Source organism: Triticum urartu, chromosome 7A (assembly GCF_056163025.1).
Source record: "Triticum urartu cultivar PI428250 chromosome 7A, HENAU_Tu73, whole genome shotgun sequence".
Taxonomy (NCBI): domain Eukaryota; kingdom Viridiplantae; phylum Streptophyta; class Magnoliopsida; order Poales; family Poaceae; genus Triticum; species Triticum urartu.
In genome coordinates, this window is record NC_141879.1 from 740,957,719 (window position 1) to 741,101,897 (window position 144,179).

General features: G+C 45.2%; 2 protein-coding genes and 4 pseudogenes across 2 annotated transcripts; 5 read left to right on the forward strand and 1 right to left on the reverse strand.

Moving 5' to 3' along the window:
- Positions 1–41,898: 41,898 nt before the first annotated feature.
- LOC125524447 (putative E3 ubiquitin-protein ligase ATL44 pseudogene) lies at positions 41,899–42,872 on the forward strand (annotated as a pseudogene).
- A 12,544-nt stretch (positions 42,873–55,416) lies between these two features.
- On the forward strand, positions 55,417–56,277 carry LOC125520763 (RING-H2 finger protein ATL8). Its single transcript, XM_048685776.2, has one exon. It carries the CDS (start codon positions 55,521–55,523, stop codon positions 56,142–56,144), a length of 624 nt encoding a protein of 207 aa, XP_048541733.1. The 5' UTR covers positions 55,417–55,520; the 3' UTR covers positions 56,145–56,277.
- A 10,374-nt stretch (positions 56,278–66,651) lies between these two features.
- Positions 66,652–67,413, forward strand: LOC147962589 (putative E3 ubiquitin-protein ligase ATL44 pseudogene; annotated as a pseudogene).
- An 8,442-nt stretch (positions 67,414–75,855) lies between these two features.
- Positions 75,856–79,104, forward strand: LOC147962590 (putative E3 ubiquitin-protein ligase ATL44 pseudogene; annotated as a pseudogene).
- Positions 79,105–88,125: 9,021 nt separating this feature from the next.
- Positions 88,126–89,067, forward strand: LOC147962591 (putative E3 ubiquitin-protein ligase ATL44 pseudogene; annotated as a pseudogene).
- Positions 89,068–97,226: 8,159 nt separating this feature from the next.
- Positions 97,227–100,180, reverse strand: LOC147962592 (monosaccharide-sensing protein 2-like). The gene is made up of 2 exons (XM_087534866.1): positions 98,317–100,180; positions 97,227–98,224 (listed from the first exon to the last, which is right to left on the reverse strand). The coding sequence occupies exons 1-2, from the start codon at positions 99,955–99,957 to the stop codon at positions 97,595–97,597; spliced, it is 2,271 nt and encodes a 756-aa protein (XP_087390992.1). The 5' UTR covers positions 99,958–100,180; the 3' UTR covers positions 97,227–97,594.
- Positions 100,181–144,179: the final 43,999 nt, after the last annotated feature.

Genomic DNA, 144,179 nt, shown 5'->3' on the forward strand with positions numbered 1-144,179 from the left:
TAATTAACGAATATACCAATGTAGTGTCATAAGCACATATCAAGTATCAAGAAGATGTGGCACTATAATTAAAGATGAGAGAGATGCCAGTGATATCATACTACGATACAATATATCAATGACAGAATGAGGAAATTTAGTGACAAATAAATCATGTATATAATTTTATATTTAGATAAATAAGGTACTCCCTCCGTTCTTAAATATAAGTCCTTTTGGAGACTTCAATATGGACTATATACAGAGAAAAATGAGTGAATCTACACTCTAGAATATGTCTATATACATCCATATGTAGTCCATAGTGGAATCTCTAAAAGAAGTTATATTTAGAAACGGAGGGAGTAGCTCCATAATACTAGACTATAATTTTAGCAGTAACTGAAGTGATATCATCCATATATTAGTCCATCACATTACCAACTATTAGAGGCCTTAGAGCATCTCTAACCCTTCTCCTAAAACTTAATGCTCCAAAACTTTCTCTCAAACCATAAGTCCTCAAATTTGAAGAGTTGAAAACTAGGCGCACCTAGTCCTTTATGTCCCTATTTTTTGGTTTTGCTATTTCAGTTATCCTCATGCATACGAATTCCATTTCAACTTATATTTTCTCAACATATTAACTCGACACCTGTGAATTTCAATGCACACCTCCCAACAATATTTCAAATTAAACTTGTAAGTGACGTCAAGTTTGAGTAGTTGTTCTGGTGCACACCATACATATGTGTGACATGCATGCATGTCTGATCACATGCAACCGCACTAGCTAAATGAAAATGAATGCACAATAGATAAAAGTATAGAGTGTGGGTAGCCGGTCGGTGAGAGCGGCATGATTGACTCAGTTAGTTGACTAAATAATCAACCATGTACAGAAAGACTACCTACCCGATAACAGGGGATGGGTAATAAGCATTATATCCATCACCCACCATAGACATATAATCGCTGCTTTCCACGACACGGTATGCTATGTTAAGTTTTTGTTTTGATGGGATATGCTTTGTTAAGCTAATCACACACCAATCATGTATCCCATAATCCATCGAGAAAACGCTTAGTAAATACTCTTGAGATTAAATTACATGATACACAGATTAAAAGGATGACCAGTTGAGTCAAAAGCTCTTGCTTGTGTCTCCATATGCTTCCATCTTAGGGACCGACGCCGGAAAAGATGAATGAAAAGAGGTTGATTGATTGGCAGAGACAATTAAGATTAAATTACGTACATATATATTTACTTAAGAAGCTCTACATACTAACTCTGTCGATCACTTTAGGGAGCTGGCCTGTATACAATGACGTCCCATACCGCCTGCCTCCCACTACTATCGCTCCACCTTCGACCCAATAGCAACAGGCTAAACATGCCACCTTTGGCAAAGCCACCATGCATCACCTACCATTAGCAGGCATGACTTGACGTCACGACATAAGGCGTCGTGCGTAGCATTCGCCCGTAGCACATCCACTGACGGCTTCACTTGCCGGCGATAGGCACTGTCCCACAACTCCGAAAGAGGCTCATGTGTCACCTGCCGAGCCGCATCAAACTCGATATGTTGATGGAAGGGGCGTTCCATACCGCCACCAGCCTCAGAAGGCCGTCACCACCTCGAGATCCAGACTCCGAGTCACCCACATGACACTGAGTCTGCCGCCGTTGGTGAAGAGGGGCTGCCACCCTGATTTCGGGCACTATAGGGAGCACCCACAGTCACGCCAGTCACTGTCGCCCCATATAACGGCAATCGTTGGTGGCAGCTCCAGCCGCCACTCGCATGCTGTGATGAGCCCCGACATGGGATCGCAAGATCTGCTGCCACCGGCACTGCCACAAAGACCAACCACCTAGCCATCATCCCCGGTGGAGACGCCGCCATCACCATGGCCGGATCCAAGCCAACCATCGTCGTCGCCACCGCCAAGACCGGATCCTGGCTGGACGCCGCTACCGCCACCGCCACCGACCACGCCCAGCCCCTCCTCCATCCTCTAGCCACGGCCAGCCGGTCGCCAGCCATACCCAGCGGAGCTCCACCCACGCCACAAAGCACAACCACCGGGAGCCACCGCGCGTCGTGCCCTGGATCAGCATGATGCCATTGCTAAAGTCATCGTCTATTGGAGATGCGGTACGACCCGAGGCGGTACGCGGCTCTCCTCATCTATTGGAGACGCTCTTAGTTTTTTCCCTCTTCTATGCATATGCAAGGGGAAGAAACTAATTGTGCAAAATAACAAGTGTTTTCACTCATTAAGATATTATCTCTTTCCCGAACAATGAAATAAGATAAGATGGTGATGGTTAAATATTTGATTTCATTTTTCCTTCCATTTCAGCTCTTTTCTTCGATCCCCATGCACTCAGATAAATGTATTTTTTGGTACATAGGTAGTGCGAGCTGCACTAACTGCCGATGGAATTCATCATATACTCCCTTCGTTCCTAAATATAAGTCTTTTTAGAGATTCCAAATATGGATTGCATACGGAGCAAAATGGATGAATCTATACTCTAAAATATGTCTAAATACTAACTAAAAAATCATAGTTAACTTGTCACGAGTGTCAGTATAAGAGCATCTATAGCGGACGCACCAGGACGCCTTCACGGGCAGTGACCGGACACTCCTCAAATAGCGTCGTCCACATCAGTTTATCTCATATCCGATCTCCTATATCCATACTAAACCATGTAATGTCGATCAAACTACGTAGATCAGCAAATGGACATAGGCAAGCACAATACTTTCACCAAAAGATCAAGCACAATACTTTCACCAAAAGATCACGACCGAACGTTCAAACGACCACCAAAGTTCACATAAACAACGAACAACTTCAAACTAAATGTAAAATTTGAAATTAAATTGAAGGAAAGCGGATCTGTACCACTTCTGGGCCGGCCCCTTCCCCTTCCGGTCGCTGGTGCAGATGTAGCTGTCGGTGGCTGGTAGAGAATTGTCCAAATCATCAGACGAGGAGCCGCCGCCGTCGTCAGAGGAGACGATGATGAGGCCCTTGAGGCGCCGGACGACCCGGTCCTGCTGGCGCTTGAGCTTTCCCAGCCGAGCCACCTCCGTCGCCTTCTCCCTAGCCTCGCGCTCGGACTGCTCGATAACTAGGCGGAGAGCCTTCGCATTCTTCCGGTGGAGCCGCCGACCATCTGTCTCCATCGTCGTAAGCGACCAGCATTAGACCCACGCGAGGAGCCGCTTGTCAACATCGGGCTCCGCGGGTTACCTGCGGCGGCAGCGGACAGAGCTCTCCGCTGCATCCCTCTCCCTTGCCCGCTGCATCTCACGGTGGGCGGCACGTGCCTCCAACTCTGGTGTGCGTGTCCGGGTTGGCAGGGCAGACACAAGCGCCCATCGTTGCCCGCTCAGGGGAGCAGCAGACGAAGGGGCCAGGGGAGAGGCATGGACTTTGGAGCCCGCCTGGAGCCAAGCGCGGGCCGCGAGGAGCCAGCGCCGGCTTCCTCGCCGCGCCAGTGGGGGAGAGGCGAGGTCGATCCCAAATTGCTACCCTTTGTCCATCTTGGACCTCCCGAGGGCAATGCCCGAGCACCCTATATCTGTCCCATATCTGAGTTGGATATAAGGGGCGCCAGACAGCGCGGGCATTTGAGGGCCGTTTGAGGCATCATGTTGTGTTAGATTTTTGTGACCGGCCAGTGACCGGAAAGGCTGTCCAGGAGTTTGAGAATGGTTTGAGGTGCCTGAGGGGCCCGACTATAGATGCTCTAATATCGTAGAGTGGAAGGACCAACAACAGCACCTGCCACTACAACGTGGGCACATTCCTACCAGTCAGTGGGCACACCTTTGCTTCTGCGCCGCCTTTTCTTCTCAAAATTTCATCTATCTCTTATTGTTTTGATGATTTCATGCATCGGTAACTTTTAAAAGCAGTAAATAAATATGCATCTTTGGCAATTTAATCAAGATTACATGCAAATTCAGCTAGACTGGCCACCCCTTTAACAGATTCAATTTACAGTAGGAAACAAGCTGGCACCAAAGTTTCTTCGGAATAAAGGAAAGCACAAGTCAAAATCATAGATTAAATTAATTATGTCTCATCTTTTCACATACTTAATGGTTGTGGTTGGCCTCTAATAAGAAGATTAGTAACTACCAGCGTACCACTCACTCCCTAGAGTGTCACCACTCATCAGATTCTACTGAATACTTTCCACGTAGGAAACCCACCACGCATGCAGGAAGAAGCATCCTAAAGTGGCATGCATGCAGTGATCATACCTGCGCCTGCCACTACCACATGACTCTTTTGAATATGAGTGCAGCTTCTAGTCTAGACGGTGCCTTCGTGGAGCCAAACCGAAGGAAGAGATAACGGTCTAGGCGACACATGGCTTCCAAGAGGAGGGAGGGTATGGGTCGCTCCTCCATGCCAAAATGAATAGATCACAAAGGAGGATAGGTTCTATTTTGAACATGAAAGGAGGTGAAGGCCGGAGGAATAAGAGAAGCGTGCCTTCCTGGTAAGGAAGAGGAAATAAAAGATGATGTCATCTATGGTGACAAGTTTCCTGAGACATTAGAAAAGAAGACTAGCATAGAAAATCACTGGCGTGCTTTCACCCTCTACCGTTTTGCCGACAAAGAAGTCATCCTTGACTTGACGGTTGACCATTCCATTCCTAACCTATTCGCAACCCTGCCCTTCCCTTTCATTACTAATACTTGCATACACTCAGGATAGAAAATCCACCACTGGCACACATTCTCGTATGCACGACCATAGTCAAATCAGAGTTAAAGTGAGACACGTAGAATCCACACCCCAACAAGTAGCTGCCACCCCCACCATACACGCTATTGTGATCCTCCAGTGCCACACCACCACGCTTGTTGCAATTGGCCCAGGAGACATGGTCGTGACCAGTGAGGATGATGCCCATGGAACATGAACTTCAACAATCTGTATCGGTGATGGCGGTGAACACAAACATGGTGTTGATATGGGCATCCATGACATGCAACCTCGTATTCATCTTGGCCTCGCTGCCATATTCCCTTGGACGTGCCGACGACGCTGCTCAAGCATCTATTCTTTTGACCACTATCCTACTCCCCCCAAGGGCCTCAAGAATAAGGTCACTGACACCCCCCCCCCCCCCCCCCCCAATCTGCGGTCCACACCTCCCCCCAACCACCCAATCAGCATCAGCATGCTTTACTGTCTTCGGAGTGGGGAGGGCCTGTGGGTGCACCTGCGGTACGACCACTAATTTCATTTCTCCTACGTCAACACCTAGCTCTGGACGCACACCGTCATCACCCCACGGCGGTGCAACTACCGACGGCGTCAATTGTTGTCGCGGTGGTGGTGAAAAATAGTTGGTGTGGGAGTTGCGACAAGATGGCAGGGATGCCGCGTTCTTGTCATAATTTTTTATCTTATTATACCACTTGGTTTTTGCTATCATTTTGTTAGCTTGTAATCAATTAATGTATCTGGTTTGAACTTCTTTTCTCATATGGAAAACCTCTATAGTTTTCTTGTTCATTTTGTCAGGTGATGTTTTAGATTTTGGATACTCCTATGCATTCACTATAACAACATACAGTTTGATCTTCCAATGCTATCATATCCTCTCTCTTTTTGTAAAGAAATGCTACCTTGTACTTAACGAATGGCAGCTCGTTCTTGCTGTTCATCCTTGAACATACCATTGAGTATTGTTGGAGTAAGAATAGCTTTGGTTAATTTGGTCTCTTTGAATATCAACTGGAGGGAATCTATTGACGTTCTCGATTATTTTTTTAACCATGCAGGAGAGTTGCATGTATTATATTGAAGAGAGAGAGAAAGCACACGATCCGTTTTTACAAATTGGAACAAACCAGAGGAGAGAAGCAGTGAAGTCATGGCAAACCAAAACAACCTACCTAGCCTCGTCCACCAGACTACCAACAAAGAACTAAAGCTAACTAATGAATTACAAAACGACCTAGACTAGCTTCCGCCCATTGCCCCACATCAATTTTGATTGGATCAATGACTCTTTGATGCGGCCTATGGGAATTTCCAAATATTCTTCCATTCCTTTCTTTCCAAATGCTCCAAATAATTAGTGGTACCATCGTATTTAAGGAATTCTTGCTGGAGTCCTGGACTCAAGTTTTGGCCTCTTTCCACCAATTTTGGAGAGAGGCAGCATTTTGGGGAATGGCCTCGCTTAGATTTGCCCAATGAAGCACCGAACACCAAATGATGTTAATTACGCTACAGCTGATGAAGAGATGATGGGTTGATTCTTGCGTGTTGTTGCAGAAGCAACATGTATCAATATGTGCTAAATCTCGCTTGGCATGACGGTCTGTTGTCCAGACCCGCCCCCTGACCACTAACCAAAGGAAAAAAATGCATTTCAGGGGATCCCAAGCCTTCCAAATGGTGCAGTCCGTGCTACATTTAATTGATGGAGCAAAGTGTGCTTTATAGACCGATTTCAACGAGTAGATTCCCTTAGAACCCCACAACCAACTCCACTTGTCTTCAACCCCTTGCGTGATCTGAACTTCACTGATCTCCTCCCACAAGGTTAAAACCTGATGAAAAATGTGAATATTAATCTGTCCCTTTATGCCCTTAATCCAGCTTCCATTGATCATTGCTTCTGCTACTGTTCTTCTTTCCCTAACGACCAGCGGCACCGAACTGAAAACATCCAACACAATATCTTCAATGGTTGTACCATTTATCCATCTATCGGTCCAAAACAAACATCTTTGCCCATTGCCTAACTCTACCCGTCCTGCAGCATTAAACAAACTACTCTCATGCTTCTCCAAGGGATTTAGCATGATGCCCCAGGCCTGATTATTGGATGTACGCGCCTTCCATGCCCAGCAAAGCTGAAGCGCAACATTAAAGAAATATGCCCTAGAGACAATAATAAAGTTGTTATTTATATTTCCTTATATCATGATAAATGTTTATTATTCATGCTTGAATTGTATTAACCGGAAACTTAGTACATGTGTGAATACATAGACAAACAGAGTGTCACTAGTTTACCTCTACTTGACTAGCTCGTTGAATCAATGATGGTAATGTTTCCTAACCATAGATATGAGTTGTCATTTGATTAACTGGATCACGTCATTAGAGAATGATGTGATTGACTTGACCCATCCGTTAGAGTAGCACGATGATCATTTAGTTTGTTGCATTGCTTTCTCCACAACTATACATGTTCCTATGACTATGAGATCATGCAACTCCCGAATACCGGAGGAACACTTTGTGTGCTACCAAACGTCACAACGTAACTGGGTGATTATAAAGGTGCTCTACAGGTGTCTCCGATGATGTTGGTTGAGTTGGCATGGATCATGATTGGGATTTGTCACTCCGATTGACGGAGAGGTATATCTGGGCCCTCTCGGTAATGTACATCACTATAAGCCATGCAGGCAATGTAACTAATGAGTTAGTTACGGGATGTAGCATTACGGAACGAGTAAAGAGGCTTGTCGGTAAGGAGATTGAACTAGGTATTGAGATACCGACTATCGAATCTCCGGCAAGTAACATACCGAAGCAAAGGGAACAACATATATCATTATACGGTTTGACCGATAAAGATCTTCGTAGAATATGTAGGAACCCATATGAGCATCCAGGTTCCGCTATTGGTTATTGACCAGAGACATGTCTCGGTCATGTCTACATAGTTCTCGAACCCGTAGGGTCCGCACGCTTAACGTTCGGTGACGATCGATATTATGAGTTTATGTGTTTCGATGTACCAAAGGTAGTTCGGAGTCCCGGATTTGATCACGGACATGACGAGAAGTCTCGAAATGGTCGAGACATAAAGATCGATATATTGGATGACTATGTTTGGACATCGAAAGGATTCCGAGTGAAGTTCGGGCATATACCGGAGTACCGAGGGGTTACCGGAACCCCCGGGGAGTTTAATGGGCCTTATGGGCCTTAGCGGAAAGAGAGGAGGGGCTGCCAGGGTAGGCCGCGTGCCCCTCCCCCTCTGGTCCGAATTGGACTAGGAAGGGGGGCGGCGCCCCCTTTCCTTCTCGCTCTTTCCTCCTTCCTTCTCCTACTCCTACTACATGGAAAGGGGGGGGGGGATCCTACTCCCGGTGGGAGTAGGACTCCCCATGGGGCGCGCCATAGGAGGTCCGGCCCTCCCCCTCCTCCACTCCTTTATATACAGGGGAGGGGGGCACCCCATAGACACCCAAGTTGATCATTGATCTTTAGCCGTGTCCAGTGCCCCCCTCGACCATAATCCACCTCGGTTATATCATAGCGGTGCTTAGGCGAAGCCCCGTTCCCGGAGCAACATCATCACCGTCATCACGCCGCCGTCCTGACGAAGCTCTCCCTCGAAGCACTACTGGATCGTGAGTTCGCGGGACATAACCGAACCGAACGTGTGCAGACCGCGGAGGTGCCGTATCTTCGGTACTAGATCGGTCGATCATGAAGACGCATGATTACATCAACCGCGTTGTCATAACGCTTCCGCTTACGGTCTACGATGGTACGTAGACGATACTCTCCCCTCTCGTTGCTATGCATCACCATGATCTTGAGTGTGCGTAGGATTTTTTTTGAAATTATTGCGTTCCCCAACAGTGGCATCCGAGCCAGGTTTATGCGTAGATGTTATATGCACGAGTAGAAAAGAAAGGAGTTATGGGCGTGCGTATATACATATTGCTTGCCGTCACTAGTAGATTCATGATTCAGCGGCATTGTTGGATGAAGTGGCCCAGACCGACATTACGTGTATGCTTACGCGAGACTGGTTCTACGGACGTGCTTCGCACACAGGTGGCTAGTGGGTGTCTATATCTCCAGCTTTAGTTGAATCCGATTTAATGAACATGGTTCTTTCTGAAGATCAAAAAGTAATCACTATACCGCGTTGTGGTTTTTGATGCATAGGTAAGAACGGTTCTTGCTCAGCCCGTAGCAGCCACGTAAAACTTGCAACAACAAAGTAGAGGACGTCTAACTTGTTTTTGCAGGGCATGTTGTGATGTGATATGGTCAAGACATGATGCTAAATTTTATTGTATGAGATGATCATTTTTTGTAACACAGTTATCGGCAACTGGCAGGAGCCATATGATTGTCGCTTTATTGTATGAAATGCAATCGCCTTGTAATTGCTTTACTTTATCACTAAGCGGTAGCGATAGTTGTAGAAGCAATAGTTGGCGAGACGATAACGATGCTTCGATGGAGATCAAGGTGTCAAGCTAGTGACGATGGTGATCATGATGGTGCTTTGCAAATGGAGATCAAAGGCACAAGATGATGGCCATATCATATCACTTATATTGATTGCATATGATGTTTATCCTTTATGCATCTTATTTTGCTTAGTTCGGCGGTAGCATTATAAGATGATTTATCACTAAATTTCAAGGTTGCATCTTATTTACCCTGAGTATGCACCGTTGCTACAGTTCGTCGTGCCGAGACACCACGTGATGATCGGGTGTGATAAGCTCTACGTTCACATACAACGGGTGCAAGCTAGTTTTGCACATGCGGAATACTCGGGTTAAACTTGACGACCCTAGCATATGCAGATATGGCCTCCGAACACTAGAGACCGAAAGGTCGAGCGTGAATCATATAGTAGATATGATCAACATAGTGATATTCACCATTGAAAATTACTCCATCTCACGTGATGATCGGACATGGTTTAGTTGATATGGATAACGTGATCACTTAGATGATTAGAGAGATGTCTATCTAAGTGGAAGTTCTTAAGTAATTTGATTAATTGAACTTTAATTTATCATGAACTTAGTACCTGATAGTATTTTGCATGTCTATGTTGTTGTAGATAGATGGCCCATGCCGTTGTTCCGTTGAATTTTAACGCGTTCCTAGAGAAAGCTAAGTTGAAAGATGATGGTAGCAACTACACAGACTGGGTCCATAACTTGAGGATTATCCTCATTGCTGCATAGAAGAATTACGTCCTGGAAACATCGCTAGGTGACAAACCCGTTGCAGGAGCAACGCCAGGTGTTATGAACACCTGGCAGAGCAAAGCTGATAAATACTCGATAGTTCAGTGTGCCATGCTTTACGGCTTAGAATCGGGACTTCAACGACGTTTTGAACGTCATGAAGCATATGAGATGTTCCAGGAGTTGAACTTAATATTTCAAGCAAATGCCCGGATTGAGAGATATGAAGTCTCCAATAAGTTCTATAGCTGCAAGATGGAGGAGAATAGTTCTGTCAGTGAACATATACTCAGAATGTCTGAGTACCACAACCACTTGACTCAACTGGGAATTAATATTCCTGATGATAGTGTCATTGACAGAGTTCTTCAATCACTGCCACCAAGCTACAAGAGCTTCATGATGAACTATAATATGCAAGGGATGGATAAGACGATTTCTGAGCTCTTCGCAATGCTAAAGGCTGTGGAGGTAGAAATCAAGAAAGGGCATCAAGTGTTGATGGTCAACAGGACCACCAGTTTCAAGAAAAAGGGTAAAGGGAAGAAGGGGAACTTTAAAAAGAACAGCAAGTCAGTTGCTGCTCAAGTGAAGAAACTCAAGTCTGGACCTAAGCCTGAGACTGAGTGCTTCTACTGCAAAGGAACTGGTCACTGGAAGCGGAACTGCCCCAAGTATTTGACGGAGAAGAAGGATGGCAAAGTGAAAGGTATATTAGATATACATGTTATTGATGTGTACCTTACTAATGCTCGCAGTAGTGCCTGGGTATTTGATACTGGTTCAGTTAGTAACATTTGCAACTCGAAACATGGGCTATGGATTAAGCGAAGATGGGCTAAGGACGAGGTGACGATGCGCGTGGGAAATGGTTCCAAAGTCGATGTGATCGCCGTGGGCACGCTATCTCTACATCTACCTTCGGAGTTAGTTTTAGACCTGAATAATTGTTATTTGGTGCCAGCGTTGAGCATGAACATTTTATCTGAATCTTGTTTAATGCGAGACGGTTATTCATTTAAATCAGAGAATAATGGTTGTTCTATTTATATGAGTAATATCTTTTATGGTCATGAACCCTTGATGAGTGGTCTATTTTTACTAAATCTTGATAGTACTGATACACATGTTCATAGTATTGAAGCCAAAACATGCAGAGTTGATAATCATAGTGCAACTCATTTCTGGCACTGTCGTTTAGGTCATATTGGTGTAAAGCGCATGAAGAAACTTCACTCTGATGGAATTCTGGAATCACTTGATTATGAATCACTTGGTACATGCAAACCATGCCTCATGAGCAAGATGACTAAAACTCCGTTCTCCGAAACAATGGAGCGAGCAACAAAATTATTGGAAATCATACATACTGATGTATGTGGTCCAATGAACATTGAAGCTCGTCGTGGATACAGTTATTTTCTCACCTTCACAAATGATTTGAGCATATATGGGTATATCTACTTGATGAAACATAAGTCTGAAACATTTGAAAAGTTCAAAGAATTTCAGAGTGAAGTGGAAAATCATCGTAACAAGAAAATCAAGTTTCTACAATCTGATCGTGGAGGTGAATATTTGAGTTATGAGTTTGGACTTCATTTGAAACAATGCGAAATAGTTTCGCAACTCACGCCACCTGAAACACCATAGTGTAATGGTGTGTCCAAATATCGTAATCGTACTTTACTAGATATGGTGCGATCTATGATGTCTCTCACTGATTTATCGCTATTGTTTTGGGGTTACTCTTTAGAGATAGCTGCATTCACGTTAAATAGGGCACCATCTAAATCCATCGAGACGACACCTTATGAACTGTGGTTTGGCAAGAAACCCTAGTTGTCGTTTCTTAAAGTTTGGGGCTGCGATGCTTATGTGGAAAAACTTCAACCTGATAAGCTCGAACCCTAATCGGAGAAATGTGTTTTCATAGGATACCCAAAGGAGACTGTTGGGAACACCTTCTATCACAGATCCGAAGGCAAGATATTTGTTGCTAAGAATGGATCCTTTCTAGAGAAGGAGTTTCTCTCAAAAGAAGTGAGTGGGAGGAAATTAGAAATTGACGAGGTAATTGTACCTTCTCCCTTATTGGAAAGTAGTTCATCACTGAAATCAGTTCCAGTGATTCCTACACCAGTAAGTAAGGAAGCTAATGATGATGATCATGAAACTTGTGATCAAGTTACCACCGAACCTCGTAGGTCAACCAGAGTAAGATCCACACCAGAGTGGTACGATAATCCTATTCTGGAAGTCATGTTACTTGACCATGAAGAACCTACGAACTATGAGAAAGTGATGATGAGGCCAGATTTCGCAAAATGGCTTGAGGCCATGAAATCTGAGATGGGATCCATGTATGAGAACAAAGTATGGACTTTGGTTAACTTGCCCGATGATCGGCAGGCCATAGAGAATAAATGGATCTTCAAGAAGAAGACTGACGCTGACTGTAATGTTACTGTCCACAATGCTCGACTTGTTGCAAAAGGTTTTCGACAAGTTCAAGGAGTTGACTACGATGAAACCTTCTTATCCGTAGTGATGCTTAAGTCCGTCCGAATCATGTTAGCAATTGCCACATTTTATGATTATGAAATTCGACAAATGGATGTCAAAACTGCATTCCTTAATGGATGCCTTAAAGAAGAGTTGTATATGATGCAACCAGAAGGTTTTGTCGACCCAAAAGGTGCTAACAAAGTGTGCAAGCTCCAACGATCCATTTATGTACTAGTGCAAGCCTCTCGGAGTTGGAATATACGCTTTGACAGTGTGATCAAAGCATATGATTTTGTACAGACTTTTGGAGAAGTCTGTATTTACAAGAAAATGAGTGGGAGCTCCGTAGCATTTGTGATATTATATGTAGATGCCATATTGTTGATTGGAAATGATACTGAATTTCTAAATAGCATAAAAGGATACTTGAATAAGAATTTTTCAATGAAAGACCTCGGTGAAGCTGCTTATATATTGGGCATCAAGATCTATAGAGAGATCAAGACACTTGATTGGACTTTCACAAAGCACATACCTTGATAAAGTTTTGAAAAAGTTCAAAATGGATCAGGCAAAGAAAGGGTTCTCGCCTGTATTAGAAGGTGTGAAGTTGAGTCAGACTCAATGCCCGACCACTGTAGAATATAGAGAGAAAATGAAAGGTGTTCCCTATGCTTCAGCCATAGGCTCTATCATGTATGCAATGCTGTGTACCAGACATGATGTGTGCCTTGCTATAAGTTTAGCAGGGAGGTACCAAAGTAATCCAGGAGTGGATCACTGGACAGCGGTCAAGAACATCCTAAAATACCTAAAAATGACTAAGGATATGTTTCTCGTATATGGAGGTGACAAATAGCTCGTCGTAAATGGTTACGTCGATGCAAGCTTTGACACTGATCCGGATGACTCTAAGTCACAAACCGGATACATGTTTTTATTAAATGGTGGAGTTGTCATTTGGTGCAGTTCCAAGCAGAGCGTCGTGGCGGGATATACGTGTGAAGCAGAATACATAGCTGCTTCGGAAGCAGCAAACGAAGGAGTCTGGATGAAGGAGTTCATATCCGATCTAGGTGTCATACCTAGTGCATCGGGTCCAATGAAAATCTTTTGTGACAATACTGGAGCAATTGCCTTGGCAAAGGAATCCAAATTTCACAAGAGAACCAAGCACATCGAGAGAAGCTTCAATTTCATCCGCAATCAAGTCAAGGAGGGAGACATAGACATTTGCAAGATACATACGGATCTGAATGTTGCCGACCCGTTAACTAAGCCTCTCTCACGAGCAAAACATGATCAGCACCAAGACTCCATGGGTGTTAGAGTCATTACAATGTAATCTAGATTATTGACTCTAGTGCAAGTGGGAGACTGAAGGAAATATGCCCTAGAGGCAATAATAAAGTTGTTATTTATATTTACTTATATCATGATAAATGTTTATTATTCATGCTAGAATTGTATTAACCGGAAACTTAGTACATGTGTGAATACATAGACAAAGAGAGTGTCACTAGTTTGCCTCTACTTGACTAGCTCGTTGAATCAATGATGGTTATGTTTCCTAATCATAGGCATGAGTTGTCATTTGATTAACGGGATCACATCATTAGAGAATGATGTGATTGACTTGACCCATACGTTAGCTTGGCACGATGATCGTTTAGTTTGTTGCTATTGCTTTCTCCATAACTATACATGTTCCTATGACTATGAGATCATGCAACTCCCGAATACCGGAGGAACACTTTGTGTGCTACCAAACGTCACAACGTAACTAGGTGATTATAAAGGTGCTCTACAGGTGTCTCCGATGGTGTTTGTTGAGTTGGCATGGATCAAGATATTGTCGGAGAGGTATCTCTGGGCCCTCTCGGTAATGTACATCACTATAAGCCTTGCAATCAATGTAGCTAATGAGTTAGTTACGGGATGTAGCATTACAGACCGAGAAAGAGACTTTCTGGTAATGAGATTGAACTAGGTATTGAGATACCGATGATTGAATCGCGGGCAAGTAACATATCGATGACAAAGGGAACAACGTATATCGTTATGCGATTTGACCGATAAAGATCTTTGTAGAATATGTAGGAACCAATATGAGCATCCAGGTTCCGCTATTGGTTATTGACCGGAGACATGTCTCGGTCATGTCTACATAGTTCTCGAACCCATAGGGTCCGCACGCTTAACGTTCTGTGACAACCGGTATTATGAGTTTATGTGTTTTGATGTACCGAAGGTAGTTCGGAGTCCCGAATTTTATCACGGACATGACGAGGAGTCTCGAAATGATCGAGACATAAAGATCGATATATTGGACAACTATGTTTGGACATCAGAAGGGTTCTGAGTGAAGTTCGTGCATATACCGGAGTACCGGGGGGTTACCGGAACCCCACGGGGAGTTTAATGGGCCTTATGGGCCTTAGTGAAAAGAGAGGAGGGGTGTGCCCCCCCCCCCTCTGGTCCGAATTGGACTAGGAAGGGGGGGCGGCGCCCCCCTTTCCTTCTCCCTCTTTGCTCCTTCCCTCTCCTACTCCTACTACATGGAAAGGGGGGGATCCTACTCCCCGTGGGAAGTAGGACTCCCCATGGGGCGCGCCATAGGAGGGCCGGCCCTCCCCCTCCTCCACTCCTTTATATACGGCGGAGGGGGCACCCCATGGACACACAAGTTGATCATTGATCTTTAGCCGTGTCTAGTGCCCCCCTCCACCATAATCCACCTCGGTAATATCGTAGCGGTGCTTAGGCGAAACCCTGTTCTGGGAGAAACATCATCACCGTCATCATGCCGTCGTGCTGAAGAAGCTCTCCCTCGAAGCTCTACTGGATCGTTCGTTCGTGGGACATCACCGAACCGAACGTGTGCAGATCGTGGAGGTGCCGTATCTTCGATACTAGATCGGTCGATCGTGAAGACGTACGACTACATCAACCGTGTTGTCATAACGCTTCCGCTTACGGTCTGCGAGGGTACATAGACGATACTCTCCCCTCTCATTGCTATGCATCAACATGATCTTGCGTGTGTGTAGGAATTTTTTTGAAATTACTGCGTTCCCAACACAACATTCATGATTTCTTGGTCCAAAATGTCTAGTCCCCCGCTAGCTTTTGGTCGACAAGTTTGTTTCCAACTTACCAAGCAGTGGCCGCCATTTACCACATCAGCGCCCTTCCAAAGGAAAGCTCTTCGGATTTTGTCGATGGCCTTGAACACCCATGGGGGAGGATCAAGGGACATTAAGTGAAAAATGGGAATGGCCGATAACACCGCTTTGACAAGAACTAAACGACCACTCTGGTATAGAAAACCCGTGCGCCATGTCCCTAATTGATTCCTCAATTTATCAATCAAGCCCTGGAAATCCTCTGTGTGAAGCTTATTTCGACTGAGAGGCAGCCCTAAATATTTAATTGGAAGGGGAGCAATTTTGCAACTAACGGTGCTCCCACAATCTGCAACCTGATCCTCATCACAACAAATAGGGGATATTGAACTCGTGCTGAGATTGCAGTGCAGCCCTGAAGCACATCCAAAGATGTTCAACAAACACTTAGCTGCCACTACTTCCTCATGTGTCGCTTTAAGGAAGAGAATAACATCGTCAGCATAAACAGTCATACGTTGAGGGATAGCATATCTGTTATTAAAAGATTCAAGAATCCCATACTCCTCTTCCTTGTCGAACTGTTTGCATATAGTGCCCATGACAATAATAAAGAGCATGGGAGATAGGGCATCCCCTTGTCTAAGACCACGACCATGCCAAAAAGTTTGCCCGGGAATGCCATTCAAAAGAATCCTAGTCGATGCCGTTCTGAAGAGCATAGCAATCCAGGCACATCAATTTGGACCGGTGATGTCTAGTTTAAGTAATAGTCTCTTGCACTATCTCTCCTTCAGTAGCCTGACTGATTCCCGTACCATCTTAAAATTATCATGCAAACACCGTCATAAACGCGCCCTGATTCTCGCCTATGTGTTTGGCAGGACATTAGCCAGTCTTCTGACCAGCACCTTGGAGACTATTTTTGCCAGGCTGTGTACTAAGCTAATTGGACGAAAATCATTAGGCCCACATGCTCCTTGACGTTTAGGCATCAAAACAAGATGGGCACTGTTGATCTTGTCAAAAGCCTGAAAATGGAGTGAATGAATACAGTCAAAAACTTCCATCATATGTTTCTTAATCACTTGCCAACAGTTATGATAGAAAACCATGTTATAGCCATCCTGCCCAGGTGCTTTTTTCTTTGGCGTGTCCTTGATCGCCTTCCAAACTTCCTCTTCTGAAAAAGGAAGCTCGAGATTGCTCAAATCTGCTGAATTAATGCCTAGAAAATCGAGGACCAAAATGCTTTGCCTAACTGTTGGCGTCCCGAACCTTTCTATAAAGTGACTACAGGGAGTTTGTTCTATGCTCTCATGAGAAGGAACAATCGATAAACCATCAGATAGGGTACCAATAAAATTCTTTCTTCTTATGTGATTAGCTTGAATGTGAAAGTATGAAGTATTTGCATCCCCCAGATGTAGCCTCGTAATTCTGGACATTTGCTGGGCTATAGTTCTTTCAATTGCGCACAACTGAAGCAACTTCGTCTTCACCTCTCTCCTCAGCCATCTCTCCCTGTAAGATATCATTCTAACATCTTCGGCTTGATCAAAAAGGTTCACTATGGTCTTAGCCCAAAGAATTTGCTCCTGTATGTCACCAAACATTTTAGCACTCCAGCTTTGCAAAGCTCTGGCCTTCAGTTTTAGCTTAGTTTGAAACCGCGTAATAGGATTTGTTATGTCCCCTCCAATTGAGTTATTCCAGGAATGTTCAACCATCTCCAGGAAGCGTTCTTTTCGTGCCCAAAAAGATATAAAAGCAGAACCTTTTGCATTTATATGCCTTAACAACTGTGGCTAGCCGCAAAGGACAATGGTCTGACATAGATGATGAAAGCCCCTTTAAAAAAACAGCCAGGAAACTGTGTGTGCCATTCCGCCGACCCAAGAATTCTATCGGTCTTGCAAGGGGTGGCGTTTTGTTGATCATCCGACCATGTGAAGGCACACCCTTTTAAAAATGTGTCACTGAGATGCAAATCATCAATCACCCGTCTGAACTTACTCATGATGAGTCTATTTAAATTTCCGTTATTTTTATCTTTGGCTTCAAGGATCAGATTAAAGTCTCCCATGATTGCCCAAGAGTCTTGCGCGGTACTGTGCGTTTTTTTAATTTCTTCAAGAAAGCAAACTTTGTCTCTTTCCTTTTGTGGTCTCTAAAATGAAGCAATCCAAAAGGGGGAGGAATCACCATATGAAAACCAGACCGTTACTAAGAACTCCCCAAAGATATGAGAATCTCCCTCAACCTTGGAAGAGTCCCAAGCAATAAGAATACCACCGCGGGTCCCATCTGCGGGCAGATAATAGTAGTCATCGTAAGCAGGACCAAGACATTGGCAAACCAAATACAGTGAGAAAATTTTTAGTTTTGTTTCTTGAAGACATACAATAACAGCCCGGGAAGCAATGAATAGTGGAATGGCGCGCACCGCATTTAGGCCATGACATTCTTGATTTGATTAGGGTACTCTACTCTTGGTACCCATGCATCCAATGCAACATTTAGTTTCCAGCATAATCAATTGGCCATTGGTTGGAGTACAACATGCTAGCAGCTCGACTGATGGAGGTGGAGTTCAGGTGCAAAGAAAACTCATCATGAGGGTAACTTGGTCGCCATTCAAAGTTAATTATCTGTATTTGATAGGATTCAGTCAGTTGATCAAGTGCCAGCGAGTGCCACAATAATTACTGAAACTTAGGATATGATAAACTATTATTAGCGATTACCAACGTGATAATTCTCTTCATATGCTTATTATTTGTATTTCTCTGGAGGTATACACGACGTACGGATATTTCTCTGGCCGATAACTGAAGTGCTCATCTATAATACTTGCATTATAATCCATACTACCGTTTTGATAAATCATGGTTGATGTTATGAGCTGTTGGTTCTTGAGGAGGCAACGCGACTTTATTCCCCGTGAGTCCATGGAGACGTTGACGCAGTGACACTTGTTGATCCATGGTTTTCCACCTCTCTGTGTCAAAAAAGCCATCCAAGATAAGGAGAATCAGCGAAAGCGGAATCACCTTCCCCGTGGGATTGAACAGAAAACCAGGTGCTTGTAATAGGATTGCCATGTCTACATAGAAGTGTACAGTAGAATGATGTGCATAAATGCGGAAGAAATATCGAAACATGAACTTTTTGGCAAAGTAGTTGGCCAGCTAATGTTTGCGATAAGATCATCACAAGATATTATATACATACTCTGCATCCCGTTCTAAATATCTCTGCACTTTTGTTGGCTTTCATGATGGATGGATAGCCTTTATGTGTATCATCTGGTCCCAAAAGATTCACCTTTTCTTGGAACAAAGATTCATCAGCTAGCTGGTGATTGGAATGCCCATGGTTTTTTGGGTTTATGGGACCAGAGCATGTATGGATGTTTGTGTATGTAGTGCATCCATGTGCAGCAGACCATTGTTTTTTGAAAGGACGCATGAGAGTTGTGCATTTCATTAGAAGAACGGCGAAAGAAACGCCAACTGTACAGAGCAGGAGCAGAGAACCCCCAAAAATAGAAATAGAAAAAAAGGAAAAAAGGAAAAGGACGTGAAAAAAGACGTGATGAAACAAGAAAGCTACTCTCGCATCAAATGCCGTCCTCCAGCCAGCGCCCAGGAAATCCTCTCTTCGTCCACCCGGAGGAGGACAGATGAAGGTGAGCACTCAACATTCCGGAAGATGCGACAAATTAGCAATCTTGTGCTCATTGGAATGTTGAAATTAAACAAGGTCATGTTCGGTTTGGTAGGAATTAATCGACTACGATTGGGATGTTGAAACTAAGTGCATGTTCGATTGAGCTAAATTCGAGGCCAATCTCTAACCCCTGCTAACACCTGCTAAACCAAACAAACCCTATATGGGGCTCGTGGATTAGGTAGGTGCATGGCAATTGTTTGACTCGAAATAATCCAAAGTATAGTATTGTGCACCCTCAGCACACGTACGTGCGGCATACGTGCATGCATGTCTTATCACATGCAGCCGCACTAGCGAGTCAAAGTCGATGCATTGAGGGTACTCATAGTGGGAGTAGCCAGCCGGTCGGCTGGAGCGGCAGGACTGACTAAATTAGTCGACTAATTAATAAATGAAGCACTTACGGAGAGACTACCTAACAGATAACTTGCGATCAATGGATGAGTTATAAAACGACAACTCATCATATAGATAGATAGATAGATAGATAGATAGATAGATACTGGTTTCCACGACCAGGACGATATAAGTTGTTAAGTTAATCGACTTGTTAATTAAGACTAGCTATTATTATCATTCAAGCACAAGCTAGAAAGATGGCCAACTGGGTCAAAAAGTGTCTTCCAACTTGCATATGTTCCTCTCCATCTTCTTAGCCTCTTATTGTTGTTTAGCGACGAAAATGGTGACCCGCTGGAAGAAAAAGTTTGACTTTAAAACGTCTCCTACATGGAAAATGCTACTCTGAACCTGGTGGTAGATGAACATACAAAGACACGCTCTCCGAGATGGAGTAAGCTACTAATCAAATTTATTTAGCGTGTTTTTCGTTGTGCTAGCTGTAAATCATGCGATAAGTCAAAGCGTTTTAGTTCATTAAAATATCATGCATCCTATGAAAAACAAATTAAAGAGGACTAAACAATCGCACTTTCCCCCCTTTTTTGCCTCATAAGCTAACTCTGTGTGGCAAGACATACGTATAATCCTTGACGGTGAGTTGTCGCACTAACTCTAGATGGATCATGTATATCTTAATCAGATTACATCAACACGCATAATAAGATATCTGATATATAGGTGGTAGGTAGGTGCCATACTTTCATCGTTCACCACGGTCTCGCTCTTTGGAGGTGAAGTGAGCTTGATCACTCTTTCGCATTTCACTCTGACCATCGATGAAAGCGCATTTTAAAGTGTCTCTATGTAAGCAGTAACACCGTGTCAAAAAAGCACAACTATGTACAACTGCACATGATAAAAATAACCCCTCATTGTCTATTAGACATCCCGGGTGCATCCGCGGAGAGGGCCCGGTCATCCCTTATTTTGCGTTCAGTGCAACTGCATACCTCAAATTTGATACATCAAATCCATATTAAAGCATGCAACACAAAAGTTAGGTACTACATAGATAACCTAAAGCTAACTACTCGTCATCATAGATGTAGATGACTTTCGTGCCGGATGGACTGGCCTCCTAGTAATTTCCTTATGCCTGCTGCTTCGGCTCCTTGCCTGACTCCATGTGCGCAAAGAGTGCATCGTTCTTCGCCCATGCCTGGAGGAGGAAGCGGCAGTTTGCCTCCATCTCCTCCTCTGAACGGATAGAGTCGAGGATGGAATGTTGCTCTGCAACCTCTCCAGTTGGGCAACCTGAAACTCCACTTCTGTTGATCCACCTCGCGTTTGTTCTCTTCCTCCTCCTCCAGCTACATTTCATCCATGTCCACATACGGTGCCTGCTACCACCCCTTATCCTCCTTCTTCTCATCATCTTCCTCCTGCTCGTCCTTTTCTGGCTCCGGCGAGTCTGGAGACACGCCGGCTGCAATCTGGGCTTCAAGCCAGGCCTGGATCTCCAAAAGGAGCTCCAACCAATACTAGAAAAAGGGCTAAAAGTGAAATTGACACTAATGGCGTACCAGAGAAGTGGTGCGCCACTACTATTTACTAATGGCGCATCACGTGAAAATACGCCATTAGTGTGTAAGACACTAATGGCGCACCAGGCACAAGGTGCGCCACTAGTAACAAAATGTTTTTTTTCCATTTTTTCACATACTAATGGCGCATCCGGGCAAAACTACTAATGGCACATCAACAGTTGAGTGCGCTACTACTGTATTTTTTTTTTACTTTTTTGCAAAACTACTAATGGCGCACCGTCGCATAGTGCGCCATTACTAGTTCAAACTAGTAATGGCGCACTATGCCACGGTGCGCCATTAGTATAAAAATTATTTTTAATATTTTTTTGCAATACTACTAATGGCGCATGTATGAGTGGTGCACCCTCCGCCGCTCCACCGCCGCCGACGAGCACCCCCGCACCCGCCCCCGCTCCACCGCCGCCAACGAGCACCCCCCGCGCCCGCCCCCGCTCCACCGCCGCCGACAAGCACCCCCCGCACCCTCCCCCGCTCCACCACCGCCGACGAGCACCCCCCGCACCCTCCCCCGCTCCACCGCCGCCGACGAGCACCCCCGCACCCGCCCCCGCTCCACCGCCGCCGACGAGCACCCCCCGCACCCTCCCCCGCTCCACCGCCGCCGACGAGCACCCCCCGCACCCGCCCCCGCTCCACGCCGCCGACGAGCACCCCCGCACCCTCCCCCGCTCCACCGCCGCCGACGAGCCACCGCATATATGTTACTCCCAAAAGCATATAAAGTTTGTCAAATTTTGAGCTATGGATATTTAGTTATGATTTAAACAAGTTTGAACATATTTAAACACAAATAAATATCAAACAGAATTTAAAATGTTGTTAACATGGCAACAAACTGCATATTATTTTTCTACATGAAATTCTGAGCATCTAGCATATGTGACATGTTATATTTGGATGCATGTATAAAAAGATATGTGCAAAGAAAAAAATGCATAAAAACAAAAATTGGGGAGCGTGGGAATCGAACCCAAGACCTCCCAATGTGTGTGTTGCATGTTGACCAGTCGGGCTAGTGTGTGTGTTCTGTTTCGGATATGGTTAGGTGGAATATAACTTGAGTGCTCGAACTGTAATAAAAAATTTGTACTAATGGTGCACCTGGGGGTGGTGCACCATTGCTGTCGTCGTACTTATGGCGCACCAGGGGGAGGTGCGCCATTGCTAACCCTCCCCCCACTCCACCTGTTCCCCTCTGGCCTCCCTCCCTCCCTCGCCAGATCCCCCACTCGACCTAACCTCGCCGCAGCCGCCCACGCACCCCCGCCGCCTCCCTCTCCCCTTCGCCGCCTTCCCCCAAGCGCCGCCTCCCTCGCCTCGGAGCCGCCCCGCCCCGAGTTCCACCAGGAGAGGAGGCCCCACGTCCACCAGGAGAGGAGGCCCGCGACCTCCCCGCCGTCTATCCCCGCCTCCCCCAAGCTCGCCGTCTCCGCCCTCTGTCGTCTCCGCTCCGGCCACCACCTCATCATGGTCAGGTAACCCTCCTCCCTCTGCCTCTCTTCTCCTCTCTTCCTCCTCTCCTCCCTCCCGGCCATGCCCTCTTCTTCTCTCTTTTGCTAGGTTTAGGTCAAATCCCTCTCGAATTTAGGTCAAATTAGGTTCAAAAAATTGTGGGACTAGTGCCTAGCAAACATGAATAATTAGTACTCCATGTGCATTGGAGTACTTGGTACCTGCAAGATTTGGACACACTGAAAAAATGCACTAGACATACTGAAGAAAAATTTTGTGTCCAGTAAGATTAGAGAAAAATTTGTGCTAATGGTGTGCTAGTAGAATGCGCAATTTTTGTTAGTTCGTTGCCATGTCATGATAGGACATTCAGTTGTTTCTGTTGTTCACAATGCTCTGAATTTGTGTGCCAAAGAGAGTTTTCTCTGAAATTTATTGTTCACAATGCTCTAATGGTTTGTCAGTGAATGGTGGTGCAATGGTGGCCTCTGTTTCAAATATTTCAGCAATTACTTGACCATAAATAAAAAAAAGAAGATTTGGGGATGGTAACTCCTGTGTGGTTTCTATTAAATTTAAAATAGTGAGGGTGTCATTTTCATCCATTCATCTCTTTCTCTAGCTTGTCTAAAAGTTATGTTTACAATATTGCTGCATTTTCTAGAACAGCCACCACACTATAATATTTCATAAGATGATGATATAGTTAAGAATATTACTTAAGGTATGATTCTGAATATTGTTGTCCACAATGTCTTCTCGCCAAACGCTTATCCATTTAGGAGCCATGGTCATAAGCAGTCTGCTTGAGGGTGGTCTTCCACAACATATGAAATTTATCCATCTAATGTAGTCAATAGATGTTGTCAAGTGATTGTGTCATGGTTTTGGTTCTGTTTTTAAAAAGGAAAGCCAGTTGTTCAGACTTCAAGAAAATATTTTCTCAGAATATTACTGCTAAGCCCAAGCTTGTTAATCATGTAACTTGAGAAAATTATTGGAGTAGATCAAATTCAGCCATTATAATGTTTGATGCCTGCATCAACACTTCTCTGTACTGCATGCGGTGGTTATAGTTGAGGGTCAAAAGTAGAGGTTAGCTTTAACATGATTCGCTAGTGCTTTCATCACTTGTGTGGAGAAGGAGAAGAACAATGAGAACTAAACTATGTCAGGTATGTCAGATCTCCAAAATGATATATATATATATATATATATATATATATATATATATATACTCTTAGTTACCTATTTATCTCTAATATGCTTAGTTTTCTATAGGTTAGCTCCAAAATTACTTATGTTAGCACAAAATGATCAAGTTTACATAGTAAGCTTATAGTCTTCTTCTTATTCTTCTTCTTATCCAAAATGACATATGTTAGCTTCATTTTACCTAAGTTGGCTCTAATATGCTAACTTAGAGCTTATATGCTTAGTTTCCTATAGGTTAGCTCCAAAATTACTTATGTTAGCATAAAATGATCAAGTTTACATAATAAGCTTATAGTCTTCTTCTTATTCTTCTTATTCTTCTTCTTATTCTTCTTCTAGTCTTCTTCTTCTTCTTCTCTTCTTCTTCTTCTTCTTCTTCTTCTAACTTCTTGTTTATCATTTTGCAGATTTGATTTAATTCACGGAAGCTTGCATGGATGGAGTGCTTCTTTTCTATTTGTGTTTTTATTTTGTATCAATGTGAAACTTTTGTGAATTGATGGATAACGGTGTTGAATGAACATTGTGAAACGTTTGTAATATGTAACGATCGAACTATGTGTTGGCTATGTATGTATATATGATGAAACTTGTGTGTTGGATATGATCTGGTGGACGCAGGTAACATCGTTACATATGGCCCCCTTATGTAAGCTAAGCAGATCTGTGTTGTATGTTATCTCTAATATTTTTTAACCTGTGAAAATATCAGAAATGAAAAAAAAAATCCCTAATATTCATACTAGTGGCGCACCACACAAGACACTAATGGCGCACTGTTATAATCACACTAATGGTGCATCACCCAACAGTGCGCCATTAGTATGCCAAAGCACATGGTTAAATATGGCCCCCTGGGAGGCATACTAATGGCGCATGGTGTTCTATACTAATGGCGCACTGCTCGGTGCGCCATTAGTATACCAGATACTAATGGCGCACCGGTGGTGCGCCATTAGTAAGAAATACTAGTGGCGTGATACTAATGACGCACCAGCAGTGCGCCATTAGTGGGAAAAACTGGTGCGCCATTACTAGCCCTTTTCGTAGTAGTGAACCGCCTCTAGCATGGCGTAGGTGGTGATCTGCTGTCGTCCATGACTACCAGCGGGTGGGGAGTTCCAAGCAGATTGGATTGGAAGGTGGAAATGAGCCGATCTAGGGTTGGGGTGCTGCCATTTGGCTTAAATAGACGGATATGGAGTCTCCAGCAGCGTGCGAGAGCGGCAGCATGAATGCATCCTCAGTGCACCCTGTGTTTAGGCATGTGTCTGTGTGCGTACAGTCCGGCAGTCTGGTGTGGCGGACACCCCCGGATGTGTCCGAGCCTCCTTATATCTACCCTAGATATGAGCTGGATATGAGGGAGTTGGTCGGCCTGCATGTATAGGATCAGTAGGAGGTGTCTGTGTGGATTGCAATTTTGTGATCAGACCGTCCACCGAATGTATAGGGGTTTTTAATGAGCCCGGTTATATATTCTCTTAGTAGGGACATGCCACTTACTCCTATGGTCACTAGCTCATTAGCTAGCTAATGGCTAGATTTTACCGCACTTTCTTACTGTCCATACAACACTCTGAAAACACACTGGCAATGTTTTCACATTTTAGAAAATAAGTGTGGACATGGTTCATAGCATTCTATCTATTTTATATGCTAAAGGAAGAATACGGGTTAATTATGCTACCAAACGTCACAACAATCAGAAACATCCAGCAGTTGTTTTGATACATAGAAAAAGCACAACCATTTGATATTCTTAATACCCTTTCGCCATTAAACTTGATTAAAATTACCCACCTATGTCATGATGTACGTTTTTTACATTCTCCTCTAAAACCTAAACTGATTATTCCCCAACTCAGCCATTATTCTCCCAGCTCAGCCACACGTACGTTCCTCCACCTGTCGATCCTCCGCCTCAACTACGCCCCCTCCATGGGCCCTCCCTACGTTCTATGGTCCACCTCTGGATCCTCCGCCTCTCTGCACACTTGTCCTCCGTCGGGCCTCCCCATAGAAGTAACAGCACATGGGTTTGTACTCCCATAACCCTGCTTCAGGTAGCAATGCCCTAGCTCAGGTTTAGTTGTTTGTCATTGATATGATGTGTTAGAGTTGTGTCATATATTGTGTACAACGTAGATTACAGTTAAACTTGTAGTTCTACTGTGTCTATATGATATGGAGTCGTATTCTAGTGGGACACTTGTATCCTAGGCCTCTCATATACAACGAAGGTAGACACACGGTTACACCTATACCAACATAATAGCACAGACACGTGGGGGGGGGGGGGGGGGGGGGGGTGAGGTATTGTGACGGTGTCACGGGGTGCCGTGCCCTTAGTCAAGCCCCGTGGATGTTGCCATATCCGTAAACCTCGTCAAATTTCGGTGTCGTGCCTCGTGTGATTGCTTGATTCTCAGATGATCGACTATGTGTCTTAGATTTATTCTAATAAATGATATCATGAGCAAGGTTATGCGGAGGTCGCACGAGTTGATCCATAGGAAGGTTTGATGTATTAATCAGTATCGTCTGCACAGGAAGTTGCCCTAGAGCAATTGGTGTGTGCGGTTGAGATCGATTGGAAATACGTCACACGTTCGCAATCTCGATGAGTTGTGGAGATCGGATCGTGATGGCCGTGCAGGCGGCAACCAAGGCAGTGAAGAAGCCAGGCGGCTGAAGCCGGGGCGAGCGACGCACGGTGCGTGCTGGCCCAGCGGGGCTAGCTGGTGTGTGTAGCGGACAGACGGAAGGTTGGCTAGGCGTGCTACACGGCAGGGCTCCGGTGCAGGTCCGATCGACTCAGGGATTTGTTTTGAAAAAAAGAGGATCGGGTCCTTTGTATTTGACGTGGAAGAGGCACAGCAGATCAATTCGAGCCGAGGCAAAAAGACTATCACGTTGTGCATCCATTGGAATTAGTATCAGGCTTTGGCAAAGCAAGTTGCACTAGCTGCAGGAGTCGAGCCAAAGGAGCAAATCACGTGAAGGACAAAATTTTGGTGGGTTGCTACTAGTGCATGGAGGCGAGACTGCGCTGGGTTTTGCTCATGTATTTTGGCATCGCGGGGATAGCTCACATATTTTTTTTCACACAGTCAGTCATACATATAACTGTATGGTGCCAAGGGGTACCATGTTTGAGATGAAGAAGTTCACGGAACTGAAACCTTGGGTTATGGCAGATACAGATGAAAGTTCTATTGGCACAATAGAGATGTTTGAAGGCGTTGCGGGAAGTGAATGCAGCTAAGTGTAGGGGAAGGCGAAAGAAAACAAAAAAAAATTGGTACAGTGAGCACACCCATGATCACTATGGAGACTATATACAAGGTTTGATCTGATCATTACCGACTCGTAGCGCTGCGGAAGTTGAGTAGATGTACATCGTCGGTGCAGATCCCGGCAGATAGGATTTACAACCTCCCAACCGCGAGGATAGACTCCCACGCCGGACAGCCCTTTGGGAGACGGTCAGACAGTCTCTCAGACGATGTCACGGACAACCCTTCAGAAGGACCATCGAAACTCAAACGGTAACTCGGACAACCCTTCGCGAGGACCCTCGAACAGCCCCTTGGGCAAAAGATCGAACCTACGACCTCTCTACGGTATTGCACATATACGATGTCAGCTATCCGGCAGGGCTTCGCCAGCCAGAACTAGTTCCCATCGGAACCCAGACAACCTTTCGGCTCTACGAAACTATTTCGTGGGGAGGGAGAGAGAAGGCCAGATCATTGCATGCATTTGTATGTTAGAAAAGGAGTGAGTTTGGGTAGCCCCCTCCACCCCTATTTATAGGCCAAGCCCAAGGGGTAGAGGACAATTGGAATTACCAAAATGCCCTCAAAGGTGGCTTCCCAAAGAAGCTACCAAAACGTGTTTCCACTATTGATGAAAATATTTTTCCGCGACCTTTAAATCCGAAAATATTTCTGTAGGTCTAGAACATTTCTAGTACCCACTAAAATAATTTTGAACGCTTTTCGAAACATTTCTGGATCAATGATTTTCATCAGAGAAAAGCAAACAAGAATGCGTTTTAACTATTCATGAAGACAATTTTTTGCATCCATTAAATCCAAAAATATGTATGTGAGTTTTTAACTAGTTCGGCCTCTTTTCTTTTGCCATCAATGAGGATTTCACGATGGCAGAGTTCTATGCAGCTGCTGATTGGTCTGACATGTTCCATATTCCTCTCTCGCCAGAAGCGTTCGAGGAACTTCAATCAGTGCTTGCATTTAAACCGGAAGGGCTTAATCTCTCGGATGCAGCTGATTCTTGGAATTATGTTTGGGGACAAGCGTATTTTCCCAAAAATATTATATGAGCACTGCCATAAAGATATTGTTGCGCCACCTCCATTTGCATGGATATGCAAGTCAAAGCTACACATGAAACTTCAAGTCTTTATGTGGTTTTTGTTGGCAGACAGGCTGAATACTAGGAATATGTTCATGAGACGGCACTTTAACACCAATGATGGTTTCAACTGCGTCCTTTGTGATTCTGGTGTGGAAGAAACTATTGAGCATTTAATTTTTACATGTCCTTTCAGCTCATCTTGCTGGACGAAAGTGGGTATTGCTTGGAACTTGAACTATTCCAGAATAGAAGCCATCTAATCTGCCAAAAGGTCTTTTAACAGAGAACTCTTCTTTGAATTTGTGGGTATTGTGGCCTGGAATATCTGGAAGGAGAGGAACAATTATATATTCAGACATATAACCAAAGCAGATCTCCTTTGGCTCAAATTTACAGTGGACAAAGCTCATTGGGATTACATAACTTTATTTGCCCTCTCTTTGTAATTTAGTCCCCTCCACTGATCTCTTCAGATACTCACCCTTTTTTGATCTAGCTTCTCCAAGTTTACACTTTGTTCTTCCTTCCTTGAGGGCTTTCCCTCAAGAACATGTACATATTATGTAACTCTATTTTGATTTAATACAGCACAGTAGGAGCCTCTCCTACTGTTTTCAAGGTAAAAAAACTAAAATAATTTTGGACACGTGCCGAAACATTTTCAGATCTATGATTTTCATCAGCGAAAAGCAACAAAAGCGGTTCAGGCAGCTCCAGAACATTTCGGGTATTTTCCCCGGAAAAATCCCAGAAGTTCCAAGAACAATTTTGGCACCCTCCAAGAATTTCCAGGCATGTGCCGAAACCAATTTGACTTAATGGTATACTCTGAAACAACTTTTCAGTTTTACAGAAACACTTCCGGTGTTCTCTCTCCAGAATTCTTCCGTTGTCTTCGAAACTTTCTCTCAGACTCTCTGTCAAGTATTCAGCAGATAGATGACCCTTAAGCATGTCACCCTATAGGTTTCGTGAAGTATAGACATGACCGAAACACTTTCCAATCAATGATCAACATTGGAGCCGTGGACACACATATTGACCCCCTATACCCACACGAATAATTACTCGAGTGAACCTCGAGTTGCCGTGTGTTATTCCTGTTGCTTCATGATATATTACAAACAGTCGAGGTGAGATGTGTCGGCATCCCCATAGATCAATAACTGGTCCACTATGACAGGTACCTTGTTACCGGTTTTGTTCTCTTTTCTCGTTTCCGTGTTTCGGCATCCCTGTGATCAAATGATATTGTGTCTGCCAGATGGTGATGGATACCATAAAACCGAGAGGGCCAGAGAATATCTCTCCATCGTCGGAGGAGCAAATCCCAATCTCAAGCTATCTCATTCCTTGTCATACTTTTCCGTGAACCTGTAAGCCGCGGAATAGCCACCCAATTACAGATGACGTTTAACAAACCCCAAGTTCACGAAGCAAGTAAGAAGGAACTCGATACTATCATGGTCTAAGGAATTATGCAAACATTAACTATCTTTGTGTTATTAACCATTAACTTCTGACAAATGTGTCTCATAGCGTAACATCAATTTGGGTCGATTCACCACAAGTGTTCTTCCAACATTGTGCCCTCAAAGTTGCTAGCATAGACATGTCCATGATCAGGAAAACATGATCATCATGCAACACTTGAGCTTGTCTTAGAGGCATGCCTAGAATACATTTTACCGTTTAATATACCACACGTGCAAATGATTTTCCCTTCGAGCCTCGTGTTATTGCAGACTCGAGAATCATTGCAATTATAGCATGGAACATAAACTTTAATTACAAACTTGGAGATAGAAAATAACTCTTATTACTGCTTCTAGGGCATATCTCCTACACTAAGATGAAATTATCATGTGATGGATGGAAATTCTCAGAAGACGATTTGGGAGCCTCGAGCGTGTCAAGGCGTTGGACAAGTTCGGCTGGGTTAGACTAGATAATCAGATGGATCGACACAAGTCGATTGGTATAGAAAACGATGGTGGGATGGGCGACGATGACATAGGAGCGTGATGTTGATAGTGACCGACTACTAGGGCGTGGAAACACGTGACACTGGTCCAAGGGCTTGTGTGTCTTCGATAAGACTATGGCACGGGGTGGATTCAAGGTTGTGTATACATGGAGCTTGAAGTCGACGTGGCACGGGGTGGGCTGATCATCTACTATGGAGTCATGTTGAAGGTGGAGCTGGAGTCTAATGGAAGACTTCACTCGGTGTTGATTGAGCGTCTACGACGTAAGACATCAGAGAATGAAAGCCTATTCAACGGGGAAAAAACAAACAACACGTACTTCGGACATGAGCCTAGTGGTCTGATGGAAGCGTGAAACTCGTCATCGGTCGATGATGATTGGTGGTACTCTCAAGTGGGGGTTGAGTGGTGTGGGTTCGCGACCCTTCAGACTCGACCAGGAAAGCAGAGGCTCGACGTAGTAATAGCGGCGAAGCGAACGGTATGCATGGACATGGAGACAGGCAGGGCTCTGGTGGTCATACATGTGGTGAGACAATTGCGAATTTGACTCGAAATGACTACAAGCAATGGTGAAATTCTCTCAAGTTTCAGACAGTCGTTCAAGGAATAGCGACGATGTCGAGTTCACGTAACTCTTATGTGTGACACCCAATATGTGAGTTATTCATGTCCACGCAGCTCCATGATCAGTGTGTGAAGGTATTAAACGGATACTTTGAAAGTTAAAGCACGTACTAGATTAATTTTACTCGAGCGTTGACTGTAGTGAAGAAAATAAGGGCCATAAGCTCAAATCCAAGGGACGAGCAGGGGCCAGAGCACCCCCCCCCCCCCCCCCCCAAAAAAAAAATTCTCATGTATGCATTAAAAAAGGTTCACGAAGGCCCGTTAGAAAAGGACCACTGGCGTCCATAATACAAAGAAGCCTCTGATCTTATCTCCTGGAGCTGCGTAACTGCTTTCTCCAGTCCATGATTAGCGTCACATGCATGAGATTAGGAGCAGCTGCCGCCGTCGTGTGCCCTTGCGGCCTTTGGCGCATGTCTGCCTTTGATCTCCATTCTCTGCCGCTGATGATCTGATTTATGTGGCGAGTCAGCGACGCAACCAGCACCTACTTCAGTGCTTCAGCCAGCGAAATAGCAGGGTTTTTTTTTTTTTGCGGGGGGCGAAATAGCAGGTTAACATATCATACTATACTACTTCGCAAAAAAAAAAACATATCATACTATACTGATCTCTCCCTGTCTCCCATTGTCATCTCATACAGTGTTGAAACAATAATTAGATTTTTAGTTTTTTCGTTTTGTGATTTGAGATGCTATCAAGAATTCATATCTTGAACATGTCCTAGAAATAATCATGATGCAAATTATCTTCTACGAGTTCCTATTTTTGATCCAAAAAGAAATTTAAAAGAAATATGATGAGCATATGCATTATAGCTAATTCTGAAATTAAAATTCCTCAACTATGAAGAGAAAAGGCGCTGCTAAAGACCATTAAGATTACGACAATTGTAACTTCCGAACGTTCCTACTTTCGCAATAGATACGAACGACTCGATCCAGAGCGAGCAAGCGATTCCCGCTCGCTTTCAGCGCTCACAAAAAATCAGCGGCGATGGGAATCGAATCGAACCTCCCACCTATAGGCTGGGCTCTCTCTCGAGTAACCACCTTAACTGCTGCAGTTTGGTGAATAGGAATAGAAAAAAAAATCCATTTTACTACCCTAAATAAAGTGTGTGGTTCACTTTACCTCCTGATCTATTTTTCCGCTTCTTTTACCCCCCAAACAAACCCAAACCGAACAAAACACCCCCCCTCCGGCTGGTTTTTCTCCACCCACTGCTGATGTGGCACTAGTCAACGGCGGTTTTGACCTGGGTGGGGCCCCCTTGTCAGGTTTTTTTCCCTCTCTCTTTCTCTCTCTCTCTCCAACCGAAGGCGACTGCGAGCGGCGGGGAGCGCCTCCTCGCGACGGCGACAGCCCCAGCCACGCCGAGCTCCCGCAGCGCGAGCGCCTGCTGGGCCCCACCGAGGCAGACGGCGCAGGAGGACGGCCCGAGGAGGCCGTCGGCGAGGTGCCGCCCGAGCACCTCGGCGTGGAACTCCACCGCCTCACGCCACTCATGGCTACCCAGCCACGCCTCCGGCGACCCCGCGGCCGCCGTGGCCTAGGCGTGGGTCCTCCTCCCGACAACCGCGGTGACAGGGAGCTCGGCTCCACACCCCTCCCTGGCCATGCCTCTCCGTCGCCCTCGCGTGCATGTCACCGCGCCCGCCTGCTGCCGCTACTGTCACTGACCGCTGTCGCGCCGCTGCCGACTCTGCTCTAGCGCTGCTGTTGACTCCCGCTGCGCCCGCTCGCCATTGCCAACCGCGACCTGCTCACGCTCTTCCATGGCCTCGCCTCCCCATGCCGCTGCTCTCGAACGACCGCGCCAGTTGCTGCTCGAGGCTGCGCTGGCGCTCACTGAACTTGCCCAGCGCTCCTCTTCCCTCGCATGTGCCCGGGCCGCCTGCGTTGCTCTGCTGCCGTAGCGCCCCGCCCGCGCAGCCCTGCTCCGGCACCAGCCCTCGTGGCCCCGTTCCGGCGGCCCTGCTGCGCCCACTGAGCCTCCCCTTCCGCTCGCGCTCACCCCGGTACCCGCCCGTGCCTAACTGCGTCGGCCCGCGCCCGCCACTGCCTGGCCTTGACTGCTTCGCCCAGCTCACCCCCCCCTCTCTCGCCACTCCTCCAGCCGGTCGGCCTCGCCACGCCCTGGCCAGAGGCTGCGTGCGGGCTGAGTGGCCACCGGCCCAGCCTCAATTAGAGAGAGAGAGAAAAAAACCTGACAAGGGGGCCCCACCCAGGTCAAAACCGCCGTTGACTAGTGCCACATCAGCAGCGGGTGGAGAAAAACCAGCCGGGGGGTGTTTTATCCGGTTTGGGTTTGTATGGGGGTAAAAGAAGCGGAAAAATAGACCATGGGGTAAAGTGAACCACCCACTTTATTCAGGGCAGTAAAATGGACTTTTTTCATAGGAATATATTAGATGCTTTTTGTACCGTGCCGCCGATTCCTGTCAGGAAAAAAAACAAAAATCTGAAATTTGAACCTGGGTCGTTAGGGAATTTAGTAGAGTCCCATTAACACCTCACCTAAATTGCTTTAGTGTCCATTTGTGGAGAAACCAACCTTTTCAATGCAATAAAAGAAACGTTTACAAAAATCTATTATCCGTTTAGTTCTTTTCCTACATTTCTCTAGGGTATCATTCACGTGATAAAGATAGCTTGATATGTCTTGCGAACACTCTAACGCGATTGTTGGTTGGATTAAAGACAATCCTAATTTTTAAGTGCACTCAATTGTGGTAACAAAATCTATTTTTCTATACCTGTGATCCTATTGTTTTTGCGTAAAATTATCATGCATGATAATTAACTTTGATACATTTTTGTATACATGTGATACATGTTTGAAATAGGTAAACCAACAATCAGACTTGGCATCAAGGACCAAAGATTTTATCTATTACTTCTCTGTATATAACATGGTAATATGCGCACCATGGACCTGATAACTTATGTACAAATACCACGGTAAGTTTGATCAATGAAAATGTTTGTTCAAACATACCGCCGGTAACTTCTGTGTAAACTGCATGATAATCTATGTATGACAAACCTGATAACATACATGCAAACATCGTGATAATGTTCATCTAGAGAAATAAAAGTTGTTGCAACATACCTCTGGTAACTTCTCTGTAAATAACATGATAATATATGCACGACAGACATGGTAACTTCACTACAAATACCACGATGCCTTTGACAATGAAACGAGTTTCTTTAAACATACCCCCGGTAATTTCTGTGTAAATTGCATGATAACTTACGTACCACAGACCTAATAACTTATGTACACACACTGATTACTTTGACTCGGAGAAATAAAAGTTGTTCCAACATACCTCCGGTAACTTCTTTCTAAATTTATATGCACCACAAGCATAATAACTTATGAACAAAACACCACTGTAACTTCGGCCGATGGGGGGAGGGGGGTGCTGTAATATATACCGGTAACTTATTCGTAAATAACATGATAATATGCATAGCACAAACATGATAACTTATGTATGAACACCGTGGTATCTTTGACCTGAGGAGAAAACGATGTTGAAAACATACATATGGTAACTTCCGTGTAAATAACATGATAATATATGCACCGTAGACATGATAACTTATTTACAAAACACTACGGCAACTTTTGCCCATGAAAAAGGTTTGTTCAAACATACCCCGATAACTTCAGTGTAAACTGCATGATAACTTACGTACCACACACATGATGACTTATGTACCACGGAGCAAGGGATTGTTTAAAGGACATACACTCGATACCTTCCGTGTAAATAACATGGTACTATATGCACTGTATATGTGATAACTGGCGCATTGACACCATGGTAACTTTGACCCTGGGGTGGGAGCTAGAGGAGGAACTTCTTTGATAACATACCCCCTCCCGATAACTTTCGTGTAAATAACACGGTAATATACGCACCGTAGACTTGATAGCCCACGTACAAGCACTGTGATAATTTTGACCTCGGGGAACGAAGTTGTTTGAAAACATACCCTCGATAACTTATGTGTAAATAGCATGGTAATGTACGAACCACAAACACGGTAACTCACGCACAAACACCACGGTAACTTTGCCCTGAAAAAAGTTCTTGAAAACATACCCCGATAACCTATGTGTAAATATCATGATAATATACACACATCCGAGGTGATAACTTACTTAGCCCATGCATGGTAATTATTTGGACGAAAAAGTCGTCGGGATATATCAAAATGGTACCTAGTTTCGTAGGTCTTGTCGAGACGCATTTATTATGTGAAAACGATTTTTCAATTGGATTGAGAGTTTGAGCTATAACACATCTCAAAGTTTTTGAAATATGAAGAATTTATGATGACATTAATTTTTCCCCTCTAATGCATGCATGCATGCATGCATCTGCATGTGAAGGGATGATTGAAGAAACTGTTTTTATACCTGACAATTTATGTGTAAACAACGTGATAACTTATGCGCAACTGAAATGATAACTTACATAGAGAGCATGGTAACCTTTTACCTAAAAAAAAGTCATTGAAACATACCAACATGAGATCTAGTTTCGAAGATCTCGTCGCGACGAATTTTTAATGTGAAAACAGTTTTTCAATCCGGCCGACGGTTTGAGCTACAAAACATTTTGAATTTTCAGTTTCTCAAAATATTCTGCTAACATCATCAATTTTATTTTTTCTGCATGCATGTAATTAGGAGAGACTAATCTATTTTCATGCATACATGCAATAGTATAAAGTGTGTTGCGCAGCTTGTTTCTCCGGGAGAAAGGTGAGAAGGATTGTTCGGACCTATTTAATAGGCACGAACGTTTGGAATATATCACGGTCCTTCAGATTAATTGGTTTTCTAAGCAGATTGGTTTGAATTCTCGACATACTGATTGTTAATGAGGCTCGTGTGCACATTCTCTATAATTATGTTTTGCACTAGATTTTTTTCCTACTTGGCTTGGCCCCCCCTATACCCAAATCCTGGCTTCAGATCGGCATGGCGCCTCATGACTGAAGCACGATGCTGGCTCCGAGCATACACGATGTCGCGCCTCACACGGGAAGCCATCCGCACTTGGTATCCAACGGAGCAGTCTCCTATACCATTGGAGAACCCCACAACATTGAGCTGCCACAACCCAAACCAACATTGGCCATTGGCATTGAGCAGCCATCGGGCATCTCCTCCAAGCCGATCTCCAAATCTAGATAAAAGACCCGCACATATCAAGGACGTTTTTCACAGGTCAAAACAACAATCTTGTGCTCATTGGAATGTTGAAATTAACCAAGATGTTCGATTGAGCTAAATCCCCTGCCAATATTTTTAACCAATTCTAACAGCAGCTAAATCAAACAAGCCCTTGCCAATATATACATTATGCATCTTGTTCCAAATATCTTATGCACTTTCGCTGGCTTTGATGATGGATGGATAACATATATTATCCCTGTCCCAAAGATTCACCTTTTCTTGGAACAAAGATTCATCAGCTAGCTGGTGATTGGAATGCCGATGGTTTTGGGTTTTGGGGACCAGAGCATGTATGGATGTTTGTGTATGTAGTGCATCCATATGCAGCAGATCATGGTCAAATTAACATTCTTGTGCTCATTGGAATGTTGAAACTAACCAAGATCATGTTCGATTGACCTAAATCCCCTGCCAATCTTTTTAATGCATTCTAACAACAGTTGGTAATAGGGGGATGAATATGCCCATCTCAGTTGAATTCAGGAGGAAGAGAGTTGAAATTTGTGAAGTTAAGTAAAATATTTGTAGATTTTTTTTGTAGATCTAGCACTTCATGCACATATACACACGTAAGTGTGGCATACATGCATGCATGTCTGATCACATGCAGTGCACTAGCTAGTGAGTCAAAGTAGATGCATGAGAGGTACTTAGGTCGAGACAGCCTAACCGATAACACGCGATAGGTCGGTTATAAAACGATAACGCACCATAGATCGATAGATAGATGCCGCTTTTTCCGGGACCTGCAAGATATACTTTGTTAAGTTAATCGGCACCTAAGACTAGCTAGTAGTATCATCCATGCACAGGCTAAAAAGATAGCCTATTGGGTCAAAAGGATCTTTCAACTTGCATATGTTCCTCTCAATCTTCTTAGCTCCTTATTGTCGTTTAGCGCCGAAAATGGCGACCGGCGGGAGAAAACAATTTGAATTTAAAGCTGCAACTTTACGTGCTCATACGGGGCTATATATGATTGACTATATATACATGAACACGCTCTCTCAAATGGGACAAAAGCAATTCATCAAATTTATTTAGCGTGTTTTCTAGTGCAAGCTGCAAATCACACGATAAATCAAAGTGTTTTTTTTTGTAAGATACTATAGATCCTATGAAAAAGAAAATAAAGACGATAAAAATTCAGACTTTTTGTTTTGTTTTTCTCTTCACAACCTAACTCTGAATGGTAAGATATGCGATCCTCGATGGTGAGTCGTCGCACTAGCCAACTCTGGATTGATCATGTGTGTGTGTGTCTATATATATATATATATATATATATATATATATATATATATATATATATATATATATATATATATATATCTTAATTAACTAGATTACCTCAACACATATAATAAGATCTCTGATATATATGTGATAGCTAGGCACGCCCACTTTGATCGTTTTCCCTATGGTCTTGATATTTGGTGGTGATATGAGGCTAGTAGAGAGTAGTGCTTTCTCATTTCACTTTCACTTTTGAAAAAAGCACATTAAAAAAGGAGATTCAAATCATGTCTCTGTTTAGTCTTAACATGTGTCAAAAGCACAACTAAATGCGTGATTGTCTCTCATTGTGCATACATATATGCACTTGTTTAGTTTTTTGAGGGGATGCACTTGTTTAGTTACTAGCGCCATGCCACTTACTCCTTACTCCTTAGTGTCACTAGCTGCCTGATAGCTAGATTATACCGGACTTTCTTCCTATCCACACACCATTCTGAAAGCACACTAGCTTTTTCTGGAAATTCAGTACACCGCCTAGTTCTTAGTCATTTGTTTCGCGGATATTATTTCTATGGCTAGTTTTCACATTCCAGATAATTAACCAAGGCCATGTTTATAAAGCATTCTACAAAAAAGCAATATTTCCTATATGTTCCAGAAAAGCAAGGACATAAAGCAAAATTTTGGTTACAAACCAAAAATATATATAGAATGGAACAGAACAAAGTTTTCTGGCGGATCACAAGCAAAGACGGGATTTTCCATATACGTACAAGCATAAGTTTCTTTTTAATTTAATTTGTTCTATATGGCCTCCGACCTGATCATATACACGTTTTGTCCAGTTCAATCTAGAGCACACAATCCTTCCCCTTGTCTCATTCCCCGAATAGCATACATTATTATTTTCCTGAAATTAAAACTTACCCAAATGCTAAAATCCGACATCAGATTTTTAGAGGTTGCCGGCGAATTTCCTCTCGACCACTGGATTAAGGGCACGAATCTCGAAGAATGGACAGCACACAGGTCAGCACTGGATTTCTTTGGGTAAAAGGTTGTATCACCGTGAACGCTATCCTCTTCACCCGCCACATGCGTCTCTCCTCCACTTATCCACTTTTCCCTCACATCACCCATGCCGCTCCACTGCCAATCCGAATGTAAGGCGGAGGACGTGCCGCCTGCTCGCCCGCGCTATCGCGGCGGGCGTCCAGGTAGACAACGAGCACTAGGCTGTTGGGCTTCGGGTCCGCAAGACCGGCTCAAGGTGTCGTCGTCAGAGTTGAGTGCCGCCTGCTCACCCATGCCACTACAACGGGTATCTAGGCCGCCTCCATCTACGGGCTCCTAGCCATAGTCGAGCGGCTCGCTTCATGACAATTCGAGGCTGCCGCTGCGAGCTTCTGGTTGAATCGCCCTCGATGCAGCTACCTCACCTTTGATGCGGCTGCTTGTACTCATCGCATTCTGTGGCTGCCCTTCCATCTAATGCGGCTCTCATCCTTGTTAGCAACTGTGGTTGCAGCTGTGGGCTACTCGTTTCCTTTGATGCGGCTTCTTGTCATCCCCGCATCCCTCACTTGAGATGATAGGGTAGTCATCCTCGTCCCCTCCATTGTTTAGGTCTTGACCTCGCCTCTCTCTCGTCGTCGCCGCAGTCGGTTGCTTAATATTGACTCTCTTCCTTGCCTCATGTAGTACGTTGCGGTTGGCCACGCAATTTGGAGGTAAGATCTTTGGAGCCCAAATTTCCTGCAATTTGTGTTAGTAGGCTCATGGAAAATTTTGCCAGTAAAGCATATGACAAATATGAACCATATCTACCCATATGTCTAGTATCACCAATCCATAAACTTGGCATATTTCTCACACCATTTGTGTCAATTCAAATGGCTAATTTATGATTATTATTAAGGTAAAAACATGATAATGAATTTATGCGCACTCATTTACCACGATCTGGATGGCAATTGTTTCTAATTTTGCTATGTGTACATCACATACAATTATTTTTAACTTGCCATCATGAAGAAAACAAAAAAAATATCTTAAATCCATGTGAAAGATCACAAAAAATTTCTGAATTTGCTATCATGTATGGATATTTTTTCGTAATTTTTTCCATGCCAATAGTACGAGACATTTTCCTATAATTTCCATGTGTTGCAATTTGTTTCCCAAATTTCCATAATGTGCAGAATATTTTTTTGTGACATGTCAAGTGTTTGGAGTGATCCCTTTGTATCCTGGCAAAATATGAACATGCTTTACCCAAATCATGGCAAACTTTAATTTTCCTTGATCCCACGACAATTGATTCATTTGGCATGTCTCCAATTTTTTCCAGGGAAAATTTACTTTTTCAGGAAATCTGATGGTCAAATTCATATACCTGGATGACAAATTTGTAAAAGAAAATATGTCAAAGTATTTCCTTCAAATTAGTATGGCATACTCTTTAGTAGTATATCATTGCAATCTTATTTCGTTGCAACAAGGAAAAAAAATTACTTTCTATGGTTCCATGGCAATTTAAGTTCATGGAGCTTAAAAAAAGTAGTTTGTGGATCATGGCATATTTCTTATGGGACCATGGAAATTTAAGTTCATGGAAATCTTATGGGATCATGAAAATTTTCTTTCTTTGCAGCATGGCAAATTTTTTTTAAAGAACCATGGCAATATAATTTCAGGGAGCATGGAATTATGGATCATGAAAAACTAAAATATTTGCAACATGGCAAAATATTACTCCCTCCGTTCCGAATTACTTGTCGCAGGTATGGGTATATCTAGATGTATTTTAGTTCTAGATACATTAATTTCTACGATGAGTAATTTGGAACGGAGGGAGTACTTTTTATGGGACCATGGCAATTTAAGTTCACGGAGCATGGCAAATGCAGTTTATGGATCATGGAAAATTTATTTTGGTGCAACATGGAAGAAACAAATTTTTATGGGACCACGGCAATTTCAGTTATGGAGCACGACCAATGTAGTTTATGGATTATGACAATTTTACTATATGGACCATAGCAGACTTTTTTGCAAATTTTCTATTCCGTGGAGCTTGTCAAATGTAGTTTACGTATCATGGAAAATTCAGAGTGTGAATCATGAAAAACTTAGTTTATGGATCATGGTTTATAGTACATTTTCCATCCAAGTTGCCCTGGACCATGGCAAAAGCTTTGAACTCTGAGTGTTTTCTCGTTTAATACCATCGCCACTTTACATGTGTATGTTGTTTTTCTACATTTTACCTGAGCAAAAAAAAATTATATTCTACGGAAAATTCGTTGAGCATACCATGGAGTTTTCTAATCGTGTCATGGTAATTTCACTATGCTTTACTTTTCTGGTTGCATTTAAGGAAAATGCATGTAAATTTGTGTAGTTGAAAGATGGCAAACTGAAGAAAAAAAATCATCCATTGACATCGCCTTCTTCAAAAACAAACTATACATGTCCAATGGAAAATATTGCAGGAAATATTTTTGTTCAATTATATATGTTCATTTATGTGATTTATTTTTGTTTTTCATGATATCATGGAAATTAAAGAATTTTTGAACTGTCTTCTTTTTCTATATTCAAATGGCAAATTTACATTCTATATTTTGGGGACTGTATTTTTCTTTTTTGGCACAAAGAATTACCTGGAGGAATGCTAGTATAGTAAGTGGCCTATCGGGCCGTGCGACGCGCTGGAGGGTTGGTCCAGTGAACGAAAACGTTCGGTTGATCAAACATCCTAAATCGAATGATTCGTTCGCTGTGGGTTACTCCCAGATCGAGCGTCAATTATATATTGGCGTCTAAAACTTATGTACAAGATTATATGCTTTATTATAAGTATGCATTATATACCGTATTATTCGTAGTCTTTTATGTGTTTTGTTCAGAATATGTTATATGCATATCTTAGTCAAAAGGGGTGCCTTGAATCCCTTTCGCTGATCCACTTTACCACAAGAAATGAATTGGCACCGCAAGTTTTCCTCTTCTTTGGGAGCAAAGCACAGATCAAAAGAAGTAAAGCGTGTCTCATCTTTTCACACACACACACACACACACACACACACACACACACACACACACACACACACATGGCTGGTCTCTTGGAAAGCAGACGCTTAGCTGATATTTCTACCATACAGTATCACCACTAGCATTTCTAGTGCTTTGCTTAATTTCCACGAATCCACGTAGAACTGGTACTAAACCAAAAGGAGCCACCCGTGCAGGAGGAAACACCCCAAAGTGGCTTGCACGAGCCATATCGGCGCCGGCCACTAACCCTGGGGCCCCGGCCTTACCTGTCCGTTGGCCGGCTCTCCATTCCACCACCATGGTCACTTCCATCACCGGATGACCGCCTCCACGCTATAAAAACCCACGCAGAGGCAGAGCAGAGCAGAGCATCGCACACACGCACGCTCGGAGTCAAAGATAAGCTAGATAAATAGTCCAGAGTTCACACATCATGCGCGCTCCGGCGAACCTCCTGCACCGCGCGGCCCTCGCGAACAGTGGCCCGGGCGAGCCATCGTCGTCGCCGGTGAGTATGAAGGCACCTGAGCAGCAGCAGCAGACGGCGCCTCCGATGGCGGTCAACTCGGACATGGTGCTCATCCTAGCGTCGTTGCTATGTGCGCTCGTCTGCGTCCTCGGCCTCGCCCTCATCTCCCGGTGCACATGCCGACGCCGCCGCTCGGCCTCATCATTCGATGACGCTCCTCCTCCCCCGAAGGGCCTCAAGAAGAAAGTTATCCACGCGCTCCCCACCGTCTCCTTCGTCGCCAACGGGCCTTCTCCGACGCCGGCGACAGGCTCGTCGTCAGAATGTGCGATCTGCCTGGCGGAGTACATGGAGGGGGAGGCCCTGCGCGTGCTGCCACGGTGCGGCCACGGCTTCCATGTCGCATGCGTCGACGCCTGGCTCCGGACCTGTGCCACGTGCCCCTCCTGTCGTGCCCCCATCGTTGCCACGCCCGCGGGGCCGGCGTCGACAACCACGGTGGTCGTCGTGGCGGCGGCAAACAACAGGTGCGGGAGGTGCGGCGAGCTGGCGGCGCCGACCGGTGGTGACGATGACACGTTTTTACCTTAGTTTGAAATTAATCAGGTTTGTAGTATTGTTCTCTCTCTCTCTCTCTCTCTCTCTCTCTCTCTCTCTGCTTTTTAGCTAGGTCGTGTTGTACATTCAATTTGTCTTCACAAGTTGATTTTGTAAAGTAAAACTTATGTGTTCCTTAAGATTTGCCATTTAATTAGGCTCTATTGCTGGCTTGTTGCATTCGACCCAGCAAAACATAAATTGTATGCTCTGCTGGTACTTGTGCAAAAATTGTCCGTGTATTTCTCTACCTTTTGCGATATTCACCTCTTGTCCACTTCTTCTTCTTCTCCAATCAATTGAGCATCTCGATTAATCGAAGAAAACTTCAATTTCATTTCGACTCTACGAATATTTGCAGGGTGGAATCTATTGCCTTTTTCATTGTGTTTTGGGTGCTTCATCTGGTTTAGTCAATAAAACTTTTAGTCTCCATCAGAATCGATTCGCCCATTCATTACAGCACAACATGATAGCAACTCGACTGATGGAGATCATTTGAAGGAAAACTAAAGTGGAAGGATAACACATCCTGAGTCTAGCTTGATTGCCGTTAAAGTATGCTGGCTGATGTGGACGTGATGTCTAGCTGAGACAAATTTCTGTCAGTTGATAAATAGCCAGGGACTGTGAAATACTGAGACATGTTGGAAGCTTTAACGTTTGATCCAAAACTTTTGCAGCAGGATAGTTAATTTTTCTCTTCAAAACGATGGAATCTCTTTCGAGTAATTGATGCATGCATCCTTTTTTTTTATAAAGTTAACCGTTTTCACAAAAGAAATAAACAAGACGAGTTTGGAAGCCTAGATTATTACAACCGCAATAGAGATTACCCGTACTAACATTTATGCTTGTTAGCAGTGAAAGCAAAAATTTCCACAAGCCAAACATTTCTTTGTTGAGTTATTGCTTGGCCTCATCAAGCCGGGGAAGAAAATTAGGGGCGTAAAATCAAAACGGGAAAAGTGCCTGCCATGGCAAACTTGACATCATTTACGATGAAACCTCAAACGATAACCCCCCCCCCCCCCCCCCCCCCCGACGGTGATTGTTTCACCGTCGAGACATTGTAGGTAAGACAGACAAATTTAACATAAATTCTTTTGCTCCACTTTACAATTGCCCCCCCCCCCCCCCTGTGAGAGGATGCCTGCCGGGTGAGGCCGGGGCCACTCATCATTGAAACAACCCTGGGGCAAATCATCTAACCCATTGTAAAGTGGGGCAAATCATCTCATTCCCCACATACAATTAACTCAAACATTAGTTGTATTCCCGCGGGAGCCGCCACCTCTTGACTATAGAAACACCACACATCAAAGCAAGTAGAACCAACAGAACATTCCATCGACAGTTAGGGTTTCAATTAAAGAGTAATCATTCATTACATGGAAAACCAAGTCTTTGCATGATCGATACACCTGCACAGTAGGTGAAATTGTGGAACGATTGGCATATATGTGGAGGAACATGAACAGTGGACCTTTTCGGCAAAGGTACATATCAAGGTAACGTTGGCGATAAGATCATCATCGTATATTCGTATATTTGAAGATAAGTACATCATACAGACATGTACTCAGCATCTCATATCTAAATATCTCTGCGCTGTTGTCATGGATAGATGGATGGACTTTAATGTGTATCGTCTTGTCTCAAAGATTCACATTTTCTTCCGGCCAAAGATTTGTTGGGTTTCAGAGGAGGAGAAGAAACAACACACACACGCAAGAGGTAGAAGAAGAACACACACAAATCTGGCACGCACACAACTATGTGCCTTTCTCTTCTTATCTTTCTTCTCACGGCTGATTCACAACTTAAGTAGGTGGCACACATAGGATACACGGCCAAGCTCACAATTGCCTGTCCACTAAACACTCAACTAGCCGGTACAAAAGGCTACTAACGATCTCACGACTCGGCCACACTACTCGGCCATCTCCTCATATCCTGGAGTCTCCATGTGAACTACCAACTTGTATAGATCGAATTGGAGGAGGAATTCGCCATGAGAGGCGGGTACAAGCTCACGCACACGGTGCCGGCCGAAGCCACCGGTTCCTTCCCAGATCCACACGCAACACACACCAACGGTAACATAGTAGCGTACACCCTTATCGGGCCCAGTTCGGGCCTGCAAGCCACTGGGGAAGTTGCTGGTCGCGAGTGGGCCGGGTAGCCGGCCCACGAGTCGAATCCTTGGCCTCGCGCGCTTCCGCTTGCTCTGCTCCAGTACCATGATCGCTGACATTCCCCCCTTCTTCAGAACCGGCTTGTCCCCAAGCCGGGGCACGAGGAAACAACTGCCACAGCGAATCCTTATCCTCCCAGGTTGCCGAAGTAGCATCCCCTCCACACCACTGAACTAGGACTTGTGCCACCGATCGGTTGTCCGCGCGGCGAAGGCGCTCCTGCAGTATCTTAACGGAAACTGAAGATGAGCATCAACAGGAGGAAGCGACTTGAGTACCTCATGTTGTGGATGCACACAGCGCTTCAACTGTGAAACATGGAATATAGGGTGAATACGGCTAGCTGCTGGTAATTGCAAACGATAAGCCACTTCGCCGATCTTCTCCAGAATCAGAAACGGACCGAAATACTTGAACGCAAGTTTGTGATTTTCTCTGTGAACCACCGATGATTGTACATACGGCTGGAGCTTAAGGAATACTCGATCTCCCACAGCAAACGTCCTTTCAGTGCGCTTCTTATGAGCTTGATGTTTCATTCTTTGTTGAACACGCAACAAATGCTGCCGCACTGACTGCTGAACCACTGCTCGCGCATCCAACCACTGCTGCAAATCAACAGGATCAACCGAGTCTAAAGCTGAAATTCCAAAATGCCGAGGCCCATAACCATAAAGAACCTCAAATGGAGATTTGTCAAGTGTTGAATGCCAGTTGGTATTGTACCAAAACTCACAAAGTGAAAGCTTTGCCCACTTGTTCGGATGAGAACTGATGAAACACCTCAAAAAACACTCCACTTGCTGATTGACACGTTCTGTTTGTCCATCAGTTTCAGGATGATATGATGTGCTCATATTAAGCACAGCTCCTGTCCTCTTCACCAGAGATTGCCAGAATTTACTGGTGAAAACTGGATCTCTATCTGATATTATAGAGAGAGGCATGCTATGGAGCTTGTAAATATTGTCCAGAAAGAGTTCCGCAATTTTCCGGGCTGTATAGGGATGTTTGACAGGTATGAAATGACCATACTTTGTAAATTTGTTAGTGACCACCATGATGCAATCATACTGATCAGATGATGGCAATCCTGAGATGAAGTCCATTGTCACTGTTTCCCAGGCTTTTGCAGGAATAGGCAGTGGTGATAGCAACCCAGGATAAGCCACTCTCTCAGGTTTGGCATGCTGACAAATGAGACAAGATTGCACAAACTGTTGTATCCGTTCCTTCATACCCACCCATTTAAATAGTGCCCTAATTCTTTTGTATGTAACAGGAAATCCAGAATGACCACCCAAGGGAGTGTCATGGAAAGCTTGGCAAATTTTTTTGTGCAAACCACGGTCATTGCCCACCCAAATGCAACCTTTATACCTCAACACACCTTGTAACAGTTGGAAATTGTTCTTGGACTTGGGTTGTACTGAAAATTGTTGCAATATTTCTTGTGCTTTTATGTCATGCTTATAGCTCCCCACCACTTCTTCCAACCAACTGGGCTGATTCCCAGAGATTGCTAGCACTTGAGAATCTGACTGAGGTCTCCTAGAAAGGGCATCAGCTGCAGAATTATCAATACCCTTCTTGTAAACAATCTTATAATTCAATCCCATCATTTTTGTGAGAGCTTTTTGCTGCCAGGGTGTATGTAATCTCTGATCAGAAAGATTCACCAAACTTTTTTGATCTGTCCTGATAGTGAATTCTTGGAACTGCAAGTATGGTCTCCATTGCTCAATAGCTAACAATATAGCTAGATACTCCTTCTGATAAACAGATAATCCTCTGTTCCTAGGGCCCAGAGCTCTACTGATAAAAGCAATGGGATGGTCCTGTTGCGTTAGAACAGCCCCAATCCCAACATCACAAGCATCAGTTTCAACCATAAATTGTTTAGAAAAATCAGGTAATGCCAAGACAGGAGCATGAATAAGAGCTTGCTTCAGTGTTTGGAAAGACATCTCTGTAGCTGGTGTCCACACAAAGATAGCCCCCTTTTTTAAGAGATCAGTTAATGGTCTACTTATCATCCCATAATTCCTGATAAACTTCCTGTAGTACCCAGTTAAGCCCAGAAATCCTCTGACTTGCTTCACATCAGTAGGGACTGGCCAGCTTTTAACAGTTGCAATTTTGCTAGCATCTGTTGAAACCCCTTCACTGCTAATGACATGGCCCAGATAAGCAATTTCCTGTTTAGCAAAGTCACACTTGCTCAGCTTCACTCTCCACTGCTTTTCCAACAGAATACTCAACACTTTTTCCAAATGTATAAAATGTTCTTTCAAAGTTTTACTGAAGATGAGGATATCATCGAAGAAACATACTGCACAAGGATCTTCTCCTCTCAGAACTGGAGTTAGATCTGTGTTCATTGCCCCTTGGAAGGTATTGGGTGCACCTGTCAAGCCCATAGCTACCACAGTAAACTCATAGTGGCTAGTATGTGTTTGGAAAGCAGTTTTGAATTCTTCTCCAGGTGCTAGCCTGATCTGATGGTAGCTAGCTCTTAGGTCTAGTTTGGAAAACCAACAGGCTCCAGCAAGTTGATCTAGTAACTCATCTATAACAGGAATTGGATACTTGCTCTTAATTGTGAGAGCATTAAGATGTCTAAAATCAATGACCAACCTCCAATCTCCTTCTTCCTTTTTCTTAACCATCAAAGCAGGAGATGAGAAGGGACTATTGCTCACCTGAATTATCACCCTTGTTAGCATTTCCTGCACCTGCTTTTCTATTTCAACTTTCAGATGGGGAGGAATCCTGTAGGGTCTGATGGACACTGGTTGAGCACCAGGTATTAATGGTATACTGTGATCATACTATCTTCTGGGAGGCAGACCTGTAGGAGGAGAGAAGACAATTGCATACTTGTCCAACAAAGCCTGAATTTCAGGTAACTGTTCCTTATGTTCAGAGACAACATTCTAAAAAATAGCCATAACTGTAAAAGCACATTCCTCAGGCAGGTCTCCTTGCAATGTGACTGTAACACCCTTGTACTGGAATGAAAGCCACTTCTGTTCCCAATCAATGTACATGGGGCTGTGTTTGGCCAACCAGTCCAGACCCAAAATGCCATCATAACCCCCTAAGGACAATAATCTGAAATCATGGAAAAATTCCTTGCCTTGACAATTCCACTGACATTGTTTCACTTGTTGTGAGCAAGTCAATTTTCCTCCACCTGCTACCTTCACTGTAACTGCTTTAATGTCAGTAATTTCTGGAAGCATGGAATGCAAAGAGCTGTCCAAAAACGAGTGAGTGCTGCCAGAATCTACCAAGAACTTCAACTCTGCATTTTGTATGTTCACTAGCAAGGACAAGGACAATGTGGACACACTGTTGCTTGTAGCAGCTGCTGACAACAGCATCAGATTGTCAGAGTCACTGTCTGACTCATCCTGGGAAGGAGTGGAGCCTTGCAGCTGATCAATAAGCTCTTGAACCACATGTAACTAGACTGTAGATTTGCATTGGTGGTCCTTGGACCACTTCTCACCGCAAATGAAACACAATCCTTTGGCCCTCCTAAAATTCCTCAGAGAGGTCCATTTATCTTCAGCAGGCAGGGATCTGTGGCCTTCAGTTGGTTTCTTATCCTCCACCGTCTTTGCCTTGTACGGATAAATCCCGGAAGGATTGGAGCTTCTTTTTGTTGTGGTAGTGTATTGCATTTCTCCCAATTCCTCATGGAGCAGGGCCAACTCATAAGTAGTATCCAGATCGCGTGGTTTTTGCATGGCAATGGCCATCCGAACACCTGGTTTCAAACCATCAATAAAACGGGTGGTGTAATGCAGAGGATCATGGCTGGACTCATATGCAGTTAGTTGGTCATACAATTCTGCAAATTGTTCCACATACTCCTCCACTGACCCAGTCTGGTTAATTCTGAACATCTTCCTCAAGAGATTCTGGTGTTGGTTTCGGCCAAACCTCGTCTGCAATAGGTTGCAAAATTCAGTCCAATGCAGTTCCATAGTTCGCCTCTGCACTGACTCCAACCATCGAGCAGCTGCACCTTCAAACTGGGCAGTGGCATAAGATATCCACCTGCTGTGGTGAGTCCCCATAACTTGAAGTAATCCTCACATCTAGCTTGCCACAACCGTGGATTAGACCCATCAAACCGCGGAAATTCAACTCGGGGACCTGAGTTGTACTTCTCACCTTGATCCAGAGCAACAAGTTCGCGGGGCGACTGAATTTCCCGAGGAGACTGCAAATCACGCGCTCCGCGAGCCGGGGTTGGAACGTAGATGTTCTGGGTACGCGCTTCTCTGCCAGCAGACGAGCTTCCGGGCCTGGCCTCGTAGTCGACCTTGTCGACTCGCTCCAGATCGGAGCGGATCTGCTCGATGTCGAGATGGAGCTCGAAACGGACGCCGTCGACGTGGGCCGTGATGAGCCCGTCCAGGGTCTTGGTCGATTCCTGGAGCAGCTTGGTCATGGACTTGAGGAGGTCGTCGATGTGTACCTTGAGGCGCTGCTCGAGATCATCGGTGACGGCCGCCTTGACGAACTCATCGATGTTGCGGCCCTCCGCCGACAGCTTCTCCATGGCCTCTCGCCGACGAAATTCACGGAATCTGGTGCGGTGGGGGTGGCGGGGAAGCTCCAGAATGGAACTGCTCTGATACCATATGTGAACTACCAACTTGTATAGATCGAATTGGAGGAGGAATTCGCCATGAGAGGCGGGTACAAGCTCACGCACACGGTGCCGGCCGAAGCCACCAGTTCCTTCCCAGATCCACACACAACACACACCAACGGTAATATAGTGGCGTACACCCTTATCGGGCTCAGTTCGGGCCTGCAAGCCACTGGGGAAGTTGCCTGTCGCGAGTGGGCCGGGTAGCCGGCCCACGAGTCGAATCCTTGGCCTCGCACGCTTCCGCTTGCTCTGCTCCAGTACCATGATCGCTGACACTCCACGTCAGATCATTAGATTCACCGTTAAGCCTATCTAACAAGCAGCATTATCCATGCAGCCACATCGTGCATCACTCTAACTAAGAGCATCTCCAACAAAGACGTAAAAATACCGAACGCTAAAATAGTGGTACAGCGCCACCATATCACTTTTAGCGTGCCACCGTCAATATTGGTTTTCCACATGCCTAAAAACACGTGCCCAAAAAAAATCACGCGTTGCAAATTATGAAGCGTGCGCTGTTCGGCGCCCAACTTTTGCAGCATGCGATAGCGCTTTTAAGCATGTGCATTAAATTGTTTTGCGCGCGCACTATTTTGCAGCATCTGTCGGAACGTCTTTGGCGCCTAAAAAGGACGGTATTTAGCGCATGGAGTAGTTTTTGAGCGACTGTTGGAGATGCTCTAACAATGCACGCAATACTAGTACTAGTACAGGCGCGCACACACATTGTGCCCTACTTGCACAGCCTCATGCGGCACTCGCAACTTGGCATGACTAAACGTGCGATGCTTTACTCTAATCTGCATGCAACTAAGAAATCAAGGTGAAATAAACATGTAGAACAAGGTTAACTCTAACAAGATTCATTTGCTAGATGGTGACTGAAATGTCCGTGGTTTTGGGTCAACTTAACTCTAACAACAGCGTCTGTGTATGTGTGGTGAGCAGCGGCTCGTGCTCAACTTAAACGATCAGATGGCGCAGATTAAATTTGTGATCACCAAAGTTTTTGACACCAAATGAACACACACAGATCTTCATTAGTACAAACACAAGCGCTCATATACACGCGAACATACACTCACTTCTATGAACGCACACACGCACACCCTACCCCTATGAGTACCTCTGAATGACTGAGCTGACATATCATCTTGAGATTTACAAAGTCACCGTAGGCGCCTCGTCGTCGATAGGAACATCTCCTCCCACTGAATGCGCATCGCCAGAAATCCTAAAATAAATCCAGAAATAAATGCGAGCACCAGGATTTGAACCCTGATGGGATGGGGATACTATAGTCCCTCTAACCATCCAACCACACTTGTTTGAACCAAAGTCCCCAGTGATATATAGATGATTCACACGTCCTGCATACATGCGTATCTCATAACATGAAGCCGCACCAGAGAAGTAAAGTTGATGCATCAGGGCATCTTAGAGACAGACCCTCAAACCGCCCGCAACTAGCCGGACCGCGTGGTCTAGACATGATTTGCGATCCAATGCGGGGGTGTACCGGTCCGCCGAGCGGTCCAAACGTACTTTTTCTGGCAAACCCGAGACAAATGTGGGGGGGCCTTGCAGGAGTTCGGGCAGCAACCACGTAGGGCTCCGCACCCTCGACCCATCCAAAACTCTTTCTGGACTCGTGCCTCCATCCTCCCCATTTCCCTCCTTCCATCTTTCTCTCTTGCCTTCGCTGCAGCTCCACCACCCCGGCCGTCACGCCACACCCCCGCTGAATCTCTATGTCTTTGTCACCACCGGTATTCTAGTCGGGCTCCACCCCGCTTCTCCTCCATCGTTGTTCAACCCCTGTCCTCCTACCACCCTGCCAGGTACTATCCGCTACTGCTATACTCACCATGCCCGTCAACTATTCGATGAATTGCCGGAGCTAAAAAAGTTTTTGCTTCTTCTTTCAAGCAATGGATTCCGATTTGGAGTACATATGCGACCACTATTTTGAGTCGTCTGACCGCTTGTCCGACGAGGAGGACTACACGGATGAGACAATGATGATGCAAGCGATCATTTAAGAGGTGGAGTGTGTGAAGGAGGATGTTCTCAATTTCAAGGGGATCCATCAAGAGCCATCGAGTGCTCAACGCAATAGGGCGCGCGACCATTTGACACTGATGGCGGACTACTTGGCCCCTAGTGCACTCTTCGCTGACCATTTCCAATTGTGATTTCGGATGTGCAAGACTGTCTTCGATCGTTTGTACCATGACGCCTGGTCTTATGATCACTACTTCATCTTGAAGAAGGACGTCGTGGGAATGGTTGGCTTCTGTGGTTACCACAAGAGCATGGCCGCACATCTGATGCTTGCATATGGTACGGCAGATGATTCGTGGGACGAGTAACTATGGATGGTCAGGTTTGCAACTGTCGTGGTCAAGGTATTTGGACATCATTACCTGAGAGAACCAACTGTGGCAAACACTGAGAGGCTCTTGGCAACCTCAGAAGCAAGAGGGTGACGAGGTTTGCTTAGATCTCTTGACTATATGCATTGCAAATAAAAGAACTGCCCGAAGGTCGTACAAGGGCAATATCAGTGTCATGTTAATAAGCCCACCATAATTCTTGAAGCAATTGCATCACAATAATTTTTGGATTTGGCACGCTTTCTTTGGCATGCACGGGTCTCATAGTGACATCAATGTGCTGCAGCGATCATCATTGTTTGTGAGGCTCGCCGAAGGAAAAGCTCCTCTGTGGGCTACTATCTGGTTGACATGAGTACAATATGGGCTACTATCTGGTTGGCAGTATATATTATTTGTGGGCTACCTTTGTCAGCACTATGTTTAACCAGTTGGCCTGAAAAAGTCTCACTTTGCCCAAAGACAAGAAGCATCTAGAAAGAATGTCGAGCGGGCATTTGGAATTCTGCAGGACCGTTCTGCAGTTGTTCATGGACCTGCTAAACAAAGGGATCTGGAGACCTTGTGAGAGGTGATAACATGTGTGATCGTGAACAACATGATCGTCGAGGATGAGAGTCAGGATGCTGCCGCGGCTCTAAAATTTGACAACATGGGTGATCCTATCGAACTTCTAGACCAGAATTTTGCCATATTTGAAGAGTTTAGTCAAATGCAACAAAAATATTCTGCATCAACCAACTCACGAACAGCTGGAGGAAGATATGGTCCCTAAAGCATCAATTGGCGCTTAAAGGGGACAAGAACGTTGAAATGTTACATTTGAACTTTTTAAAATTTGAACTAGTGCTGCATATGGATATTTGAACGGCTGTACTCCATGTATGCGGCTATTCGAGCATCTAAACTCTATGTATGCGGCTATTTGAATGTGCTGACTTTTATAAAAATGAGGGAGGCCGAATGTGTGCAGGCAGCTTTGGATGGCGGCCACTCGCATATGTATTTGCGGACTGGTCCCCCTGTCCATGGAAGGATGTGGAAGAAAATTTGTAGGTCGTCATTGAAAATACCGTGAGGGAGATATAGATAGTGGGAGTAGCTGCACAAAAGAGCGGCAAGATTGACCTCGGTTGCTAATTAATCAAAGCACATACTTACGTACGCAGAGGTCGGGGTGCTATTCTCTTATAACATAACTTACCAAGACAACCTAACATATAACATGGGACCGATCAAAAATGTAATGTATGATCCATCACTCACTTACAATAGATAGATAGATAGATAGATAGATAGGTAGTTGTTGCTTTCCACAATGTACTACTTTGTTAAGTTAATCACGCATCCTGTATCGAACGAATGGAGTTGTATTTTGCATGCAGACATTAACCCCAATTAAAAGGATGATCACTTGGTTCAAAAGTCCATATCGTGCTTCTATTGTTCTTCTCAGCTCTTGTCGTTTTGCGCCAAAAATGGCGACTCGGCAGCCGGCAGGGTGCATCACAGAGCAAGGGCAGAATTGAGCGTGGTTCCTTGATAAGACAGTGTTTTCACTATAAGATACTATGTCGATATCTCCTTCAATAAAAATAATAGCAGGTCGCCATTACTAGGATTAGGGCTAGGGTACCGGCGTACTGCACTTCCATGTACGCCGATGACGTGGCCATCCTCCTCAACCCAGTCCGGCAGGGGGTGCTTGCACTGCGATCTATCCATAGTGCTTTTGGAGACACCACTGGACTCAGAGTTAATTTCAGCAAGAGCATCGTAATGGCCATTAATGGAGACCGCTTCAACATCGACGATGTGGCTGGGTCCCTGGGGGCCATGTGTGCGTCTTTCCCGTGCAAATATCTTACGTATCATGGCAAGTACATGGAGTTTTCCTTACGTATCATGGCAAAGTATGAACATGCTTTACCCAAAACATGGCAAATTTTAATTTTCCTTGATCGCATGACAATTTAATAGTTTTTGGCATGTCTCAAATTTTTCTATGGCAAATTTTAGTTTCTCGTGAAATCTGATGGTCAAATTCATATACCTTGACGACAAATTAGTGTAACAAACCATGGCAAACTCTTTCCTCCATAGTAGCATCGTAAAGTCTTTAATAGTATATCATGGCAATTTTCTTTCTTTGTAACATGGTAAACAAAAAAAATAACTTTTTAGGGTACCATGGCAATTGAAGTTCATGGAGCATGGAAAATGTAGGTTGTGTATCATGGCAATTTTATTTCTTTACAACATGGCAAATGTATATTTTTTTATGGGACCATGGCAATTTTGGTTCATGGAGCACGGAATTCTAGTTTATGGATCATGTCTATTTTATTTCTTTGCGACATGGCAGCAAAATCATTTTTGTGGAACCATGGGAATTTAAGTTCATGGAGCATGGCAAGTGTAGTTTATGGATCATGAAAATACTTTCTATGGGACCATGGCAATTTAAATTCATGTAGCATGGCAAATGTAGTTTATGCATCATGGCAAAAAGAAAAAAATCGCGACATGGAAAAAACTACTTTATATTGTACCATGGCAAATATAGTTTATGGAGCACGGCAAATGTAGTTTATGGATCGTGACAGTTTTACTATATGGACCATGGCAAATTTCTTTGTCTTTGCAAGATGGCATTTTTTTCAACGGGACATTATTATAAATATCCCCGATAGACCATATTATTGGTAGTTTGTTTATGCATTTTTTTGAGATATGTTATGCATATTAGTCAAAAAAGGGGTGCCTCGAATCCCTTTCGCCAGTCCACTTTATCACAAGAAATCAATTGGCGCCGCAGGTTTTCTTCTTCTTTGGGAGCAAAAAAAGAAAGCATAGGTCAAAAGAAGTAAAGCGTGTCTCATCTTTTCACACATACACAAACACACATGGCTGGTTCTCTCGGAAAGCAGACGTTTAGCCGATATTTCTACCACTGATCACTACTGGTATTTCTAGTGCTTTGCTTAATTTCCACGAATCCACGTAGTTCTGTTACTAGAAAGAAATCAAAAGGAGCCACGCGTGCAGCAGGAAACACCCCAAAGTGGCATGCACGAGCTGTATCGGCGCCCGCCACTACCCCGTGGGCCCCGGCGTTACCTGTCCGCTGGCTGGCTCTGCCTTCCATCATGACCGGATGACCCCCTCCACGCTATAAAAAAGGAAAATTTTATTTTTGCCACTCTAGATTTTGCCAATTTTCCTTATGCCACTTTAGATTTTGACATTTCAGTTTTGCCACTCTGAGCCTTTGACAAATATCACAATTGCCATTATGTGGCAAAACCAAAATAAATTAGAGTGGCAATTGTGATACATTGTCAAAAGCTAGAGTGGCAAAAGTGAAACAAAATTAATTTGTTTTTGCCACATAATGGCAATTGTGATATTTGTCAAAAGCTAAGAGTGGCAAAACTGAAATGTCAAAATTTACAATGGCATAAAGAAAATTGGCAAAATCTAGAGCGGCAAAAACAAAATTTTCGCCTATAAAAATCCACGTCGAGAGCAGAGCAGAGCATCGCACACACGCACGCTCAGAGTCGAAGATAAGCTAGATACAGAGTCCACAGTCCACACACCATAGCTAGGCACAGAGAAACAACACCATGCGCGCCCCGGCGAGCCTCCTGCACGGCGCCGCCCTCGCGAACACTGTCACGGGCGAGCCGTCGTCGTCACCGGTGAGCATGAAGGCCCCTGAGCAGCAGCAGACGGCGCCTGTGATGGCGGTGAACTCGGACATGGTGCTCATCCTAGCATCGTTGCTATGTGCGCTCGTCTGTGTCCTTGGACTCGCCCTCGTCTCCCGGTGCACATGCCGCCGCCGCCGCTCGGCCTCATACTCCGATCACGCCCCTCCTCCCCCAAAGGGCCTCAAGAAGAAGGCCATCCACGCGCTCCCCACCATCCCCTTCGCCGCCAACGGGGCTTCTCCGACGCCGGCGACATGCTCGTCGTCAGAGTGTGCGATCTGCCTGGCGGAGTTCACGGAGGGGGAGGCCCTGCGCGTGCTCCCACGGTGCGGCCACGGTTTCCATGTCGCATGCGTCGACGCCTGGCTCCGGACCTGTGCCACATGCCCCTCCTGTCGTGCCCCCATCGTTGCCATGCCCGCGCAGCCGCCAGCGACGACCACGGTGGTGGTCGTGGTGGCGGCAAACAACAGGTGCGGGAGGTGCGGCGAGTTAGCGGCGCCGACCGGTGGTGGCGCTGACACGTTTTTACCTTAGTTTGTAATTAATCAGGTTTGTAGTGTTGTTCTTGTGCCCTGTTTTCCTCTCCCTCTCTGCTTTTTAGCTAGATCGCGTTGTACATTCAATTTGTGTTCATTGGTTGATTTTGTACAGTAAAACTTATGTGGTACTTAAGATTTGTCATTTAATTCGGCTTTATTGCTGGCTTGGTGCATTCGACCCAGCAAAACATAAATTGTATGCTCTGCTGGTACTTGTGCAAAAATTGTCCGTGTATTTCTCTACCTTTTGCGATATTCACCTCTTGTCCACTTCTTCTTCTCCAACCAATTGAGCATCTCCATTAATCGAAGAAAACTTCAATTTCGTTTGGACTGTACGAAAATATTTGCAGGGCGGAATCTATTGCCTTTTTCATTGTGTTTTGGGTGCTTCATCTGTTTTAGTCAATAAAACTTTTAGTCTCCATCAGAATCGATTCGCCCATTCATTACAGCACAACATGATAGCAACTCGACTGATGGAGATCATTCGAAGGAAAACTAAAGTGCAAGGATAACACATCCTGAGTCTAGCTTGATTGCCGTTCAAGTAAGATGCCTGATGTGGACGTGATGTCTAGCTGAGACAAATTTATGTCAGCTGATAAATAGTCAGGGACTATGAAAGAACGAGACCTGCTGGAAGCTTTAACGTTTGATCTTCAACTTTTGCAGCAGGATAGTTAATTTTTCTGCCTCAAAAAGAGGGAATCTCTTTCGATTAATTGATGCATGTATCCTATTTTATAACTCCCTTAGTTCCGTAATTCATGTCGTGGTTTAGTTCAAATTTGAAACAGAGGGAGTATAAGGTAACCGTTCTCACAAAAGAAAAGAAAATGGAGACTACATGTACTAATATTTATGCAAGCCAAACATATGTTTGTCGAGTTATTACTGTTTCGCCGCAATCTGGTCGGGGAAGAAGACTTAAAGCATAAAATCAAAACGGGAAAACCACTGACCAAGACAAACTTGACATCAGCTATTCAGGATAAAACATCAAACGATGACCCACCAGATCAAGAGACTTAAAGCTAGGGTTTCAATTAAAATTTCAAAGAGAAATAGTTCATTACATGGACAAACATGGAAAACCAGGTCCTTGCATGATCGGTACAGCTGCGCACTAGAGGAAATTGTGGAACGATTGGCATATATGTGGAGGAACATGAAGAAAGGAACTTTTCGGCAAAGGTGCCTAACCAGGTAACGTTGGGGATAAGATCATCATCGTATATTTGAAGATGGGCACATCATACAGACATGCATATACTTTGCATCTCGTATCTAAATAGTATCTCTGCTCTTTTGTGATGATGGATGGCCTTTTATCATGTGTATCGTCTTCTCTCAAAGATCTACCTTTCCTCTGGCCAAAGATTCATCGGCTAGCTGGTGACTGAAATGTACATGGTTTTGGGTGTTGGGGACCAGAGCATTTGTGTATGTGTGGTGCATGTGCAGCGGGTCATGGTCAAGTTAACAATCAGATGGTGCAGCTTTAATGTGTGGTCACCGGATTCTTTAGCGCCAAATGGTGCGGTAATATTGACAACTCGGTTGCTAATTAATCAAAGCACATACTTACGATGCAGAGGACGGGGATGCTACGCATCATCTATCGAACCAATGGAGTGGTATTTTGCATGCAGAGATTTACCCTAATTAAAAGAGACCATGGCCACTTGGTTCAAAAGCTCATATCCTGCTTCTATTGTTCTTCTCAGCTCTTGTCGTCTTGCGCCGAAAATGGCGACTCGGCAGGGTGCATCATAGAGCAAGGACAAAATTAAGCGTCTTTTTCCTCGATAAGACAAAGTGTTTTCACTCCTTAATATACTATATGTCGGTCTCTCCTTTAATATAAATATGATTTGATTTTAAAAGTATAAATCATACTATTCACTCGACATCCCAACTCATTTTCTATGATCCCCATGCAGTATACTATATGTAATATTTGATCGGTAGTGTGAGCCACACTTACCCCAGATGGAATTAATGGATCTTATATATCTTTGTGATCATATAGTACTAGCAATGTGCCCGTGCATTGCAACGGATCCAAAGAAGAATAATACTCGTGCACAAACTTGAAAGAAAACACTCTAGTTTTGATATACATATATCACTAAAAATTGTTTCACTCAAAATATATTCCTCGGGCTATTTTGATGAGGTGAGGAAGGGATGTGGTGGTTTCGAGATACTAAAGGGTTTTCTGCAAACTGGAGCAGGGAAGTGGACTATTGTTGCAAAGAGACCACAACTTACCTCATAGTCATTAGATGCAAATCTACCGGTCAGAAATGATGGATGACAGATGCACCATCATCATCAACTGAGTATTTTATAGAAGTAGAGATATATCTTCCTGGTACATTATCTCCGAGAGGCGATAGGTAGGCACACTTTGAACGTTTAGCCTCATTTCGTGATGAAGCGAGAGAGCTGGATCCTTAGCAATTCAATTTCACTTTTGAAACAAAGCACAATTTGAAAGGAGATTAAAAGCATGTGCCCACTCTAATATTTCACATATGCATTGGTTTTAGCTGCCACTGGACTTGCTCCTCGTATAGTGCCATCACCAGCTAGCTAGAATGAATGCACCGTATACTTTTCCATGCAGTACCAAAATAAAGGCAACCTCATTAACTTGGCATGGAAGTTGAAATTCAAGGGGATTCCTTTCTCAAAAATTATCTTGCCATGAGTACAAGCAAAATATCTTGAAGTGGCATGTGCAAGACCATCGTTTGCCATTGCCACAAATGCTCACCCCTTGCTTCTGCCATTATATTTTGAAATAACCCATCTCTTATTTATTTTCCGTACTTTGTATGGCAATGTGTGTCTTATTTTCATTGTCGGAACATTTGCCGCTTGTTTCCCATCCCATCATGTTTTCAAAATGCAATCCATCCTTCAGTTAAGGAAATCTAGAATTAGGTAGCAGTGTCCAAGATAAATCCATCGAAACCCAACTCATGTGACTCTAAGAGGGTTATACAAATGTGCAGCTCGGGCAATTTAATCAGAACAACTATTAATTCAGATATCCAACTAGCTATAGCTACTCACATATTCGTTTTACAACAGGAAAAAGTTGGCACCAATGTTTTTTCTTCCAGAGTTAAAAGTAAAATACACTGTGACTGGTCACTAATTAGGCTTTTATTTGGAGTAGTTACTAGTTCTACCACACAATTGTGTCACTAGACTGCCAGCACCAAAAACAAAACATGCCAAAGCGAAGTTGCTACAAATGCATGAACAAGGATCTTAACTTCCTAAGGTTACATCCACTAGCCGAACAGAGGCTAAAATTGTATATTTGACCCTTCTTGGAATGTTTAGCATGAAATTGCTTGTACTCAAAACTTTATCACAATCTGGCCCTTTTTAACGATGCCAAACATGTGTGGTTTTGCTTCTACACTATGCAAGTCATTAAGGTTTCCCAAAGCCGCAACACTATGGGGTATGGATTTGCACAATGTAGCAGCCACTTCAAGGTCTATGGACTTGCCAAAAAGGATCAAGTCTGGCTTTTTTTTCATGTCAGGTCATTTCGTGCCAAATTTCTCAAAAAGGGTCAAATATGTCATTTTTGCCCCGGACCGGCACCTGCACTACCATGTAGGCCCACGGTAACTTGTCTGTTGATCAACGTTCGCTTCCACGACTGGCACTTCCATCGATGTGATCATGACTATAAAAGTCCACGCACTATCATCGCCTTGCAAAAGCACACACCATCCAAGCTCCATGCCCTCTCTTCTTGCATGAACATGAAGATATAAACTAAATTGCAATATAGTCCTACTGCAGCCAAGGGAACGAGGGCTTCCCATGGGGGTTGAAGAATCTACATTATTTGATCTACTGTTATGACAGCCAAGGTTGATTTAGCGCTAGTGGATGAAATAGTGAAAATCTAAGGTTGCCTCCAAATCACCCGAAGAGCTAGACAGAGGGCAAAAAATCGATCTAGTCCCCCCTAACTTGCACCTCCATGGCAATGGAGAAAGAGGGGAGTGTATGGGGCTGTAACAGATATATCACTTCGATAGGATTATTGGGAGGGAGTGCTATGGATCTTCCTTCCCGCCTCGCCGATCACCATGAACACAGAGAGGAAGGACCGATGCCGCTCACCGGCATTGGAGTTCAACTCTAACATGACATAACACTCGTCTACGACATGACACCAAACCTCTCCAAAGCGGAGCAAATCTAGGCTTACACCTAGTACTATTATCTACAATTCAACCGCCACTCCCACCCCCATGCAAGCCAACAATGCCGTTGGACGAACAGGGGAGATGAGACGGGGAGCTTTCACGGCTCTCGAGGTGGGCACTACAGAGAAATGTAGGGTTCGTCTCCAAAAAAAAGAGAAAATGGAGGGACAAAAAGAGAGTCGACCATGTCCCCCCTTCAAGCCACAACTTTAATTGCCCATATTCAGAACATCTCTCTCTCTCTCTCTCTCTCTCTCTCTCTCTCTCTAATAAGCAATTCGCCAAATATTTTGTGTTCTATGGGTTGGGAATCATGGGATGAGTCAAAAGTGTTTTAGTTGAGGTACTAGACCTCCTACGACAGTTTAAATAAAGAGCATTAAACAATTCCACTTTTTTCCTTTTTTTTCTCCATAGGCTAACACTGCATGGTAAGATATATAATCCTTGATGGTGAGTTGTCGCAATAACTCTAGATGGATCATGTATATCTTTTTTAGATTACCTCAACATGCATAATAAAGCAAAAATGTTGTGTAGAACCATGGTATACCCAACCTATGCTCAGTACCGCTCATTTCCTTACACCAATTATGAGGATTTGTGCATGGCGGGTAAGATAAACTATGGCGGGAACCATGAAGGAAAGATTAAGAGGCCTATACCGCTAAGTAAACCTACTGAATGCCTACGCCATATGTAATAAAATAAGTATGTTGCTTTGGACGGGGTGAATGTTGTTTCCCATACGACAGCACTGTTCACATTTTTTTTATTTTCCCTTCTTATGTACGACAGGTGTGGTTCCACAACTTGCTCATCCAATGCCCAGTGCGTCTCTTGCTCCACATTTTATTGATTTCCCGTATACTAGAACAAGAGTAGGTGAGGCTTGTTTGTTTTCATTTTTCTGTTGCATGCTGGATGTAGTTGGGGTCTGATTTTGTTGTATGCTTTACTTATAAGCTGTGAAACTTAACCACATATGTGGATGCGGCATACTTTTTTTAAGGTGAGCAGTGCCTAGGAACCATGGTATATATTTGCATTTTTGAACATTTTTTAGGCTGTAAAACCTTATTGAGCATTTCAAATCGTTCTGTGCAGTCTTTATAGATATAAAAGAATATATGCAGTGTGTCAATACAGATTTACAACAGCAGATACCCTTGAAGAAAAATTATTCTTTGTATGAAGTGAAATACTGGAGAGCTTGAGCGTCTGTTTTAGATTTTAATTTATTAGAAATGTCAGGACTCCGTTTCATATAAAATGTCACGACAGAACTTTGATTTTCACTGCTTAGGGACGTGTGCCAGCCCATCTCGTTTGAAATACATAATGACACTGTGCAGGCCTACTACAATATTGATAAGTATACAATGATTAACTAATAAATTTGAATTCAATCAGGGAACATATCCACATGTAAAGCAGTAGTGCATCGTACGGCGTCCAGCATGGTTCAGCCCGACCATGGTTCTGAAACTCGCCTCTCATAATAGTCTCTGATATATAGGCGATAGCTAGGTTCAGCACGAACAACTTTATCATTTTCCAGTGCGTTGTCTTGCTCTTGGGGCTGAAACGAGCTCAATGGCTGTTTCACATTTCATTTTCACTTTTGACCAAAGCACATTCGAAAACCTTTCAAAAAGGAAATCTAAAGCATGCCTCTGTTTAGTACTAGCGTTGCCACGTAGTCAAGCACATCAGTGTCAGAAACCACATTTACCAAGGCCATGCCACTTACTCCTACAGTGTCAGTGTGTCACTAGCTAGCCAATGGCTAGATTCCACCGCACTTTGCACGTAGAACAAGTATTACTTTGCACATAGAACTTTTATACTACTCCCTTTGGAAAGAAATATAAGTGCATTTAAAGCATCTACAGTCGGGCGCCTCAAATCGGTCTCATACGTTTGGGTGGATCGTCCGGTCACGTTTTTTTATCCAGACGATGCCTCAAACGGGCCTTAGACGCCGAGACTGACGGGCACACCCACAAATCCAACTCAAATATTGTCTAGCGGATATAGGGCACCCGGGCACGCTTGCCATGTCGGTCTGACGGCGGGGTCCCGCACGGAAATGCTCGGAAACCCGGCAGTTTGACGGACACCGCGTCCGTCGCCGCGCGGCCCCGCTCCGGCTCGCCACCCAAGACCAAATCCGGCTATTTATGTCGGCCGGTGTCCCACAACCCTAACCCATCCACCTCCCTGATACGTCTTCATCGTATCTACTTTTCTGAACTCGTTTGCTCTTGTTTTGGACTCTAATTTGTATGATTTGAACAGAACTAACCCAAACTGACGCTGCCTTCAGCAAAATTGTCATGGTGTTATTTTTGTGCAGAAATCAAAATTCTCGGATTGGCCTGAAAATTTAAGGAGAATTTTTGTGGAATATATAAAAAATACTGGCGTAAGAATCAACCAGAGGGGGGCCACCTAGAGGCCAGAAGACTTGGGGGCGCGCCAAGAGAGCTTGTGGGGCCCCTAAACCTCCTCCGACCCTAACTCCAACTCTATATAACCTCGGGGAGAAAAAAATCAGAGAGAAAGATTCATCGCGTTTTACGATATGGAGCTGTCGCCGCCTCCTGTTCTTCATCGGGAGGGATGATCTGTAGTCCGTTTGGGGCTCCAGGGGGATTTGTCGTCATCATCATCTAAAAACCTTCCTCCATCACCAATTTCATGATGCTCACCACCGGGAGTGAGTAATTCCATCGTAGGCTTGCTGGACAGTGATGGGTTTGATGAGATTTATCATGTAATCGAGTTAGTTTTGTTAGGGTCTTGTCCCTAGTATCTACTATGTTCCGAGATTGATGTTGATATGACTTTGCTATGCTTAATGCCTGTAATTAGGGCCTGAGTGCCTTGATTTCAAATCTGACCTATTATGTTTTCATGAATATATTTGTGTTCTTAATCCTATCTTGCAAGTTGTAGACACATATTACAAGTTATGATTCGCATACCCCAAGGTGACAATAATTAGGATTCTTTCCGATGATTACTGTAGTTTGAGGAGTTCATGTATTCACTAAATACTAATGATTTGTTCCCGTTCTCTATTAAAAAGAGGCCTTAATATCCCTTAGTTTCCATTAGGACCCCACTGCCACGGGATGGTAGGACAAAAGATGCCATGCAAGTTCTTTTCCATAAGCATGTATGACTATATAGGGAATACATGCCTACACTATATTGATGAATTGGAGCTAGTTCTGTGTCACCCTGGGTTATGGCTGCTACATGATGAATATCATCCAACACAATTATCATTGATGATCCATTGCCTACGAGCTTTTCACATATTGATCTTTTCTAAGTTACTTTAAATTTCGCGTTGCTACTGTTACAATCACTACAAAATTGCTACTGTTAATTTTGCCACTGTTACCGTTACTTCCATAATACTTTGCTACTAAACAATTTGCTACATTTATTAAGTCTTTCAGGTGTGGTTGAATTGACAACTCGGCTGCTAAAACTCGTGAATATTCTTTGGATCCCCTTGTGTCGAATCAATAAATTTGGGTTGAATACTCCACCCTCGAAAATTGTTGCGATCCCCTATACTTGTGGGTTATCACTCTCCCCTCTCCGCGCTGCCAGTCCGAGCCCATTCACCTCCACCCCTCTCCCGCTCCGGCGCTGTGCCCACGATCCGATGCTCTGCCCACGCTCCGACACTCCTCCATGGTCTGAAGCAAGATCACCTACTACGCCATGCTAACGCCGGAGCGCCGCTACGAGAACCAGCAGGAGATCCGGGCGAGGCAAGCTACGCGCGCCACCCGCATCGCTACCGGGCTGCCTCCGGTCTCGCAGGAGCCAGAGGAGGAGCAGCCAGGGTAAGAGGAGAAGGAGGAGATGACTCCAATGGAGATAGAGCAAGCGGAGCAGCAGCTACCGGGCTTCAACATGGAATAGGCGGAGGCGGAGTTCACCGTCGCCAGTCCGACGAGATAGCGTAGCAGCAGGCCATCCTGGAGTCCATCCATGATGAGGCCTATGTGGAGGCCAACCAGGCGTTCCTCTGGCGGGAGCAGGCGGAGTCCGATGCACTCTTCGCCGAACTCAACACGGAGATAGAGGCAGAGGAGGCCGGAGTGGAGCAGTCGGAGGCGCCGGAGCTGCAGCTGCCGCTGCCGCCCATGCTGCCGGAGCCGGGCACGGAGATCGTCGACATCTCCGACGACGAGTAGCTAGGTGATCGCGTAGTGCGTAGGTTTATTTTAGTTTGCATGCCTTTGTATCGATTTGAAAATCTAGTATGAGATGTCCGGATGCAATTGTTGAAATTTGAGGCATGCTCGGTCACGTCGGCAGGCATTTGAGGAGCTAGATTTGCTAAGTCCGGCTGCAGACGCTCTTAGATCACTGAGGGGGAGTGCCAACCAATTTAAATCGGCTTAGTCTGCCACTTAATTGTGGCTCTGCCCTTCCTATCCACACACCGCTATGAAAACACACACTTAATTATCCTGAAAATTTCATGCACCACTTACTTCTTAATCATTTGTCTTGTTGACTTTTAAGTCTATGGCCAATTCTCGTAGTTTAGATTATTATCCATACCTAAGATTCTTTCTAGCATTCCATTAAAAAAAGCCAAATGTTTTCAGCAAACATTCAAATTATCATTTTCTATCTTTTTGGATAGAGATTAAAACGTAACTGTATTTCCATTCCAAAAATATGTAAATTCAGTGAATAATATGTAAAGAACGGAAATTTATTGAGTTGGGGAAAAAAATAGAAAGGAACTCATGAAAATGGAAACAAAAACAGAACAATGTTTTTCATGGTATGCTACCGAAAAATTAATTTATGTACCCGCAAATGTGCAAGTTTCCTTTTTTTTTGTCTATGCTAGCTATTTGCCCGTGTGCTACTACGGGGGTTATAAGTATTCAAGTACATTAGCACATAATTTACCCGTTCATATTATACAATTGTGTAAATAAATGTTTACCAAATTATACTTGTTATTTTATTTGTAATCACTTGTTCACTTGCCAAAGAAAATATTTCTTATTTTATGTCAATAAAAGATGGGACAATTAAGGCGGTTTTCAAGGAATGATGATCAGGAAAAATATGAAATATTGGACAAAGTACTACACCCGGCAGGAAAAAGAATCCTATTCTTTTTTCATGTAGTAGAGATAGTACACTCTAGCCCAACCCATGTACACTTTGGCCCAATTCAATCCTACCATAAGAAAAACATAATCCTTTCTCCTGAGTCAGAGTCTATGACCATATTTCTATAAATTATATTTAGTATTATCTTATTATGTTACTAAAGACAAAAACATATTCAAGATACTATACCCTGTTATATATCTAAGTTATAATGATGTAGTCAAGTTAGCAATTGGATTTGTATGTTTTTGCTCTATATCTAGTTGTTTACGATAGTATTTTTTTTATCTAGCACCGTAATCGCTTTTTATTTCTTTCCAGGATTTATATTTGTTTCCATTTTTCTAGAAAGCAGGAAAACAAAATATGTTATCACTTAAGTCCTCTCTGTCTTTGTCCCTAGTTCCAGACAATGAATGACATGTACCTTCATAAATGTTCCCTTTTCACGATTTATATTTTAAAGAAAAGAATTGCATGCATATATAGCATTTTTGTCATTCCGGCGCACGGATCAAATAAGTTAACCATTTCCCCTCATCTTACAATAAAAAGAATTTTGCATGCTCCAAGAAAATTCAAAAAAAAATTGCATGCATCTTTCCATAATGCAAGCAGGGTGATGATCGTGCTTGGCTACTAACGATGAATTTCAAAAGAAAAACCAAATGTAGTTTATAAATAAAAAAATAAGCACGTGATTTTAGTCAGGCCACTAATATCTTTCGCTGATCCACTTTATAATAAGAAATGTGTACTAGCTTCAAAAAAAAAAGAAATGTGTACGCACCGCAACTTTTCTTCTTCTTTCAAATCAAAGCACAAGTCAAAAAAAGTAGAGCGTGTCTCATCTTTTCACACACACGTTACACGCACATATGGCTGGTCTCCAGGAAAGTAGGCGTTTAGTATTCTACAGTATCACTAGATCCTACTCCCTTGGTTCTAAAATAAATGACCCAACTTTATACTAACTTTGTACTAAACACGAGCCATACCGTGGGCGTCACCTTCCTTTCCACAGCACCACGGCCACTTCGACGCTATAAAAAACTACGCAGAGCATCGCACATACACACGGCCAGAGTCAAAGGCACAGAGTTCAGACACCATTTATAGCAGCAGTGGCGGCGACACCATGCGTGCTCCGGCGAGCCTCCTGCACCGAGCCACCCTCGCCACCACCAGCCCCGGCAAGCCGTCGTCGTCGCCGGTGAGCATGCAGGTCCCGGAGCAGCAGCGGCAGCAGAGGGCGCCCGTGATGGCAATGAACTCGGACATGGTGGTCATCCTGGCGTCGCTCTTGTACGCGCTCGTCCTCGCCCTCGGCATCGCCCTCGTCACCCACTGCGCATGCAGACGCCGGCGCTACGCCAATTCTCCTCCTCCCCCCAAGGGCCTCAAGAAGAAGGACATCGATGCTCTCCCCACCGTCTCCTTCGCTGCCGCGGCTCCAGCGCAGTCATCGTCGTCGTCGTCGTCAGAATGCGCGATCTGCCTGGCCGAGTTCATGGAGGGGGAGGGACTGCGCGTGCTCCCGCAGTGCGGCCACGGCTTTCATGTCGCATGCGTCGACGCCTGGCTACGGACCTGCGCCACATGCCCCTCCTGCCGCGCCCCCATCGTTGCCACGCCCGCGACTCCCACTGTGGTGGTCGTAGTGGCGGCGAACAACAGGTGCGAGAGGTGCGGCGAGATGGCGGCGCCTAACGGTGGCGTCGAGAACATGTCCTTACCCCTATTTTCTTCTTTCTCTGCTTTTTAGCTAGCCTGGCTGTGGATCTGATGTCTCTTGACAGGCTAGTTTTACAAAGTAAAACTTGTGTTTACTTAAGGTTTGTAATTTAATCAGGCCCTGTACTGGCTTGCTGCATTCGGCGCCCAGCAAAACATTGCTCTGCTAGTACTCGTGCAAGTGGCCATGAACAAGTCACCTACTCTCTGCGATATTCACCTCTTGTCCTCTTCATTTATCGGCCGGGACAAATCACCAGTTAATCTTCTTCCTTTTTCTTTTGCGGGTGAAAACAATGTATTACTCATCACCAAGGTTCATACAATCAATCACAGCTAGCTCTCCAGAACCTAACCAAGTCATGGTTTCTACCCTAAATGCGAGAAAATTTTGCTACCACTTCATCTTCTTTGACCTGGAACAAATCATTGAGCATCTCGTTCGATTGAAAATAGCTTCAGTTTCATCTTGGTTTCGACACCAAATGGTTGCCATCGACCATGGATTAGGGGCCTGGCAGTCCTCTTCGAACTAAAATAATCCTAAGTATCGTGCACGTGCGGCATGCATGCATGCGTGTCTGATCACACGCAGCCGCACTAGCTAGTGATTTAAAGTTGATGCGCGAGTGAGATAATGATAGTGGCTGACGACTCAGTTAGTTGGCTGATTATTCAAGCACGTGCTTCCGGAGACACAACCTAACATATAACACGGGATTGATCATACACAATAGATAGTTGCTACTTTCCATGGGGTTGCACAGATTAAATAATAAAAGATGACCACTTGAGTTCAAAAGTTCATACCTTGCCCCTCACGATCTTCTCGGCTCTTGTCGGCTCCCGCCGAAAATGGTGCCTATTTCATACGAAATCGATGGTCCGTTCGGAGTGCATCACAAAGCAAAGGCAAAATTAAGCGTGTTTTCCTTGTGGGGGGAAATCAACTAATCGTGGGATAAGCCAAAGTGTCTTCATTCGTTAAGGCACTATGTCGATATCTTCTTAAACAGGGAATAAGATAGGGATATTCCTGAAAAAAGATAGGATAGAGATGGCTAAATATGCAGTCATACTTTTCATTCCATTATTCTTTTTAAACACAGTACAGACGCAGATGCTCATTCATACGCACATACACTCATCCAAATGAATGCACGCATGCACATCCTATCCCTATTAACACATCCGAGAGTCTGTGACGGCACGTCACCTTGAGATTGACGAAGTCGCCAGACGCCTTCGTAGTCGAAGGGAGCGTCTCCTACTGAAGACACATCGTCGAATGGCCTGGAATAAATCCAAAAAACGCGAGCACCAGCGTCAAGAATGGGTTTTGAAGTCCGGTGGGCAGAGGATACCACTGTCCTCCTAGTCGTCATCAACCACAGGTAGGTTCGCCTTTGCATTCCATTAGATAATTGCTCCTGCGTTACAACAAAGGTATAATAATTTTTTTAGACTAACAGGAGGGCAGAAAACACCCCCCCGGCTCCACCATTTTTCCATTAAAAAAACGTGAAACCAGGTACAACGAAAGACATCCTTCTATCAAGGTTTTCCAAAGGACGGAATTGAGGAGCTACCCCCTCCCTGATCTGTAATAACAGAAAAGGGAGCTGGGGCGCTCACGAGCTCGAAAAAAGTAGAACTTATTACAAGACTCAAAATCTAGCACAGGAACTAAAGTGTTCATATTCCTCTTGGAACTAAAGACGCCCCCTTTTTTTGAGAGAGTCAATTCTTCTTTCATGCGCCTATCAGTACAGCTCCAGCTTTCTTCTGGCTCGCCTGGTACACACCCCCCCACTTGATTCTCTTGAAGGTTTGTACTGGGGTCAGCGGCAGTTCCAGCGGAGTGGCAGGGCTCAGCAGCAATGCGTGCTTGCAGTTCTTATCAGGGCTGTTAGGAGGTGTGTAATGCACAGTAGGTTGTAGACCTGCGCCCCCTCCCCCATTTCCCAACGACATTTTTGAGAGTGAATCTAGGCTTAAGATACCTGCAGTATCATTGCCATCATTCACCCCGTGGTCAGTAGGAAAGGAGAGGTGAGGATCATTGCCACTTTCTGTGACACCAGCTTCAGCTCTTCTAGACTTGTTTCTTTGAACAAGATCATCCACTTCTTGAGAGTCCAATGGATCTGCCACCAAACCTGTTTAAGATCAGACCACATCACATTATTAAAGACCATGGAATTTCTGAACTTCCAGATGCACCATATAACACAGGCACAAACCGAGTTCAAGACCATTTTATGTTTATGAGCTGGCCAAAATCTAGCAATAGATATGTAGTCTTTGCCTATATCATGGGAAAGGATCTTGGACATTTCAGCCCAGATCTGTTTGGCAACCACACATCCAAAGAACAGGTGGTCTATTGACTCCTGTTCCTTACAAAACATACATTCAGGTGGTTTACTGATACCTCTTTTTAACAAGTTATCTTTAGTCATTAGCTTGTTATGAGACAAGAGCCACAAAAACACTTGCACTCTGGGAGGGACTGCTATAAACCACACAGAAGGAATATACACAGGTTGCACTCCTCTAAAATTAATAATATTGTAAAGAGAGCTAGTAGAGTAGACTCCTTTACTCTTATATTGCCAGATTAGAGAATCTTCATCATCAGATAGCACAGTGCCCTTGATGTTCTGCTCAAGGCAGTACCAACTCTCCATCATGACATCTGAGAAAACCCTCCTAAAAGTCAATTTGATATCAATCCCATCCCAAATCTCTGCAATAGTAGCACCATGTTGGTGACAGATAGTGTACAGGGGCCAGAATTGCACTGACAGAGGTGAGGTGCCAAACCAAATGTCTTCCCAAAATCTAATATTCTTACCATTACCTATTTTCCACCTATATCCAAATTTCAGGGCTTTTGCAGCCCACATTACTCCTTGCCAGAATTTGGAGGCGTTCTGTGGGTTGGATGCAAAAATGTTTGGGTTTTTCTTAATATACTTAGAGTCTACTATCTGTCTCCAGATCTTGTCCTCATCTTGGATATATCTTTTAACCCAATTACCAAGTAGGCACGGGTTGACATCCTTGATTTAGGGATACCCATCCCTCCATACTCTTTTTTCATGCAAACCAAATGCCAGCTTGCAAGATGAAGCTTTCTATCACCCTCAAAGTCACTCCAAAGGCAGTGGGCAAGCTGGCTGTTGATCAGGTCCAGAGCCCATTTGGGGAATTTGAAGAATGAGAGCAGGTAGACTGGGATGCTAGCAAGACAGGCTTTGATCAAAACTACTCTGGCAGCATAAGAGAGAAGCTTCCCTCTCCATCCAGCCATCCTTTTGAGGATCTTGTCAATAAGGGGCTGGATGTCTTCCCTCCTTAGCTTGTCATAGTGAAGGGGAATGCCTAGGTATTTTATAGGGAAAGTGCCTACAGTACACTCTAGAATTTTTTTGAAAGAATCTACTTCACTGTCAGTGAGCCCAGGGGGGATAATCTCACTTTTGGAGTAGTTGATCCTCATATCAGAAACATTCTCAAAACAAGTTAAAACATGTTTGAGATTAGTAACCTTATCTACAGAATTTTCTAGAAAGAGGATGGTGTCATCTGCATATTGAAGGCAGATGACCCCTCCAGGTATGAGATTAGAGCATAAGCCTTTCACTAAATTATGGGAAGTTGCTTTGGCCAGCATCCTGGTCAAAACATCTATCACAAGGTTAAAAAGAAGTGGGGAGAAGGGGTCCCCTTTTCTATGGCCCTTGCCAGTAGTGAAGAAATCTCCTTCTACTCCATTGATCTTCACTCCAATGGATCCCATCTGGGTGATCTGCTTAACCCATGTGATCCATTTTGTGCCAAAGCCTCTTTTTTCTAGAATCTCATAAAGAAAGTCAAGATTCACCTTGTCAAAGGCTTTTTCATAGTCTAGTTTGATCACTAGTCCAGAATTGCCAGAGTGCACTGTGGAGTGCAGCACCTCATGTGCTGTCACCACACTTTCTAAAATGTACCTGCCTTTAATAAAGGCAGATTGGTTACTAGAAGTAAGGAAATTCATTAACCTAGCTAATCTATTAGTCAAGACCTTGGTAAAGACCTTGAAAATGCAGTTAAGCAAACAAATGGGTCTGAACTTCTTCATGCTAGAAGCATCTTGTTCTTTAGGAACTAGAGTAACCATAGCAAAATTAAGTCTGTAAATGTCTAGGCTCCCCTCATAAAAGTCTTTGAAGAGGGCCATGATATCTTGTTTAATCACCTCCCAAAATTGTTGTAAGAAGAGAAAAGAAAGCCCATCAGGGCCTAGGGCCCCATCAGAATAGGAACCAAAGATGGCTTCTTTCACCTCCTCTTCAGTGAAAGGGTTTTGAAGGAAACTATTGTCCTCTAGTTTAACTTTCTCTCCTTCCGAGAAGAAGTCCTCTCTCAGTCTAAACCCATTTCTACTCTCTTTTTTAAAGAGGTCTTTGTAGAAGGAGGAGGCAACATCTAGCATGTCCTTGGTCTATGTGACAGCGCCATTTGGGCCCTCAAGGACATGAATCTGTATTCTCCTCCTCCTTTGATTGGCAACAGCTTGGAAGTATTTAGTATTCCTATCTCCTTCTAAGATGTCTCTATCTCTAGATCTTTGCCTGGCTTTCACTTCCTCTTTTAGCCAAATATGATGAAGCTCTTGCATCACTATTTTCATCCTATTACTCTTAGAGTCAGATAATTGCTCTGTTTCAGCCTTAACATCTAAGGAATCAAATTCTTGAGTGAGGAGGGCTTTGTGTTTTCTAATATCAGCTTCTATATTGATGCTCCAGCCTCTAGCAAACCTCCTAAACCTCCTAGCTTTCTCCTGCCATATATCTATAGCTATTTTTTTCTTGACAGGAGCTGTCCAGTTCTTAATCACTAAATCTTTAAATTTTGCTTTCAGCAGCCACCATTTTTCAAATTTGAAACTGGTGGGTTTTGGGGGCCTACTCAACCCAGAATCCCATAGTAGTGGTGTGTGGTCACTCCCAATTCTGGGAAGGGCTTGAGAACTACCCAAAGGAAATAAAGCATCAAAATCAGTAGTACAGAAGATTCTATCAATGGTAGACATGACCAAGTTCTGTTGGTTATTAGCCCATGTGAATCTTCTGCCTGACATTTTAATTTCTAAAAGACTCCAGATCTCTACCCAAGCATTAAATTTATCACTCCAGTGGTGATTGATGTTGCCATTACTCTTGTCTTTTTGATACCTAACTAGGTTAAAATCACCCCCAACCAGGGTAGGCAGATGATCACATATGAACAAGCTGTGCAGTTCTGTAATGAAATCATCTTTGCCTTCATCATAAGGAGATCCATATACTCCAATAACTCTACATTTGATCTTACTGACTTTGATTGTAAGTGTGCAAGAGACAGAGTATTTAAGGGGAAGCCAACTATCTATCTCAAAAATATCTTCATCTACTCCTACCAGTATACCACCAGCAGTGCCTTCTGCAGGCAAGTGGTGCCATTCAAAATTCCTATTATTACTGATGCTTTTCAAGAAAGATGAAGAGAGCATCTCTTTCTTAGTTTCCTGGAAAGCTATAATACAAGGCTTGACCTTGTTGAGTACATCATCTATACAGGATTTCCTACCAGGGGCAGTAATCCCTCTGATGTTCCAAAAAAGACAATTCATCTAAACAAGGTTTTCTTGGGGTGCTTGCCCCGCCCATATTTAGACACTTTGGTCCATATATTACTGTAATCTATTCCATTATAAGCCTCATCATTACACCCTTCAGGTGTATGAGGTGAGCAAAGGTATAATAATTTAGTATGTTAGCACATTTACCTGCTGATATTAACATGATTGTCGCAAATAATATGACTTTGTTTGGTAAGTGTTTATTAGCTTACAATAACTGGTGGGGCACTTGAGGCGGTTTTCAAAAAAACTCATGAAAAAAGAAGGAGATGGAAAAAATCCAAACAGGAAGATAAAGGACGAACATACGTAAAACTGGACAAATGAGGAGCGGTCGACGTGACCTTATGTCTGTTTTAAATAGTAGAGAGATTCCAACTCCTTTTCTACTATCCCTATGTATGACCTCTTTGATTCACATGATTTTCAAAGCATTTTCTTAGAGATTTTGGAGGAGGCTACCTTGGTCCCTGCTGGCATTAGCCACTGCAGGAAGGGTCATAAGCAGTACATTATGGACCATATGTAGGACCTGCAACATCATATGACAGAAAACCCCTGGGTCATCAATCCATTCAAGCGCCAACCAAGATTCTCTCCACTTGGACGCACCTAGTCCACTCGAACGCTTAGCAATGACTCGGACAAAGGAAGACGGGTGGCCAACACGGACTCTGAAGCGTTAAGAGGCGCATATCTTCATGTGTTACTAGTATTCAATGCTATAGTTACCATGTGTAACGCTTGTAATGATATCCTCAATCAAACCTCCTTGTAACGTAGCTAACCCAAGGGGCGGCACACTCTATATAAGCTGCCCCGTAGCACAGGAGCAGGGGTTTCGCATCCATTGTAATCCTTGGATACCAGAGAAGAACATAGCATCCGGGCTTAAGACATAGGGTTCTTACCTCCTCCGTGACGGGCCTGAACTCATAAAATCCGTGTGTCAAGCTTGCACCGTAGCTGATCTAGCCTTTGTTCGTACCCCTAGTACTCACTGTCAAAGTAATACCCACGACAGTCCGCATGTCTGCCTCCACCTATGACCTTGCGGTCGAGGAAATCTAAAAAGACGCGGGGACATCCAGGCTTAGACCATCAAAACCCAACTTGTGTGTGTTTTTTAAGTGTCTTCCGCTCGCTTCAGTTTTTGTTGTCATTTTTTTTGCGGGTAGTGTTTGTAGTTGTTGCTAGGTGGTCTGGAGACAATGGTATAATTTATGTCACATTTGATGAATTGATGTTCTTTGTAATGCCAATGTTTTTCCTGCTAAAAATGACAATTTAATCAAGATATAATAGCAAAGCTCAAAAGTTTTTCTATGGGAGTATAGCAAATCTCATCTTAACTAGTTATGGTTGGTCCCTAGGTACACGTTTGTTACTGGTTCAGCCACTCACTAGCTACAGTGTCGCTGGATTCTGGTGCTGGCTTTCCACGTACACTATTGATCCAAAAGGCGCCAAACGAACTTACCACGCTTGCAGGAAGAGACATCAAAAAGGCTGAGGAATCGACTGTACCGGCGCCCGCCACTACCACGTGGCCCGGCATTACCTGTCTGCGGGCCCGTTGCTCCTTCCTTCCACTACCGTGACAACATCCTCTATCTATTCACAGGTGGCTGCTGGGCACTACTCTTCGCCGGCGCACAGGCGAAGGCCTCCTTTGGTTCATAGAGTAGAAAAGTCATAGGAATAGAAAAGTTATAGAAAATAAGATGGCATGCATCTCAAATTCTATGAGTAGGATAGAAAAGAAGATGTCTTTTGATTCATTTCATAGAACTTTTTCCATTAAGTCTAGGCTAATGTTTATTTTCCTATAAAATGTGGAGGATAGAAAGAATTCCTTCATAGGGATAGGATTCCATTCCTACAAACCAAAAGGCTCTAAAGGAATTTTTCCTATAAAAATCATCCTATGAAATTCCTACAAAAATCCTCCAAACCAAAGAAAAACGATTCGGCCGGTTGACCTGGGAACATCCTAGGCGATCAATAAAATTTTTTTTGAGGGCCTAGGCAATCAATAATTGCTAGTCATCAGATGTGTCTCCTCGCTTTCTCCTATCAACTGTCTTCCTGGAAAAACTGCAGGGCCGCACATCGGAGCGAGAGAAGGCTGCAGCGCCGTCAACCCCCGCGAGCGACCGAGTCCGAAGCACCGACGCTCGCCGCCCTGACACAACCTCCTCCTCGTGCTTTGAAAAAAATCGATCCATGGAGCTTAGCTTGTAGCACGACTCCTCACCGGTTCCAGCATAAAAAATCCTCATCCGTGGGTCACAGCCTCGCAACTGCCGTGGCGTTGTCGTCCTCGTCCCCGGGCAGCTGTTCGTCGTCGTAGTAGTGTTGTCGGAATCGCCGCGGGTCGCAACTCGCCATAAATAGACGTAGCGAAAAATGTGCCGGTCCCAGCAAAAATCTACGACGCCTGGAGCAAAAATCATCATCGCCGCCATGAATTATCACAGCTCCCTCGTGAATGGACGTAGCAAAATAATTCATCGGACGTGGCAAAAATCCATGACAGTTGCAACAAAAAATTATCGCCGTTGTCGTTGGGTCGCAACTCAGCCATGGATGAATGTAGCAAAAAATCTAGCCGGTTGTAACAAAATCCGATGACGGTGGCAGCAAAAGTCATCGTCTCCGTTTGATTCCAGCAAATATGTTTATCGGTTGTAGCTTCCCTCGTCACCGGATGTAGCATCTCGCGCAGCGGTTGCAGCATTCATAAAAACGGTGAAGCTCTGTATCACTGTATGGACACATCCATAATGACTGTTGCATCGACGTCTCCAGTGCGTCGCGCACGGCCTCTTTGCAGATGTCCCCGCCGTCGTCTTCTCCACCCCCGCCGTGGCTCGCCCTACCAGCAAGGGCTCGTCATGCCCGCACGCTGCGTGTGGCGGCGGAGATGCATATAAGGAGCAGCTGCCCCGTGTTGTGGGGAAGAAGAAGACGACGTGAAGAAAACTATTCGATTGAAGAGCGTTCCCACGGTGCACGATCGAGAGCGATGGTCCAGCCCAATCATGGGCCGGCAGTCCGGCCACAAACGTTTACCCTAGCTATAAGATGGCACGCGCTCGCACCGCACGCGTGGCCACGGCCAGGTCCAGAGTCAAAGCAGAGCTGAACGCCTTGACAGAGAGAGCAGAGCGTCCACCGTAGCAGAGCAGCGGCGACGGTGCGACACCATGCGCGCTCCGGCGATCCTGCTGCACCGCAGCACGGCCGCCGCCGGCCCCAGCGAGCCTCAGTCGCTGCGTCTGCCTCGGCCCGAGCAGCAGACATCCCTGGTGGTGACGGTGCACTCGGACATGGTGGTGATCCTGGCGTCGCTGCTGTGCGTCCTCAGCTGCAGCCTCGGCCTCGCCCTCCTGTCCCGGCGCGCGTGCCGCCGACGACCCTCTGACCGCTACCCTCCTCCCCCCACGGGCCTCAGGAAAAAGGCAATCGAGGCGCTCCCCACCGTCTCCTTCGTGGCGGCCGCCTCGTCGTCGTCGGAGTGTGCTATATGCCTGGCCGAATTTGCCGACGGGGAGGCTGTGCGCGTGCTCCCAGGATGCGGCCACGGCTTCCACATCGCCTGCGTCGACGCCTGGCTCCGGACGCGCGCCTCGTGCCCGTCCTGCCGGGCCTCTCCATCGATGATTGCCACGCCCATGCAGATGCAGGTACAACCAGCTGCGGTGGCGCCCACCGTGGTAGTCGTCGTGGCAGGGAGTAGCATGTGCGGGAGATGTGGCGAGCTGACGGCGCCGGCCGGTGCACGCGCCGCCGACGGCGCGCTCTTGGCTTAGTCAGGTTCGTAGGTACTGGTTCCTGTGCTCCATTTGACTCGGCCTCTGCTTCATTTTTTCAGCTCCTCTGCAAAGCAAAACTTGTGGTGTTTAAGATTTCAGTACGGTAGAGCAATTCAGAACTGTGTATATAAAAATAAAAGATTAATTATAGAGCATCACGAGCGAGTGCGTGGACGGGGCGGCATACATTTTCGATCTCATGGTTCAAACGAAGCCCAAGTGAAGCCAATGAAGCTTTAATCAGTCTCCGTCAGCATCAGTTTGCCGTTCATTGCAAAACAAGATGATAGCAGCTTGACGGATGGAGATCCAGAGACAAAAGTAAAAAGGACAAACTCATCATTGTCTTTGTTGTTGTTTTTCCTTCTTTGAAAGAATAGTTTTTGTTGGTTGTCGTTCAACCTTTGAACGTTGACGTGGATGCCATGTATAGCTGGCAGGATTCAGACGGTCGTGAAAGAGCGAGTCTGTCTCATGGTTCTTGTTGATTTTTTTTCTCTACACTAAGTAGATTAGTAGGTGTTTGCAATTAATTGCAAAATTTCTCACCGATCGCTATGTAGGCTTGCGGTAGTCAATGTAGATTCAAAGGCAAAATTTGTCCTCCACAATGCATGATTCAAGTGGTTCTTCGTCCGAATGAATTCTTCTCCTCGGTGCGGTCCTAGTGGCGCCACAGCTTGACCAAGAGGAGTTGTGGTGTATAAAGGATGTGCTTGCTATGTGGATGCCTACTCTTCCTTTGTCACGTCTTCATCTTATTAAGTGAACGAAGACCCACTCTTTGTCTATTACATGGACGAAGACCCAATTTCTGTTATTTAGTTACCAGTTTAACTCATAAAACTAAAGTATGATTGTTGCTGGAGATAATGTTGTTGCTAAGAATTCGAAGGTACTGCAATTCTCTCATTTTTGTCACCTGGCAAAATATTCTCCCATTAATAGACTTGTAATTCAGTTTCTGTTGTCACTAGATTTTTGTTGTTAAAATTGTAGTTTGCAAGGAAACTGTAATGTTTGATTTTTTTTAATTTGAGGTAAAGCTAATTGTGTCTTGCATACACCCAGGTTTTTATTTGGGTCTGGTTGAATAACTCATATCAGGCGGCATGGAGCTAATTTGACTCCTAAAGCCAGTAAGATGGTTCCTTGGATGGTCAATAAGGGGATGATGTCAATTAGTCTGGATTCTGGAACAATGCTAACATTCAAATCCTTGTACTTGTTGGTCCATCCGTGCTTTGAGAAAAAAAACAGTTAGGTATGCTTCTCAGTTCTCACTACCTCCGTGTGAAAACCAAAATTACAAATCCTTATTTGTTATTTCCAACTATATTTTATGGCTGATTGGACAATATTTCCGTTGCTAACTTCCTTCCTTTGAATGACTTGCCAATGATCTTTCACAATTTTATAGCGTTTTACTTTATTTCTGTAACTGATATCCTTTATATTCAGTTTGTTTTAAAGGTTCACCATGTTTCTTTAACAAAATTTATCCAGTGAATTGGTATGTCTGCTCCACTGGGCAGCAGCTGCAACCTTTCAACTTTGGCTCTTGCACGATTGTTTCATATGTGTATGCTCTATTTTTCTGTCCAGTCATTTGGTCTTTATATTCAGCTTGTGTTTGTCAAGAGCTTATTCGGTCAAAGGTTATACGAGATATGACATTGCCGCTGTTGCGCTAAGGGATACGGGGTCATGAAAAATCAAGGTTTGTTCATGTTTCACACCAATTGTTTTGTAATACACCCTGTTCTTACTACTTGCATGTGACAGCCCGAGCAGCAGGCAAAATTCTATTTCTTCTTCTAGATTACTATACCATTGTGCAAGAATCGGAATACCAATGCAAATGTGCCTTTTCAGTCCATATTTAACAATGACAAAAAATTATTTTCCTTTTGTTTCTGTTTCACTTGTGTCTGCACAGGAGAATGTTCATCCTTGCCTTCCATCACCTGAGAATATTCATCATTACCTTCCATCACTTGCTTTACTGTAACAATACTAATTTCTCTGCCATCTAATTGCTCCATACACTTAGTTTGTTTATATCTAGAGTTCACATAGGGGTTAGTAATCAGATAGTCTTTTTTAATCAAACGGCCATGCAGGTTTGAGCAAGCTCAAAGTAGGCTGGGGGATGACCAATGATTATACTGATGCTGGTCAAAGCCATATTTTTTGTGCATGTCCTAGCAAGCTCATCGCCCACATAAAATATTCCTTGATGGTGGTCCATATTTTTCATGCATATTTAGCTCAGTATTCGGCCAAACACTTTAACTTGTATATGATAAGAAAGAAAATGTACACTTTTTACTCGAGAAGCAGTAAATCTCTTGATTACTAAAATTGTCAGACACCTTTATGGTTCAGAAGTATACTTGTCTACGATCACGGCTGCCCACGCATTCGAGCCACCAGGACCGTTAAGGAGACCTTGCAAGGCAATACTTGGGCGCTGGACTTGGGACCAGTCATTTTTTGCCATGCCTGCAACAGTTTTGGATGCTATGGCCACGGATTGCTGATGTTCAGCTCACGGGAGGAGCAGAGGACCCCATAAGATGGGCGTGGAAGAGTAGTGGCATGTTCTCCGTTCGCCATGCATGTGCCTTAAAATTCGAAGGAAGCGATGTGGTACCGTACGCGGACGTCACATGGAACTCGAAGGCCGCCCTTCAATGCCGGTTCTTCACTTGGTTAGCCATATAAAACCGTTGTTGGACGTCCGTTCGAATCACCAAGAGAGGCTTGCCCACCACGACACATGCCCCTTCTATGAAGCCGACGAGACCATTAACTAGGGATGAAAACGGACGGAACTGAGTGCTACCATATTTATTTTCATATTTTTTTGCAGAAGCGAAAACAAATACAGAAACCTTGGAAATGGATATGGAAACAAATACTACCGAAAACGGACATGGAGCGAATACAAAGCATATATGAAAACAGAAGTGGGCGTTGATCGGAACTTAAAAACCCCTTGAATCATAGATAAATACACACAAAAACAAACAAATTTAATGAGTTATTAACATGGCTATAAAATAATATCATTAAGTTAGCAACTTAGCGTAGCATTGTAGTAGTACTGGACAATTGCGTATAGGGTCATGCTGAGTACATGTGTGATAGTAGAAGTTGGGCCTCACATACATTCTACTAATTGTGTCATTGTGTTCTCTTTGGTGGTTTGGGTACAAAGCAGGCATAGGTCTATAGTAAAAACATAAATTCCATATTCACGGAAACAGAAAGTTTCGTTTCCATGCATATTCCACCGGAAAACACTGTTCCGTTTTTGTTTCCGTTTTCGCATAAAAAATTCCATTTCCACTTTCATTTTGCAAATTTCCATTTTTGTTTTTATATTTCCTCTCTGTTTTCATTTTTCCTCCGGAAAAACGGAAAGTTTCCACTCCATTTTCATCCCTACCATTAACCATCTCCTCATCAAATGCACCTTCACACGATGATCCATCGGTGTGGCATATGGTGTGGTCGGCTATTGGGAATCCGGACCAAGCTCCCACTGTTGACGATAACTTGGGAAATGAAACGAGGGCCATTCTTTTCTTTTTTGCGAAATGAAACGAGGACCATTCTCTCACTCATCACTTGGAAACTTTGTAAACACTGCAATGCTATTGTCTTTGGCGGAGCAACACTTTTTGTGCTTACGATCATCAAGAAAATTGTGACTGAAGGGAGGACATGGCAACAAGCTGGGCTACTCAAGGGTAGGTGGGTTAGTAGAGAGTAGTCAATCATTGTGGCCGATAGATGGTGGGCTACCATGTACTCCCTCCGTTCCAAAATAGATGACCCAACTTTGTACTAACTTTATACTAAAGTTGAGTCATTTATTCTAGAACGGAGTGAGTAATATATGATAAGCACACTCTCCGTGAAAAAGATGTATATGTATAAACTGCTCTTTTTTCTATTTGTGATTTTCCGCACTAAATTTTTTGTGGACCTTGGATCGTGCCGAGTCAGCTAGAAATGCTATATCATCAGTACCTTAGTTATTATTTTCATTTATTACCAATACATTAAAGACCCAGTTGGTGATGCTATATGTCATTTCTGACCATATGAGCGAATGCACATGAGGTAAATTGCATGAGCGAGTAGTTCATATTTTTTTACATAAAGTCGTAAATTTTTTTGGTTAGTATACAAGGGTAAATGCGTTGGTTGATTGTGTCAAGAGTTAATAACGAGCATGGTGGTGTATCAGTCACATGCCCAATAATGGATATGATATTTTTGTTTCCTGGTAATGCTCGACATTAAACTGTATGTTACAATATGACAATGGCTCATGAGACGTCGGATCTGCCTTCTTGGCTCGGGAGCGTCAGGGACAGTGCACACCTCGTCGCCCTTAATGGTGGCGACGGATCGAAATGAATACGGGGGAGGGGATCAGTGCGGAGAGCAGGGTAGTTGGCGGGGGATTCCTCTTTAGCGATCCGTCAGGAAGTATGGTGTGAAGGAGAGGGGGCGCCATGGCAAATGTGAGGTCGGCGTCATCCGATTTTTAAGAAGTAGACTCCAGCGAGAAGTGTCTAGCTACGGTGGGAAACCTAGTGGGAAATGGAGGGTCTGGCAGGAAGAGAGAAGGGTGCATGGTTGGGAGGTTTTTTTTATGAAACCGTTTGTTGGAGATAACATGACGGATAGTTCGAACAACCACATTTCTCTTCCAAATATAGGCCGGCTTTCTAGGAACCGGACTGTCCATATAGTTCCATTTTGTGGAGCCCGCTAGGCGTCATTTGATGTCCGAACTTGTTTGAATGTACGAGGGAGAAATGAGATTTGACCTTGAAGATGATCTTAATTATTTAGCTGATTCATTTATATGCATTATAGCCCGTAACAACGCACGGACGTTTTACTAGTATTAATAGTGTTTTGCCCTGCATGACAAGAACTGTAACAAATGATTATACATATATGTGTTAATTAATTAATATGCGGGTGGGGCTTAAAAATGGTTATCATGGATTAGGAGCCTGGCAGTCCCCTTCCAACTAAAAACAATCCCAAGTGTGGTACACGTGCGGCATGCATGCATACGTGTCTAGCTATCACATGCAGCCGCACTAGCTAGTGAATTAAAGTTGATGCACGAGTGACACAATGATAGTGGCTGACGACTAAGTTGGTTGAGCGATTATTAGGCTGGTCGTAAAGGGAGTATCATAGCTATTATCATGCATGCCAACTAGACAATTTTGATGAGGTGTTATAGCATTAAATAAAGAAAGAGATGGTGGAGTATCATATTATGATACCGTATCATAATAAATGCTATGCTACTTTGTGTCATGCATGGCAATAAATATAGTACTACATGATACTAATATATGATACTTCCTCTGTTTTTATTTAGTTCGCATATTAGCTTTGGTCAAAGTCAAGCTTTACAAACTTTGACCAAGTTTATATACAAAAATATTAAGATATACAATAACAAATCAACAACATTAGATTTATTATTAAATGTACTTTCACATCGTATAGATTTATTATGATAAATGTCTATATTATTTTCTATAAACTTGGTCAAACTTTATGAAGTTTGACTTCAGTCAACTCTAATATGCAGAGTAAATAAAACGGAGGGAGTACTATGCATTAGGGAGGTAGTATCATACACTAATATTATATGCATGATACTATTATATGATACTCTCTATTACAAGCGATTTTATGCATGTCAACTAGACTTTTTGGATGATGTGGCAAACAATTAAATGAGAAAAAGAGAGTGTGGTATCATATCATGATACCGTATTATATTAAATGTTATACTACTTTGTATCATGCATGTCAATTAATAAGCCAACCTAGATACTAACTTATGAAACTATGCATTACGGATGTAGTACATATACCAATATCATATGCATGATGCTAGTATATGATACTCCCCATTACAACTAGCCTTAAGCACATGCTTATGAACACAGAACCTCACAAATAACCCGGGATTGATCATACGTATATTGTTCGATCGATCACTCACAATAGATACTTGCTACTTTCCATGAGATCATGTCTAGAACAAAAGGAGTAGTGTTTTGCAGCACAGATTAAATTATAGAAGATGACCACTTGAGCTCAAATGTTCATATCTTGCCCCTCACGATCCTCTCAGCTCTTGTCGGCTTCTGCCGGAAATGGTGCCTATTTCATAGGAACTCGATGGTCCATTCAGAGTGCATCACAAAGCGAAGGAAAATTTAAAGTGTGTTTTCCCTGTGGGGGAAATCAACTAATCGTGGGATAAGCCAAAGTGTTTTGATTCATTAAGGCACTATGTCGATATCTTTAAATAGGGAATAAGATAGGATAGAGATATTCCTAATGAGAAAAGATAGGATAGAGATGGTTAAATATGCATCCATACTTTTAAACACAATACAAACGCATATGCTTATACATACACCCATACACTCATTCTAACTAGAAGAACGCCCGTGCGTTGCAACGGGACCACATTAATTTTAAAAAATATTACATTTAATATTCTCATACATATTAAGTGACATTGATGACCTTTTTACCATCAAATTCTCACACACACACCCTCTCCCTCCCTCTTCCTCACTCTCTCTCCCCCTCTCCCTCACTCGGGAGGTGGGACGAAAATAAACCCGGAACGGAGACTACCAACTGAGACATTAGAAGTAGAGATCATTTAGTTGATAAAAATAAATAGAAAACGGTGTTAAAAAGGAGAAACATATTAGAATACATTGAAAACCCAAAAGGACGATGTAAAAGGGGATTCGCCCTGCCCCCTGGGCCTTGCCACCGAACCGCTCAGCGGTCCAGTCCCCGCACGGTCGTCTTCTCCTGTTTCCTGAGCCGTGTCGCTACAGAGCCGGGCTCCCGCCCGACCACCTCGCTGGCATCGAAGGGGAATGGATAAGGGTGACGCCCTTCCTTCCCAGCCCCCATGGCCTCACTCCTCCCAAATCCACTTCTCCTCCTCGCTCACTCGATCCCGTCAATCTGGACGAAGTCAGACGCCACGGCCACCATGACCGACCCCGTCCACATGGCCACTGCCCTCCCTGCGGGCTAGGAGCTTGTCGAGGAGCTCCGAACGCCTTCGCTAGATTGTCTGCGCCAACGAGATCAAGTCCAGCACCCCCGCATCGACGTCGCTGCCGTCTTCCTCAACCTTGGGCCACCGCGACATTGCCGTTCGATCCGCGCCGCCCCGAGCTCCCATGTCTTCCCCTAGGGCGCCATTGACACCGCCATGATCTCCTCTTGCCTTTCCCCTGTTTCCCCTCTCGTTTGCTCTCGTTAGGTATTTCGCCGTGCCCGAGAACCGCCGTCCGCCATGGCCATTGCAGGGGTAGCCACCGAGCTCCTCGGATTGACCCCGTGGCACATGCCCGCTCCTATGCACGCCCATGCCCGAGCCTGCCGCTCTTCTTCCGCGCCCGCGGGGCCACTCCCTCTTCATGCCCACGCCCGTGCTACACCGCGTCAGTCATGCCCGCCGCTGCCTTCGCGCTCGCCGCGGCCACCGCACCACTGTGTCCCGCGCGACACACACCCTGGCTGCGCGCCACACTCTCGCTGGCTGCGCTCGCCCCGTGAGCTGCCGCCTATCCCTTCGCTCGCCCCGCTGTCGCGCCCCTGCCTCACGCCGCCTCCAGTCGTGCCCATCTTCTGCCGGTCGCCCCCTCAGCCACGCCGGCCGCATCTCTGCCCTCCACCGCCGGCCGCTCGCCTCGCCTGCTGCGTGTTGCTTCCTACTGCTATGCGCTGCTCTACCGCTGGTACGATGTTGCTCCATGCCCTCGACACCGCCGTGGACAAATGTGGCGGAGGGATTGTTAATGGAGTACGAGAAGGAGGTGGCGGAGAAGGTGTGCAGAGGCAGGAGGTCTGGGGCGGTGTCACCTGGCTGTGGTGGAGGTGTTTATGCGAGAAGGAGCCGGAGTGGAAGGAGAGGTCACAATTGGAAAGAATCGCAAAAAAAAATCATAACCCGGAGATCTCAGTTCAAAAAAAATGCTAATATCGATGGAGGGGTAATTTCCTTCAATAGGTGGAAAACATAGGAAATATTGGTTGTTATCAAGGAAAGGTAAAAAATTAGGAAAGTTAGGATTTTTGAACTGATTTCTATGCAAATGGCGTTTTATTTTTTGGCAACGTGATATCAGCACCTGCCCGTTTGTGACGTGTGTGATTAGGAAGTTTGCAAATGTTAAGAAACTATTTATTGGGAGGAAAGTTGTGACATGTCTGTTATTTGTTTCCTAAAACAAATTTCACTAATAAGAGAAATCAATTGATTTAGATAAGTTAGGAAAGTTAGATTAAAATGTATTATTTGTTTTCTGAAAATCTGTTATTTCTTTCCTAAGACAAATTGAACTAATAAAAGGAATCGATTGATTTGCATAATTTAAGGAAGTTAGATTAAAATGTATTATTTGTTTTCTGAAAATTTGTTATTTATTTCCTAAGACAAATTGAACCAATAAAAGGAATCGATTGATTTGCATAATTTAAGGAAGTTAGATTAAAATTATTATTTGTTTCCTAAAAATCTGTTATTTGTTTCCTAAGACAAATTGAACCAATAAAAGAAATCGATTGATTTGCATAATTTAAGGAAGTTAGATCCATGATTTGTTATACGCTAGGAAAGTTCTGGTTGTAATAAAGACTGGAGAGAAAAATAAACCGATGGACCAGGGTGGGAGGGGATGGTGGAAGGAGAGACAAAAAAACCAGCGAAAATAAACTGCGGACCAGGGTGGAAGGGGGTGATGGGAGGAGAGACGAAAAAAAACCAGCAAAAATAAACCGCGAAGACGATTCACCAACTCGTCCATTAGGAGTAGAGATGAGCGCACACATGGACAACCTACCCCTATTAGCATCTCCGAGAGTCTGTTCCGACACGTCATCTTGAGATTAACAAAGTCGACATTGACGCCTTCGTAGTCGAAGGGAACATCTCCTACTGAACACACATCGCCGAAAGGCTTGGAATAGGGATGAAAATGGAGTGGAAAGTTTCCGCTTTCCGGAGGAAAAATGGAAACAGAGAGGAAATATGAAAACAGAAACGGAAATTTGCAAAACGAAAATGGAAATGGAATTATTTATGCTGAAATGGAAACAAAAACGGAATGGTGTTTTCCGGTGGAACACACGTGGAAATGGGACTTTCCATTTCCGTCAATATGGAGTTTTCGTATTTACTATAGGCCCATGGTTGCTTTGTAGCCCAACTACCAAACAACACACAATGACACAATAAGTAAAATGAGCAGAATATATCATTTGAGTAAAACTGTTTACTACCACAAACATACTCAACTAGACCATATTCGTAATTGTCATGTACTACTATGATACTATCCTATGTTACCAACACAACCATATTATTTTGTAGCCATGTTAACAATTTCATCAATTTGTTTTTTTGTTTGTATTTCTCTATGGTTCATGGGGTCTTAAGTTACAGTCAACACATAATTTTGTTTCTGTATCCGCTCTGTATTCGCTCCGTGTTTGTTTTCGATAGTATTCGTTTCCGGGGTTTCTGTATTCATTTTCGTTTCCGCAAAAAAAATGAAAACAAATATGGTAGCACCTAGTTCCGTCCGTTTCCGCGCTGTTTTCACCAGGAAAATGCGAGCACCAATGTAAGACGGGGATTTAATTTGATGTTCGATGGGCAGGGGATAGCACTGTCCTCCTAGCCATCCAACCACAGTTTGGTTCGCATTTGCATTACATTAGACAATTGCTCATGCATTACAACAAAGGTATAAATATTTAGTATGTCAGCACATTTACCTGCTGATATTAACATGATTGTCGAAAATAATATGACTTTATTTGTAAGTTCTTATTAGCTTACAATAACTGGTGAGATACTTGAGGCAGTTTTCAAGAAAACTCGTGAAAAAAGCAGGAGATGAAAAAAATCCAAATAGGAGGAGGAAAGGAGGAACGTACGTAAAATTGACGAATGAGGAGCGGTCAACATAACGTTATGTAAGTTTCAAATAGTAGAGAGATTCCAACTCCTTTTCTACTATCCCTATGTAGGACCTATTTGATTCAAATGATTTTGAAAGCATTTTCTTAGGGATTTTGGAGGAGGCTCGCCATGGGCCTTGTTAGGATTACCCACTACTGGAAGGGTCATAAGAGGTACATTCAGGACCATATGTAGGACCCAAAACATCATACGACAAGACCCCTGGGTTATCAATCCACTCAAGTGCCAACCAAGCTTCTCTCCACTCAAACACACCTAGTCCACTCGAGCGCTTAGCAATGACTCGGAGAAAGGAAGACGGACTCTGAAGCGTCCAGAGACGCATATCTTCATGTGTTACTAGTATTCAATGCTTTGGTTACCACGTGTAACGCCTGTAATGCTCTCAATCAATCAAACCCCCTTGTAACGTAGCTGACCCAAGGAGCGGCACAATCTATATAAGCTGCCCCGTAGCACAGGAGCAGGGGTTTGCGTCCATTGAAATCCCTTAGATACAAGAGAAGAACATAGCATCCGGGCTCGAGAGGTAGAGTTATTACCTCCTTCGCGAAGGGTCTGAACTCGTAAAATCCGTGTGTCACGCTTGCGTCGTAGGTAGATCCACCCTTTGTTCGTACCCCTAGTGCTCATTGTCAGAGTAATTCCGACGACAATCCCCTGGTGTACCTCCACCTATGATCGTTCGGAGGAGGTAAACCATGCATCGAAACCCAACTTGTGTGTGCTTTTTAAGAGTGTCTTTTGCTCGCTTCGGTTTTGTTGTCATTTTATTTTTTTGCGGGTAGTGTTTGTAGTGGTTGCTTGGTGGTCTAAAGACAATTGCATAACTTTTGTCACATTTGATGAATTGATGTTCTTTGCAATGCCAAATCAAAAAAAAAACTGACGATTTTATCAAGATATAATAGCAAAGCTCAAAAGTTTTTCTATTGGAGTATAGCAAAGCACAAGCTAAAAGAAGAAACTAACTTAAGCAAATCTCATCTTAACCAGTTATGGTTGGTCCCTAGTTACACGTTTGTTACTAGTTCAGCCACTCACTAGCTACAGTGTCGCTGGATTCTACTGTAGTGTTTGTTTTCCATGTATGTAGTACTACTAGTAAACTTACCACGCGTGCAGGAAGAAACATCCAAAAGTAGAATCGACCGTACCGGCGCCCGCCACTACCACTTGGGCCCGGCGTTACCTGTCAGCGGGCCCGTTGCTCCTTCCACTATCGTGACAACATCCTCTATCTATCCACAAGTGGCTAGCTATAAGATGGCACGCGCTCGCCCCGCACGCACGGCCACGGGCAGGTCCAGAGTCAAAGCAGAGCTGAGGGCCTTGACAGAGAGTGCACAGCGTCCACCGTAGCAGAGCAGCGGCAACGGTGCGACACCACACCATGCGCGCTCCGGCGAGCCTGCTGCACCGCAGCACGGCTGCCGCAGGCAGCTCTGGCAGGCCTTCTCCGTCGCCTTCGTGGCTGCCGCCGCCTCGGCCCGAGCAGCAGACGGCACTGGTGGTGACCGTGGACTCGGACATGGTGGTGATCCTGGCGTCGCTGCTGTGCGTCCTCCTCTGCGTCCTCGGCCTGGCCCTCCTCTCCCGGCGCGCTTGCCGCCGCCGATCCTCCGACCGCTATCCTCCTCCCCCCAAGGGCCTCAACAGGAAGGCCATCGACGCGCTCCCCACCGTCTCCTTCGCCGCCGCGACCGCTTCGTCGTCGTCGCTCGAGTGCTCGATATGCCTGGCGGACTTCGCCGACGGGGAGGCCGTGCGCGTGCTCCCGGGATGCGGCCACGGCTTCCACGTCGCCTGCGTCGACGCCTGGCTCCGGACACGCGCCACATGCCCATCCTGCCGGGCCGCCATCGTTGCCACGCCCATGCAGATGCAGGTACAGCCAGCTGCGGCGGCGTCCACCGTGGTAGCCGTCGTGGCAGGGAGTAGCAGGTGCGGGAGATGTGGCGAGGTGACGGCGCCGGCCGGTGCACGCGCTACCGATGCCGCGTTCTTGGCTTAGTCAGGTTTGTAGGTACTGTTCTTGTGCTTCATTTTACCCCGACTCTGCTTTTTATGAGGTAGCTGTTGTTTGCAGCTCCTCTGTAAAGCAAAACTTGTGGTGTCTAAGATTTCAGTTTGACTCTGATGCTAGCTACCGTGGCATTTGCTCCTAATAAAATGACTAGTGCAAGATGATGATATCTTCTCCTTTCAATGATCGATCGATCACTTCACAAGTTTCGTATGCACCAATACGTAAAAAAATGATTAATTATTGAGCATCACGATCGAGTGAGAGGGCAGGGCGGAATAGTCTATTGTCGATTTCAGTTCGTTTTTGGTGCTCTGTTCTCTGGCCAAATGGAGCCAATCAAGTTTTAATTAGTCTCCATCAGCATCGATTTGCCGTTCATTGCAAAACAGGATGATAGCAGCTTGACGGATGGAGATCCAAAGACAAAAGTAAAAGGACAAACTCATCATTGTCTTTGTTGTTGTTTTTCCTTCTTCGAAAGAATAGTTTTTGTTGGCTGTCGTTCAAGCTTTGAACGTTGACGTGGATGTCAGGTATAGCTGCTAGTAGGGCTGGAAAAAAAGCTCGAAACTCGTGAGCTAAACGAGTAGCTCGTGACTCGGCTCGAATCGACTCGAACTCGAAGAATAACGAGTCGAACCGAGCTTTAGTTTAAGATTGTTTATAGACCAAGTTAAACGAGCCAATCTTAACTGGTTAGGCTCGGTACAAAATATCGGCCACTCCCAATATAAAAAAGATCAGCCGCTCAACACCCTATATCCAAGGCGCACAACACAAGGCCTAGCCCTTGAAAGCCCAACCGCCTAGGAAACTCATGTGTTACAAGGAAATTAATATTGTTTAGTGATATATATGTTTAATACATACATAATAATGCTTAAAATATTTGAGGATTTTATGTTCATATCTTTAACGAGCTTAACAAGCTAAACGAGCTAGCTCGCGAGTTATACGAGTCGAGCCAATCTTGGATTTAAGCTCGTTAATAATAACGAGTCGAGTCGAGATAGCTCGTTAACGAAACGAGTTCTAGCGAGTCGAGTCGAGCTGGCTCGACTCGGCTCGAATTTCAGCCCTAGCTGCCAGGATTCTGACGGTTGTGACAGAGCGAGTCAGTCTCATGGTTCTTGTTGGTTTTTTCTCTACACTAAGTAGATTAGTAGATGTTTGCAATTAATTGGAAAATTTCTCGACGATCGTTATGTAGGCTTGCGGTAGTCAATGTAGATTGAAAGGCAAAATTTGTCCTCCACAATGCACGATTCAAGTGGTTCTTCGTCCGAATAAATTATTCTTCTCGATGCGGTCCTAGTGGCGTGACAGCCGGACCAAGAGGAGCTGTGGTGTATAAAGGATGTGCTTGCTATGTGGATGTCTACTCTTCCTTTGTTACGTCTTCATCTTATTAAGTGAAGAAGACCTAGTCTTTGTCTATTACATGGACGAAGGCCCACTCTTCCGTCTTCCAAGGAACGAAGAGTGATGTTCGGCCCAAACATGAACGGAAGGTCCTCATTAGCTCACGCGTGGATGAAGAGTCACACTTCGGCCTAGGGGAGGACTACCGGGGTATAGAATTGAAATGTATTGAAATGGATCCATAGTTTCAAATTTTTGTTAAAATAATAATATCTTAAAAAATCGCAAAAGTTTTAGCAGTTTTCATTGTAACAAATAAGTGAAATCAAGTAGCATTTTACAGAGAAGATAAAGCATAAGTTGTAACAGGCTGCATTTCACAAAGAAGATAATACAGACTAGTGTTGCAGTTTTCATTTTAACAAATAAGTGGAGCCAGTTAGCATGGTAAGATAAAGCAGAAGTTGTAGTAGTTTTCATTTTAACAGAGAACTTGAAACAGTTAGAAGTTTACAGAGAAGATGAAGCATTTGCATTGTGGAGAAAAATTGAAGCACCACCGGCACTAATGGCCTCGTAGGCCACGCCACCCAATCCCCACCCAACCGACCGACTATAAATGAAAGTCGACGCCGCCCCATACCTTAATGGACAAACCCTAGCCATCGAAGCACAAAAAAAGCCGATCTAGATCTGCCGTTACCGCCGTAGCCATGGTCAGTTGTCGTCGGATGTACTAAACGAAGGTAGTTGCGGAGGTCCACGAGGCAGCCACACTGCCGCCGACCCGAGCTCCTATCTTGGGTCAGAGTTGGAGGAGGTGGTGGTGGTGGTGGTGGTAGATCACGAGGAGGAGGAGATGAAGGTGGAGGAGTAGGGGATGGATCTCAAGATGGAAGGTAACGGTGGTAGCACTGGCAGAGCATGTCGCCTTCGAGGGCCAAATCGCAACCGAGCTAGCGAACGCCTCCATCATCATCGCCATCCTCGTGGACCCCGAGGTGGTGGCGGAGAACCACACCATTTGTCGAATCAATTGATGGGGAGCGTGAAGTCACTGCCAACCCCCCCACCTTTGGCCAACGCGAGGCGGTAGATGGAGGAGATGCTCCGCTACCTCGTTATACTAACGGCGACGAAAATCTGATGGGGGATGCCTTATTACTGTTTACCTTTTCTATAAATTATCTTGCTATTAAACAACGTATCAAGTGATTTTTAGATCAATTACAGTGAAACCTTGCTGAAAATTACTTGTCAATTCCTCACAATAGACCCCCTATACTTGTGAGTCATCACTGGGCAGACCTAACGGCAACCAAAGGCAGGTCAGAGATTTGAAGGCACGATGGACAGGGTACAACGAAGGGTAGAGAACGGGCACACAGATCCCCTCCGCATCCGAACAAGACCAGCCGACGAACACACCCTACAATTCCCCCATTAAACCCAACATCCACACAAAATTACCTGACGCACACACTGGCTGGAACGAGCTCTCTTGATTTCCTTATGGGCATGCTCTATGTCATATTCATTTTATTTACCAATTTACCAATTATTTCTTGATAGGCATCCTCTATGGATATGTTTTTCCCTTACTTCAAAATAAGACGAGAAGTTTCACCTAAAACCACATGAGCAGAAGGGAACCAATCAAACCGATCAGATGATCGACAGGTCAGGGAAGATTACAACCGACGAACACATGTAGATTGCACATATCAGCTAGACGCTGACGGTCCCATACACCATACAACAACCTTACGTAGCGACAGAGCCACACACGATCATGATCCAGATAGGAAGGAAGGATGCCAACCGATATCAGAGAACGAGTCGGGCAGCTACAACATCAACCAATAACGGCACCCACAGAGCACAATGTTGTCTTATGCGGAATGTGCAAGGAAGGACAGAAGGACCACTATAGACTTATCTTGACCAAGTTTTGCGGCGTCCAAAACACGCCAAACAAGCAGACGCAGCAACATCCAAAAGCAGGTCAAGCATTTGAAGAGGAGGTAGCCAAGAAGGCCCAGCAATGGCGAGAGGCCAAATACGTAGCACCCCCATCAAACCTCACCAGGTAGAGAAAGAACCATGCACGAACTCACCGGCACACACCTGACTCAAACGAGCTCTCTCGACTTTGATGGCATGTTTTATGGGATATTTGTTCTATTCACCGGTTTAGTTATATTTGTCACCGTGCTTTTGTTGTGGTGTGATATGGTTTTCCATGTCTTGTTGGAACTCATTTCACTCCTAGAATCTGAGGAGAAGAATTTCCTTGAGACACCTAGCCCAACGCTCGAGGTGCCTGGCCATTTTTTTTATAAATGGTGAATTTTATTTAATAGTTCAATTCGGTGTCCGGGCTCATCTACACTCTGTGTACAATAAGTCAAAACAAATAAGTAAAATATTCAAAAGACTGTGATGAGAGATGCTCAAACGTGTTACATTCGTCCAAACATTCGGGGTGTTGGACATTCGAGGAGCTTGTATAAAAAAAATAGTGTCAAGTGTAAACAATGTTGTTTTCAAAAGTTGCTCAGACATCCAAAATTTGAATTTTTGCCACCCATTATTTGTCCTTTTTGTCACGAGTTGCTCGAATGTTCAAACTTCACAAAATTTTGCACCGGCATCACGCACATGAGCATCTTGCACCACAAAAAGTCTTGTTCTTTTTGCTGTTTAAAATTATTTTACTGTTTACGCCCAGGCTCATCTTTGCCCGGGTGCAGAATAGCCGTGTACGATTTTATTGATTCATAACGTCTAATACAAGCATCATGAACAGACACGGCCTCTGTTCAACTAAGATGCATACATTCAACACCAACGCACACACACAAAGAAAAGAGAAGCGACCTCCGGAAGTCATGTTGAAGTGATCCGAGGCATGTAACCTCAACCATCAACATCAAAGACCACTATGGTAGTACCCAGATTGTGAGAAAAATGATTCAACAACGACGCCTTCAAAAAGAGAACGACACACGAATGCCACCATCGCCAGATCTTCCCACAGAGGCTAAATCTGTGGTTTTCACCCAAACAATAAGTCCGAGCAAACTTCAAACAATGCCTCCACAACAAGGTTATGATGTATAAACCACCATTGCCAAGTACAACCAATGTAGTATGAAACTCATAGTAAAAAATGGTAGATGAATCCTAGATTTTTGACTCAAGAGACCATGTGCTCAAAACCACCACCAAACTTAAGTCATCTTGTATTGTTGCCCCCACTTTCAATGGAGAAGACATTGCTGCAAGCCAGGTCATCACGGCTCAATAGTTTTACACATTCACACCTAGGTGGAGATCACCATGCAAACATGACATACCACATATATGTGAAGCAGATTAGAGCAATACCGCCAGCATCAACAATGTCATCAACCCCGCCAAGAACCCACTTAAAGGGCCATTTAGCAGCCTCAAGTGTTTGACAATGGATGGACCGAGACCAAAGACATAAAGTCGTTTAATCCGCCAGAACTCATACGGAGCCATTCGGCAGCCGCATCGCGTCTTCACCAAAGTTCATCGACATCACACGCCGAGCAAAGCATACATGTGCCATACTCGCGAGAATCCACCACCGTCGCATACCTTGTGTCTACGGCCCACGTGTCACACTTGCAGCCGCAGCAGGCCAAGCATCACTGCGAGCCGATGGGGCTTCCTCTGCCTTCGACCTGCCACACGTATCAAGATCGTGGTGGGTCGAAGTTGCACTGTGGGAGCACTACATGAAAAAGGGGCACACTGCTGATCGACTAGAGCATCCCAGGGACGAATTTTCGTCCATCCGTGAGAGCCGCTCCGAGCGTGACGTGAGGCGCCTGACTTATGGTGCCATGCACCTGGTATTGTCACTCAAGGGGAGACCGGCAAGCGACATGGCTAAGGTGTTAGATGTATAATTGCATTTAAGATAGAGATAGAATAGGTTTAAACCATGTGTAATTAGTCTTGTGCTTCAAGTCTCTCTCACTCACATTGTACTCTAGGGCCAGATCTATACACAATACAACAAAGAAATCATATTTTCTACATGACATTAGAGCAATTAGGCCAACGTCATCGATTTTTAATGACAACCACCGGTTCCACAGCGCTCCACACCGGGGAGATGAATCTCCTCACCCCGGGGCGCGGCATTTGAACGATCAAAATTAGATCGGTTCTATAGTATGGTATTATATCAAATTCCAGAGATTTCTGATTTTCGAAACTCCACCTAGTAGATTTTTTTTAGCCACCGAAAAAATCCCAGAGCCCACATATTCCAGTGAAAATCAGTACAAGTTTCTTACACGGCGACGACCACATATCCTGGTGCTTGCATTTATTCCTGGATTTATTTCAGGATTTCCGGCGATGCGCGTTCAGTGGGAGGAGACGTTTCCGTCGACGACGAGGTGCCTACGATGACTTCGTAAATTTCAAGATAATATGCCGGCTCAGTCTTTCAAAGATGCTCATATGGATAGGGTGTGCGTGTGTGCGTTCATAGAGATGAGTGTATGCGCGCGTATATGAATGCTTGTGTCTATACTGATGTTAAAAAAAAACGACCACACGGTGCCACGGCGGGTTCGACCAGGCACTGCTGCATGCGGCCGGCTTCAAGATCGGAACTCGACCAGATCGATCTGCATGAACGCAAGTTTTTCGGGGGCGTTGGACGTCCCGGGCGGCCGCGCGACTCAACAGCAACTCTGGCACGTCTCCCTGCAGCGTCATCAACACATGCACCCACCTGAGAGGTACGATCAAGGGCCAATTACTCTGACTACTATGGGCACATCCATACGTCCATGGCTTGGGCTCTTGCATACGTGTATGTCTTGGCCATCCGCTACGAACCCAGCTGCATTGCCATGCGTGCGAGTCGAGCACTCCGACGGGCGAACGACTACATGCGGCTTCGATCCAGGCGACAGAGGGGTGCGTACTCCATCGACTCTCACGCTCACGCCGGCTGCTTTTTGATCTTCATCAGCTGAGTGAATTGCAGAAAACATCGATATTAAAAGGTAGGGTTACATGAACCACACTTTTACGGGATTATGTCAAAAATCACTAATTTTGAAGCTTTTTTTTTTACAAAAAACACTAGTTGACGGCTTTGGTTGTTTTGATGACGATTATAACATGTGGGTTAGGTCTCACTTTTGCCGACATGGCGTAGCGGTTCGTAGGCGACACGGTTAGATAGAGGAGTTTACACCGTTACCCTTCTTCAAAAGTTACCCATGACGCGGTTAGACCGACGTGCCATGGGCACCTGAAGGACCGGTCTCCCCACAGGAGTAGCAGCTGCCGCGGGCGCTGGAGTAGCAGCTGCCGCGGGCGCTGGAGCAGCAGCTGCAGCAAGACCTGCCGTGGGTACAGGAGGGCCAAGCTAACGCGTGAGCTGGACAGGGGCGCTCCGACGTGGGCAACGGCCGTGCCGGCCGCGCACAGCCAGAGCAGTGGCGGCGGCCAGGCGTCCATGCTGCAGTCAGCACTTGGAGCGGGGGCATTCCTGCCGGATCCGGTGCCGGGCGGGGCGGTGGATGGTGGAGGCACAGCTCCGGCGTGGTGCACGGTGGAGGCGGCCCGGGGAGGCAGGGCACCGCCAGGAGGGCATGGGGCGTTGGCGGAGGAGGGGAAGGGCCGTCCTTGCAACAAAAAAATTTCTTTTAATTTTTTTAACAACACGCGTTTTTCTTTTCTGAGTAAGGGAGGTAGTCTTTGGTAAAATATGTGTTCGTGATTTTGGGCACAAATTTGAAGAAGTGTGGTTCCTACAACCTTAGCCTTTAATGTCATTGTTTTTTTGCAATTCACTGTCATCAACAACATATCTGTGTTTCTCGACATCAGCGACCTTCGGCGCACCGACTAGGGACACACATCCGACCCAGCCTGCTCCACCGACCCCACGCCGTGACACAAAGCTGTAAGACTACATGATGCCCAAGAAAAAGATCTTCATCGAACACATCTACCATAAGTGACCATGACATGCACCATCCACACGTTAGAGCGGTGTGGGAAGGTATGCAATTCCTCATTGACTTCTTTGGCACGACACCACATCGACACTTTGTCGTCGCAAGGGATGCATCAAAGCGACGCATCATCGTTAACACACCACTGCAATGCCAATGCCGACACTTCATTGTCAAAGTCTTCATCAACATCTTCATTAACACGCCGTGGGCGCCCCGGCCGTAAGATGGACATCCTCCAACGTCCTCATACAGTATAACTGCAAGACACAACCTCGATGACGACAAGGACCGCGTCACAACGATGGCATTGATCATGTGATCTTCGACGGTATGACTGCATGACACAACGCCAATTTAGTGACGGCCCTTTTCACGGATACACGGTTCTGATAAGACCGATGTGTGCTCGATGGGCTTCCTCCAGTCCTTACATAGCCGCTGGACTCATCGTCGAAGGCACCCCTGACATCTGCAATGTGCATCGTCCACGATTACAACTCCGTCATATACGTCATAGCCATTTTTTGTGCCTCCGACTTTGTGCAACTTCATTATCGATGAAGGCAACATCATCGACCACGGCTACATCATGATCGGCTACCTTGACATCGACATATGGGGCAACGTCTATAACTACTCATCAACAACAAGTCCAGTCAACAACGTCTGTGTCGTCACTAGCGTCCACGCCACTTTCGCTGTGACTGCGGGAGGGAACTGGTGATGATCCAATTTATTTCTTCTTGTCATATACAACATACTATGTTTTGACCAAAGCAATAGTGTATTGCATACGTTGTGACATTTGAGTGAATACTCCCTCCGTACGAAAATACTTGCCATTGAAATGGATAAACGGGGAAGTATATAGAGTTCCTCGCTCAGAATCAAAGTATACAAGATAATACATGCATGCATCACTTGGTACTACAATAAACCAAAATTCAACTAAATTGACAAAAAGGAATAAAATTCAACTAAAAATATGCATATAAGATAAGGGGAATATTCTCATGTTTTTGTGTACATAAGAAAATACACTCATACATTGAAAATTTAGACAATGTATGGAACAAAAAGGTTTCAAACCGAATGAAGGAAGTAAAACTGACATGCTAATCGACCATCATTGGTCTGGTTTAGCCTAATATAACATGGCCGCATGAATAGCAAAGCATGGAGCAAGAGACCCAGTAACAATCAGGACGCCGTACTAACCAACGTTATTATCTTTCTTCTCACCTACTATATATTACCTCCTCATGGTTGGATCATGGACCATTTGGTATGTTTAATGAATTAATAAATTAATTAATCCATCTGCTCTGGGATTCCCTTGGCGCCGACGTTGAAGAACTCGATGATGACCTCGAGCGGCAGGCCCTTGGTCTCGGGCACCTTGAGGGCGACGAAGACAAGCGCGAGGCAGCAGACGCAGGCGTAGATGCCGAAGACCCCCGCGAGGCCGATGGAGTTGAGCATGACGGGGAGGCTGTATGTGACGATGATGTCGCCGATCCAGAAGGTGAGGGAGCAGAGCGCGATGCAGAGGCCGCGGACACGGGTGGGGAAGATCTCGGCGCAGAGGATGTTGGGGATGGGGCCAAATCCCATGACGAAGCAGCAGAAGTAGATGATGACGGAGCCGGTGGAGAGCGCGGCGTGCACGGTGGTGGCCATGGGCACGACGTTGGCGACGATGAGGATGACGAGGGAGAAGATGAGCACGGGGATGGTGGTGAGCAGCAGGGTGCGGCGGCCGGACAAGTCCATGAGCCACATGGCGACCCCGATACTTGGCATCATGAGCAGCGTGGTGAGGCCGGAGATGAGGATGGAGGTGGAGTCGGCGCTCAGGCCGAGGCCGGCGAGGAGCACGCTGACGCCGGCCTGGTCCAGGATCTGTGGCGTGTAGTAGAGCACGCCGTTGATGCCGGAGAACTGCATGCGTACGTGTTGGCAGCGTGGGATCCATGTCAGCATGTATGGCACGTCCACGTCAGGCACAAGATGATGATATATTGAACACGTACCTGCTGGAGGATTTGAATCATCATCCCACAGAACAGGGCGTGGCGGACGCCGGGCTCGAGGAGCTCGCGCCAGCGGGGGCCGCTGGCGGCGGCCTTGGTGGCGACGGCCTCCGGTGGGTTGGCGAAGGCGGGCTCGGTGGGGCTCTGTCCGATGAGGACGTCCTTGGTGTAGAGCATGGACTGGCTGACCAGCGCCGCTGCGTGGACGTACTCGCCAGGTCCGGCGGCGCCCGCGGCCGCGCCGTCGGCGCCGCCGGGGATGCCTTCCTCGTGCAGGTACATCCTCTTGACGCCGCCGCGCTTCACGCCATCGGGGCCCACCTTCTCGGTCCACTTCCACGCCAGCTGCCAGCCGCCGCCGATGCCCATGGTGCTTGCCGCGTCCACGCCGCCGCCCATGCTGCTGAACCTCTGCATAGACTGGCTCCGTGGATCGTTGGCGTTCGTCTTACCTTCCACCTCCGTGCTCTGCCTCGACAGCAGGGGCGCCTCGAGACCGCCACCGCCGCCAGGCGCTGCTGCCGGCTCGTCGTCGTCCGACAGGTACTCGTCGTCCTCGTCATCCGCGCGCGCCGCGTTCTCCTCGTCCCACGCTCCACCGCTGCCGCCGGGGGCGCCGGGGGCGGCGCCGCCAGGCCTCTCAACGCTGAGCATGCTCCCGAGGTTGGGGAACAGCGTGCTCCCCCTCATGCTCCCGGCGCCGCCGTCTCCGGGGAGGCGCTCGTGCACGCTCCCGAGGAGCGCCACCACGGGGTCCCTCATGGAGTCGAACATGCTCCCCTGCCTCCCCGTGCCACCGAGCCCCAGTGCGCTCCCCAGCATGCTGCCCCTCCCGCCGGCGACGGGCTGCGCCACCCACGACAGCCCCTGCTCGGGCCCGTACAGCGTCACCGTGTCCCTCTGTTCCTGGTCGCCGTCCGCCGGGCCGACGACGTACTCCTCGATCTCCGTCTCGCCGGCGCTCCCCAGCCCCTCCACCAGCAGCGCCATCTCGCCGGACACGTCCTCCCTGCCCCTAAGCTTCTCCAGCACCACCCTCGCCTCCTTCATCCTCCCCTTGCTCACCAGCCAGCGCGGCGACTCAGGCAGGTAGAACACGGTCAGCGCGAGGTAGATCAGAGAGGGCCCGGCTAGGACGCCCAGCATGGTGCGCCAGCTCGGGCCCGGATGGAGCGTCATGGTGAAGATCATGCAGTAGGCCATGAACATGCCGGCCGAACCCGTGAACTGGGGAAACGTGTTGAGTAGGCCCCGGATCTCCGGCGGCGCCGTCTCGGAGATGTAGACGGGGACGAGCGTGACGGCGAGGCCGACGCCGAAGCCGTCGATGAGGCGGGCGATGAGGAGCACGTACACGTTGGGAGACCAGAGCATGACGAGCCCGCCCAGGAAGTAGAGGAGCGAGGAGGCGATGAGCATCGGGCGGCGGCCAACAATGTCGGCGACGGGGCCGGAGAAAGTGGTGATGATGGTGGCGCCGATGAGGGAGGTGGCCACCACGAGGCCCTCAACGGCCGGCTGCGTCTCCAGGTGGAACTCCCTCTTGATGTACATCACGGCACCGGCGATGGTGGCGTTGTCCACGCCCTGGAGCATGTTGCCTATGGCGGCCGTGATGGCCACCAACACCGCGCCCCTCATTGATCACCACGTAAGGTGCGCACTAGCCGGAGCAGAGGAGGGAGAAGAGAGAAGAAAGGGAGAGAGAGAGAGAGAGAGAGAGAGAGAGAGAGAGAGAGAGGAGGGCCTCTTCCTTGGTTGGATTGGAAAATGGATCATATGGGGTGTGGAAGGAGCAGCGAGGAGGAAGACGACCGCGGTTGGCAATGGATCCACAAAAGAAGGAGCTAAACTTGGGCCGAAAAGAAGTCTTCCTCCTCCTCCATCGGCCTGCATGCATGCATGCTATTCTATTCTGCCGCGAGACCGGCGGGGATCTATCCAGCCTCGGTCGGTCCTCCTCGCCTCTTTTCTGCTACATACACCATCACATGGAGTGCCACCGTGCCACATACACGGTCACATGCACTCCCACCGTGCCTCACTTATCCTCGTCTCTTTTTCCGCAACTACGTGTGTTTGCTCTGTTTTGCTACGACACCCCGTCGTGCACACATATTTAGTAGATAGGAGAGCATGCATAGTATACATTACACACATCTTTCTTTCTTTCTTGCGGGGATGCACGCATCTTCCTCTTGCTTTGATCTTATTATCTTTTTTTTTTTTTTGGATTGAGATCTTATTATCTCCAGTTTTGGCTGGCCACCCACCTTACCAAAAAGTTTTCATCTCCATGTTTTTAGACCCATATATGCCATTCATTCCATAGTTTATCTCATGTACCCATCCATTTGTTGCATGCACCTTTTTTTTTTTGAAATGCCGATCACGTTGTTTGAACGTGCAGATTCCAAATTTAATACAAACCCTAGCCGTTGGGAGAGGTTTTCATGGATGTTTCGTCGGCTCACCTATGGTCTATGGTTTTTCTAACGATGGGGGTTGCCCCCACCCAACTTTTTTTAAAGGAGATGCAAACTACCATCAAACATCGTTACACGGCGCTCGATCACAACATGAGAGTAGCTGCGACGGAATGTTATTACAGCCAAGTTCATAGTCCCCAGATAAGTAGAGGAAACTACACAACAGCAAAACACCATCCAAACTTATTTCGCATGAAACCAATTGAAGTCTCACGGCCCAATTGTCGCCTCCGGTTGCTGGTTACCGCTCCATAAGTGAACAGTTCCAGGCTGTCCTCAGCGGTTCCCCATGATGACGATCAAGGAGCAGCAGACAACAAAGTAGAAGGGCACCCTGAGCATCGGCGCAGATCACCTTCCATTGGTGAAGAAGCGAGTTCACTCGATCCAGGATACACTTTAGACTTGGCCGCACCCTCCCCTGAAATACAATTTCATTACAAGCAATCCATAAGCCCCACATTGTAGCAGTCAAAAGAACATTCATCACATCATCATTCTTTTTATTTTTCATTGTTTTGATACGTCATCCAAAGAACATGAATGGAAATGTCATATAAGCAGCTATAATTTTCCAAATATTAGAAGTAACAAATCGATCAAAGAGGAGGTGTTAGCACACATTCTCTCTCGTTACAAAACTCACGAGTAGTTTCAGCCACTAGGCGATGCTTGGCCACGTTATCTCGGGTTAAAACCTTAATGTTAGAGACTATCAGAAACCCATGCGTTCACAAATCGAGGAGGCCATCCTTTATCACTTTCTAGAAGGTTTGGCAAAATTCCATTGAGAATCTATTTGGACCGGGTGCTTTCAAGTTTTCCATCCAGAAAACTACCTCCCAGATATCTTTCTCAGAGAAGAGATTTGCCCGAGACTCATTCTCAGCTTTTGAAATGAAATGACTATTGTTTGGGCCTATGGGCCATGCTATCCGCGAGCAGTGAAGCCGATGAAAACGCAACCTACTCACTCTTCGGAGTAAAATGAGGAAATAACTCGGTGCAGTCATCCAGTTCATGTCTCGCGGGTCTGTACGAGCGATCTATGTCTCGCCGCTCGGGCTATGGCAACGAAGCATCTCACCTTCCATCTGAGCAAAGCCTGAATACAAGGTTGCCTCACTGGGCAATGCCATCAGGTGATGGCCGAAGGATCTTTCATGACTAGAGTGCACTCACTGTGATCAAGGCCGTAAATCGCAATTGTTGTGCGTCACCGAGGAGGACTTTCCCGACCCGCTCCCGTCCCCGCAACCCTAGCCGCCGCCGCCCTTCCCCGCCCGTCGCCGGCGGGATCCGGCCTCCCTTGCCGGCGCGCGGCCCGCATCCGGCCGTTCCTCCCCTTCCCCTCCTTCCGCCCCCGCGCCGCTGCTCTCGGCGTCGATCCGCCCTCCCTCTCCCCTACCGTCGCCGGTGGGCACCCCTGGCTCCGGCCCGGGGGGTGCCGGCGGCGGCAGGACCTCCTTTCCCCGCGCGCGCGTCTCCCTGGTCCGGGACGGGGGGGGGGGGGGGCGGTGTCGCTCGGCTTGGCGGCGGCCCGGCGACCCGGCACGGTCGCCGGCGGTAGGCGCGGTGGTGGTGCTGCCCTTGGCAGCAGGGCGGCGTGGTGGCGTGCGGTGGCCGGCGGCGCGTCCCCGGCCCAGATCTGGGCCTTCCTGGCCCCATCTGGGTCCTAGCGGGCCGGTCCCTGGCGTGGCTTCATCGTCGTTTGTGTGGTGAGGAGGAGGAGCGGCTCGGACGGGGGGCGGCGATGCCGATGGCATGCCAGCTGCAGCGTGATGGCGGGAGCTGTCCGAGAATGGAGTTCCCGGCCGGGTCTGTGGGCACATGGGCCTGGTAGGCTCCTGCTTGTGTGTCCGGTCGGCTACCGTCGTTGACGGCGGAGGGTGTGCCCTCCCGCGTGCCAACGGTGCTGCGGCCCCTAGTCCCGGCTCCTATCCCTTGTCGTGCAGACCTCACCTCGTGATGCCGTGGTGAGACGGCGTGGAGACTTCTTGACCATGGTGGCGCAAGATGGTGGTCGGTTTGGTGGCAGGCTCTGGAGCACCTGAGGTGAAGGTTGGGATCGGGGGAAACCCCTGTCGGCCTGTCCGACACCGACGCGGCGACGCGGTGGGTGCCGCCGGACCTTCCTGGAGGGCGTCGGGGGCGACCCTTCCTCTCGCCTCGTCGTGTATCGAGGGAAACCCTTGGCAGCAGCGTCGTCCTCGTCGCGGTCCTTCTTGGAGGTGCTGATTGGTACCGGTGCTTCGGAGCCTTGGAGCTTGGTGGGAGATCTTCGGTGGGCGCAGTGGTCGTGAAGCTTCTCCATTTTCGTCGAACCGCCGTTGTCGGCATTCTTTTCTCTTGTTGTTTCTCTTTCGTTTTTTGGACGTGATTGTGCTGCTTCCGCCCCAGCGCCTATCCTTGATTGTATCGGTTAGTTGCTTTGAAATACAAAGCGGGGGAAAACCCTTTTTCGTCAATTGTTGTGCGTCACTCGTCGGCGATCGATCATTGCAGATCAGTCACAATTCTGATTGATCTTCGTTTATTTGATTCATCTTCTTTTTTAATGGGCGCGCGTGTATATGGTCTTCACCCTGTTGCTGCTGCTCCTCCCCCATCTTTCCTCCGTCATACCTCCTCTACTAGCCATGCTTCTCACCAGGTGTCTGTTCTAGGTTTATCGTCCCTCCTTCCTCACATCTTCCATCCAGTAACTACAGGTCATACTCCCTCCGTCCGGTAAAAAGTGCACATCTAGAAATCTTAGGACAAATTATGAAGTAGACTAAAAAATGCATTGGGAAGATGTAAGCCACCATCTCTTTCCTCTTTAATTACCCAACCCCTAATGAGCTAAGCGCATGTAGAAATTAAGAAGACTATGGCCCTGTTTGGCTTCAAATAAGTCACCAACTTATAAGTCGAAAAGTACAAAAAGTGACTTATTTTGCCAAACGGACCTAACTTATAAGTCACCCCAACTTATAAGTCATAAGTTGCTCCACCCAACTTAAAATTTATAAGTCACCCCCTTTTGCATGGGTCCCACCACCTTTACATAAAAAACAAGGTGGGAAGGTGTGCTCAGGTGACAACCAAACGGGCATGACTTATAAGTCACTGGTTTTAAGTCACCTGACTTATAAGTTAGGTGACTTATTGAAACCAAACAGCCCCTATGTATAGAATGCTATTGGTCTTGATTACCATGTGATGAGAGAAAATACTTTAAAGTGCATTGGGAAGATAGAAGTACACTCTTTTGTCGACAAATTTTAAACCCAAATATACACTCTTCACCGGACGGAGGGAGTATCCCTTATGATTGGTACTGCATTTTGTTTTGCTTCCAATTCGCCACAGGACACTGGTTCTAGTATGTTAGTTCCGGGAATGCTAAAGACGATTTTCACACCTTTCCCATTCTTTTCCACTACCACTCGGTATGGGATCCTTTAGTTTGCTGCAGGTGCTCTCATATCTGGATTGAGGTTTGGTACTTATTCTGATGGGTTACTTCGGGCAATTCTAAAGCTCGCGATTTTGCAATGGCTCATGCCTAGGTTAGCATATATGTACTCACATATCTCACTCATTATACATGTATGCGTGCCCATGATTTTATAATTTTGATGCTACTTGTTCTGTGTACACTTCAGAGTCTCAGACAATGATAGTACACTAATATTGAGATTTTTTTTCAAGAATCTTAGAAAATGCTACTACACTACAATTAATTACTACTTTGTCCCATAATATAAAATGTTTTTAAGCTATGTTAGCTTACAAAAACGTCTTATATTGTGGGACGGAGGGACTATTTTTGTTGAGGATGAATTCAAAATAACACATATGATTTACTGATTCACACACTGATTACATGTGTTGTACGACTTATAGTACCTGATCTTCCTTGCAACACGACAAGTTCTTTCCTGGATGAAGCCATTAGGAACACCTTAGAGCTGGAATTGCAGGCCACTCTTCAATAATGAACATATATGTTTTACTGAAACAAAGCAGTATAAGTTGAATTTGGTCCATCGAATGCTCCCTTACTAGGTTTGGTTCTGAAAAACAGTTTATCTCAAGCAGTTGGTTCATGTAAATTCTGAGAGGACGCTGCATGCGATGTTGTTTTGGATATGAGGTGTCGGGTTATAGTTTCTTGGTTTCGATTTGAGCTAGAATTTTGTTTTAATATTACTACCCAATATGGCATAATTTCTGTTTGGTGTACTTTATGTAGATTATTTCTTTATCGAAAAAGATGGCATGATTTCTGTAGATTATTATGATTTGTTTGGTGTTACTGTGTAGAACATTATCTTTGGGTATCCCTGCGGTGGAAACAAGTGTTGGGGAACGTTGCAGAAAACAAAAAAAATTTCCTACGTTTCACCAAGATCAATCTATGGAGTCAACTAGCAACGAGAGGACAGTGCATCTACATACCCTTGTAGATCGCGAGCGGAAGCTTTCAAGAGAACGGGGATGATGGAGTCGTACTCGCCGTGATCCAAATCACCGATGACCAAGTGCGAACGGACGGCACCTCTGCGTTCAACACACGTACGGAGCGGATGACGTCTCCTCCTTCTTGATCCAGTAAGGGGGAAGGAGAGGTTGATGAAGATCCAGCAGCACGACGGCGTGGTGGTGGATGTAGCAATGATCGCAGTAGGGCTTCGCCGAGCTTCTGCGAGAGGGAGAGGTGTAGCAGGGGAGAGGGAGGCGCCAAGACTTGAGGTGCGGCTGCCCTCCCTCCCCCCTCTTTATATAGGCCCCCTGGGGGGGGGGGGGCGCCGGCCATGGAGATGGGATCTCCCAAGGGGGGAGCGGCGGCCAAGGGGGGTGGAGTGCCCCCCAAGGCAAGTGGAGGCGCCCCCCACCCTAGGGTTTCCAACCCTAGGCGCAGGGGGGCCCAAGGGGGGGGGGCACCAGCCCACTATGGGCTGGTTCCCCTCCCCACTTCAGCCCATGGGGCCCTCCGGGATGGATGTCCCCACTCGGTGGACCCCCGGGACCCATCCGGTGGTCCCGGTACAATACCGATGACCCCGAATCTTTCCCGATGGCTGAAACTACACTTCCTATATATAATTCTTCACCTCCGGACCATTCCGGAACTCCTCGTGACGTCCAGGATCTCATCCGGGACTCCGAACAACTTTCGGATTACTGCATACTCATATCTCTACAACCCTAGCGTCACCGAACCTTAAGTGTGTAGACCCTACGGGTTCGGGAGACACGTAGACATGACCGAGACGGCTCTCCGGCCAATAACCAACAGCAGGATCTGGATACCCATGTTGGCTCCCACATGCTCCTCGATGATCTCATCGGATGAACCACGATGTCGACGATTCAAGCAACCCCGTATACAATTCCCTTTATCAATCGGTACGTTACTTGCCCGAGACTCGATCGTCGGTATCCCAATACCTTGTTCAGTCTCGTTACGGGCAAGTCACTTTACTCGTACCGTAATGCATGATCCCGTGATCAACCACTTGATCACTTTGAGCTCATTATGATGATGCATTACCGAGTGGGCCCAGAGATACCTCTCCGTCATACGGAGTGACAAATCCCAGTCTCGATTCGTGCCAACCTAACAGACACTTTCGGAGACACCTGTAATGTACCTTTATAGTCACCCAGTTACGTTGTGATGTTTGGCACACCCAAAGCACTCCTACGGTTTCTAGGAGTTGCACAATCTCATGGTCTAAGGAAATGATACTTGACATTCAGAAAAGCTACAGCAAACGAACTACACGATCTTTGAGCTAAGCTTAGGATTGGGTCTTGTCCATCACATCATTCTCCTAATGATGTGATCCCGTTATCAATGACATCCCCATGTCCATAGCCAGAAAACCATGACTATCTGTTGATCAACGAGCTAGTCAACTAGAGGCTCACTAGGGACACACTGTGGTCTATGTATTCACACATGTATTACGATTTCCGGATAATACAATTATAGCATGAATAATAGACAATTATCATGAACAAGGAAATATAATAATAATTTTATTATTGCCTCTAGGGCATATTTCCAACAGTCTCCCACTTGCACTAGAGTCAATCATCTAGTTACATTGTGATGAATCGAACACCCATGGAATTCTGGTGTTGATCATGTTTTGCTCTAGGGAGAGGTTTAGTCAAAGGATCTGCTACATTCAGGTCCGTATGTACTTTACAAATTTCTATGTCTGCATTTTGAACACTTTCACGAATGGAGTTGAAGCGACGCTTGATATGCCTGGTCTTCCTGTGAAACCTGGGCTCTTTGGCAAGGGCAATAGCTCCAGTGTTGTCATAGAAGAGAGTCATCGGCCCCGACGCATTGGGTATGACTCCTAGGTCGATAATGAACTCCTTCACCCAGACTGCTTCGTGTGCTGCCTCCGAGGCTGCCATGTACTCCGCTTCACATGTAGATCCCGCCACAACGCTTTTCTTGCAACTGCACCAGCTTACTGCCCCACCATTCAAAATATACACGTATCCGGTTTATGACTTAGAGTCATCTAGATCTGTGTCGAAGCTAGCGTCGATGTAACCCTTTACGACGAGCTCTTCGTCACCTCCATAAACGAGAAACATGTCCTTAGTCCTTTTCAGGTACTTCAGGATATTCTTGACCGCTGTCCAGTGTTCCTTGCCGGGATTGCTTTGGTACCTTCCTACCAAACTTACGGCAAGGTTTACATCATGTCTGGTACACAGCATGGCATACATAATAGACCCTATGGCTGAGGCATAGGGGATGACACTCATCTCTTCTATATCTTCTGCCGTGGTCGGACATAGAGTGGAGCTCAATTTCACACCTTGCAACACAGGCAAGAACCCCTTCTTAGACTGATCCATATTGAACTTCTTCAATATCTTTTCAAGGTATGTGCTTTGTGAAAGACCTATGAGGCGTCTTGATCTATCTCTATAGATCTTGATACCTAATATATAAGCAGCTTCTCCAAGGTCCTTCATTGAAAAACTCTTATTCAAGTAGGCCTTAATGCTGTCCAAAAGTTCTATATCATTTCCCATCAAAAGTATGTCATCTACATATAATATGAGAAATGCTACAGGGCTCCTACTCACTTTCTTGTAAACGTAGGCTTCTCCATAAGTCTGCATAAACCCAAACGCTTTGATCATCTCATCAAAGCGAATGTTCCAACTCCGAGATGCTTGAACCAGCCCATAAATGGATCGCTGGAGCTTGCATACCTTGTTAGCATTCTTAGGGTCGACAAAACCTTCCGGCTGCATCATATACAGTTCTTCCTTAAGGAAACCATTAAGGAATGCCGTTTTGACGTCCATTTGCCATATCTCATAATCATAGAATGCGGCAATTGCTAACATGATTCGGACGGACTTCAGCTTCGCTACGGGTGAGAAAGTCTCATTGTACTCAACCCCTTGAACTTGTCAATAACCCTTAGCGACAACTGGGCTTTATAGATGGTCACATTACCATCCGCGTCTGTCTTCTTCTTAAAGATCCATTTATTTTCTATGGCTCGCCGATCAACGTGCAAGTCAGTCAAAGTCCATACTTCGTTTTCATACATGGATCCTATCTCGGATTTCATGGCTTCCAGCCATTTGTCGGAATCTGGGCCCGCCATCGCTTCTTCATAGTTCGAAGGTTCACCGTTGTCTAACAACATGATTTCCAAGACAGGGTTACCGTACCACTCTGGTGCGGAACGTGTCCTTGTGGACCTACGAATTTCAGTAGCAACTTGATCTGAAGTTTCATGATCATCATCATCAACTTCCTCTCTAGTCGGTGCAGGCACCTCAGGAACATTTTCTTGAGCTGCGCCACTTACCGGTTCAAGAGGTAATACTTCATCAAGTTCTACCTTCCTCCCACTTATTTCTTTCGAGAGAAACTCTTTCTCTAGAAAGGACCCATTCTTGGAAACAAAGATCTTGCCTTCGGATCTGAGGTAGAAGGTATACCAAATAGTTTCTTTAGGGTATCCTATGAAGACGCATTTTTCCGACTCGGGTTCGAGCTTTTCAGGTTGAAGTTTCTTGACATAAGCATCGCATCCCCAAACTTTTAGAAACGACAGCTTAGGTTTCTTCCCAAACCATAATTCATACGGTGTCGTCTCAACGAATTTCGACGGAGCCTTATTTAAAGTGAATGCGGCAGTCTCTAAAGCATAGCCCCAAAATGATAGTGGTAAATCGGTAAGAGACAACATAGATTGCACCATATCTAATAGAGTGCGATTACGACGTTCGGACACACCATTACGCTGAGGTGTTCCAGGCGGCGTGAGTTGTGAAACTATGACACATTTTCTTAAGTGTGTGCCAAATTCATGACTCAAGTATTCTCCCCCACGATCTGATCGCAAGAACTTGATTTTCCTGTCACGTTGATTCTCAACCTCACTCTGAAATTCCTTGAACTTTTCAAAGGTCTTAGACTTGTGTTTCATTAAATAGACATACCCATATCTACTCAAGTCATCAGTGAGGGTGAGAACATAACGATAGCCACCGCGAGCCTCAACACTCATTGGACCGCACACATCAGTATATATGATTTCCAATAAGTTGGTTGCTCGCTTCATTGTTCCTGAGAACGGAGTCTTGGTCATTTTACCCATGAGGCATGGTTCGCACGTGTCAAATGATTCGTAATCAAGAGACTCTAAAAGTCCATCTGCATGGAGCTTCTTCATGCGTTTGACACCTATGTGACCAAGGCGGCAGTGCCACAAGTATGTGGGACTATCATTATCAACCTTACATCTTTTGGTATTCACACTATGAATATGTGTAACATTACGCTCGAGATTCATTAAGAATAAACCATTCACCAGCGGGGCATGACCATAAAACATATCTCTCATATAAATAGAACAACCATTATTCTCGGATTTAAATGAGTAGCCATCTCGAATTAAACGAGATCCTGATACAATGTTCCTGCTCAAAGCTGGCACTAAATAACAATTATTGAGGTTTAAAACTAATCCCGTAGGTAAATGTAGAGGTAGCGTGCCGACGACGATCACATCGACCTTGGAACCATTCCCGACGCGCATCGTCACCTCGTCCTTCGCCAGTCTCCGCTTATTCGGAAGCTCCTGCTTTGAGTTACAAATGTGAGCAACCGCACCTGTATCAAATACCCAGGAGCTACTACGAATACTGGTAAGGTACACATCAATTACATGTATATCACATATACCTTTTGTGATGCCGGCCTTCTTGTCCGCTAAGTATTTGGGGCAGTTCCGCTTCCAGTGACCACTTCCCTTGCAATAAAAGCACTCAGCCTCGGGCTTGGGTCCATTCTTTGGCATCTTTCCGGCAGCTTGCTTACCGGGTGCGGCAACTCCCTTGCCGTCCTTCTTGAAGTTCTTCTTACCCTTGCCTTTCTTGAACTTAGAGGTTTTATTCACCATCAACACTTGATGTTCCTTTTTGACTTCTACCTCTGCTGATTTAAGCATTGAATATACCTCAGGAATGGTCTTTTCCATCCCCTGCATATTGAAGTTCATCACAAAGCTCTTGTAGCTTGGTGGAAGCGACTGAAGGATTCTGTCAATGACCGCGTCATCCGGGAGATTAACTCCCAGCTGAGTCAAGCGGTTATGCAACCCAGACATTGTGAGTATGTGCTCACTGACAGAACTATTTTCCTCCATCTTACAGCTGAAGAACTTGTCGGAGACTTCATATCTCTCGACCCGAGCATGATCTTGGAAAACCATTTTCAGCTCTTCGAACATCTCATATGCTCCGTGATGCTCAAAACGCTTTTGGAGCCCCGGTTCTAAGCTGTAAAGCATGCCGCACTGAACGAGGGAGTAATCATTAGCACGTGTTTGCCAAGCGTTCATAACGTCTTGGTTCTGTGGGACGGGTGCGTCACCTAGCGGTGCTTCTAGGACATAATCTTTCTTGGCAGCTATGAGGATGATCCTCAGGTTCGGGACCCAGTCCATATAGTTGTTGCCATCGTCTTTCAGCTTGGTTTTCTCTAGGAACGCGTTGAAGTTGAGGACAATGTTGGCCATTTGATCTACAAGACATATTGTAAAGATTTTAGACTAAGTTCATGATAATTAAGTTCATCTAATCAAATTATTCAATGAACTCCCACTCAGATAGACATCCCTCCAGTCATCTAAGTATAACATGATCCGGGTTAACTAGGCCGTGTCCGATCATCACGTGAGACGGACTAGTCAACATCGATGAACATCTTCATGTTGATCGTATCTTCTATACGACTCATGTTCGACCTTTCGGTCTTGTGTGTTCCGAGGCCATGTCTGTACATGCTAGGCTCGTCAAGTCAACCTAAGTGTTTGCATGTGTAAATCTGTCTTATACCCGTTGTATGTGAACGTTGGAATCTATCACACCCGATTATCACGTGGTGCTTCGAAACAACGAACTGTCGCAACGGCGCATAGTTAGGTGGAACACTTTCTTTAAATTATTATGAGGGATCATCTTATTTACTACCGTCGTTCTAAGTAAACAAGATGCAAAACATGATAAACATCACATGCTATCAAATAATAGTGACATGATATGGCCAATATCATATAGCTCCTTTGATCTTCATCTTGGGGCTCCATGATCATCTTGTCACCGGCGTGACACCATGATCTCCATCATCATGATCTCCATCATCGTGTCTCCATGAAGTTGCTCGCCAACTATTACTTCTACTACTATGGCTAACACGTTTAGCAATAAAGTAAAGTAATTTACATAGCGTTTCTCAATGACACGCAGGTCATACAAAAATAAAGACAACTCCTATGGCTCCTGCCGGTTGTCATACTCATCGACATGCAAGTCGTGATTCCTATTACAAGAACATGATCTCATACATCACATATATATCATTCATCATTCATCACAACTTTGGCCATATCACATCACATGACACTTGCTGCAAAAACAAGTTAGACGTCCTCTAATTGTTGTTGCAAGTTTTACGTGGCTGCAATAGGGTTCTAGCACGAACGTTTTCTTACCTACGTAAAAGCCACAACGTGATTTGTCAACTTCTATTTACCCTTCATAAGGACCCTTTTCGTCGAATCCGCTCCAACTGAAGTGGGAGAGACAGCCACCCGCTAGCCACCTTATGTAACTAGTGCATGTCAGTCGGTGGAACCTGTCTCACGTAAGCATACATGTAAGGTCGGTCCGGGCCGCTTCATCCCACAATACCGCTGAAGCAAAATAAGACTAGTAGCGGCAAGAAAGTTGACAACATCTACGCCCACAACAAATTGTGTTCTACTCGTGCAAAGAGAACTACGCATAGACCTGGCTCATGATGCCACTGTTGGGGAACGTTGTAGAAAACAAAAAAAATTCCTACGTTTCACCAAGATCAATCTATGGAGTCAACTAGCAACGAGAGGATAGTGCATCTACATACCCTTGTAGATCGCGAGCGGAAGCGTTCAAGAGAACGGGGATGATGGAGTCATACTCGCCGTGATCCAAATCACCGATGACCAAGTGCCGAACGGACGGCACCTCCGCGTTCAACACACGTACGGAGCGGATGACGTCTCCTCCTTCTTGATCCGGCAAGGGGGAAGGGGAGGTTGATGAATATCCAGCAGCACGACAGCGTGGTGGTGGATGCAGCAATGATCGCAGCAGGGCTTCGCCGAGCTTCTGCGAGAGGGAGCGGTGTAGCAGGGGAGAGGGAGGCGCCAAGACTTGAGGTGCGGCTGCCCTCCCTCCCCCCTCTTTATATAGGCCCCCTGGGTGGGGGGGGGGGGCGCCGGCCATGGAGATGGGATCTCCCAAGGGGGGAGCGACGGCTAAGGGGGGTGGAGTGCCCCCCAAGGCAAGTGGAGGCGCCCCCACCCTAGGGTTTCCAACCCTAGGCGCAGGGGGGCCCAGGGGGGGGGCACCAGCCCACTATGGGCTGGTTCCCCTCCCCACTTCAGCCCATGGGGCCCTCCGGGATGGGTGGCCCCACCCGGTGGACCCCCGGGACCCATCCGGTGGTCCCGGTACAATACCGGTGACCCCGAATCTTTCCCGATGGCTGAAACTACACTTCCTATATATAATTCTTCACCTCCGGACCATTCCGGAACTCCTCGTAATGTCCAGGATCTTATCCGGGACTCCGAACAACTTTTGGATTACTGCATACTCATATCTCTACAACCCTAGCGTCACCGAACCTTAAGTGTGTAGACCCTACGGGTTCGGGAGACACGTAGACATGACCGAGACGGCTCTCCGGCCAATAACCAACAGCGGGATCTGGATACCCATGTTGGCTCCCACATGCTCCTCGATGATCTCATCGGATGAACCACGATGTCGAGGATTCAAGCAACCCCGTATACAATTCCCTTTGTCAATTGGTACGTTACTTGCCCGAGACTCGATCGTCAGTATCCCAATACCTTGTTCAGTCTCGTTACCGGCAAGTCACTTTACTCGTACCATAATGCATGATCCCGTGGTCAACCACTTGATCACTTTGAGCTCATTATGATGATGCATTACCGAGTGGGCCCAGAGATACCTCTCCATCATACGGAGTGACAAATCCCAGTCTTGATTCGTGCCAACCTAACAGACACTTTCGGAGACACTTGTAATGTACCTTTATAGTCACCCAGTTACGTTGTGACGTTTGGCACACCCAAAGCACTCCTACGGTATCCGGGAGTTGCACAATCTCATGGTCTAAGGAAATGATACTTGACATTCAGAAAAGCTACAGCAAACGAACTACACGATCTTTGAGCTAAGCTTAGGATTGGGTCTTGTCCATCACATCATTCTCCTAATGATGTGATCCCGTTATCAATGACATCCCCATGTCCATAGCCAGGAAACCATGACTATCTGTTGATCAACGAGCTAGTCAACTAGAGGCTCACTAGGGACACATTGTGGTCTATGTATTCACACATGTATTACGATTTCCGGATAATACAATTATAGCATGAACAATAGACAATTATCATGAACAAGGAAATATAATAATAATTTTATTATTGCCTCTAGGGCATATTTCCAACAACAAGTTACCGATATACAATTTTAGTGTACTATTTCAAAAGCAATCTTGGATTTTGACTATAATTAACCTCCGTTCCTTTGTTCCAGAGATACCGCCTATCGATGGCATGTATTGATCAAATCCTATAGATTCAGTGCATGTATTAAGAGTGTGATGATATGCCATATTCTTATATTTAATTGCCTTAATTGTGTCCTCAATTTTTCTTCTACTCGTTTTATATTAACCAGTGAATATTTATAGCATACATGTTGCCCTAAAATTAAACCCCTCTTTTCTACGTCCAAAGTCAAGAAACTGATTAAACCAATCAACCATCAGAATTTGCTATGAATATGAGATCTTTCCAATAATACAAGGTTGATTTACATTCATGTGGAATGATTGTTCATTGTTTTGCGGAATGAATACTTGGTCATGTTGCATATTAATTCACCTTTTTATAAGAGTTTGCTAAGACCTATTTTTTTAGTTTATTAATTTAATATATCACATGTTTATATATATTAAGAGGCATATTCCTTATATTATTCATTAATGTTATTTTGCATAGTTCTAAATTATATCTTGATTTATACACAAGTATATTATTACAATAGAATGTTATTTTGCATCTTGCTAAATTATTAAGAGGTCATATTCATTAACTTGTTAAAAAATACTATGATTTATTGTAAAACTAGATGGGCGTTGAAACGCATGCCAATGTACTACAACTGTACTCCCTAAACCTCCATTAGGGTTTAATTAGACTCGATGCACCAATCCTATTTGAATTAAGGTACTAAATAAGAAAACGCATGTAAGCACATTATGGGACATATAAGTGGCTCAATTTTTTATGTAAATGAATGTGAATTCGTCATGTTTTATGCAATGCCCACATTTAAATAGAATGTAGTATTAATTGATAAATGTTGTATGACTTCAAATGTACTTAGAACATAGCGCTATGATCGGTTACAAATAAGTAAGAATGTTTCTGCACCACTATATATTGTGTGAATAAGTTTGAAATGGATCATTGGATTAAGTCAATCCGACGGTCAAGAGGTGGCAAATCCGAGCATTGCTGACCATTTGATTACCTACCCATTACATGAGATTCTGCCTTGTGTATTATCTAGAAGTTTCTAATAATTTAGAACTTGGTAAATATTTGTAATTGTCACATATACTATCTTTACACACTTCTAATTATTCTAGAATCTTCGATGCATGCTCTCTTGTTCCATTAGAGTTTCTCGTTTGAATGAAAGTGTATCCATTTATGAGATTACTTGTGAAATTTTACTCAAGCTAAAGACTTTTGATCAACATTTCTTAAAGTCCATATATATTTTCAAAGAATTCAACCAAATGCCACAACACTATCTTTGCATATGTATGGAATTTAATCCTTAGGGTACATACATATTTGTTAAATAGATATCTTGGACCACTATATAGTTAAACTTTTCCTTTCCCATGTATTTAGCTATCATTAGTAACAAACTAGCATAATAGCATTGCACACGAAAGCCTAATTGAATGAATAATTGTAGCACTGAGCCACTAATAGTATAATATGCACGACAACATAATATTGACCCATAATTGTCATAATCAATTATCAAATTTTAATTAATACCACACAAATACAAGTTCAAATAAGTGCCGAGGCCCAACAATTGACCATGCAAGTTGCTTCAATACTGAGATTATTATTTTACACCTCGTAAATCATAAGACTGAAATTCAAAGGATCGCCCCAGTATCAAAAGACCCTCCGCATCTCCGAGTCCCTTTGTTTGCTATACTGAAATTTCTATACGAGGACCTAGAATTTCATCGTCCAGATCAAAACCCTGATAGTTGACAGAGTCGACAGTGAGCCATCCGCTGCACTCAATCAGTCTCTTCTTTCTAGGGGGGCCCGCCTCCTCTCCCTTCCTCTATAAAACCTAAGACCTTCTTGGCGATACTATTGTCACTCCTCTTCATAGTTGAGCCACGTATTTCCATGTGAACCCATGTTGTATGTGGTTGTGCCGTGTTTGGTGGAAGAAATTGTTGTCGTTGCTGGTGAAGGAGTTACTATTGGTGCTAGGCAAGGACCTTGTCACCAAATCCTACAAGTCAGCTAGTGTTCCATCCAGGCGCCTCCCGCGTCGATTCTTATCTACTATGCTAATTTCTATATAGGCTCTCTCCCGCGTTAAACTGAATAAATTTATATCAAAATTTTGTACTTATTTTTTAGTCATGAGTTTGGGTTATCATAAATAATTAGATCATTAAGAATGTTTTTTATGCTCGAGCTGGAAAGTCTATCATTATATTCTTTTTTTGCATGTGAACTATATTTGTAATGAAATTTAGATTCTATAATTTTTATTTTAGTACATTGCATTATAAAGTGATATGCAAATTCAATTGTCATAAATGTAAAAAAATAGAAAATAGAAAATTGCACATTTTTGGTGCTTTTACCTAAAACATAGTCTCTATGTCTCTGTGTGTATTCTTAGATATACCTTGGTTGATATCTCTAAAGCATATGGTCTCATAAATATCTTTGTAGAAGTTTTTACTTTATAATTAGCTATACATAATAAATAAATCTATAATATTTTTTAAGGAGCTTGCCACAAAATATTACAAGTGAGCGAGTGTTCCATCCAGGCGCCTCCCCCGTCAATTCTCATCTACCCTGCTAATTTCTGTCTAGGCCCTCTCCCCCATTAAAGTGAAGGAATTTATACCAAATTTTTTTACTTATTTTGAATCGTGAGATTGGGTTATAATAACCATTGAGATCATCAAGAGTGTTTTTCATACTTGAGCTGGAACATTTATTTTTGTATTTTTGCATGTGAACTATATATGTAATGAAATTTATATTTATATACTTTTTATTTTAATATATTGCGTTATAAATTGATATGTAAATTTAATTGTCATAAATGTAAGAAACATCAAATTGCATATCTTTCATGGTTCTGTGTGAACATAGTCTTTATGTCTCTATGTGTATTCTTACATATACCTTGGTTGAGATCTTAAATTATATGTTCTCATAAATATCTTGGTAGAAATTTCTAGTTTATAATTAGATATACACAATAAATAAATCTAGAATACTTATGACGAGCTTGTCACCAAATCGTAAACGTGCTGCTTTATCATGTTTTCTAGGTCACATGTGTTTCACATGTTACACTACGTTGATAATCCATTTGTACATGTATCAATCTATATTTGGCACTGAAATATAATCACTCGTACCTTGTAGAATCTACACTTGTATGCAATCTATACCGGTGTGCGACCTGCGCTAAGATAGCCTTTAGTGGAATCTATACACATACCTTTGAGAGAAACCTTATAAGGACAAGTTTTTAGCTATAGCAAACATCCCCGTGCATTGCAACGGGAGAGAAAAAATGTGCAGGCTCCTGATACAATAAACATGACTCAAGACCCTTCCACAGGTCCATGTTATTTATTTGAACACAGCGCATCAACCATGTTGTCGCTTTCATCGCCATGGTCACCGTGTCCACCTAACCGCATGCATCCAAACGTGTTTAATCCCAAAGTGATGTTCTCGGCCAAAGCACGCACAACTGCCATTGAACTATGCCATTGCAAGTCAATGTCTCTTGTTTTAAAACTAATCTTGTGGAGCAGGACATGACAGGCTGCCCTTCCCTAGCTATGGTCTACACCTTGCAAACGTGTGTGTGCATTGCATGAGGTGAAAAAAAATTCCTCACATGCCCGGAGCGATCCATCCACGATGAGAGTGCGACTTCTATACTTCAGTACCATCTCTGATGGTTGTTACCTTGTGCATCTATTCACGACAAATATGATCAATTTCAAGACGACGAGCTTGGTCATTACATAATAGCACATTGCCTCTTTTTTTCCTTCGAAAAGGAGGATTACCCCCGGTCTCTGCATCAGCATGATACACACTTCCACCTTTATTAATTACTAGCACATATGCCCATGCATTGCAACCGGAGAAAAATGACGGGATGACCAAAAAGATGCATCAATTGAGAGAGTATAGTTCTTCGAGATGCCCGTCAGAATATGTGATACGTATTCCAATCCACCTAACCAAAATTTGATCATAGGCTCCTTTATTTCCAAGAAACATTGTGCACCACATGAGCTGTGATATTGTTTGGATATCAGTGCAAAAATTCAGACCATATATGCTACCTGGTGCGGCTTATCAGCTTCAGCATCCTTTGATCTAGGCAATTGAGCACTGTTTGTTACCATGGTTAGAAAATTAAACCGGGTGAAAAATTAGCAATGCAGTGTACGAAATGTTAGATAAAATGTAACTTTATACATTGACTTACAATCCACTATTATATATATGTGAAGGATAATGTTACAATTTTCAAAATGTGGGCACAGAGGCTAGACCTATCATCTCGACATTCTATTGCCGAATAAATGAATTACAGATAATAGACCTTAAGCTTGGAAATAACATAACTTAGAGAAAACAGTATGGCAAAAAGGCATGGATAACAAAAATTGGCCTAAAATCATTTATTGCAAAATATTAGAAGGAAAATGTTTGTCGTATACACAGTTACACACACAGGGGATCAATGTTTAGTTTTACTGTGTTATTAGTTTCCTTGTAGTGCTGTTTCCTTCTTCCTTTGTCTTTTCCATGTGCGCCATTAAAATCAATCATAGCCGAAGTAGCTTGGATCAAATCGAGTAGCTGTAAACATATAACTATATAAGGATTGCAACTTTGATCACTCGCAAGCCAGTTAAAAAGAATGTTATGATGTCAATACCTCTGGATAGTACTCAAAGATGATAATAGAGAGGGTTCAACACAGGCAGTTGTTTCTTCCCAAGACATCGTAATAAGTCATTTCCTCTTTTCTTGTCTCAACCTCTTTTGCATCTAATTTTGAGGGGATTCCCATGCCTCTGCTCGCTGAGCGCTTGGGCCACACATCATGACCTACTCACAGTACTTGATTAACTTGACATGCCCAGTCAACTTGTGTCATCATCCTCCCTCGTCTTCACCTCCATTGTTCCGCACTAGGCGCTCTCCATTGTCACCAATTAATTCATCTCCAAAACTGAACCAACCAACCATCAGATAGCTTCTCCTGAATTTCTCTAAAAAAATTGCAGAGGAAGTCGAATAGATGTGCAAGACTAATCAGGCTTAGCATTTAGCATCTTTTGCATACTGGACACACGGCCAAGCAAAACAAATCTCTCCTGCTGCACTACTGCAAGAGCTGTTCAAGTAAGATCCAATTTTCTACCTACGACTGCGATGAATCCACCCGTCCGGACGAACTTACCAAAGATGTAAAGCTGAAGAGAGGTGCCAGGCGGGCAAGCAAGAGCGCTCACCATTCGAGAACAACAGTCGCCACAGCCGCGCGGTGGCGGAGATGTTGGCGGCGACCGGCGAATGGGGAAGAGAGCAGGACGGCGTGGAGGAGCTTGTGGGGGATTTGGGGACGGGCAATCTGTCGCACGCTGGCTAGCCAAGCTGCTGGGCGCACCTCGCTTGGACTCACGAACGCGCTGAGGACACGCTGCCAAGAGAGCGCCAGTGTTGGCGGAACATAGATGACGTGTTCCTTCTCAGGTTGGATTTCTTTCGAGATGCAGACTGGCACCTGCTCGCCTTGTTCCTCGACCTCGCCTACCTCCTACACCTTTTGGTTGGGTGACGTCTTCGCCATCAGCGGCCGCCTCTAAATTCATGTCACCACCGTCTTCCTCGACCTGGACTTCCTGGCTTTCTCCCCATAAGGCCATAAGCATGATCGGTTCCTGTCGTTCTTCCATGCGAGATCTTATCGGCAGAGATGGGTGTGAAGAGCAATTGGGAAAGATGAATAGATTGTAAATAACGCTATCTGCAAAGCCGAAGCAGTTTTCTGTGACAATCGAGAAACATAGTTAATGCACACGCCAGCGAGGTGACCACGATGCGGTAGCCGGCGGAGACGTGAACCTCTCTCAGCGAGGCAAGACCGCCTCCCGTGAGGACGACGACGCAAGGACCTCTCGTGAACCTCGCCAAGCAAGGCAGGACCGGCTCCCGCGAGGCCAACGACGGCTAGCAATCCATAGCAGCGAGCACTCCCTGCACATCAACGACGACCTGTTTTTTGACCGCCCACGTGAGGTTGAGTCCAATCCGTCGAGATCACAGGTTTGCATGGCGGTTTCTGCATGCTCACGATCAGGGCTCCATCTAGAAACTTAGAACAATGAAAAGGATCACGGGAGGAATCGGTTTAATCACCGGCTCGGGATTATATTCAAGCGTCCAGGTAGAGTATGAACCAAATTGCAATCCAAGTTTCCCTAGAAAAGATTGCAGTCCAAGTATATGACTCGATTAAAAGGCATTATTCGGGCAAGAGGACGCAGACGGGGAGCGACGTGCTTTTCGTGAAGGACGAAGACATGGAGCGATGAGCTTCCTTGGGCCAAATCAGGGGTGGCTTTGGTTTGCTAGTTGAATACAACGATCCTTGGTGTTTTTTTGACAAAGAACGATCCTTCGTCTTAGCCTAAAAAAACTATCCTTCACGTGACGTGTATATATATATATATATATATATATATATATATATATATATATATATTCATGTTCTTTTAAATCTTAGCCATCAATCTTTGTGGTTAACAAAAAATCAATTGATATAAAGAGGCGTCTCCTCGTCTCAGTCTGTGCTCCATATTATTTTGTGTTAATTAGAGAGTTTTCGTTCCATATTTCTCTAACTGATTTATGTCCATATTCCTTACACCTATTCCGTATTTTGTCTCAATTCCTTTCCTTCCCTTTATTATTGTCCCTCAGTTCCTTTCCTTCCTCTTTCCTTGCACGTAGGGAATTAGCAAGATCCAGACCATTCCTCATAGCTATCACTTTTCACTTCTACGGTGATCACGTCTGCTGCAAATGGAGTGAATTTACATCGAGCCGCTAGAAAATTAGCTCTATCATCCCTGAGTATGGCCGCCGTAGCTCCGACTCTTTTGTTTGTGAAAAATATTGCATCAATATTTGGTTTAGTGATACTCAGGTTTGGCTTACACCACCTGGCTTCAGGTATACTTGGTGAACGGGGTGATTAATTCTGATGATTGCTTGTAATTGACAAGACCAAAACTGACCATCTCCATGCTGCCAGAACCGCTTCATTGTGCACAATTTGTCCGCGGATCCGCCACAAGTACCAACCTCCGGCTGCTATCTCTTGTTTGAAATTCAAAGTTGGATGTATAGCTAGGTGTTCCTATGGAAGAGCTAAGATGTGTTCGAATATAACAGAACCCGATCTATTCCAAGGCGGGTCCACATGACTCATGCATTTGTTCACATGAATAGTATATGTCAGATGTCCTCCACCCAATGATGACAAATAGGACAGGATCCGTATGACCTGACATGCCTATTGGTTAAGGTAGCTTAGAGAGGAATAGTTTCTCGCAAAACTCTGAATCCAAAAATCTATACCTTACGTGGAATCTGAAGTTTGCAAAGAGTATTCCAGACAGTCAAAGGGGTAGAGCCACGAGGACTTACATGGAATCTGAAGTTTGCAAAAAGTATTCCAGACAGTCAAAGGGGTAGAGCCACGAGGTCACTCTTTCATGTTTACATGCACCCAGAAAGTATGTATATAGTAAATATGGTAAGCACTTTGGATTGAACAAATTTCAGTTCTATTTGGGTGCCATGCTATGAAGTCTTCAAAGCATGCCAAGAGTGAATATGAATTTGCATAACCCTATGACTATCCACCGGGTTAAATATGCTCTTTAGCAGCTCCTCATTTTAATGTCCGGCGTGGTGTTCTTATGCACGCATGCACTCAGGCGTTTAATTAGTCTAATAAGTAGAGGTCACGGGCTCCGCCGCAGCCGCCGTGGAATCGTCGGCAGCTGCTGGTGCTGGCTCGTTTGCAGAACTTAAATGGAAAGTTTGCTTTCCTTTTTTTTTTTCTCATTTCCTTTCTTTTTCCTTGCACGTCTTTCTTTTCCTTTTTTTCTTTGTCTTATTTTCTTTCCTTTATTATTCCTTTCCTTATATATATGCGTACGTCTTCCTTCTTTCTTTCCCTCAATTATTCCTTTCCTCTTTGCATATTAGTAATTCTTAAGACGGCTCCTTGATACAAGGTATCTCAAAAATATATAGAAATTAGAAGAATTTTATGCAAGGGGGCGAGGTGGGATTTTGTATAATGTCAGAGTTGTGCGGCGTTAATGGGCCGGCCCATAGTCCGGGATTTGCTATAAGCGGGCGCGATGGGTCTTCAGATAAACCAATCTCCCACAAGAGAGCCCAGCTGGGTTGGCCGTGGTCTAGGAACCTAACTTAAGGTCGCATGTTCAAATCCCAACGGGCACTCTTTTTCTGTATCGGGGTCGCTCGATCAGGCCCAGGCCAAGCTGAATGAAGGAACGATCTCTATTAAATCTCAGCGGTCAATATTAATTGGTTATCATAAAATCAACGGTTATAAATAGATGACGTATGGAGAACTATGAAAGCCTCCGTCCTTTATTATTAGGTAAAGATATAGATATAGATTCACAAGAGTCTGAAAAAAATTAATACAAGGATCAACTCGAAGCTCCCTTCTAGGCGAACAATGTCGCTACACCTACACCAATACATATGTGCCTTGTCCACATAACAGGCACAATCTAATCCAGAGGTCTTAATACCATCCGGTCAAGGCGTCCTATAACATGCACCGCCCGCACACGCTGACGGATCCGTCACCACCATCCCATCTTCAGGAGAAATCACTTCATAGATCTTGTCAGTCCCATCTGCCGTCGATGTCATCACGACACCAGACAGCTCCACCAGCCTGCGCACATCGATCAAACTGCGTCCAACTCTGAGACTCCACGGCTCCACACAACCGAGATCCACCGTCTTCAATACGGTCGATGTAACACCACTCCACCTGTTGGCCTCTCCAGCGAATTAGTGCTCCAAGGCGATGCCCTGGGAGGGAGAACGCAAAGTCTCCATCATCATCTGATCCGGGAGACCCAGACCTAGGGTTTCCCTGTAACAGCTACCACCTGGAGGAAGACGGCATGACATCTGCAAATGCTGACACACCCAAGCGGTGCCCACCGTGACATAGCTCTCATGACGATGCTTTCAAGAAGGACACGACGCCAAGAGCACGGTCACTGCTTTAGGGTTTTCACCCGAGAGATGGTGAGGTGGGAAAACGCAGGGCCGATCCGAACGACGTCTCCAGGAAGAGAAACGGCACCCTCGGGTGTCGCCGCCGACCTGGGATTTTTTCTAATCCAGATCCCCACCTCTCGTTCGTTCCATCCCAACCCGGTAACCAGCTAGCAGCGCGACCATGTCCGATAACACAGAGTGCACACAACATGTGTTGGAGGAAGAAGCAGCTCGGTGCCATTGGCCACCGTGGCAGCAAGCCGCGGCCCCAACCCGCCGGTGAATCGCCGGCCATCCGGTCTGATCCCCGGCAACCCTCCCTCCCGGCCGTGCCACCGGACATTGAGGCCATCCTAGGGGCCGCTGCTACCTCTTAAGCATGTGTTGGTTTTCCCTTGAAGAGGAAAGGGTGATGCAGCAAAGTAGCGTCAGTATTTCCCTCAGTTTTTGAGAACCAAGGTATCAATCCAGTAGGAGATTACACGCAAGTCGCCTAGTACCTGCACAAACAATCAAGAACCTTGCAACCAACGTGATAAAGGGGTTGTCAATCCCTTCATGGCCACTTGCAAAAGTGAGATCTGATAAAGATAATAAGATAAATATTTTTGGTATTTTTGTTGTATAGATTGAAAAGTAAAGTTTGCAAAATAAATATTAACTAGAATTGTAGATTGGAAACTTATATGATATAAAATAGACCCCGGGGTCATAGGTTTCACTAGTGGATTCTCTCATGATAGCATGTATATATTACGGTGGGTGACAAATTACTGCCAAGCAAATGATAGAAAAGCGCATAGTTATGAGAATATCTAGGCAATGATTATGAAATATAGGCATCACGTCCATGTTAAGTAGATCGAAACGATTCTGCATCTACTACTATTACTCCACACATCGACCGCTATCCAGCATGCATCTAGAGTATTAAGTTCATAAGAACAGAGTAATGATTTAGGCAAGATGACATGATGTAGAGGGATAAACTCAAGCAATATGATATAAACCCCATATTTTTATCCTCGATGGCAACAATACAATACGTGCCTTGCTGCCACTACTGTCACTGGGAAAGGACACTTTAAGATTGAATCCAAAGCTAAGCACTTCTCCCATTGCAAGAAAGATCAATCTAGTAGGCCAAACTAAACCGATAATTCAAAGAGACTTGCAAACATATCAAATCATGCATATAAGAATTCAGAGAAGAACCAAATATTGTTCATAGATAAACTTGATCATAAATCCACAATTCATCGGATCTCGGCAAACACACCGCAAAAGAATATTAAATCGAATAGATCTCCAAGAACATCGAGGAGAACTTTGTATTGAGGACCAAGAGAGAGAAGAAGCCATCTAGCTAATAACTATGGACCCGAAGGTCTGTGGTAAACTATTCACACATCATCGAAGAGGCTATGGTGTTGATGTAGAAGCCCTTCGTGATTGAATCCCCCTCCGGTAGATCACCGGAAAAGGCCCCAGATGGGATCTCACGGGTACAAAAGGTTGCGGCGGTGGAAAAGTGGTTTCGTGGCTCCCCTGGATGTTTTTAGGGTATAAGAGTATATATAGGCGAAAGAAGTACGTCAGTGGAGCTACGAGGGGCCCACGAGGGTGGGGGCGCGGCTACCCTCCCTGGGCGTGCCCTCCTTCCTCGTGGCCGCCTCATTGCGTCTCTGACTTCCACTCCAAGTATCCTGGATTGCGTTTGTTCCAAGAAAGATCCTCGCGAAGGTTTCGTTCCGTTTGGATTCAGTTTGATATTCCTTTTCTGCGAAACATTGAAATAGGCAAAAAAACAAAAACAGGCACTGGGCCTCCGGTTAATAGGTTAGTCCCAAAAATAATATTAAAGATCATATTAAAGCTCATTAAACATCCAAAACAGATAATATAATAGCATGGAACAATAAAAAAATTATATATACGTTGGAGACGTATCAGCATCCCCAAGCTTAATTCCTACTCTCCTCGAGTAGGTAAATGATAAAAACAGAATTTTTGATGTGGAATGCTTCCTAACATAATTTTCAATGTAATTTTCTTTATTATGGCACGAATATTCAGGTCTGCAAGATTCAAGACAAAAATTTAATATTGACATAAAAATAATAATGCTTCAAGCATACTACCCAAGCAATTATGTCTTCTCAAAATAACACAGCCAAAGAAAGCTCATCCCTACAAAATCATATAGTTTGGCCATGCTTCATTTTCTTCACACAAAATTCTCCCATCATGCACAACCCTGATGACAAGCCAAGAAATTGTTTCATACTTTAGTATTCTCAAACTTTTTCAACTTTCACGCAATACAGGAGCGCGAGCCATGGACATAGCACTATAGGTGGAACAGAATATGATGATGGAGGTTGTGTGGAGAGGACAAAAAAGGGAGAAAGTCTCACATCGACGCGGCTAATCAACGGGCTATGGAGATACCCATCAATTGATGTCAATGCGAGGAGTATGGATTGTCATGCAACAGATGCACTATAGCTATAGATGTATGAAAGCTGAACAAAAGAAACTAAGTGGGTGTGCATCCAACTTGCTTGCTCACGAAGACCTAGGGCATTTTGAGGAAGCCCACTGTTGGAATATACAAGCCAAGTTCTATAATGAAAATTCCCACTAGTATATGGAAGTGACAAAATAAGAGACTCTCTATCATGAAGATCATGGTGCTACTTTGAAGCACAAGTGTAGAAAAAGGATAGTAACATTCTCCCTTCTCTCTTTTTCTCTCATTTTTTTTTCTTTTTTTGGGCCTTCTCTTTTTTATTTGGCCTTTCTCTTTTTTCCTCACATGGAACAATGCTCTAATAATGATGATAATCACACTTCTACTTATTTACAACTCAAAAATTACAACTCGATACTAGAACAAAATATGACTCTATATGAATGCCTTCGGCTGTGTACCGGGATGTGCAATGATTCAAGAGTGACATGTATAAAAAATTATGAGCGGTGGCTTTGCCACAAATATGATGTCAACTACATGATCATGCAAGGAAATATTGCTGGGTAACGTAGCAGAATTTTAAAATTTTCTACGCATCACCCAGATCAATCTATGGAGTCATCTAGCAACGAGGGAAAGGGGAGTGCATCTACATACCCTTGTAGATCGTGAGCGGAAGCGTTCAAGAGAACGGGTTTGATGGAGTCGTACTCGTCGTGATCCAAATCACCGATGACCGAGCGCCGAATGGACGGCACCTCCGCGTTCAACACACGTACGGTTGGGAAGACGTCTCCTCCTTCTTGATCCAGCAAGGGGGAAGGAGAGGTTGATGGAGATCCAGCAGCACGACGGCGTGGTGGTGGAAGCAGCGGTGATCTCGGCAGGGCCTCGCCAAGCTCAGCGAGAGGGAGAGGTGTCACGGGAGGGAGAGGGAGGCGCCAGGGGCTAGGGTGCGCAGCCCTCCCTCCCCCCTTTATATAGGGGTCTAGGGGGCGCCGACCCCTCTATATCCCATCTGGATGGGGGGGGGGGCGGCCAAGGGGGTGGCTTGCCCCCCAAGCCAAGTGGGGCGCCCCCCACCCCTAGGGTTTCCAACCCTAGGCGCAGGGGGAGGCCCAAGGGGGCGCACCAGCCCACCAGGGGCTGGTTCCCCACCCACTTCAGCCCATGTGGCCCTCCGGGATAGGTGGCCCCACCCGGTGGACCCCCGGGACACTTCCAGTGGTCCCGGTACAATACCAGTGACCCCCGAAACTTTCCCGGTGGCCGAAACTGGACTTCCTATATACAATTCTTCACCTCCGGACCATTCCGGAACTCCTCGTGACGTCCGGGATCTCATCCGGGACTCCGAACAACTTTCGGGTTACCGCATACTAATATCTCAACAACCCTAGCGTCACCGAACCTTAAGTGTGTAGACCCTACGGGTTCGGGAGACACGCAGACATGACTGAGACGACTCTCCGGTCAATAACCAACAGCGGGATCTGCATACCCATGTTGGCTCCCACATGCTCCTCGATGATCTCATCGGATGAACCACGATGTCGAGGATTCAATCAATCCTGTATACAATTCCCTTTGTCAATCGGTACGTTACTCGCCCGAGATTCGATCGTCGGTATCCCAATACCTCGTTCAATCTCGTTACCGGCAAGTCACTTTACTCGTACCGTAATGCATGATCCCGTGATCAACCACTTGGTCACATTGAGCTCATTATGATGATGCATTACCGAGTGGGCCCAGAGATACCTCTCCGTCATACGGAGTGACAAATCCCAGTCTCGATTCGTGCCAACCCAACAGACACTTTCGGAGATACCCGTAGTGCACCTTTATAGTCACCCAGTTACGTTGTGACGTTTGGCACACCCAAAGCACTCCTATGGTATCTGGGAGTTGCACAATCTCATGGTCTAAGGAAATGATACTTGACATTTGGAAAAGCTCTAGCAAACGAACTACACGATCTTGTGCTATGCTTAGGATTGGGTCTTGTCCATCACATCATTCTCCTAATGATGTGATCCCGTTATCAATGACATCCAATGTCCATGGTTAGGAAACCATAACCATCTATTGATCAATGAGCTAGTTAACTAGAGGCTTACTAGGGACATGTTGTGGTCTATATATTCACACATGTATTACGATTTCCGGATAACACAATTATAGCATGAACAATAGACAATTATCATGGACAAGGAAATATAATAATAACCATTTTATCATTGCCTCTAGGGCATATTTCCAACAATCTCCCACTTGCACTAGAGTCAATAATCCAGTTACATTGTGATGAATCGAACACCCATAGAGTTCTGGTGTTGATCATGTTTTGCTCGAGGGAGAGGTTTAGTCAACGGATCTGCTACATTCAGGTCCGTATGTACTTTACAAATATCTATGTCTCCATTTTGAACACTTTCACGAATGGAGTTGAAGCGACGCTTGATATGCCTGGTCTTCCTGTGAAATCTGGGCTCCTTGGCAAGGGCAATAGCTCCGGTGTTGTCATAGAAGAGAGTCATCGGGCCCGACGCATTGGGAATGACTCCTAGGTCGGTAATGAACTCCTTCACCCAGATTGCTTCTTGTGCTGCCTCCGAGGCTGCCCTGTACTCTGCTTCACATGTAGATCCCGCCACAACGCTTTGCTTGCAACTGCACCAGCTTACTGCCCCACCATTCAAAATATACACGTATCCGGTTTGTGACTTAGAGTCATCCAGATCTGTGTCGAAGCTAGCATCGACGTAACCCTTTACGATGAGCTCTTCGTCACCTCCATAAACGAGAAATATATCCTTAGTCCTCTTCAGGTACTTCAGGAAATTCTTGACCGCTGTCCAGTGTTCCATGCCGGGATTACTTTGGTACCTTCCTACCAAACTTACGGCAAGGTTTACATCAGGTCTGGTACACAGCATGGCATACGTAATAAACCCTATGGCCGAGGCATAGGGGACGACACTCATCTTTTCTCTATCTTCTGCCGTGGCCGGGCATTGAGCCGTGCTCAATTACACACCTTTCAATATAGGCAAGAACGCCTTCTTGGACTGATCCATATTGAACTTCTTTAATATCTTGTCAAGGTACATACTTTGTGAAAGACCAATGAGGCGTCTTGATCTATCTCTATAGATTTTGATGCCTAATATATAAGCAGCTTCTCCAAGGTCCTTCATTGAAAAACACTTGTTCAAGTAGGCCTTTATGCTTTCCAAGAATTCTATATCATTTCCCATCAACAGTATGTCATCCACATATAATATGAGAAATGCTACGGAGCTCCCACTCACTTTCTTGTAAACACAGGCTTCTCCACAAGTCTGTGTAAACCCAAACGCTTTGATCATCTCATCAAATCGAATGTTCCAACTCCGAGATGCTTGCACCAGCCCATAGATTGAGCGTTGGAGCTTGCACACCTTGTTAGCATTCTTAGGATCGACAAAACCTTCCGACTGCATCATATACAATTCTTCCTTAAGAAAGCCGTTAAGGAATGCCGCTTTGACGTCCATTTTCCATATCTCATAATCATAGAATGCGGCAATTGCTAACATGATTCGGACGGACTTCAGCTTCGCTACGGGTGAGAAAGTCTCATCGTAGTCAACCCCTTGAACTTGTCGATAACCCTTAGCGACGAGTCGTGCCTTGTAGATGGTCACGTTACCATCTGCGTCTGTCTTCTTCTTAAAGATCCATTTATTTTCTATGGCTCGCTGCTCAACGGGCAAGTCAGTCAAAGTCCATACTTCGTTTTCATACATGGATCCTATCTCGGATTTCATGGCTTCCAGCCATTTGTCGGAATCTGGGCCCGCCATCGCTTCTTCATAGTTCGAAGGTTCACCGTTGTCTAACAACATGATTTCCAAGACAGGGTTACCGTACCACTCTGGTGCGGAACGTGTCCTTGTGGACCTATGAATTTCAGTAGCAACTTGATCTGAAGTTTCATGATCATCATCATCAACTTCCTCTCTAGTCGGTGCAGGCACCTCAGGAACATTTTCTTGAGCTGCGCCACTTACCAGTTCAAGAGGTAATACTTCATCAAGTTCTACCTTCCTCCCACTTATTTCTTTCGAGAGAAACTCTTTCTCTAGAAAGGACCCATTCTTGGAAACAAAGATCTTGCCTTCGGATCTGAGGTAGAAGGTATACCCAATAGTTTCTTTAGGGTATCCTATGAAGACACATTTTTCCGACTCGGGTTCGAGCTTTTCAGGTTGAAGTTTCTTGACATAAGCATCGCATCCCCAAACTTTTAGAAACGACAGCTTAGGTTTCTTCCCAAACCATAATTCATACGGTGTCATCTCAACGAATTTCGACGGAGCCCTATTTAAAGTGAATGCGGCAGTCTCTAAAGCATAGCCCCAAAATGATAGTGGTAAATCGGTAAGAGACAACATAGATTGCACCATATCTAATAGAGTGCGATTACGACGTTCGGACACACCATTACGCTGAGGTGTTCCAGGCGGCGTGAGTTGTGAAACTATGACACATTTTCTTAAGTGTGTGCCAAATTCATGACTCAAGTATTCTCCCCCACGATCTGATCGCAAGAACTTGATTTTCCTGTCACGTTGATTCTCAACCTCACTCTGAAATTCCTTGAACTTTTCAAAGGTCTTAGACTTGTGTTTCATTAAATAGACATACCCATATCTACTCAAGTCATCAGTGAGGGTGAGAACATAACGATAGCCACCGCGAGCCTCAACACTCATTGGACCGCACACATCAGTATATATGATTTCCAATAAGTTGGTTGCTCGCTTCATTGTTCCTGAGAACGGAGTCTTGGTCATTTTACCCATGAGGCATGGTTCGCACGTGTCAAATGATTCGTAATTAAGAGACTCTAAAAGTCCATCTGCATGGAGCTTCTTCATGCGTTTGACACCTATGTGACCAAGGCGGCAGTGCCACAAGTATGCGGGACTATCATTATCAACCTTACATCTTTTGGTATTCACACTATGAATATGTGTAACATTACGCTCGAGATTCATTAAGAATAAACCATTCACCAGCGGGGCATGACCATAAAACATATCTCTCATATAAATAGAACAACCATTATTCTCGGATTTAAATGAGTAGCCATCTCGAATTAAACAAGATCCTGATACAATGTTCATGCTCAAAGCTGGCACTAAATAACAATTATTGAGGTTTAAAACTAATCCCGTAGGTAAATGTAGAGGTAGCGTGCCGACGGCGATCACATCGACCTTGGAACCATTCCCGACGCGCATCGTCACCTCGTCCTTCGCCAGTCTCCGCTTATTCCGTAGCTCCTGCTTTGAGTTACAAATGTGAGCAACCGCACCGGTATCAAATACCCAGGAGCTACTACGAGTACTGGTAAGGTACACATCAATTACATGTATATCACGTATACCTTTAGTGTTGCCGGCCTTCTTGTCCGCTAAGTATTTCGGGCAGTTCCGGTTTCAGTGACCACTTCCCTTGCAATAAAAGCACTCAGTCTCAGGCTTGGGTCCATTCTTTGGCTTCTTCCCGGCAACTGGCTTACCGGGCGCGGCAACTCCCTTGCCGTCCTTCTTGAAGTTCTTCTTACCCTTGCCTTTCTTAAACTTAGTGGTTTTATTCACCATCAACACTTGATGTTCCTTTTTGATCTCCACCTTCGCTGATTTCAGCATTGAATATACCTCAGGAATGGTCTTTTCCATCCCCTGCATATTGAAGTTCATCACAAAGCTCTTGTAGCTCGGTGGAAGCGACTGAAGGATTCTGTCAATGACCGCGTCATCCGGGAGATTAACTCCCAGCTGAGTCAAGCGGTTGTGCAACCCAGACATTTTGAGTATGTGCTCACTGACAGAACTATTTTCCTCCATCTTACAACTGAAGAATTTGTCGGATACTTCATATCTCTCGACCCGGGCATGAGCTTGGAAAACCATTTTCAGCTCTTCGAACATCTCATATGCTCCGTGTTGCTCAAAACGCTTTTGGAGCCCCGGTTCTAAGCTGTAAAGCATGCCGCACTGAACGAGGGAGTAATCATTAGCACGCTGCTGCCAAGCGTTCATAACGTCTTGGTTCTCTGGGATGGGTGCGTCACCTAGCGGTGCTTCTAGGACATAGTCTTTCTTGGCAGCTATGAGGATGATCCTCAGGTTCTGGAAGCAGTCCCTATAGTTGCTGCCATCATCTTTCAGCTTGGTTTTCTCTAGGAACGCGTTGAAGTTGAGGGCAACATTAGTGTGGGCCATTTGATCTACAAGACATATTGTAAAGATTTTAGACTAAGTTTGTGATAATTAAGTTCATCTAATCAAATTATTCAATGAACTCCCACTCAGATAGACATCCCTCTAGTCATCTAAGTGAAACATGATCCGAGTCAACTAGGCCGTGTCCGATCATCACGTGAGGCGGACTAGTCAACATCGGTGAACATCTTCATGTTGATCGTATCTTCTATATGACTCATGCTCGACCTTTCGGTCTTCCGTGTTCCGAGGCCATGTCTATACATGCTAGGCTTGTCAAGTCAACCTAAGTGTATTGCGTGTGTAAATCTGGCTTACACCCGTTGTATTCGAACGTTAGAATCTATCACACCCGATCATCACGTGGTGCTTCGAAACAACGAACCTTCGCAACGGTGCACAGTTAGGGGGAACACTTTCTTGAAATTATTGCGAGGGATCATCTTATTTAAGCTACCGCCGTTCTAAGCAAATAAGATGTAAAACATGATAAACATCACATGCAATCAAATAGTGACATGATATGGCCAATATCATTTTGCTCCTTATGATCTCCATCTTCGGGGCGCCATGATCATCGTCGTCACCGGCATCACACCATGATCTCCATCATCATGATCTCCATCATCGTGTCTTCATGAAGTTGTCTCGTCATCTATTACTTCTACTACTATGGCTAACGGTTTATCAATAAAGTAAATTAATTACATGACGTTATATGTTGACACGCAGGTCATAAATAAATTAAGACAACTCCTATGGCTCCTGCCGGTTGTCATACTCATCGACATGCAAGTCGTGATTCCTATTACAAGAACATGATCAATCTCATACATCACATATATCATTCATCACATCCTTTTGGCCATATCACATCACACGGCACATGCTGCAAAAACAAGTTAGACGTCCTCTAATTGTTGTTGCAAATTTTTACGTGGCTGCTATAGGTTTCTTAGCAAGAACGTTTCTTACCTACGCCAAATCCACAACGTGATATGCCAATTTCTATTTATCCTTCATAAGGACCCTTTTCATCGAATCCGATCCGACTAAAGTGGGAGAGACAGACACCCGCTAGCCACCTTATGCAACTAGTGCATGTCAGTCGGTGGAACCTGTCTCAGGTAAGCGTACGTGTAAGGTCGGTCCAGGCCGCTTCATCCCACGATGCCGCCGAATCAAGATAAGACTAGTAACGGCAAGTAAATTGACAATATCGACGCCCACAACAACTTGTGTTCTACTCGTGCATAGAAACTACGCATAGACCTAGCTCACGATGCCACTGTTGGGTAACGTAGCAGAATTTTAAAATTTTCTACGCATCACCCAGATCAATCTATGGAGTCATCTAGCAACGAGGGAAAGGGGAATGCATCTACATACCCTTGTAGATCGCGAGCGGAAGCGTTCAAGAGAACGGGGTTGATGGAGTCATACTCGTCGTGATCCAAATCACCGATGACCAAGCGCCGAACGGACGGCACCTCCGCGTTCAACACACGTACGGTTGGGAAGACGTCTCCTCCTTATTGATCCAGCAAGGGGGAAGGAGAGGTAGATGGAGATCCAGCAGCACGACGGCGTGGTGGTGGAAGCAGCGGTGATCTCGGCAGGGCTTCGCCAAGCTCAGCTAGAGGGAGAGGTGTCACGGGAGGGAGACAGAGGCGACAGGGGCTAGGGTGCGCAGCCCTCCCTCCCCCCTTTATATAGGGGTCCAGGGGGGGCGCCGGCCCCTCTAGATCCCATCTAGATGGGGGGGCGGCGGCCAAGGGGGTGGCTTGCCCCCCAAGCCAAGTGGGGCGTCCCCCACCCCTAGGGTTTCCAACCCTAGGCGCAGGGGGAGGCCCAAGGGGGGTGCACTGTTGGGGAACGTTGTAGAAAACAAAAATTTTCCTACGGTTTCACCAAGATCCATCTATGAGTTCATCTAGCAACGAGTGATCGGATGCATCTACATACCTTTGTAGATCGCGAGGGAAGCGTTCAAAGAACGGGGATGAGGGAGTCGTACTCGACGTGATCCAAATCACCGGAGATCCTAGCGCCGAACGAACGGCACCTCCGTGTTCAACACACGTACGATCAGCGTGATGTCTCCTCCTTCTTGATCCAGCAAGGGGGAAGGAGAGGTTGATGAAGATCCAGCAGCACGACGGCGTGGTGGTGGATGCAGCAGTCACCGCAGCAGGGCTTCGCCGTTCTTCTGCGAGAGGGAGAGGTGTAGCAGGGGAGAGGGAGGCGCCAAGAGTCAAGGGTGCAGCTGCCCCTCCCTCCCCCCTTTATATAGGCTCCCCAAGGGCGGGCGCCGGCCCTAGGAGATGGGATCTCCTAGGGGGGGGGGGGGGCGGCGGCCAAGGGTGGAGTAGCCCCCAAGGCAAGTGGGGCGCCCCCCACCCTAGGGTTCCCAACCCTAGGCGCATGGGGTGGGCCAAAGGGGGCGCACCAGCCCACTATGGGCTGGTTCCCCCCTACTTCAGCCCATGGGGCCCTCCGGGATGGGTGGCCCCACCCGGTGGACCCCCGGGACCCTTCCGGTGGTCCCGGTACAATACCGGTGACCCCCGAAACTCTCCCGATGGCCGAAACTGCACTTCCTATATATAATTCTTCACCTCTGGACCATTCCGGAACTCCTCGTGACGTCCGGGATCTCATCCGGGACTCCAAACAACTTTCGGGTTACTGCATATTCATATCTCTACAACCCTAGCGTCACCGAACCTTAAGTGTGTAGACCCTACGGGTTTGGGAGACATGTAGACATGACCGAGATGGATCTCCGGTCAATAACCAACAGCGGAATCTGGATACCCATGTTGGCTCCCACATGCTCCTCGATGATCTCATCGGATGAACCACGATGTCGAGGATTCAAGCAACCCCGTATACAATTCCCTTTGTCAATCGGTACGTTACTTGCCCGAGATTCGATCGTCGGTATCCCAATACCTCGTTCAATATCGTTACCGGCAAGTCACTTTACTCGTACCGTAATGCATGATCCCGTGACCAGACACTTGGTCACTTTGAGCTCATTATGATGGTGCATTACCGAGTGGGCCCAGAGATACCTCTCCGTCATACGGAGTGACAAATCCCAGTCTTGATCCGTGTCAACCCAACAGACACTTTCGGAGATACCCGTAGTATAACTTTATAGTCACCCAGTTACGTTGTGACGTTTGGTACACCCAAAGCACTCCTACGGTATCCGGGAGTTACACGATCTCATGGTCTAAGGAAAAGATACTTGACATTGGATAAACTCTAGCAAACGAACTATACGATCTTGTGCTATGTTTAGGATTGGGTCTTGTCCATCACATCATTCTCCTAATGATGTGATCTCGTTATCAATGACATCCAATGTCCATAGTCAGGAAACCATGACTATCTGTTTATCAACGAGCTAGTCAACTAGAGGCTTACTAGGGACATGTTGGTGTCTATGTATTCACACATGTATTACGATTTCCGGATAACACAATTATAGCATGAATAAAAGACAATTATCATGAACAAGGAAATATAATAAGAATCCTTTTATTATTGCCTCTAGGGCATATTTCCAACAGTCTCCCACTTGCACTAGAGTCAATAATCTAGTTACATTGCGATGAATCGAACACCCATGGAATTCTGGTGTTGATCATGTTTTGCTCTAGGGAGAGGTTTAGTCAACGGATCTGCTACATTCAGGTCGTATGTACTTTACAAATATCTATGTCTCCATCTTGAACATTTTCACGAATGGAGTTGAAGCGACGCTTGATGTGCCTGGTCTTCTTGTGAAACCTGGGCTCCTTGGCAAGTGCAATAGCTCCAGTGTTGTCACAGAAGAGTTTGATCGGCCCCGACGCATTGGGTATGACTCCTAGGTCGGTGATGAACTCCTTCACCCAAATTGCTTCATGCGCTGCCTCCGAGGCTGCCATGTACTCCGCTTCACATGTAGATCCCGCCACGACGCTCTGCTTGCAACTGCACCAGCTTACTGCCCCACCATTCAAAATATACACGTATCCGGTTTGTGACTTAGAGTCATCCAGATCTGTGTCGAAGCTAGCATCGACGTAACCCTTTACGACGAGCTCTTCGTCACCTCCATAAACGAGAAACATTTCCTTAGTCCTTTTCAGGTACTTCAGGATATTCTTGACCGCTGTCCAGTGTTCCTTGCTGGGATTACTTTGGTACCTACCTACCAAACTTACGGCAAAGTTTACATCAGGTCTGGTACACAGCATGGCATACATAATAGAACCTATGGCTGAGGCATAGGGGATGACACTCATCTCTTCTATATCTTCTGCCGTGGTCGGACATTGAGCTGAGCTCAATTTCACACCTTGCAACACAGGCAAGAACCCCTTCTTAGACTGATCCATATTGAACTTCTTCAATATCTTATCAAGGTATGTGCTTTGTGAAAGACCTATGAGGCGTCTTGATCTATCTCTATAGATCTTGATGCCTAATATATGAGCAGCTTCTCCAAGGTCCTTCATTGAAAAACTCTTATTCAAGTAGGCCTTAATGCTGTCCAAAAGCTCTATATCATTTCCCATCAAAAGTATGTCATCTACATATAATATGAGAAATGCTACAGAGCTCCCACTCACTTTCTTGTAAACGCAGGCTTCTCCATAAGTCTGCATAAACCCAAACACTTTGATCATCTCATCAAAGCGAATGTTCCAACTCCGAGATGCTTGCACCAGCCCATAGATTGAGCGTTGGAGCTTGCACACCTTGTTAGCATTCTTAGGATCGACAAAACCTTCCGACTGCATCATATACAATTCTTCCTTAAGAAAGCCGTTAAGGAATGCCGCTTTGACGTCCATTTTCCATATCTCATAATCATAGAATGCGGCAATTGCTAACATGATTCGGACGGACTTCAGCTTCGCTACGGGTGAGAAAGTCTCATCGTAGTCAACCCCTTGAACTTGTCGATAACCCTTAGCGACGAGTCGTGCCTTGTAGATGGTCACGTTACCATCTGCGTCTGTCTTCTTCTTAAAGATCCATTTATTTTCTATGGCTCGCTGCTCAACGGGCAAGTCAGTCAAAGTCCATACTTCGTTTTCATACATGGATCCTATCTCGGATTTCATGGCTTCCAGCCATTTGTCGGAATCTGGGCCCGCCATCGCTTCTTCATAGTTCGAAGGTTCACCGTTGTCTAACAACATGATTTCCAAGACAGGGTTACCGTACCACTCTGGTGCGGAACGTGTCCTTGTGGACCTATGAATTTCAGTAGCAACTTGATCTGAAGTTTCATGATCATCATCATCAACTTCCTCTCTAGTCGGTGCAGGCACCTCAGGAACATTTTCTTGAGCTGCGCCACTTACCGGTTCAAGAGGTAATACTTCATCAAGTTCTACCTTCCTCCCACTTATTTCTTTCGAGAGAAACTCTTTCTCTAGAAAGGACCCATTCTTGGAAACAAAGATCTTGCCTTCGGATCTGAGGTAGAAGGTATACCCAATAGTTTCTTTAGGGTATCCTATGAAGGCGCATTTTTCCGACTCGGGTTCGAGCTTTTCAGGTTGAAGTTTCTTGACATAAGCATCGCATCCCCAAACTTTTAGAAACGACAGCTTAGGTTTCTTCCCAAACCATAATTCATACGGTGTCATCTCAACGAATTTCGACGGAGCCCTATTTAAAGTGAATGCGGCAGTCTCTAAAGCATAGCCCCAAAATGATAGTGGTAAATCGGTAAGAGACAACATAGATTGCACCATATCTAATAGAGTGCGATTACGACGTTCGGACACACCATTACGCTGAGGTGTTCCAGGCGGCGTGAGTTGTGAAACTATGACACATTTTCTTAAGTGTGTGCCAAATTCATGACTCAAGTATTCTCCCCCACGATCTGATCGCAAGAACTTGATTTTCCTGTCACGTTGATTCTCAACCTCACTCTGAAATTCCTTGAACTTTTCAAAGGTCTTAGACTTGTGTTTCATTAAATAGACATACCCATATCTACTCAAGTCATCAGTGAGGGTGAGAACATAACGATAGCCACCGCGAGCCTCAACACTCATTGGACCGCACACATCAGTATATATGATTTCCAATAAGTTGGTTGCTCGCTTCATTGTTCCTGAGAACGGAGTCTTGGTCATTTTACCCATGAGGCATGGTTCGCACGTGTCAAATGATTCGTAATTAAGAGACTCTAAAAGTCCATCTGCATGGAGCTTCTTCATGCGTTTGACACCTATGTGACCAAGGCGGCAGTGCCACAAGTATGTGGGACTATCATTATCAACCTTACATCTTTTTTTCTTCACACTATGAATATGTGTAGCATTACGCTCGAGATTCATTAAGAATAAACCATTCATCATCGGAGCATGACCATAAAACATATCTCTCATATAAATAGAACAACCATTATTCTCGGATTTAAATGAGTAGCCATCTCGAATTAAACGAGATCCTGATACAATGTTCATGCTCAAAGCTGGCACTAAATAACAATTATTGAGGTTTAAAACTAATCCCGTAGGTAAATGTAGAGGTAGCGTGCCGACGGCGATCACATCGACCTTGGAACCATTCCCGACGCGCATTGTCACCTCGTCCTTCGCCAGTCTCCGCTTATTCCGCAGCTCCTGCTTTGAGTTACAAATGTGAGAAACCGCACCGGTATCAAATACCCAGGAGCTACTACGAGTACTGGTAAGGTACACATCAATTACATGTATATCACATATACCTTTCGTGATGCCGGCCTTCTTGTCCGCTAAGTATTTGGGGCAGTTCCGCTTCGAGTGACCACTTCCCTTGCAATAAAAGCACTCAGTCTCGGGCTTGGGTCCATTCTTTAGCTTCTTCCCGGCAGCTTGCTTGCCGGGCGTGACAGCTCCCTTTCCGTCCTTCTTGAAGTTCTTCTTACCCTTGCCTTTCTTGAACTTAGTGGTTTTATTCACCATCAACACTTGATGTTCCTTTTTGACTTCTACCTCTGCTGATTTTAGCATTGCAAATACTTCAGGAATGGTCTTTTCCATCCCCTGCATATTGAAGTTCATCACAAAGCTCTTGTAGCTCGGTGGAAGCGACTGAAGGATTTTGTCAATGACCGCGTCATCCGGGAGATTAACTCCCAGCTGAGTCAAGCGGTTATGTAACCCAGACATAGTGAGTATGTGCTCATTGACAGAACTGTTTTCCTCCATCTTACAGCTGAAGAACTTGTCGGAGACTTCATATCTCTCGACCCGGGCATGAGCTTGAAAAACCACTTTCAGCTCTTCGAACATCTCATATGCTCTGTGTCTCTCAAAACGCTTTTGGAGCCCCGGCTCTAAGCTGTAAAGCATGCCGCACTGAACGAGGGAGTAATCATCGGTACGTGTCTGCCAAGCGTTCATAACGTCTTGTTCTGCAGGGAGAGCAGGTGCTTCACCTAGCGGTGCTTGTAGGACATAATCTTTCTTGGCAGCTATGAGGATGATCCTCAGGTTCCGGACCCAGTCCGTATAGTTGCTGCCATCGTCTTTCAGCTTGGTTTTCTCTAGGAACGCATTGAAGTTGAGGACAACGTTGGCCATTTGATCTACAATGCATGTTGTAAAGATTTTAGACTAAGTTCATGATAATTAAGTTCATCTAATCAAATTATTCAATGAACTCCCACTTAGATAGACATCCCTCCAGTCATCTAAGTATAACATGATCCGAGTTAACTAGGCCGTGTCCGATCATCACGTGAGACGGACTAGTCAACATCGGTGAACATCTTCATGTTGATCGTATCTTCTACACGACTCATGCTCGACCTTTCGGTCTTCTGTGTTCCGAGGCCATGTCTGTACATGCTAGGCTCGTCAAGTCTACCTAAGTGTTTGCACATGTAAATCTGTCTTACACCCGTTGTATGTGAACGTTGGAATCTATCACACCCGATCATCACGTGGTGCTTCGAAACAACGAACTGTCGCAACGGTGCACAGTTAGGGGGAACACTTTCTTGAAATTATTACGAGGGATCATCTTAATTACTACCGTCGTTCTAAGTAAACAAGATGCAAAAACATGATAAACATCACATGGAATCAACTAATAATAGTGACATGATATGGCCAATATCACATAGCTCCTTTGATCTCCATCTTGGGGCTCCATGATCATCTTATCACCGGCATGACACCATGATCTCCATCATCATGATCTCCATCATCGTGTCTCCATGAAGTTGCTCACCAACTATTACTTCTACTACTATGGCTAACACGTTTAGCAATAAAGTAAAGTAATTTACATGGCGTTTCTCAATGACACGCATGTCATACAAAAAATAAAGACAACTCCTATGGCTCCTGCCGGTTGTCATACTCATCGACATGCAAGTCGTGATTCCTATTACAATAGCATGAACATCTCATACATCACATATATATCATTCATCATTCATCACAACTTTGGCCATATCACATCACAAAACACTTGCTGCAAAAACAAGTTAGACGTCCTCTAATTGTTGTTGCAAGTTTTACGTGGCTGCAATAGGGTTCTAGCAAGAACGTTTTCTTACCTACGTGAAAGCCACAACGTGATTTGTCAACTTCTATTTACCCTTCATAGGACCCTTTTTATCAAATCCGCTCCAACTAAAGTGGGAGAGACAGACACCCGCCAGCCACCTTATGCAACTAGTGCATGTCAGTCGGTGGAACCGGTCTCATGTAAGCGTACGTGTAAGGTTGGTCCGGGCCGCTTCATCCCACAATACCGCTGAAGCAAAATAAGACTAGTAGCGGCAAGAAAGTTGACAACGTCTACGCCCACAACAAATTGTGTTCTACTCGTGCAAAGAGAACTACGCATAGACCTAGCTCATGATGCCACTGTTGGGGAACATTGCAGAAAACAAAAATTTTCCTATGGTTTCACCAAGATCCATCTATGAGTTCATCTAGCAACGAGTGATCGGATACATCTACATACCTTTGTAGATCGCGAGCGGAAGCGTTCAAAGAACGGGGATGAGGGAGTCGTACTCGACGTGATTCAAATCACCAGAGATCCTAGCGCCGAACGGACGGCACCTCCGCGTTCAACACACGTACAATCAGTGTGACGTCTCCTCCTTGATCCAGCAAGGGGGAAGGAGAGGTTGATGAAGATCCAGCAGCACGACGGCGTGGTGGTGGATGCAGCAGTCACCGCAGCAGGGCTTCGCCGTTCTTCTACGAGAGGGAGAGGTGTAGCAGGGGAGAGGGAGGCGCCAAGAGTCAAGGGTGCGGCTGCCCCTCCCTCCCCCCCTTTATATAGGTTCCCCAAGGGGGGGGGCGCCGTCCCTAGGAGATGGGATCTCCTAAGGGGGGCGGCGGCCAAGGGTGGAGTAGCCCCCAAGGCAAGTGGGGCGCCCCCCCCCCCCACCCTAGGGTTCCCAACCCTAGGCGCATGGGGTGGGCCAAAGGGGGCGCACCAGCCCACTATGCGCTGGTCCCCCCCCCCACTTCAGGCCATGGGGCCCTCCGGGATGGGTGGCCCCACCCGGTGGACCCCCGGACCCTTCCGGTGGTCCCGGTACAATACCGGTGACCCCCGAAACTCTCCCGATGGCCGAAACTGCACTTCCTATATATAATTCTTCACCTCTGGACCATTCCGGAACTCCTCGTGACGTCCGGGATCTCATCCGGGACTCCAAACAACTTTCGGGTTACTGCATATTCATATCTCTACAACCCTAGCGTCACGGAACCTTAAGTGTGTAGACCCTACGGGTTCGGGAGACATGTAGACATGACCGAGATGGCTCTCCGGTCAATAACCAACAGCGGGATCAAGATACCCATGTTGGCTCCCATCGGATGAACCACGATGTCGAGGATTCAAGCAACCCCGTATACAATTCCCTTTGTCAATCGGTACGTTACTTGCCCGAGATTCGATCGTCGGTATCCTAATACCTCGTTCAATCTCGTTACCGGCAAGTCACTTTACTCGTACCGTAATGCATGATCCCGTGACTAGACACTTGGTCACTTTGAGCTCATTATGATGATGCATTACCGAGTGGGCCCAGAGATACCTCTCTGTCATACGGAGTGACAAATCCCAGTCTTGATCTGTGTCAACCCAACAGACACTTTCGGAGATACCCGTAGTATACCTTTATAGTCACCCAGTTACGTTGTGACGTTCGGTACACCCAAAGCACTCCTACGGTATCCGGGAGTTACACGATCTCATGGTCTAAGGAAAAGATACTTGACATTGGAAAAACTCTAGCAAACGAACTATACGATCTTGTGCTATGTTTAAGATTGGGTCTTATCCATCACATCATTCTCCTAATGATGTGATCTCATTATCAATGACATCCAATGTCCATAGTCAGGAAACCATGACTATCTGTTGATCAACGAGCTAGTCAACCAGAGGCTTACTAGGGACATGTTGGTGTCTATGTATTCACACATGTATTACGAATTCCGGATAACACAATTATAGCATGAATAAAAGACAATTATCATGAACAAGGAAATATAATAAGAATCCTTTTATTATTGCCTCTAGGGCATATTTCCAACACGCACCAGCCCACCAGGGGCTGGTTCCCCTCCCACTTCATCCCATGGGGCCCTCCGGGATAGGTGGCCCCACCCGGTGGACCCCCGGGACCCTTCCGGTGGTCTCGGTACAATACCGGTGACCCCCGAAACTTTCCCGGTGGCCAAAACTGGACTTCCTATATACAATTCTTCACCTCCGGACCATTCCGGAACTCCTCGTGATGTCCGGGATCTCATCCGGGACTCCGAACAACTTTCGGGTTACCGCATACTAATATCTCAACAACCCTAGCGCCATCGAACCTTAAGTGTGTAGACCCTATGGGTTCGGGAGACACACAGACATGACCGAGACGACTCTCCGGTCAATAACCAACAGCGGGATCTGGATACCGATGTTGGCTCCCACATGCTCCTCGATGATCTCATCGGATGAACCACGATGTCGAGGATTCAATCAATCACGTATACAATTCCCTTTGTCAATCGGTACGTTACTCGCCCGAGAATCGATCGTCGGTATCCCAATACCTCGTTCAATCTCGTTACCAGCAAGTCACTTTACTCGTACTGTAATGCATGATCCCATGATCAACCACTTGGTCACATTGAGCTCATTATGATGATGCATTACCGAGTGGGCGCAGAGATACCTCTCCATCATACGGAGTGACAAATCCCAGTCTCGATTTGTGCCAACCCAACAGACACTTTCGGAGATACCCGTAGTGCACCTTTATAGTCACCCAGTTACGTTGTGACGTTTGGCACACCCAAAGCACTCCTACGGTATCCGGGAGTTGCATGATACGGCTCCAACGTGTCTATAATTTTTGATTGCTCCATGCTACTTTATCTACTATTTTGGACTATATTGGGCTTTATTTTCCACTTTTATATTATTTTTGAGACTAACCTATTAACCGGAGGCCCAACCCAGAATTGCTGTTTTTTGCCTATTTCAGTATTTCGAGGAAACAAAATATCAAACGGAGTCCAAACGGAATGAAACCTTCGGGAACGTGATCTTCTCACCGAACGTGATCTAGGAGACTTGGACCCTACTCCAAGAAGTTTCTGGGGAGGTCACGAGGGTGGAGGGTGCCCCCCTAGGCACGCCCCCTGCCTCGTGGGCCCCTCGGAGCTCCACCGACGTGCTCCTTCCTCCTATATATACCTACGTACCCCCATTAGACCAGAGACGGAGCCAAAAACCTAATTCCACCACCGCAACTTCCTGTATCCACGAGATCCCATCTTGGGGCCTGTTCCGAAGCTCCGCCGGAGAGGGCATCCATCACAGAGGGCTTCTACATCAACACCATAGCCCTTCCGATGAAGTGTGAGTAGTTTACTTCAGACCTTCGGGTCCATAGCTAGTAGCTAGATGGCTTCTTCTCTATTTTTGGATCTCAATACAATGTTCTCCCCCTCTCTCATGGAGATCTATTCGATATAATCTTCTTTTTTGCGGTGTGTTTGTTGAGACCGATGAATTGTGGGTTTATGATCCAACTTATCTATGAATAATATTTGAATCTTCTTTGAATTCTTTTATGTATGATTGAGTTATCTTTGCAAGTCTCTTTGAATTATCCGTTTGGTTTGGCCAACTAGATTGGTAGTTCTTGCAATGGGAGAAGTGCTTAGCTTTGGGTTCAATCGTGCGGTGTCCTTACTCAGTGACAGAAAGAGTTGCAAGGCACGTATTGTATTGTTGCCATCGAGGATAACAAGATGGGGTATTTATC

Coding starts and splice junctions, on each gene's coding strand:
- LOC125520763 (XM_048685776.2), top strand. CDS start 55,521: ATGCGCGCCCCGGCGAGCCTCCTGCACGGCGCCGCCCTCGCGAACACT.
- LOC147962592 (XM_087534866.1), bottom strand. CDS start 99,957: ATGAGGGGCGCGGTGTTGGTGGCCATCACGGCCGCCATAGGCAACATG. Junction 98,225..98,316: donor TGATTCAAATCCTCCAGCAG/GTACGTGTTCAA, acceptor GTACGCATGCAG/TTCTCCGGCATCAACGGCGT.